The sequence below is a fragment of the Phodopus roborovskii genome, unplaced genomic scaffold (assembly GCF_943737965.1).
Source record: "Phodopus roborovskii unplaced genomic scaffold, PHOROB, whole genome shotgun sequence".
Taxonomy (NCBI): domain Eukaryota; kingdom Metazoa; phylum Chordata; class Mammalia; order Rodentia; family Cricetidae; genus Phodopus; species Phodopus roborovskii.
The window spans coordinates 29,635,551-29,779,729 of NW_026125281.1; the positions used below are offsets into that span (position 1 = coordinate 29,635,551).

Below are 144,179 nucleotides of genomic sequence, written 5' to 3' on the forward strand. Positions count from 1 at the left end.
AAGCCCTAGACCCTACTTCACATGACCTGTCAGATCTACATGACCCCTACTGGATGGCATTCCCCTACATATGGAATTGGGGTGGGGGGATGGGAGGGGAGGGTGGTTAGGGTGCATGTGAGAGGGCAGAATGTGTAAAAGTGAGGGAGGGAGGGAGAGGGAACTGGGATTGACATGTAAAATAATAAATTAAATACAAAAAATTATCTTTTAAAACATATTGGGCAATGTTCCTTCTGTTTCTATTTTGTGCAAAAGTTTGAAGAGTATTGGCATTAATTCTTCTTTGAAAGTCTGGTAGACTTCTGCCGTAAAACCATGTGGCCCTGAGTGTATTTTGGTTGGGATAGTTTTAAATGACTACCTCTATGTCTCTAAGGGCTTTATAGCTATGCTTAATTTGCTTGTCTAATCTTGACTTCACTTTGGTAATTGAGAAATTTGAGAAAATTTTCCATTTATTTTAGATATTCTAATTTGAAGCAGAACAGATTTTTAAATTTTAGCCTTATGATTATCTGGCTTTTCTTGGTGTCTGTTGTTTCATCCCTTTTAATTTCTCAGTTCATTGAGTATTCTCTCTCACCCTTTTAGTTAGTTTGGATAAGGATTTGTCAGTCTTATTGGTGTTCTCAAAATATCAAGTATTGTTGTATGGATTCTCTATATTGTTTTTGCTTGTTATTTTATTGATTTTAGCCGTGAGTTTATTTCTTGTCATTGTCTATTTCTTTTGGTTGTGATTTCTTCTTTTTGTTCTATTGCTTTCGGGTGTTCTGTTAAGTTACTAGCATAAGACATTTCCAAGTTTTTTTAATGCTGTGAATTTGCCTCTTAGAACTGCCTTTATTATGTCCTATAAGTTTGGGTATTTTGTGTATTAATTTTCATGGAATTCTAGAAAGTCTTTAATTTCTGTCTTGACCCATTTTTTTTTCAGTCAGTAATGAGTTGTTTGGTTTCCATGAGTTTGTAAAGTTTCTCTTGTCTCCATTCCTAGCTGACACTTAGGAAGGGGAAGGGATGGAGGGAGGAAAACAGGTTGTTCAATCAGGATCTGCTTAGTCCATTGAGAATGGCAGCAGAAAAGGAGGGAAGGCTGTACTACATACTCAGCTGCAGGCTGGGTAATGACACTTAGGGGCTGGACTTCAAGAAAAGCAGAGGGAGGTGAAGATTTTCAGTTAGCCTGCTGGCTTCCCTGGTTAGTGTTCCCTGTGGATTCTCAGGGAGCGCCTGTTGGGGTTGGGGTATGGAATGAAGCAATTAAAGGGGGAGGGATATCTGTCATTGTATTGATCTTAGTTCCTCTGGCTGGGCTAAGATGAAACCTCAAGGTGTTTCTGTTTGTATTTCACTAATTGCTAAGGGTGGTGATCACATTTTGGAATATTTCTGAGCTATTTCTGTTTCTCTCATTTCTTTCTTTCGAACTCTCCATTTAGCCCATTTTTAATTTGGGTTATTTGTTTTCTTGGTTTTGAGTTCTTTTTTATTCTAGGTATTAGTCCTCTGTTAGTTGGCAAAGATGCTCCATTACTCTGTGGGCTTCCTCTTCTTGCTTATGTCTTTGATCCATCTGTAGTTAACTTTTATTCAGGGTGATAGATACAGCTCTAATTTTATTCTTCTATACATCATGGACATCCAGTTTCCCCAGCACCATTTGCTAAAGATGTTGTCTTTTCTCTGATGTATGGTGTTTTTTTTCTTTTTTTGGCATCTTTGTCAAATATGTTTGCAGTTAAAAGCAGTTGTGTTTGGTGGCCTTGGTGTGGGGGATTTCTTATGGACAATGGTTTCTGTAAACAGAGGTAGTTTGACTTTCTCCTTTCCTATTAATATCCCCCTTTTTTTTTTCTCTTGCCTTCTTGCTTCAGCTAGCACTCCCAGCTCTATATTGAAAGGAGTGAGAATGGTGGATAACCCTGATTTGCTCCTGATTTCTTGTTTGATTGAGAAATACCCCCATAGGCTCATGTGTTTGAACACTAAGTCCCTACTTGGTCATGCTGTTTTGGAGAGGCTGTGGAACCTTTGAAGTTGATCCCTGGGAGCGGGCCTTGAACTTGAGCACCCCACCCTGCTTTCTGATTGATTTATATCCAATGCCATCAAGGACCTCCTGCTCCAGCCTACTTGCCATCCCCAACATGATTGACTGTGTGTTCCTGTAGCCAATATGACTGTAGCCAATATGAAACTGTTCTTTTTGTGTCCGTTACTACACTGTTGACGTAATAGAACACCCTGACAAAAAGCAACTTAGAGGAGAAAGTTTATTTTAGCTTGTGGTTCCAGAGAGATAGACCCGGTCCTGGTGGGAGGGCAATAGCAAGGAAAGCCCGGCAGCAGGAGCAGGAAATGGGTTGTTGACATTTCCATCTGGACACAGGATGTAAATAAAGGGAACAGGAAGTGGGGTGAGGTTTTAAAGCTTCAAAGCCCTCCCATCATGTGGTCTTCCTCCATCAAGGCTCTGCTGGCTAATGGTATCATAGACACCTCCAGTAGCTCCACCATTTGGGGATTAGGTGTGCAAAAAAATACATGAGATTCTGGGGGAACTTTCACTTCTAAAACACTTTAGTCCTTTAAGTTACTTGTCACATTTTGGGTCATGGCAACAAGACAAGTATCTAGTAAAATTTCCATCAGGATTTGACTTAAAAAAAAAAAAAAAAAAAAAAAAGCAGCTCAAAGCTCTATCCTTAAGTGCTTGGCTGGTCTTCCAGAAAGGTACTTTACAAAAGCTGCTGTGAGGTTTTCTTTCACCTGCACCAAAAGCTACAATAAATAAATAAATGAGTAAACATAAAAATAGTCAGCATTAAGGAAAGAGGATAGATACATGCATATGAAATCAGCTCAAGTAGCCCAACACAATGTGAATGGCAATGTGCTTAGTAAACAGGAAATAAAGGGCTGGGTTCCGTAACAGATCGATCCCAACTGGTCATCATTAAATTTTATCTGGCCCATCGCCAAGCTGTTTGTGCTGTCCTGGCAGCTGTGGGCTTTAGGGGGTGAGGAGTCAGGGCAGGAGGCCAGGAGCAGGCGGAAGTGGGAAGGCAGCCTATAAGCAGCAGATCCTGGCCCCTTGCCCTTTTTCGCTTGGTGTCCTCTGTGAGTCATTTAATTTGGAGAAGAAAAAAAAAAAAAAAAAAAAAAAAAAAAACCTCCTTTAGCATGAAGGCTAAAATAATAAGCAAGAAAAGAAATAGTAAGAGAATACTGGGTTTCAAGGAAGCTTATTTTTGGTGATATTTGGGTGTTTACCAAAGAAGCAATGATACTTTTTTCCTTAAAATTCTGATAATCCTCTGCCAATTTTTAACAAGGATGGAAAATGAAAGACTATCTAAAAATAATTTTCAATATTTTAAAAAAAATTAGAATTTTATTTTATATTCCAACCAGAGTTCTCACTCCCTCCCACTCCTCTCATTCCCCCCTCACCTCCCTGCTAGCCCATCCCCAGTCCACTCCTCCTCATGGAGGGCTCTGATGAGTTTGAAATAAAGATCCCCCCCCAAAAAAAAGGTATCAAAGAACTTAGCAAAAAAACAAAAAAACAAAACAAAACAAAACAAAAAAACCAACCGAACAAACAAACAAGAAACCTCCAAGCTGTATGTGGTAGCATAAGTTCCAGCACTTATGAGGTTGGGTGCTTAACCCTGAATAAAGATGGACTTGGTAGCATAGGCTGTAAGTCCCAGCACTTAAGAAGTTGGAGTCTGAGGCTGAAGCTGGACTTGGTAGCATCAGCTGGTAAGTCCTAGCACTTAGGAAGCTGAAACATGAGGGAAGTTTGAAATGTTTATTATTTATTCTTGGACAAATGTAGATGTAAGCAATGCATTTTGATTTTAGCTACCCTACTCCCTGCACTTCTCCCCTCTGAGTCCTCCACAACTACCCCCTCTCAAGGAACTCCTTTCCTCTTTTATCCTGCTGAGTCCATTCAGCACTGTCCCCACATGTGCACAGGAGTCGGGCATGGTCAACCTACCAGGAGCTACACCCCTAAAAAAAGAGCGACTCTCCCCCTCCAGTGGACATCAACTGGAGTAGCTCCCCAGTCCAGGGATAGGGCCTCCTGTGTTCTTCCCATTTTGACTTTATGCAAGTCTTATAACAAAACCCACGGTTCCTGTGGGGTCATGAGTGCAATGACGCTGTAATGCCCAGAAGATACCAAGGTGCAGCAGCCCTCCCTGACATCTGACCCTTGCTTTCTGCCACCTCTTCACAATGGTCCCTGAACCTTTGGGGAATGGTTCAGACCATTAACACAACTAACTAATGCAGATACAACTCTTCAAAAGTGCCACCACATAAAGAAAAGAGAACGTTGGAGTAAGGACTGTACCCTGGATACTTGAGTTTCTGGCTTGAGTTTCCTGGCTTTGGGTTCCACCCATCCGAGAACTACAGAAGTGAAGTTACCAGACTTTTAAGTTAAATGTGTAAGTTGTATCTTAGTTATGGTTTCTATTGCTATAAAGAGGCACTATGATCACAGCAACTCTTATACAGGAACTCATTTAACTGGTGGCTTATAGTTCAGAGGTTTAGTCTATTATCATCTTGGCAGGGTGTTGTTGGTTTCTTTCCTGCCAGGACCCAGCAGCTGCCTTGCTGCAAATAATAAACACATGGAAGCTATATTAACTATTAAATTGTTGGCTGATGGCTAGGGCTTCTTATTGGCTAGCTTTGTCATTATTATTATTATTGTTATTGTTATTATTTTGGTTTTTGAAACAAGGTTTCTCTGTGGCTTTGGAAGCTGTCCTGGAACTAGCTCTTGTAGACCAGGCTGGCCTCTAACTCACAGATATCTGCCAGCCTCTGCCTCCCAAGCGCTGGGATTAAAGGCGTGCACCACCTATTAACCCATAACTACTAATCTATGTGTTTTTCATGGCCTTATCTTACTGGAGAACACCTGGCACATCCTATCCTCCTGGTTCCTCTATGGTGTCTCTTTCTGCATATCTTTCCCAGAATTCACCTCTTTTTCCTGACTCTACTGACTAATAGCCAGTGTTTTATTCATCAGCCAATAAGAAAAAGGACAGAAGGACAACCCCCATCAGCAGGACATGGTGGCAGGCAGACAGTATTAGAGCGGAAGCTTACAGTCCTTTATCTTGATCCACAGGCAACTGGAAGTGAAATGAACTAGGCATAGCCTGAGCATAAGAGACCTCAAAGGCTATCTCCACAGTGACACACTTCCTTCAACAAGGCCACACCTATTTCAACAAGGTCACACCTCCTAATAGTGCTATTTCCTGTGAGCTTATGGGGATGAATTACAATCAAACTATTACAGGTTGTGTTATCATGGGGAAGTAAATGAATAAGTAAATATTGAAAGTCTATCAGAATCATCTGCTCTCTTCAAATCTTCTACTGTAAGTCTAAATAATGCACTTGTCAATCATGTGTGAGACTTTGGGTTTAAGCCTCAATGATGATAAAGATCTTCCAGTGAGGTCTCAATGGTTGTAAGAAACTCAAGACCTTGATCTGCATCGGTGTATAAGCTGAAACTGCATAGACCACCTATCACTGCTGTTTTAAAGGAACGGAAAGTCTTAGTTTTTCTATTGATTACCTTGTCATTCTGAATAAATGACACAACTAAATCAGACACAACTCTTTCAAAAGTAGTACCACATAAAGAAAAGAGGAAGTTGGGGAGTGGGTAATGGAGCCTGGGTCCTCACTCTGGCTTGAGTTTCCTGGCTTTGCATTTTACCCATCCTGGAGCCACAGAAGTGAAGTTAGCTTAGAAAACAAAGATCTAGGATGACTCATCTCTCATCCCCATAATACTTCTCTCATATTTTCCCCAAGTACTGACAACCTTTATTAATGCTAAGTTTTTCAGTAAATGAAGAAAGTTTCAGAAAAAGAAAGGCTGAAATGAAAACTGTACAATCAGGGTAGGTTTTATATGTGTTTCAATATATTTCTTTTAGGCATCTGCCAATTTGGCTTGCAGCTTTATGAGGTTGTTTTAACCTATCTTAGTGACTTTAGTTTATGTTCCCATACTAAATATATTCGAAATTGTTCACTGGAAGGTAAAGAAGATCTGCATTCAAGTCTCTGCTTTTTAAGCCACTTGCTGAGAATCTAAATCTGGGTAAATCACTGCATCACTTTAGGCTTTTCTCATGGCTGGTAACCATTTAAAAAGTTAAACTAGAATGATCTTGAAGGCTCTACAGTGACATTTTGCATTGGAGAACCTCAATTACAGATCTTCAACTTGTTTTAATAAATATTAATAATATTCATCCATTTGCATAGTATTTTATCACTCACAAAGTGCTTTCACTTATATGATCTCTTTTAAATTTCTCCAGTGTCTATGAATTAGGCACATTTTGCAGAAGTGCCAACAAGCTCATAGAAGTTCTAACTTATCCAGGATCACAGGTTACTGAACATGGCAATGCTGGACAGACAGCTCTTCCTGCTCCCGAGTTCTTTTCATTTTCTACCTATTGCGCACAGTTTCTTCAAGTTTATGGTAATGTGGGAACATGATTAGTTGTTACTGAATTGTAAAGTAATTCATTACCATTTTCAGAGAGCTCTTTTGATTTGGAGGTGGAGAACTAGGCATCATTGACAGCTCTGACACTATGATGTAGGCAAGTCTTCTAATTTCAGAGCCTTGTCCAGGTCTGCCTGTGAAAAGGGGATTTGGACTATATGATCTTGGGGCTTTTTCTTAGTGGCTTTCTTCTTGCTTAAAATTCTGATTTTCTTATTAATTACTATGACTATTTTTTATTAACATCATGAAATATTAATATTAATTTTTATTAGTGGTATGATGCTGAACACATAGACTAAGACATTACCAAAGTGGCTATGATTCATGCTCTTTGGTCATTAGCATATTGAAAATCACAAACTGCCATTACTGCCTGCTTTTCAAGAAATGAGCTCATTTGAGATTTCACATAGCCAAACTTGGTGGTAGTGCAGGCCTATAATCCAAACTACTAGGGAGTGTGAGGGTGAGCCAGGAAGGTTGCAAATTCAAGTCCTGAGTAGGGTCCAGAGTGAGTTCAAGTGTAGTTTGAGAAAACTTGTCTCCAAATAAAGAGTAAAAAGAACACTAGGTATTGTAGAGGACTTGTGTAACATGTATAATGACTTGGATTCAATGGCTCAATCTCAATTACACACCACACACACACACACACACACACACACACACACACACACACATACACAGGCATGCACACACAAACAGGCACACACACAGGGGTATACACACACACAAGCGCACACACACGGGCATACACACACAAACACACACATAGGCGCGCGCACATACAGGCACACATACAGGTACACAAACACAGGCACACACACACACATACCACACAGGCACACATACAGGTACACACACAAACAGGCACACACACAGGGTCACACATATACACAAGCGCGTGTGCACACATACACACACACTCACACACAGAGACACACACAGGTACATACAAGCACAAAGGCACACCCACACATACTCACAGGCACATGAAGGCACACAGACACACACAGGAACACACACACAGGAGAGGGAGGTGTGGAGTTGCAATTTTTAGGAAATATTGATTAGAGAGAACAACTACTTGAAACTAAAGATAGAAAATTAAGAGGGACTCGTTGTAGGGACATTTTCACTTTGAAGGATGTCTTTGCCTCCCTCTTATATGATTTATGGTCACGCAACCCTATGATCCCAAAAGGTATCTAACTGAGACATTTCATTTTAAGATGAAGAAAAGCCACTTGAGAACAGTGGTGGGGAGGATACTTCAAAAGGTCAGGACAAAGAGGAGTTTTGAACCTGCTGCTGCTGTGCCCGCCTCCCCACTGCAGCAGAACATTGTACCATTTGAAACTAACATAGATGGATCATAACCAACTTGCTGAGCTGGTGACTTTATGCACAATTAAGCCTTGTTGGGCCTTTATTTTTAATAGTGCCGTTATAGCGTGGGAGGCTTTTCAGCTCTGAAACACATTCCATTTAGAACTGGGCATTAGTTCACTCACTAAATCAGGCCACCACTAACTGATAAGCATCACTCTTTGGCCTCACTTTTGCCCCTGCCCAGAAAAGAAAGTATGGCCCTTGGGAAAGGAGATTTGCCTGAGCAATGATAATTCCACTTAGTTGCAGAAATGAAGCTTTGCTCTGAGTGTTTCTTTTCCTTAAATATGAAGCTGTCTACTTTGCAAGCAGTATTGTAAGGGATATTCAAAAGAAAACTTCAGAGTCCCAGGTTTCAATCCCTATCACCAGACCCCAATACATACTCCAAAAAAGTAAACAATGGCACCAGCTACATCTTTGAAATAGAGTAGAAAGGAAAGAGATTAAGATGCATATAGAAATTCATGCACCAAAAATACATAAACACAAATACTGAAAGCAGCAGTTAGTAATGATAAAAAATAAAACTGCATTCTTAGTGATGTAACCCAGACCCGGAAAGACAAATATGCTATGTACTCACTCGTAAGTGGATATTAGGCATAAAGCAAAGGATAACCAGCCTACAGGCCACAACCCCAGAGAGAGAGAGACATCCATAGATCAGCCTAAGAAGGGGAAAAAGACAAGATCTCCTGAGTAAACTGAGAGCTTGGGGGCAGCCAGGAGGGTGTAAGAGGAGAGGGGAAGAGGGAAGGGGAGTGGGGAAGAATGTATAGCTCAATTAAAAAAGAAATTTGAAAAAATAAAAGTGCTCGATGTCCATGAAGAGTAGACTAAACAGTGGTTTATTTACATCAGAATAAGTCACGAAACTACCACTACACTCAACAACATGAATTGTTCTCACCAATCTGGTGCTGAAAGAAATTGAGTCAAACAAAATGGAAAATGTGTATGACTGCATGTACCCAAAGGTCAAAACTTGGCAATGTTAATCTCTTGTGTTAGAAGTCAGAACAAGGCCGGAGAGATGGCTCAGCAGTGAAGGGTACTTGCGGTTCTTGCAGAAAATCCAGGTTCAGTTTCTAGCACACACTTGGAATCTAACCACTATCTATCACTCCAGTTCTAGGAATCTGACAGCCTCTACTTATTTTCACTTGTACCAGAAATGTTTGTGATGCACACATTCAGGCTGCAGGGTCCAGACCCTCACCCAGCCCCCTGCTTTGTCAGTCATGACAGGCTGCAGAAAAGACCCAGCAAGATGTAGACCCCTGACTCAGCAACATGTGCTGAGCCCTGGTGCTGAGCATTAGGAAGCAACTGCCAGATACCCTCCATGTGGTAAGGAACCAATCATAAGTTAGCTGGATGTGCTTTACTGATAACTCTGGAATGCAGAGCTTAGCAGCCACCCTGGGAGGGCCTCTAGGCATAGAAACCTTTCTGCAGCTACAGTTGACCAGTCAACACAGGACAGGCTGCCCAAGCCCGGAAATGTACTAGTCCTGAGACTGTTGCTATGTAACTAGCAATCCCCAAACACTCCCCTTCCTCTACCCCAATACATGCCCTGCCCCACTGCTGCTTGGAGTCCCCCCTACTCCACCACTGTGTCGGATGGATGGAGGACCTGAGTTAACTCGAAAATTAAAGACTCTTTGCTTTTGTATAGGATCTGGTCTCTTGGTAATTTTGGGCGTTCAGAATCTGGGCACAACAAGGCAAAACTCTCCTTTTTAAAAAAAAGTCAGGGTAGCCCAGTGATGGTATGATGGGAGATGTCATTCTGTATATATGTTTTTCTTATTGTTTAATGAATAAAGCCCTGTTGGCCAATAGGAAAGCAAGATAGGCAGGACTAGAAGACAATGAGGATTCTGGGAGCTATAGTAGAGAGGAATCAAGATGTAGGACTTGAGAGAAGAGGTCCAGTAAGATAAGACCACGTGGAAACACTTAGATTGTAAGAAATGAATTAATATTTAAGACAGAGCTAGCCCCTAAGAAATGCTAGTAACAGGTCAACAGTTTATAATTAACATACTGTCTCTGTGTGTTATTTTGGGACTGATGTGACTCTGGGACCAGGCTGGCAGAAAACTGCTGGTAACAGTGGTGGTGGTTGCTTTTAATCCCAGCACTCAGGCAGTAGGGGCAGGTGAGTTCGAGGTCAGTTTGGTCTTCAGACTGAGTTCCAGTACAGCCAGGATTGTTAAACAGAGAAATCCTTTCTACAAAAGAAAACACACACACGCACACACCCAAAAACATCAGGATCCTTTGGAGGAGGGCTAATGGGAAGACTCAGGAGGATATACGAGGGCTTCCTCATACTTCCTCATAATCTGATTTTGATCTGAGTACTGATTGCATGAACATGTTCCCATTTTTTATTCAACTACACAGTTGCTTTTTGTGTCACTTTCCTCTTCATTTTCTCTTTCCTCTGTCTTTTTCTTCTTTGAAGACAGGGTCTCATGCACTTAGCCCAGGACAGCATTGAATTTGTAGTTGAGGTTTACCTCGAAACTCTGATCCTTCTACCTGTGTCTCCCAAGTCCTGGGATTGCAGGTACACAATCACTACATACAGCTTTTGTGTCTTTTTCTGAATGTATTTGTCTTAATTAGGCTTTCTATGGTCAAGAAGAAAGTCCTTGACCACTGCAATTCTTATAAAGGAAAACATTTAATTGAGGGTGGCTTGCTTACACTTTCAGAGGTTTAGTCCATTATCCTCATGCATGGCAGCCTGTAGGCAGACATGGTGCTGGAGAAGTAGCTGAGAGTCCTACAACTGGCAGGCAACTGGAAATGGTTTCTGACACTGGGAGTAACTTAAGCATAAGAGGCATCCAAACCCACCCCCACAGTGACATGTGTTCTCCAACAAAGGCACATCTCCTAGGTGTTACTCCTTTTGGGGACCATTTTGTTTCAAACCACCACAGTATTTTATGTTTCAGTTAGAAATCATACTTCATTTTTGAATGAGAAACCTCTGTAGTTTAAACAGGGTTTGAATTGTTTACAGGCATTAATTGAGGTCTTATCAGGATATACAAAAAGGTCAGGATTTTATTCTTATTTTTACTTTTTAATAAATGGACATAATTCTAACTCAAGTTTTATTTTATAATAAATTCAGATGTACAGACACCTAGTGGTGAATAAATTGAGATGTACACCTTTCTGTTAATAAGATGGAAAGCCCTTCCTGCTGCCCTGGAACTCACTGAGATCTCCCTGCCTCTGCCTCAGTAGTTGGGACTAAAGGCATGCACCACCCCAACCAGCTCCCATATTCTCTTCCTAATAAGCAGTTCACCAAGTACTAAATTGAAAGATGAAAATTTAGTTTGAATTCCTTGATAAAAATTTTACTTTTGTATAGTTTACACTATATACCATAAATCATTCACTTTATATCCTGGTCTGAATGAGATGCCTCCTATATTCTGGGGCATTTGGATACCTGGTGCCTAGTTGTTCTTTTTAGGGGGGTTAGGAAGTATGGCTTTGCTAGAGAAAATAAATCACTGGGCTTGGCTTTGAGAGTTCAAAGACTCATGACATTCCCAGTTTGCTCCTTCTACTTCATGCTTGCACTTGGGGAAGTGCTCCCTGCCTGTAATTGTGTTAGATTCTTAACCATCTGGAACCCCAACCCCCCCCCCCCAAATAACCCTTACCTGCATGAATTGATTTGGTCATGATGTTTTTTTTTTTTTTCACCACAATAGACAAAGAAGTCATTGTGTATAAAAGTAACAAGTATACTTTCTGTTAACACGCATACTGTCTGTTTTCCTTCTTCAAGAGAAATTTGGAAATGATGAACATATTATTGAAAGTTTCCCATTAACGGGGCAGGAGGGGTGGCTCTTTCTGAGAACCTGTTCGATTCCCAGCACCCACATCTGACAGCTTACAACTGCTTGTCATTTCAGCCCCAGGGTATGTGTCCTCTTCTGGCACACACACACACACACACACACACACAAACACACACACACACACACACACACGCATAATAAAAAAAATTAAATACATCTTTTAAAAAGTTTTTCATTAATGGAACCCGTGTGAAAAGACAAATACAATGCCAACTAAAGAAAGGCTCATCTGAAAAGAAATGAATTGGCTAAGGGCAGACCTTTGACAGCAAGCATCTTCCTCAGAGGTAGCAGAGTCATGGCCTTGTGGATGTTAGGGAGACTATAAGCCTGCTGGGAAGAGTTGTTTCTGGGGCCCAAAGAGTTTGTTAACTAATTGGTGGATTGTGCCCCAGGGCACTCCAGTGCAGGAGCGCCTTTTGCCTAACACAGGAGTTGAGTAACTCGGAAGAAGGCCCATCAGGAGCATACTACCCGTGGAGGGCTGTCCTTAGAAGGACGAGTTCTGTGAAGGCTCTGCAGTCACCGCCAGTTTCTGCAACCAGGAGCAAAGAGGCCATTTATCGACAGACACCATCACCGGCTTTGCTTAGCAGCTCAAGCCGCCGGAGCAGTTCAGAAGCTGCCACCCCCGCCCGGCCCCTCCCTCCGCAGGCCCCTCCCTCCGCAGGCCCCGCCCCGCCAGGCCCCGCCCCGCGGCCTCGGTCTTCCTTCCGGGTCGCGGTGGGCCGGGCTCGCGGCGGCTGCAGCGCGGGATCCTGGGAGCGGCCTCTGGCTACCCACGCGGGCGGCTCGGGGCGAAGCCCTGCGCGCCGGTCCCGGACCCTGCAGGGTACGGCCCTTTCTTCCTCCCTCCCTCCTCAAGGTCTCCACGTCTGCTCGGCCGTGGGCGGGGCGAGCGGGGCGGAGGCCCCCGGCTCACGCCTGACCCCGGTGCTGCGCCGGCCCGGCCGGGACGGGACGTGAGTGCTGCCGCCTCCCCTCGCGGCTCTCCTGGACCTGGCGCGCGCAGCACGAGCTGCGGACTCGGGGGACCCCCCTCCTCCCTCTCCCTCCCGCGCCGGACGGTTCCTGTCCACGCAGGCCCATGCCACGAGATGCCAGGCTGCAGCCTTCTTTCCACCGTCAGGGTTGGGCCCAGCCGCTGGCCACTGTGTTTGTGGACGCGGGGGCTGGTTCTGCCTTTCTCGTGTTTTTCAAGTGCCCTCAGCTTTGGGGAACCCGTTGTCCTACCTGCTATCCGCAAAGGATTAGGAAGTTAGGTGGGCGAAGCCTGGGGTCAAGCTCTAGTCAGCTCTGATGGGATCCACCTGCTCCCTCTGCTCACCCCCCCCCCCCCCCGGGTGTAAGTTCGGAAGACAGGCACATTGCTCATCTTGCAAACTCTCATCCTACACGATACTGAGTAGAGGGTCCGCCCCTCAGAGCACCTTACCCTGGAGTGAATTTTTGGATGGAAGCACTGTCTAACTAGTGGGCCTGGGAGCCACCTTGTTAGAGGGTCTTAGTAGTTAGTCATTGAATTGCATTATTTCCCCACTTGAGTACCACTTTTTGAAACTCCTGTCCCACATTTTAACTCTTTTGAACCCTGATCTGTCTTTGATTTGAAAGTCGGAGAGGTGAGCGCATAAGATGGCTAGCACTTGTATTACAAATGATGTTTTTGCTTCCGAATTTATGTAGAAACGATCCCATCTTTCTTCAGCATGCCATCTCATTGCGCAGGCCTCTCAGTTTTGGCTTAGTATTTGCCATTTCCAGGGATCTAACTTTGGGATCCTCTTCGGTCTTTTCTTCATATGAATTGTGTATGAAGTTCCTCAACCCCCTTGGTTTGAAGTCTTCTTCAGTTTTTGGTGTGAGATTAAAAAAAAAAAAAAAAATACCGTACCTTTTTGGTTATTACTAGCGAACGACTTCGTCGTCATTTGTTGAATTCTGTTCTTTTTCTTCCTGTCAAGTACCTTATATGGTGGCCACTTGTTCCTGTGTATTCTTGAGACTTCCTGAAGTAGTGACCTACTTCCTGTGGTAATGCCATGCTGCTCGTGTTACTCCAGCTTTAAAATGTGTTCTAAAGTCTGATGAACTTAGTTTGGGTCGAGTTGGATGCCTTTCTCTTGTTTGTTCAGATGGAGCTCACTTTGTAGCCTTGGCTGGCTACTTAGAAGTCTGGTTGCCTCTGGCCCCTGAGTGTGGGTGTGGAAGGTGTACAACACCACACCCAATTGAATTCCTTTGTGTCTTGCTCCTTCCCCTAGAATGCCTTGCCAGTATTTTTTTTTTTTTTTTTTAAGTTTGTGCTCCCCTTGGTCAGTTGAATTAATGGCCAATATTAAATAAAGTTTCTGTTGCTCTCTCAGTTCAGCTTGTGCTCCCCACAATTGTACACAAACACTGATTCACAGTCTGTATGTCTGTTGACTTGTGTGTCTGTCTTTGTCAGTGGCATACAACATTCTGTGCTTGCTTTAGCCCTTCAAGCTCAGCACTCTCTTCTATGTCCCCTTGAGTCCCACTGTTTCATGGGGTATCCCAAATGGAGTCAATTTCCTGTGTTGCTGTAGTAGATATGAAAATAATAGATACTGCTTAGTATTTTGCCCTTTCCAGACATGTCTTTGTATAGATACGTAAGACATCTTACCTTTTAAAGGTCTTTTTGGTTCATTATTGTAGGAACAATCTAGGATTTTCAATCTTCTTTTGATATTTAGAAGACTACAGATTTATTTCTGTTTCAAGTGAAATTATAGGATTATTTCCATGTGTGAGTAGCCAGCCCTTCCTTGTTTCTTGTTTCTCTTTACTTGGTTCTAGTTAGTCCTTGTTTGAAAATATTAAGTGGAAAATTCCAAGCGTAAGGAGTTTTTTAAGTTTTATATCGTGTACCATTCTGAGTAGTGTGATGGAATTGTATGCCTTCTCTTTGTCTAGTCCATCTACACACTGTGTGCCCATTACATATTCAGTGACATACCTGGCCATGGCATCAGCTGTGTTCAAGTAACCCTTTTTTTTTTATTTAGCATTGCACAGTTTGGCTCAAGAGTACTAATGTTAGAAATTCAGGGTTAGGGTTAGGGTTAGTTACAGATGGTTGTGAGCTGCCATGTGGGTGCTGGAAATTGAACCCAGATCCTCTGGAAGATCATTTGGTGCTCTTAACTTGTGACCCATCTCTCCAGCCCTTCCTTCCTTTCTTTTTGTTAATTAAGTAAATATACTCTATTTTGCTATATAAAAATGGATAGCTAGTACTCAGTTAAAGTAAACTCATAGACTTAGTGTGGTGTTAACAATTGAGGATGATTTTTTGTTGTTGTTGTTTTCTTCTTCAGTCTCACATGCCTGGTTTTTACTATTTTAGTTTTGTGTGTGTGTGTGTGTGTGTGTGTGTGTGTGTGTGTGTGAGAGAGAGAGAGAGAGAGAGAGAGAGAGAGAGAGAGAGAGAAAGAGAGAGTCTCTATGCATTTGTGTGCTAGTGCTAAAAATTCAGGATTCTATTCTCTAGTCTTTTCTCTTTTTGTCCATGATGAGACAATGAAGAAGAAGGTTAAATGCAGATACTATATTGAGTATTGTAAGATAATTTGTCTTGTAGTCTGTGTCTATAAACACCTTCACTGTGCCAGACAGCACAGTGGGCAGGAGGAGGCTTTCCACATCCATTCCTCTGAAAAAACATCACTCATCCTCAGATATCCTTTGTTGTTTTTGCTGATGTTTTAATCCTGTTTTCTATTTGTTTAACCAAAACAAAGAAAAGTGTGATGGTGAAATGTTTTACAAGTTTAGAGGTGCTTATTAAAGAAATCAGGGCAATGACAGCAGATTCTGCAGAACTAACCTTTATTAAGTCTTCATTTTAATTGAGTGTAGTCTAAGCTCATGCTTCACTTTCTCTTGTAGATAGTGGGCTTCTCAAGAGCCTACTATAGTTCATACTCTATGAGATACCTCTTGTAGAAAGCAGGTTTCTCAAAAGCCTACTATAGTCCATACTCTATGAGATACCTCTTATAGAGAGTGGGCTTCTCAAGAGCTTACCATAGTCCAGATTCTATGAGACACCTCTTATAGACATTAGCATTCTGAAGAGCTTATTGTAGTCCAGACTCTATGAGACACCGCTTGTAGACAGCAGGCTTCTTTAGAACATACCATAGTCCAACACTCTTTGACTCACCTCCTTCCTTTTTTGAATACTTTGAATACTGGAGGAGAGTCTCCCTACTCCTTTTAAGTTTTACATCATGTGGATTCCTTTGTCTTTTTCCCTTAACTTCATTTGCCTGCATTTTCCAGAGGCTTCAAAACTGGGCAGGAGTTGTTTTTCTCCATTAGTCCATTTAAGAACTCCTCCTATGTATTCTATATTGGAGCTCTGTGTTTGTCAGTTTTTTGTCACTATAACAAAATAACTGAGACAAATTTAAGAAGAGGAAGGATTTATTTTAGAGGCTTTAGACATACTCAATTTGTCCTTGTTACTCTAGGCCAGAGCATGATAGAGCATGTGGGAGAGACAGCCTGTTGACTTCATGGAAGTTGGGAAGCATAGCAGGATTCAGGATCCCCATATTTTCTTCATGGCATTGTCTCTGATGACCACCTTAATTTATCTCACCTCTTAAAATCGATTGCCAGGCAGTGGTGGCACAAACCTTTAACCCCAGCCAGCACTTGCGAGGCAGAGGCCTGTGAGTTCAAGGCCAGCCTGATCTACAGAGCGAGTGCCAGGATAGGCTCCAAAGCTACACAGAGAAACCCTTCCTCAAAATAAATAAATAAATAAATAAATAAATAAATAAATAAATAAATAAATAAATCAAATATCTCCTATAGTAATTAGAGGCCAGCAACCAACATATAAGCCCTGCTGTGACAGGGACAGGCAACACTTAGCCAAATTATAGCAGGCCTTGGTGGAACTTTTTAAGAAAATCTTTTTTCTTAAGACATTTAAAAAATACTCTGTTTTAAATTATGCTTGTGTGTATTTTTCAATATGTGTATTTATGTGCACAAGTGCATTCATTATTCTTGGAGACCACAAGAGGTGTTGGATTCCCTGGAGCTGAAGTTACAGCTGGTTGTGAGCCTCCTGAGAGGGTGCTGGGAATTTAACTCCAGTCTAATGAGAACTTTTGCATTGTATATTTTTTTTTGTAGTTCTCTATAATCATCCTGAGATTTGGAGTGCTGCAGCTGTTTTGTATTGTATTTGAGAAAATAGCTTTCCTTTACTTCTCCAGTCTTATCTTTTGTGAATCTTTCTCTGATTTCAATCAGAGTCCCTTTCTGGCCAGTCAAGTCTCTTTTATGTATTCATGGGCTGCTTTTGTACTAACAGAAGTTGCCACTTTTTTACATTCTCTCTGAACAGTAAAATTTCAGTATGTATTCTAGTCCTTCTTGGATGACTTCAGGGAAGTTCAGTTTTTATTATCCATTTTCCTCCTTTTTCTTCATATCAAGATACAGAACTTTTTTTTTTCATATGAACCTCATCTTAAAGAATCCTTGGTTGCATTTTTCTGTTTACTTTAAAGTTGTTTCTTAATCCTTTTTGTGGTAAATCTACATAAAACAGGAACTGTTTAGTGAGCTCATATTGACATACTCTAAATCAGGCATAAATAGGTATAGGATACATCCTCTGAATTTGAGGAACATATAGTCTGTTGGGAAAGAAACGTATTTTTGCAGGTGAGAAATAGGGCTAAGAGAAGGCGAAGGAAACATGAATGGTACATGCTTTCTCAGCCTGCCCTTGCATGAGAAGGAGGCATGCCCAGCCTCACCTTAGCTGAAAACTTGAAGATACCAGGCATGGATACTCAGTGCCATTGTGGGCAGGACAATGGGTCTGCAGGAAGCATGGGGACTGTGGAAGGGAAGGGGCAGGGAAGACAGATACTAAGGGAGTTGAACAACGAGGTACCTGTCATACCACAAACCCTCCCTTAAACATCTTTCCTTGCTGTCCAGGAGGAAGAGCACATGGGGGAGGGGGGGAGGCAGGGAGACTGAAAAGTTCCTAGAAAAGCAGAGAGGTTATAAGAATGTTTGTTACTATACATGCCTAGAGGGGCAGGGGTGAGTGTTGGACCTAATTCAGATACAACTAACTAGTTGAGTGCTGTATGAGCCACACTTAAATATAATTCCACTCTCATGACTTTTCATCCACGTGTTTGGATTTCTAGATTGAACCCCAAAGTCTTTTCCTTGAGTGGGATTTTTTGACAATTTTCAGATTCAGAAATGATAGATACCTTTTCTTGATTTGTCTCCGCATTGTTCAAGCTGCTGCTTTTGTATGGTGCTGTGGACATGTCTCCATCCTTTTTCCTGTCACTTACGGTGTGGCTTTTTAATTATTTCGTATGGCCTTCCTGTGTGTCCTCTCTTTTCCTGGATCTTTTTACTTTCTTTTTTGTACGTTGAGAATTCACTTTTGAGTTTTAACTCATTTTCCAGATTCTTGTGTTGTTATGGCTGTGGATCATTCTGTCACCATTTTTTGTTTATTTTGTGAAGTCCCTTTCTCCTGTGCCAGAGCATGATGTAGTCTGGGCTCTGCTGCTTTCTGCTGTATCAACTTCCATCTCACTTCAGGTCTCTTCATTTCTCTTTTTCACTGTTAATGCTTTCTGCGTAATTGTGCTATTTAACTTGGTTAAGCATTTTATAATATGGAAGATATGATTGAATATAAAGCTGTATTATTTTAAGGCCATGCTGTGTAACACAAGATGTTTCCCAAGGAATATGAAAGTCTCAAGATAACAGCTTAAATGGCAGTTGCTTTGTCTTCCTTGACAGTACTCTTGTGAAGTTTGCTGTGTTCTGGGGAGTTTCTTGTTGGGGGCAAGTTCTAGGGAAACCAGGAGTGTTCAGCAAGAAGCCTTGTCTCTTCAACACAAGGCTGGGAATGGATGTAGTTAAGAGCCTGGTGATCTGTGCTATCTGTAGGACCAGGCCACACCCAAATCCCTCATGTAATGGCATCTTGCCTTGCCTATGAACTTGTAGCAGTAGTCACACCCTTTGGGTGTTTAGTTTCTGCAGTTTGCCTCATGCACTCTATTAAGATCCCTGTCATCAGTTTTAATCTTAGGAGACTCCAGTAGACTCAACGCAATGACTGCCTGAAGGTCATCTTTGTCGTCATGCATAAGGTCTATCACTTCTGGATATTAGCACTGAAGCAACATGTGTTGCCAGCATTTTTCAGCACAACTGGCCAACCATCCACTCTCCTTCAGTATTGGGATTGTAGTTTCCTCCCCAAACTTCACAGTGTTTTTGATGTTTATCCCAGTCTCTCCTTCCCTAGACCTATATCTTAAGCTTTGTTTCTCAGTCAATAGAACCCAATCTTAAGGGAGGTGTCACATGTACTTTGACTTGGTGACCTCTACAACATCTGTATGTCCAAGACCACACAAGAGCGTAGGCTCTTAAGCTGTAGAGCTCACCTTCATGATAGAGTTCACATGGACTCTGCAAATAGTTTTGATGTAGTCATGCCTTAAGCTTTATTGTACACATGCAATTGGGATAATTGTTATCAGGAAACTTTTTTCCAAAACTGTACTGTACTTAAATATGTCTAAAATAAACTGCCTGTTGTCAGACTCTAGAAGCTTGACCCAGCTAAGTTGTGGAGTGTTTCTATGCTGGCTGTGTAGATTCCCCCACAGTGTCTCACCTCATGATCACTTTTGATAAGAAACTGGGTTAAACAACAGTGAGGGTCACTTGGTTGTTAATTTTGGCTTACTAACTGCAAAGTCATATTTTTATATGCTACAAGAGTCTTGAGAACAGCTTTTTGTATGAACTTGAAAATTTCTCCCTAAAGGTACACTTTGTAATCACTCTTGGAGGATTCCCGTGTTCCATCAGTTTTTGTCTTTATTTTACAAAAATTAACTAAAGATATTTTATCCAGAAATGAAGAAACAAAATTTCCACTTTCCATTTCTAATCTGAAGAAACTTGACAGTATAACATATATTTACAATTTATAACTCAGGTTTTACATATGTTGCTTCAATGCAAATTTTACTCAATTTTTACACAGCTTAAAAATAATATTGCCCATATGACAGTCTTGTTGATTTTTATATTATCCTGTAATCTGCAATGGTAAAAATTAGTTGAGAAAGCATTTTAAAATTTGTGCCATTGTACATCAACCAAAATTTAACTTTTACAGTTTGTCTCCATCTTCTTTTTGCCAAGAGTGATTGTATGGGTTGACATAAATGAAGTTACCTTGTTTTGTAGATGTTTCCTAGGTTTCATTAAATTGACTGCTTTCTGAGAGACAGTTTTGAGAAATGAAGGGGAATGAGCTTAGTTGGGAGTTAAGGGTGATGTCTGAAAGCTGTGTTGAGTGTCTACTTGACCAGAGTGCTGTTGTGTGGGTCACGTGGCTCTTCCCTGAATGCCTCACCAACTTTGCCCACAAGATCTTGCTCTGCTTGTCCCAAATTTCCTTATTCCTGAGGATGCAAATTCCTCTTTGGTGGCTTCACTAGCTGACCCCTTTGTAATTCATTTTATAGTGACTGGGTTTTCGGGTTCAGATTTTTCCAGTGTGGAAACATCATATCTGTGACTTCCATGTCCAAACACATGTCCCCAAGTTTAGAATTAGTTCTGCTTTTCCATTTCTTTCACTCTCTTGGATGGAATTCCAAACTGTGGAGGTGGTTGGCGCTGATTTAGGTCCAGTGCATGGCATGCACCTGATTGAGTTGACGATGTGCCTATGGACTTCTGGCAAGTGAGGCAGCTTTTATCCCTGCTTCCATGGACAGGATTCTTCAAGTTGAGGCTTCATTGAAGGTCCTTCCAAGCATGACCTGTGTTGGTAGACATTAGTAATTTTCTCTCTGGTTAGTGTGTTCTGCTGTAACCACTCTGACTGATGACATAATCTTTAAGTTGGGTTAGCCCCAGTCGGCCCTCTGCACTGAACTTCCTGTTTCTCACAGCTACATTTTCTACACTTACTTTAAGCAGTGTAACCCTTTACCATTGCACGAGTTAGCGTTTTATGTAGCATCTCAGTGTGCTGAGACAAGGGTGGCTTTGAGAGGCAGAAGATGCTGCTGTGTATTTTCATTTTTTGATTTTGTTCCACATCACCTTTCCCTCAGCATGCTGAAATACACAGTATGCAGCAAGCCACACTCTAAGTGATAAAGATATGCTGGGTTGCCTCACCCAGCCTTAATACAAGGACAGGAGCTTAGTCCTATCTCAACATGATATGCCATGCTTTGTTGATACCCATGGGAGTCCTGCAGAACTGGATGGGGGTTACAGAGGGGAAATAGGGGAAGGGATGTGAGAAGGGAGGAGGGAAAGCTGCAGTCAGGGTGTAAAACAAATGAAAAACTTAATTTAAAAAAAAAAAAGGAAAGAAATGAAGACCATTGTCTGGGTTCACTACTTCAAAAAAAAAAAAAAAAATCTAAATATAAACCCTGCTTTTCTGAGAAAAATGCAGGACTGTTTGGTGCCAGAGAGTAAGCTTGCTACTACTGGGCCTGGGGGTAGAAAAAGAGTGTTAAGATATGCAGTAAAATATAAGGGTCAGAACTGGGTTTTCTGCAGGGTAGTGGCACCCTTTAATCCTAGCTCTTGGGAGGCAGAGTTGGGTGGATCTCTGAGTTTGAGGCCAGTGTGGTCTGCAGAGCGAGTACTAGGACAGTCAGGGCTGCACAGAGAAACCCTGTCTCAAAAAACCAAAAATGAAAACAAAAAGCTGGATTTTCTGGTTAACAAAGAAGTGCTGCCTGGCTTGAGGGAACCTTTAACATAAGGGATGCCAATTGTATCCTGCATATCAGAAAGTTACTGGAGGGTGGAATGAATTCATACAGGTCAGATTTTGTGATCTTAGTGTTAGTTTTCACGTTTTGGAAGCTAGAGCATTGCTTTACTGGAAAAGGGTACAGGGAATTTGTGTATTCTCCTTCTATTAGTTCTATTTAGAGGAAGCTGGAGTCAGGACTTTACAAGTATAGAACAAGTGTTAGATTTCCTTATTCCTATTGACAGGGCGTTGCCTCCCTGGTGAGGATGTGTTATAAATGAGTAGAGATGACTTGAAACAAGCGTGGCCTCTTGGGGTCTTCTTGACTGTTGAAGTTACAAATTAGTCTAGAAATTTAAAAATACTGTTTGGCTTCTCTAAGATTTCTTCAGGCATAGTTTGAGATAAAACCATGGTTTAAAACCTCCAGTTTGGTATGGTTTGTTACACTTTTACAAAATTCTAATAAACAAACTTTAAAGAAATTATTAATTCAAAATTGCCCACAAAATTCTGAGAAATACAGCATAGTTGGAAGGTTTTGTTTTTTAATTATTTTATGCCCCCCCCCATCACTTTTCAATCAACATGCCAAAATTTTGTAAGTGTACTTCTCTTGGGATAATTCCTAACTTAGGAGTAAAAATGTTTGTTTAACTCTGTTTCAGGCTGTCTTTTTTCTGCATCTGTACTGGAAAGCAGCATGTATGTGTCAGACACATGGATGGGTGCCAGGGCCTACGCTTCCTGTGTGTGTTCCGTGACCATTCTAGCCAGGGTGAGTGATTCTTAAGAGTAGCTGACAACAAATCAGAGTCCAGGCAGCTGAGATCTGCCCGATGAATAGAAATTAAATACTGTCTATTGGTCTGAAATATATGTTGCAGTTGATTTAGTTAGTCTGAATTAACTGTCATCTCAAAAAACTGTGTTCCCACAATGTAGAATCTGCACATAGTTGTTTGGGAGAGAAGAATAACTAAAAACAGGGACCATAGGACCAGGCGGTTGGCTTGGCAGGTAAAGGAAGGGTGCTTTGTTTGCTTAAGAATAAGGGATTGTTTGTTAAAATGTCCAAGTATGTCAGGGCCCAACATGATTTGGGGTAAATAAAAGTAGTATTTTAATAGTTCATCACACATGTTAAATAACTTTAATTTTAAAAATTCAAGGATTTGGTGTTTCTTGAGTGGTGATTATTTTATTTAAAAAATGGCTTTGGGATTCATATGTCTTCCGTTGCTTTATATTAACCGTTTGCTCCCCCCTTTAGCATAAAAGTATGTATGTAAGTTTCTTACAAGTTACGTTTGATAAATTGTTTATGCCACAGATCATATTTATAGTTGAAAACTTGCATTTTCAAATTTCATTTTGGGAGCTGACACTGGTTAAACCTCTTTGTTGCTATATCCATGCATTTTTTTTTTTTTTTTTTGTCTTACTTAAATTATTTTACTTCACCAAGCCATTCATTTTGTAGACCATCCTTCAGAGTTCATGCCTCTCACTGAGGACATCTGACCTTTCGAAGCTCCATAATTCACGACTCGATGTCACCAGTCTTTCCCATGTTAACAGTTCTGACCATGTTTTATTATATGTGCCTTCGGCGCCGAGCCAGGACAGCTACAAGAGGAGATATGATCAACAGCCATAGGACTCTAGCATCCACTAGCCGGACTTCGCCTCACAGTGCAGAGGTGGTCCAGTATGCCAAAGAAGTGGTGGACTTCAGTTCCCATTATGGCAGTGAGAACAGCATGTCCTATACCATGTGGAATTTGGCAGGTATACCAAATGTCTTCCCAAGTTCTGGTGACTTTACTCAGACAGCCGTGTTCCGAACTTATGGGACATGGTGGGATAAGTGTCCTAGCGCCTCCTTGCCATTCAGAAGAACACCATCCAGTTTCCAGAGCCAGGACTATGTGGAACTTACCTTTGAGCAACAGGTATATCCTACAGCCGTTCATGTGCTGGAGACCTACCACCCTGGAGCAGTCATCAGGATTCTGGCTTGTTCAGCAAACCCCTACTCCCCAAACCCCCCAGCTGAAGTAAGGTGAGACTAATTTTCTCATTGTTAATGACCCAAGTCATGTGGATGGAAGGTTAAGGTTGTGTCAGCACGGGAGATGGTTTTTTATTTTCTCCTTTTGGCAGCATCCTCTTAAGTCACTTAAACATCTCTGGTTTTGAGATTTATTTTTTTACCTAAAACACCACACATTATAATCATAGATTGTGTTATTTGCCTATCACAGAATTTACCCTAAATGAAAAGGCACAGTTTGAGGTAATGAGGACTTGGTGCAATATACAATGTCAGTAGGTATCAGGACTTCTAAACTTATTTTCATCACGTTAATCGCTTTTAAATACTCTAAGTACAACTCAAGATAGGCCCATAGAGCGGTGCCATAGAGGGGATCCTTGGGAGATTAGCCTTGATGTTAGGGGAATGATTTCATAGTCAGTATATTCATTTAACAATAACTGCTAAGTTTTAAGGAATTACTGTGTTCCCCTGGAAGTCTATTTATACCATTAACCTGTAGAGCAGTCCCCAAGGCTCTCGTTTTTGTACAATTCCTTGTGCAGGTGATATACTCACCTAGGACAGTGGTTTAAACATACACATCATAGCCATTCATACATGTGCTCTCCACATGCCTGGTAACCTACCCTTTCTCCTAAAGAAACTACTTGTAAAGTTTTCTTTGTATCATTTTATTTCTCTGTGCAGATATAAGGGAATCAAATACATGTTGTAATTTTCTTTATCTATACAACAGGATTATCACTTTGGTCATTTGATACCTGTTTTGTTTCACTACTGAGCAGTAGCCATGAAGCAGAATGCTCCCTTGTTTCTTTCCAATAGCTGCATGTAATGTGCCCTACCTATATGCCCTATTTTTTAACTACTCCTTAACTGATGGGCACGTAGCTTTTGCCAGTCTTCTGCTATTATAATCATTAATACAGAGAACAGTTTCCACACACCACTTCACTCTCCTGTAAGGCTTTCTGTGGGATAAGCATCTCAGAAGAATTTCTTGGTGTAATTTTGATGCCCGGAGCTAGGTTTCCCTCTAAAGTGTCTGTACCTGTTTATATTTCCACAAGAAATATAAATATGGACATGCTTTGCCAAAAGATGCAGTGTTACTAAGTTTCATAGTTTTGTAATTTATTAGGTAAAAATGTAATGTTTTATTCTCTCATTGTCTCTGAGTTTGAATATCTTTTCCTTTATCTAAGAACCATTTATATAACCTTTTCCTTGGATTATCTGATTATTTTATTGGCCTGTTATTATTGGATCTTTCAGATTTTAGATATTTGTATCAATTTTAGGTTACTCATTCATTGACCATAGTATCTGTCATATTCTGTGTTATTCTGAGTATTGAGGATACATCAGCAACAATGTAGAATAAAAACCTTTGCCCTATGAGCTTATTCTAGCTGACAGTGATTCGTAGATACCTTTACCAAAGAACTCTGGGACCCCAGATGCTAGTGTAGGAGGAATGGAGCAGAGAACAGCTCCCAGGACACAATGCTGGCTTGTATCTATATCCTCAGTTCTAAGGGAATGTGTTCCCATCTTGCCAGTAAACAGATACAGAGGTTGGTGCCACTACTGTTGGAAACTGGTTTGATAATTTATTGTGTACACTGTTGTTAATGAAAGCACAAAACTATCATCCTTTATATATAGGCTGTTTGCTGAAAGAAAAGAAACAAGCAGGAATTTGGACAAGATCTTTTCTCATATGAAAATCATTTGTAATATTCTAAGCCTTTCTTATAAAGTTATATGCATTTTTAAAAATGTGAACAGATTTGAGATCTATGAAACATGCATAGCCTTTTCTCTGATCCCAAATGTTGCATAACCAATTTGATTCTGTAATTTTAAAACTTAGTTTGAAGATGCCTTTGATTTGCTGTACTGATTTTTAGCTTTATCCCTCACAAAATTTGAATAAATTTTAAGACAAAAGGAGTCAGATAAATACGTATTCCTGCAGTATAAAAATTTTGTTTTGTTTTGGTTTTTAGATGCAGTTTAATTGTAGTCCCAGCGTGGCCTGGAACTCACAGCAGTTCTTCTTCTATCTTCCAAGTGCTGAGCTTACAGACATGAGCCTCCATACTTAGCTCAAAGAGGCCTCTTTAAGTTTTACTGATTGTGAGTTTAATAGATGCTTCATTGTCTAAAAGAACAAAATGAAAAGGTACCTATAGCTCTTCTGCTCAGATTCAATGGCTGTTACTATTTTGGTGTCTTTCCTTAGACAGTGGGGAGCATTCATTGGACATCCTTTCTCTCTGGGAACAAAACCAGAGAGCCACACAAAGATGGCTTTTGTTCTGAGCTCATAGGCCATCCTGGAAGAAGGCTGTGACATTTTAGGGAACATGTTGGCCAGGGGAAAGCCTAGTGTGTGTAGGGCTCTGGGAAGTCTAATCTGGTAGCTTCTTCAAGGAAGTGGATTCTCTCAGGATGGAGAGAGGCTCAGCAGGGCTAAGAAAAGTGGAGAACAGTAGCACTTTCATTGGTGTGGGATCAGGGTTTGATGAAGTGAGAAAAGCCCAAGCTATTGGTGGCTGCACCAGGGAAGAATGATTTAAGATCTAAACAGGGTTTTCTGGAGTTCGAGATCTCAGAGCTGTCTTGGCTGTAGCTTTCCAGAAACTACAGGAAGATTCCTACTCCTGTACAGCTGTTTCCTGTGGAAGTTTTATGGAGATACCAGCAAGGAGGAGGGAAGCTCGGGTACAATTCTGTGTGAGCATGGGCTGGAGGGATGGAAGGGGGATTGCAAACATTGGGTTTTTGCTGCTCAGGAACACATGATAGTTTTGTGAGCACAGTGGCAGATGAAGGCCCCTAAAGAGCAAAGCAAGATTGGAGGATGGACACAACAAGAGACCAGAGAGGCTGTGAGTGGGAAAAAGGAGTCAGCTACTGCCAACTAGATTGCATGATAATTGTCAGATCACTTACTCAGTTAAATACGCAGGCATTAGAAGACAAATGACATAACAATACCATTTATCATCAAATTACTACCACTTATACTGAATTAGCATGAATCTTGAATAAAGAACAGTTTTACAATAATTTGTGTATCTTTGTATGTGCGTAACAGGGTAATTCCCTTGCTTTTTGTAGTCAGCAGAGCTCTATCATATTCTGGACTGTTGCCTATTGTTTTAATTGACCTGTTTCATGACACTTAGGAGCTGAAACAGACTCCTAGTTAGAGTGTGTTGGAATGGTCCAGGAATTGTGTGCAGGAAATAAACTTTGCATAGTCTCAAACATTCAAAAATTTAAAAGCCATGCTTTCCTCTTGTGATTTTCATTGTTAGCCAGCAGCATAGGAAGTTATAAGCGGTTCTTTCTGCTCGTTCTCCATGTCGTTGGGCTGTTTTCGTAGTGCCTTCTTAAAAGAAAAGAGATAGTGGCTGAGGATTAGACGATAGGCTAGCTCAGGGTTACGGTTTAGAAGACAGAGACAGGAGGTGGGGGAGAAGGCGAAAAGGACAAATCTGTCATACTGCAGAAATTAGGATTGTGTTATGTGAGAGATACAGTTTAGTGATTTGTTTATTTGGTTTTTCTGAGCTCTAATACAGAGAAGTAAGGGAAGCGGAGCAACAGAGGCCTCTGTGGAAGTGGCATAAGCAGCAGTTCTGTGAATTGCCAAATCCCAGTCCCCTTGCTCTTGTCGTTCAAGGACCATGATGATGTTATCATGGGGTCAGAATTGACCAGGCCTTTCACAGAGAGTGGCAGCTTGTTACTCTCCACTTAGTGATGGGCTGGACTGTCATCTCTAAGTACAATCAAGGTCTTTTGTTTGATGTGTTTTTTTCTTAGTCTTCAGAAAAAATTCTTCACAAGATAGCAGATAGAGTGGTGGTTATTATGGTCCCTAAAGTACAAAAGTTCCTGTTACTGTGCCTTGTTTTGTGGTTCATGACCCTCTTGGGGATAACTTTACTAGGATTGCCATGGAGCATGCCACTTCTGAAACTATCCATAGGAAACAAAATCATCGTACCACAAGCTGCCCTGCTTCCGCGCCCGCTGCAGCAGTGTTCGTAATAGCTCAGACATAGACTCAGCCTCAGGTGAACTGATAACAACAAATACAGCATGTATGCTCAGTGGATATTAGTCAGCAATAAGCAAGAATAAAGTGTTGTCATTTGCAGCAATGTGTGTTCTTCAGTTAAATGGAGGAAGCCTGACAAAGAAAGACCAGTACCTGTGTTCTTTCTCAAATATGGAAGCCTTTTATTGAAGTCAGTGTAAAAGGACAATAGTGACTGTTAGAGATTGACCGTAGTATTATGTAGTATTATGGAGGTCTGGGGAAGATTAGGGAATGTAATTTAATTACTGTATATTGTATTTTGTGTATATTGTATATTGTGCTTATTTGAAAAGTCACATGATCTCCCATAAATACATGCTAAAGAAAAATTTTTAAAAAATAATTCCATTTGAACTTATGCTTTGATTCTTCAAGTAGAAGTGACCATATTTTCCATCTCTGTTCTCTCAGGGTCGAGGCCATGTGTTCTTCCTAGTTCCATTTTGGCTTAACTAAAAACTCTCAGGATACTTACACATCAGCAGCTTCCCTTCTTTAGATTTCTTCTTGAGTTTTATAAGTCTTTGTCTTTTTTAGAATCTATATGCCCTGCTCTAGTTTATTGTTCCTCAGGTCAAAGAAATAAAGAGTTTGTCATATAATATGAACAGTATTATTAGATAACATATTAAGAATTTAAGTATTATTGATATCAGTGAATTCCAAATTCCATCATAAGGAGAAATGGCTCCCTATGGCATTGAGATTATATAGGCAATGTGTGATTCTTTCAGTGCAAGGAGAAATGGCTCCCTATGGCATTGAGATTATATAGGCAATGTGTGATTCTTTCAGGGCAAGGAGAAATGGCTCCCTATGACATTGAGATTATATAGGCAATGTGTGATTCTTTCAGGGCAAGGAGAAATGGCTCCCTATGACATTGAGATTATATAGGCAATGTGTGATTCTTTCAGTGCAAGGAGAAATGGCTCCCTATGGCATTGAGATTATATAGGCAATGTGTGATTCTTTCAGTGCAAGGAGAAATGGCTCCCTATGACATTGAGATTATATAGGCAATGTGTGATTCTTTCAGTGCAAGGAGAAATGGCTCCCTATGGCATTGAGATTATATAGGCAATGTGTGATTCTTTCAGTGCAAGGAGAAATGGCTCCCTATGGCATTGAGATTATATAGGCAATGTGTGATTCTTTCAGGGCAAGGAGAAATGGCTTCCTATGGCATTGAGATTATATAGGCAATGTGTGATTCTTTCAGTGCAAGGAGAAATGGCTCCCTATGACATTGAGATTATATAGGCAATGTGTGATTCTTTCAGTGCAAGGAGAAATGGCTCCCTATGACATTGAGATTATATAGGCAACGTGTGATTCTTTCAGTGCAAGGAGAAATGGCTCCCTATGACATTGAGATTATATAGGCAATGTGTGATTCTTTCAGGGCAAGGAGAAATGGCTCCCTATGACATTGAGATTATATAGGCAATGTGTGATTCTTTCAGTGCAAGGAGAAATGGCTCCCTATGACATTGAGATTATATAGGCAACGTGTGATTCTTTCAGTGCAAGGAGAAATGGCTCCCTATGACATTGAGATTATATAGGCAATGTGTGATTCTTTCAGGGCAAGGAGAAATGGCTCCCTATGACATTGAGATTATATAGGCAATGTGTGATTCTTTCAGTGCAAGGAGAAATGGCTCCCTATGACATTGAGATTATATAGGCAATGTGTGATTCTTTCAGTGCCCCTCCTTTTATACTGTCCGCATAAACCCCTTGGAAAGCAATGTTTTCCAAACTGGAAGCTGTAATACAAACACAGAGGACCTGGCTCAGACTGGCATAAACCCTGTGCATGCTGCGTCAGCCTTGTGAGTTCATACGAGCTCTGCTCATGTAAATTTAGAGAGCCTTGTTTCCCTGGAGCCTTCTATCTCCTCTGGCTCTTGTATTCTTTCTACCCTCCTCTTCCTCAGGGTTCCTTGAGCTCTGAGGTCAGGGATTTGATGGAGACATCCCATTTATGTCTGAATGGTTCTAGGTGTCTCTCCCCATCCTTTCTCTTCCACCGTCCTCCTCCCTCAATGCCTGTCTTTGGATCTCTGTATTTGTTCCCATCTGCTGCAGGAAAAGACTCTCTGATGATGGATGAACAATGCATTGATCTATGAGTACAGCAGAATATCATTGGAGTCCTTTTATCATGACTTTTTTTTTTTTTTTAAAGACCACAGTATATGGTTCCTACCCAAGCAGTATCAGGTATGGGTTCCATACCTGATGGAGTTGGCCTTAAGTCAAATCAGTTATTGGTTGGTTACACCCACAAGCTTTGTTCCATCATCTCAGTAGCAGATCTTACAGGCAGGACACCATTTTAGATGGGTTCTGGCAGGCTCAGTGTTTACTGAGTACCTTCCTCTACCAAAGATGTTAGAATATAAAGATGAAGGCTATATAGGCACCAGGTCGGTTTCTCCATGTCCAGTGAGTTATGTAGGTATTGTCTTCAGTAATGCACCCTTGCTGTCAGTTTGTGGAGAGCAATATATTTTCTTGGAAGTACTCTGGGTTGTTTGAGGATTCCCATGGGACTACTTTTGGCTAACAACTCAATTATGTGTAGCCTGGTCCTACTTCCTCTGCTGACAAGAGGTAGTCAGTTGGAACTCTGTCTCCCCCATTATTTAGTGATATCATTTGCCTTCATGTATGTACATATTTTAGGAAGTTTCTGCTGTGTTAGGTTTCCATACAACTCCTCAAATACCACTTAAATTTAGTTATCTTTCCCTGCATTCATTCCTTTGTCCCTCCTTTCCTTCACCCTCCCACTTTTATCTGTTCCTTCCAGCTCTCCCATCCACCCATATTATCTATTCTAGTTCCCTTTCCTAATGAGATCTGTACATTCTAGTCCTTTAGCTTGGTTATCAGTGACTTAACAGTAATATCCACATGTGGTGATATGAGTAGGAATGCCCCCATAGGCTCATATATTTGATTGCTTGGTTGTTATGAGCATTCTTTCCATCAGTCTGGTCCCACAAACATGTTCAGCCCCAAATGAACACTCAGAAACTTATATTAATTATGAAACTGTTGGCCAATGACTAGGCTTCTTATTGGCTAGCTCTGTCTTAATTACTAACCCATGTCTATTAATCTAAGTATTTCTACGTGGTTTTATCTTACTGAAGAAAGGTCCAGGGACCGGTTATTCCTCTGACATTCTACATGGCTACTGCTCTGTGCCTACACCTCCCCAAATCCTCCTCATCTCCTATGCCCACCTATCTCACTGTCCTATTATTGGCCACTGTGTTTTATTCACCAACCAATAAGATAAACATATCTACAGAATGACATCTCCCATCACTTTGTCATTAGGGAGTGATACTACTTGGGGGTGATTAGGAGGTATGGCCATATTGGAGGAGGTGTGGCCTTGTTGGAGGAAGTGTTTCACTGGGGGTGGGCTTTGGCATTTCAAAATGCAAAGCTAGGCCCATTGGTACTCACTCTGTCTTTCTGCTGCCTGCCAATCCAGTTGAACTCTCAGCTCCTTCTCCAGCACCGTGTCTGCCTCCATGATACCATGCTGACATGACAGTAGACTAAATCTCTTAATTTTAAGCCAGCCCTAATTAAATATTTTCCTTTATAAGAGTTGCTGTAGACATGGCGTTTCTTCATAGCAATGGAACATTGAGGGACATCTGTGTTTTTTCCCACTTTTTTGGTTATTATCAGTATGGCAGCAATGAAATGCAGTTGAGCAAGTGTCACTATAGGTAGGACAAAACATTCTTTGGGTATATGCCCAAGAATCATAGATTCCCATCTTCCTGAGGAACTACCATAGTTATTTCTATAGCAGCTGACCATTTTGCACTCCTGCCAGCAGTAGGGAATTGAATCCATTGATGTTTATGGTTTCTTAGAATCTGCAGCATATCTGCCCCAGGCCCTTTTAGTTTTTAGAGTCTCCATTGCGAAGTCTGGTGTCATTCTCATTTTCTTTTAGGTTTTGGGAGCTGACACTTAGGAATGGGATGGGCTAGGAAAGGAGATGATGGGTCTGCTTAGTTCTCTGGGAATGCGGGAAGAGAAGGAAGGGAAGCTGCCACAGGTTTGCTGCAGAACTGGGGATGAGACTTGTGGATTCTGGAGAATGGTTTTATAAGATGAGTCACATGGACATCGGCGAATCATAGAAGTACATTGGATGTTCTACTGGAGAAGACATGAACTTAGATTCAAATTAGTTATAAATGTACAGTGAAAAAAGGAAGGATAATTTGCCTGAGAAGTGGGAGTCCAATTGTAAGGCAGGAGAAAATGTTCTACTTTTGCTTTGTTAGATACTTGTTAGTATTAGGTGTGACTAAAAGAATAATGAAATGGCAATTCAGGATAAGGATATATATGATAGTTTCCTGAAATCTTGACAACCTTTAATGACTGAATTTCAAAAACAGGAAAACATTGCGTTAAGTCAATAAAGTACTTGAGGACCTGAGTTTCCTTCCGGAACCCATGTGAAAGCTACTGGGCATGGTGGTGCACACTTGTGAGCTCAGTGTGGGTAGAGATGGAGATGGCCTTTACAAACAAAGCAAAACATGGTGGGAGGTGCTTGAGGAATAATACTTGTGGCTATCCTCTCTGTGGTCCTCATACACATACACCTGCACACCCATACACAGAAAGAGCATGGTATTTTGAGTTTGTAAGAGGCCAGTAACAAAAATGGAAATGCTGGAGAGGAAACCTTCGTGAGGCAGAAGGATCAGATTGGTTTCCGACTTGGCTGAGAACATGCACACTGGACAGCTTTGTCCTCTTTCTCGGTGTTTACTATTGTGTAAAACTCAATTTGATTTTTCAGATACCCTTAACCATTGACTCTAGTCTTTAACCAAGGTGAAATCTTGGGGAAAATACAAAGAAGTTTTGGAGGGCTTGTAAAAAATATTTTAAGTAGAGATATTTGACATTTAGTTTTTTTTTTTTTTAATTTTAAAAAATACATTCTTGAGGTGACTCTCGTTTGATTCTATTTACCTTATTTGTTTTCCTTTATTTCACACTGTCCTAGTTGGGTGGGGAATTGTACCCTAACAGTACCAGTAGATCTCATTCTAAACTTCAGGGACGTTTTTTTTCTTTGGCAGATGGGAGACTCTTTGGTCAGAGAGACCTACGAAGGTGAATGCTTCCCAGGCTCGCCAGTTCAAACCTTTTATTAAGCAGATAAATTTCCCCACAAATCTTATACGACTGGAAGTAAATAGTTCTCTTCTGGATTATTACACCGAATTAGATGCAGTTGTGCTGCATGGTACGAAGGACAAGGCATTGCTCTCTCTCAAGACCTCACTTGTTGACATGAATGATGTAGAAGGTGATGACTACGAGGACAAGGATGACTGTGGAATGGATGGACTTAACAAAAAGTTTAGCAGTGCTGCCCTCGGGGATGGGCCAAACAATGGCTATTTTGATAAACTGCCCTATGAGGTAAGTCAAAAGTAGTTGCAACATTGGATATAGCACTACAGAGTTTTAATGCTGAATTGCTGCTTGCTTGTGCTAGCTATCAGAGGAATGGCAGCATTGGTGAGACACATAAAATCTGTTGTGTTAGAGATTTTCGGATTGGAAACAACTAAATGAACTTCTTTTAAATAATTTTACTTCTGTTTTGGATTGACTTCAGAGATTTTTGGATAAACTACTAAATGTGTGTTGTTCTGCCAGTACTTGGTAAGAACATAGTACATATACCAATAGTAAAACGTATTCTCTTTTCTTAATAGTGTAATATAGTAGTATGTGCTTGACTTCATACCTGTTAAATTGAGGATTACTAGATGAATGCCAATCCCACTTAGTAGTCACAGCTTCCCAGCTTCCATGAGGGTCATTTTTACCTGTTCTAGTCTATGTTCTTACTATAGATTTTGGTCTAGGCTGGCCCAGTGTTCCTTTTATTGGAAATACCATCTAATTTGAAATCTTCTTTTTAGTGTATCTCTTTGGAAGTCTTTCTGTGGCTGTTTAGCCTCCCTAGCTCCAGACATCAAATGACAGGAGCATTCTGTAACTGTGTGATGCCAAAATCTCTCCCCACCAGTCCCTAATGCCCTGGGTCAGGTGAAACAGGCATTTATGTCTTCTTTTGAAAAGTGTTCAGTTAAAATACGGTATGATCCTTTTTTTAAATGAAGATTGTTAGATCTAAATCACCCATCATTTTTGTAAGTGGATGGGTATTTTACTTTTCATTGTATTAACAAGTAGCTAAACTTGAATGGAATGATTAGGCAGCCTCTTGAATGCCAGAGTCATAGCAATTACATTTGTTGAACAGTTTACAGTTCAGATGCTATGGTACATTTATAAAGTGGCTAAAGTTGTTGGGTATAGAATTTAAGGTTCTAAAGTGCCAGTCAGTAGGCACAGACCCAGGGTTTCACCAGGCCTTTCTGAACAGGAACATCGCAGATTATGCAACATCATCGATCCTGTAGTGGGAGAAGGAGGTTCCATGGGAAGGCTGAGTTGGGAGAGAGGGGCATGAGATAGTGCCATTCCTTGGGGACACTGATCTGTTTGACAGCAGTTCCCCTCTAGAAAGTGAGTCACTTTTATTTGTACCTGCTTTCAAAAGCTGTTAGGGTGGGAATTTAGGTTTAATATATGTTAAATGATTTTGAGGTTTTTTTTTTTTTTTTTTTTGGTTTGTTTGTTTTTCCAAGCCTAATAAAATACCTAGCTTATAGCAATGACAGGAGTGATTGAGGCAGAGAGGAGTGAGTATTCAGAGCTGAGAAGGACAACTATAACCTGCTGGCCACACCCCACACCAGCATCTCTGCATGCCTGCAACATTAGATCTGACAAGGGAAGTGCAGGACATACCACATTCATACATATAGCAGCTGTAGAGCCATGCCACTCTTGCATTGCTGTACCACACTGCCTGCTCTCCTGCACCAAAACACATCTCTGGACTTTACAAAGAGCTTTGCATTTTTTCTATCCAGCCAGTGGTCTTCAGGGTGCAATGTTTTTTCCAATGCTTAGTAAAAATGGTTGGGATGGGAGTCATAGATACTATAGAATTAGTAAATAATTTGCTAAAAATCTAGAGAAGATACATGATTATAATTTCATGCTTTATGCTTTCTGTATAACTTTTTGAATGGGAGAGAAGGATGTAGAATAATAGCTAATATTCCAGAAATTGCCCATAATACTCAGGCAATTTTATTTATGTGCTTTATTCTATAATTAGTAGCATATAAATGGGCCAAGTGATGGTGGGGCCTGCCTTAAATCCCAGACACAGGAGGCAGAGTCAGACAGATGTCTTAGAGTTCAAGACTAGCCTGGTCTACAGAGCAAGTTCCAGGACAGCAAGAGCTACACAGAAGCCCTGTCTGGAAAAACAAACAAACAAAGAGGTATAAACGGGAGAGAGGGTGTGTGTAAATGTTTTGTAGGCACAATCTGCCTCAGTGAAAGGAAGCCACGGGACTTCAGTAGAGTAGGGAGGTCTCTGTGGAATGGATTGTGAAGTCTTAACTTCTTTATATGGAGAAAGGTAAGAGCCTGTTGAAAGTTTCAAATATATGATACAACATAGTCTATAGAAGAAGTCAGGAGACAGAACCTTTATTCTTGAAGGGGCACTGATTATGTGTAATGAAAAAGAGTTTGATGTAAAGAATCAGTGTTATAAAATAGGCTGAACAGTCTGTAGACTAGATTAAGGTTCAGGAACAGGTGGGTCAGCTGTGTTTGGAGCCCTTTTGAGCACATCACATCCTCTGTTGCTCCCCTAAATCTAAGATGTCCCTATAAACACAGCTTAATAGACATTAGAAACTGTATTAGTAATGATTAAGTGCTGCATCTGTTTGCTCCAAAATCTGTCATCTTTTATTTAATCAAACTCCAGAAGAGCTTCTTCCCATGTTAGTGTCATAGGTTTGGTGACTTTTCATCCTTTTTACATTTTGATATTTTCTCAAAAGGTATTAGAATGTCATTATATTAATACTATATGCTTTCACAGAGTATATACTTTGTAGTATGGAGGCTTTGTTTTGTATTATTTCAGAAGATGCTAGGGCATATTTAAGTAATGACTCCCCTGGAAGAAATGAGCTGTTCATCTTCTAGTTCAGAATGTCTTTCTGCATTAACGATTTAGAAGGTCTGTGGAGTGAGCGTCATGATGCACGACATATGAACTCCAGCACTCAGGAGACAGAGGCAGTGGATTCTGTGAGTTCTAGGCCAGCCACTGCTGAGTAGTGAGACCCTATCTCAGAAAAGGAAAGAAAGAAAAAGAAAAGAAACCTATGTAAATAAATTTGAATATTTTGTTAAAAAATACATTATAAATTCTGTAAATTTTAAGGTACTTTAGTTGCCAGGGTCAGATAGTTCACATTTTCATTTAAACATTTGACAGTCTATTCCTATAAAACTTACATTTAGTGAAGAAAATTAATTTTTATAAACCAGTATGTTACTATGTAAGACTAAACAATAGACAATTTCAGACAATTTTTCTTATATTTATTTATTTCTACATGAATAAAAAAGTGCCAAATAGAATTATTGTAAAGTAATACAAAGATCTTTAAGGATTTATCCCTGATATTTATATTAGAGAAGTCAGGATGATAATACCAACGTACTAAGTCAAAAGGGAAAAAACTCAGGGTCTACTCTAGTAGGTAACAAAACTAGCTGGCAAAGTGAAAGCTGGGGAGGTATCTGTATTTTTACCCATTTTAAGGTAAGTACTTTGTTATTTTCTAATTTAGCTAATATATAGTTATGAAACACTAGCTTTGCCAGGTCCTAGATAGTAGCCACTAGCCATATGTACTCTTGAGACACTAGAAAAATGTAGATGAATTGAGATGTCTACAAAGTGAGTTCCAGGCTAGCCAGGCCTGCAGAATGAGCTTATGTTTTTTAAAAATATGTTTATTAAAGTTTTGGAACTCTGTATGTGACTTACCTTCCTGGCTCATAATTAAGGGAACTAAATTCAATTGAATCTAAAAACAGCATTACTTAATACCATCCTCAAAGTTGTAGTTAAACTGTAGACATGTGATGTAAAATGTGTAACCTTTGAAAAATAGGCTATAAAATTATTTGCAGACAAAATGATTATATATTAGAATATTCAGGGGAGTTAGGAAATAAAAGTAAGTTGACAGTTATAAATATCCATAGCTTTAGAAACTCCTGGGCTGTAAAAGATTATTAACTATTAAGTCACAGCATGCCCTTGAGTAGAAAGATACAGTAAGACAAAAGTATCATGCATGTGTATCCACATACATATGGGTCCCACACTGTCACATTTTCTAACAGTGGTAGTGTATTAAATGAAGTCCCAATTGAAACAGTTAGATTTTTTTTTTTTTATTTGAAAAGTTCACCTAAGAAAAAATGAGAATAATGAAGAAAATTCTGGAAAATTCATTCTAACATATACACTTAAACTGTAGAACAAAGCTTGGTTCACGTTGAAGTTTAATGAAATGAGAGAAGTGATGGGTAGATAGATACTTGATTCCTTGAGAAGATGGAGAGGAAAGAACAAGGCATTTGGGATTAAATTTCTATAATTAACAACAGTAGTTAAAATGAAAGGGATATGAAAAGGAAGTGGTGGAGGATGAGGGCTGGAGGAATAAAGATAGGTCAGTATGTTCCCTGCTTTTGTGCCTTTCAGAATGGTAGCATTTTAATACCAGTATCGTCAAATACATAGGTGAATGGATACTTGTGTATGCTGTGAATATATAAGTTGATGTTAACATTCAGAAGAACAACTTTTAAATGTGTGTAACTTACTCTAAATATACAATGCCAGTTTGCGAAGGTGAACATGCATATATAATGCATACACACAGTGAATGAATGATATTATTTGCAATAAGGAAGCAGCAGGAAATATATCAATAAACAAGTACTTTATAGTTATTGTTTCATGTGTGTGAAATGGAATTAGGTGGGTCTGTTTGTACAGGATATGTCACTGAGTAAGAAAAGCAAGATGTTAAACAGCCAATATAGCCTCACTCTTAGTGCATATCCAGAAATAGAAGTTCATCTATCTGAAAGAGATCAGAAGAAACTGTTAATAGTGCTTTTCTCTGGTGTATGTGTGTCTGTGTGTGGTGGTGGTGGTGGTGGTGGGGTTACCTCATTTTCCACATTTCTTCTGTGTTTGGATTTTCTAATGTTTTTATCTGCATGTTTTTGTTTGTATATGTCATCAGGGGGTATCTGATGGAAACTTGTTAACATGTCTGGTTATGGCAGGGATTTTTAGTTGTTACTTTTTACTGGGAGGTTGGGCACTTACAGCCAGTGAGCAGGTTGAGGATCCGGGGATGGGAAATTGCTAAGAAACACTATCAGGAGAAGGAGCGATTTAAGTTGACCTGAAACAATGGGATTTGTATGTAGAGACAGGTAATTCAACTCTACATCATCCTAGAGGATTCTTGCTGACATAATGATTTCATATTTTGTTTGGTTTGGTAAAACTGAAATTTATAAAGCAACATAAGATGGAAAAAGTCTAGAAAATGGATTAAGTATTGGTCAAAGAGAAAATCATTTCAGCTTTTACATGAATAGTTTTTATTTTCATTTTTGTAATAAGCATGTATGCAGACATACAAACATCATCAAGACATTTTTACAGCTTAGTTCAAATGCTAAAAATAAATAACAAGCCTTATTAGATACAATATGTTAATCATCAATTGTTCTTGTTTTATAAATAATCTTGAAACTTATTTTAAAGATTATATTGTTGTTCATCTGAATGTTGGAATATTTGGCTCAAAACAGGGAAATTCTGATCTAACATTAATATTGAATTTACATGATGAGTTGAAGTTCATTTATGTTAAAGGCTATAATTACAGAGAAAATTCAGGTAGATACTTTGTGTTAAGTTAAAAAATAAAAACAACCTCTCATCTAAAGATTTTTTTTATCATTAAGCACATATACTTATGTGCTTAATTTTTCATTATGATTCTTGGTTCAGTTTAAGCCACTAAGACTTTGTTCTTTGGAAGCCAGTTTAGAAAGCTTAAACTGGAAAACAAATCTTGGACTAGTTCAAAGAGATAATTGTAATTAAAGTTACCTTTCTTTTCCACTTTGTTAACAATGTGTGTGGCAGCATTGTGGCTGACAGCTCCCTTTAGCAGATCCCTTTTTTTTCTCCCTTTCTTGGAATTCTGTGTTTGCTTCTGGGAATTCCCTTCCAGCTTTCTGGGGGACTCCGTGTTCCTCTTTGTCTTTCCAAAGCTTACTGTGCCACTGTAGTATGAATCCTTTCCACCGTCCTCATTGCTTTCGGGAATGATGCAAGTGAGGCTCTGTGCAACCCCGTTATCACCACTGGACTCTCTTCACCTACTTTGCCCCTCATCTGTACATGGCACTGGTGTGGCAGGATTACAGTTGCTCTGTGGAGTCAGGTCCTGGTAGGTCTCCAGTGACACTGTGTGTTTATCTTTGTTGGTGTTAATAGGACACCCCACTCCCTGATTCCACCAGAACTGAGTGGAAGTGCTTTTCTTTTGTTGCTCCTAGTATCTGGTATGTAGAAAATGTTGTTTATAAAAATTTTTATTATTCAACAACTGCCAGTGTATATGTCTTTGTATAGTGTGTAAATGAGTTGTCAACATGAGTTGAGGATTTGAGGAGTTTTTAAATTCAGAAAAGTGTAGTTTGTTTCTATTTGGATACTTTAGTGAATGTTGATGTAACTGTTTTGTGAAGATACTGTTTGAAACTGTGACACTCTTCTTTATGAGACCATATTCTATGTTTGTAAAAAGTGATACTGTCCTTCACTCTTGATGATCTTGGCTTTCTGTTTTATATAGCTCATTCAACTGATTCTGAATCATCTTTCACTACCAGACCTGTGTAGATTAGCACAGACTTGCAGACTTCTACACCAGCATTGCTACGACCCTCTACAGTATATCCACCTCAACCTGCAGCCATACTGGGCAAAGCTCGACGATACTTCCCTGGAGTTCCTACAGGCTCGCTGTGCTCTCGTCCAGTGGCTTAATCTGTCTTGGACTGGCAACAGGGGTTCCATCTCCGTGTCAGGATTTAGCAGGTAGTTACAAAACCTTGTTGAAGCTTTTTATCAAGAGACTAGACTTGTGTGTAAGTGCTTTCACAATATAATTTTCAACTGTATTTGTATATTTTATAAGAATAAAAAGGAATAGAGTTCATGTTTAGAATATTGATGTTTAGAAAAATGAATGAATGCTAACTATCCTCTTCAGCTAAACTTCCTAATGATGTAAGGGCCAAGTGTATCTTTTAGTTCTTACTTAAATCTCAAGTGACTTTCAACTGAACTGCTTTTTTTCCCCTCATATTTCCAGCACAGATGATTAACACATTTAAAAAACTATTTCCAAATCAAAATCTACCTCTCTAATGTGATTTGTCAGAAATGGAAAACAATTTATTACAGAACATTTTTAATTAAATCTTAATTACATGTGCAATACATCACCCAAATTTAGAAGCTCATTTAAGCTAATTATGTTGAAAATGAAATTGCATGCTAAATAGAGGACGGCGCTTGCAGACCTGCCCAGGTGTTTCTGCGCCTTTCTATTTAAGCATTTAGTTTCCTTACTATTAAATGTCACCTGTTAAACATTTGAAAGCTTACAGAAGTGCATATTCATTTAGTAATGCCACAGTAATTTTCCTAGGATACAAACAGGTGCTTTTCTCTTAACCTTGATGTGCCACATGATCCCATCGTTTTCATAAAGTCAAAGGTGGAGTAGAAACTTTGGAGACATTATCTGTTGTTTTAAATTACTAAGTGGTCTTGTATCCTGCTACTGAGACTTGGACCTGAGGCTTCACACATGCCAAGCAACTGCTCTTGCACGGATCTGTGCATCCCCAGTTCTTCTTGTTGTTATTTTACTTTCTATTTTGAGACAAGGTCTCGGCTAAGTTACCCAGGTGGCTTTGAACTTGCTTTGAAGTTCAAGTAGATATCTGACTTGGCATCTTCCTACTTCACCCCCTAAGAAGCTGGGATCTGGGGTCTGTGCCTCTAGGGCCAGCCAGAGAGCCTCTGTGGACAGCAAGATCAGGAAAAGTTAGAATAATAGGTTTTGTGGTGAGCTGGGAGCATGAAAATATATTTCTCTAACTGTCTTGGGTAAGAGGAATATACTGCTGTTTGTGACATAGTCTAAGGGAAAGAGACAAGTAGGCAGGAGAAAACCAGATAGGCTTTGCTTTTGAGCCACTTTTGAGCCCTTCCACTGCCCTTTCAAAGTACTTTGCACCCAAGTTTCTGTATTTGTGTCCTTTAATTCCAGCAGGGTCTTAGTCCAATGCTAGTTCTCTCTGCCATTGCATCTGCAAATTTTCCTCACTGCTAATGAGACTGATAAGAACTAAAGCTGACTGTGGCTGTTGGAACCTAACTGTTGATTATAAGCTTAAGACAAGCAATAAGAGACAGAGCAATTGCTGCCAGTGAAGCCTGCTTTACATTATAAAGGCCGGCTCTTCCCTCAGGGCTTCCCACTGGAGAAAGTCATTTTCTGTTTTTTAAAACTAGGAATTTAGGGGCAGGCAAGATGGCTTAGTGGATAAGGGCTCTTGCTACCTAAACTGAAACTTGAGTTGGATCTCTGGGATCCACAAGATAGAAGGGGAAAATGGAATCCTCAGATTGTCCTCTGACTTTATTGACACTCATGATAAATAAATGTAATAAAAACAATTTTAAGTAGAGCCTTAATGTTTTCACCCTATGTGTCAAGGCATGGTAGCAGGTATTGTTGACCCTGTAAAAAGATATTTGCAACATCTAATATAGCCCTTCCTTCTACAAATGAAGAAGAAGATATGAAGATAAACATAAGCATACTTTCATTAAAAATGACAGGGTGCTGAGCAGTGATGGCATATAGCATTAATAACAGAACTTGGGAGGCAGAGGTAGGCTGATCTCTGAGTTCAAGGCCAGCCTGGTCCACAGGCTAAATTCCAGGACAGCCAGGGCTACACAGAGAAACCCTGATTGGAAAACGAAACCAAAACAAAACAAAACAAAAAGATGGAGTGTCACCTGGTGATTGTAGACATTATGGAAAACTGGTGGTGAGAAACTGAGGTATGAGTTTGGCACAGTATGTGTGTGATCATGACAACAGTGAGTGCACTGTGAAAACTGTACTAAACAATTTTTAGAAACTATAGTTGGAGTAAGCAGGAGAAGTAGCATCAGTTGTGAGGGGAATCTTCACAGTGCTGCTGGCAGTGGATAGGGTCTTGTTTGCAGTTAGAGCTCCAGTCTGCTTTGTCACCAGCAGCTCTGCTTCTGGTTTTCAGCTCACCTAGATTTGTTGTGGGGGGCTGTGTGCATGATCACAGAATGCGTACATCACTGCAGAATGTCTCCCAGTCAAACGGTACATTTTGCTAGTATTCCTTTCACATTTATAATTGTATTTAAATACAAAGAGAGAAAGGTAGGGATAGGGGAATGCTTCAACTTTGTCTTCTGATTGCTTTTGCCTCTTCGACTTCACTCAATTTGACAGTCATTATGACTTGAAGGCAGCCTTCTCAGAATAAACAATAAATATGCATAGCTTGATTATTAATGAATCATCTATGTATAAGTGGCACTCTATTTATATACATTACTGTGAAGATTTATTTCTATAATACTTCAAAGGAAAAAAAAGCACATTTTGCAGTAGGGACCACTAGAGCTGTTGTGGATGAGTATTTGGGAAGAAGTGTTCTGTTTGTGGTCTAAAAGCTCTGTTTGTGACAGTTAGAATTGGGCAGTTGTTAAAGAACAGAAGAGCATAGAGATTGGTTAAGTTGGAATAAAGGAAAATTTAATCAGTTATTAAAACCTACTTCCAGCCCCAGATTTACGAGTACTGCCCATGCATATCATTACTTGTGAAGATCAATTTTTTTCTAATTCCCTTTTGCTATACAGCCCTGTCTCCAAGGTCTGGTGTATTCGCTTGCCTTTCTGCCTGTTTAAAATCCTAGGGTCCACTTTATCAGTGTCTTCTTTTTCAATTGATGCCTAGTCTGTCTTATACCCCTCCTTCTATAGAACTTTAATCCTGGCCTCTAGGTCTGTTGTACATCATTTATACTCATTTTGTTGGGAAATATTTTTAGATGCTTTTTAGATTCCATAACTTTATCAGCTATTGTCTTATTTGCTTTCTTGTTGCTGAGATAAAATACCCTCTTGGGAAAGGGGTTATTTTGTTTTATAGTTCTAGAAGGGTATGGCCCATCATGCTGAGGAGGGTATGGTAGTAAATGGGTAAGGCATGGTAGCAGGAGAAGGCTGGCTATGCATCTATCTACACTGAGGAATGTGATGTGTCAAGCCACATTCCCCTGCTCCCAACTCATGGCCAGTAGTCCACTACCTCCAGTGAAGCTCCATGTCTTAAAGGTTCTACAATCTTCCAGAACAGCTAGGGATCAAATATTCACACACGTGTCCATGAGGGACATTGTTACGTGCAAAGCATAATGGCTGTCTTTATAGAGTGTGAGTTTTATAGCATAAGGAGCTTATTAACCCTTCCTGTACTTATCTTTTGACTGCCTGTATTGTAAGTGGTTATTTCTTAGCTTGTTGGCTTCTAGTAAGTACAGTTTTGAAACTTGTTTTTCTCCTATCTGTGTGTGCTGGCTAGTTTTATGTCCACTTGGCATAAGCTAGAATTATTAGAGAGGAGAGAGCCTCAACTGAGAAAATGTCTCCATAAAGCCTATAAGGCATTTTCTTAATTAGTGATTGATGGAGAAGGCTCAGGCCATTATGGGTGATCCCATCCAAGGGTTGCTGGTCCTGGGTCCTATAAGAAAGCAGGCTCAGCAACCCCTGAGGAACAAAGCCAGTAAGCAATACCCCTTCATCGCTCCATCACCTCTGCATCAGCTCTTGCCTCCCTCCAGGTTCCTGCCCTGACTTCCTTCAGTGATGAACTATGATTTGGAAGTGTAGGTCGATTAAACCTTTTCCTCCTCAACTTGGCTTTTGAACATGGTGGTTCATCACAGTGATAGTAGCCCTAATTAGGATAGCTACTGTTGGTATGTAGTACCATACAGAATAACAAAGAAGTTTGTAATGGCTTTATTTTTCGACTATATATTTTATATAGTCTATATTTTCGACTATATATATTATATATGGTCTGAGTTATTTGGAATTAAAAATATCTTAAGTATGCTGAATTATAACACTTGTAGGCTGAGTTAACAAAACATAATATTAAAAATCAGAAACTATGGACATTTATATCTAATTCTCTCCTTATCTCTGCATCAGACCGATTTTGACCATTGGTGCCTTTTTTTATGGTGATTAGACTCATATTAAAATATCCATGTGATGTTATTTTAGGGAACACATTACTTAGTAAAGTACTCCTTATATATGTATTCCTTTAGACCAGTGGTTCTCAAACTGTAGATTGCAACCCCCATATCAGATATTTACATTACTATTCATAACAGTAGCAAAATTACACTTATGAAGTAGTAACAGAGTAATTTTATGTTTGGGAGGTAACCACAACGTGAGGCATTAGAAAGTTTGAAAACCACTGCTCTAGACAAATTAATTCAGCTTATAAGAATAAGCAATTTATTTCTTTCCAGATACCCACTTTCAGCAGACATAATTTAGGGTTGTTAGAATGTAGGCTCATAAAACCCTTAAAGAGAGAGGCCTTGGAGCACACAGATGGATTCTGCATCAAATCCCACTGCTTAGAGCTCAGGGAACCCCGTAGGAGAGGAGGTAGAAAGAGCATAAGCGCTAGAAGGAATGAATGGAGGACACTAAGAAGACAAGACTGTCTGAATCAACATGAACAAAGTTCACATGAACTCACAGAGACTGAAGCAACAGGCACAGGACCCACTGGTCTGCACAGGTCCTGAGTGTGTATCATGGCTTCCAGTTTAGTGTTTTTACAGGGTTCCTGAGCGTGGAAGAGGAGGTTCTTGATTCTTGTGCTTTCTCCTGGGCTCTTTTCCCTTTGTTGATTTTCCTTGTCTGATTTTGATGTGCTAATTTTTTGTTTTATCTTATTGTATTGTGTTTTGTTATGTTTATTTTTATCTCTCAGAAGTCTGTCCTTTCTAATGAGAGACAGAAAGGGAGTGGGTCTGGATGGAAAGAAAGATGGGAAAGAACTTGGAGTAGTAGAGGGAGGGGAAACTATAATCAGGATATAGTGTATGAGGAAAGAATATTTTCAATAGCATGAAAAATTAAAAAAGGAAGTTAAAAAAAAGTAAATAAAACCCTTAATATCAAGTACCACTAAATGAGAATTCACAATGCAGAACAACAACCAGGTTGGGGTAGATAAGTTCTTTTCCTTACAAGTCATAGGACCCATGTTATAATTAGGATGAATAACTAGTTGATCAATACAAAAATATCTATAATTTCATTAAAATAAAACTTTCATGGTGTGCATTAAGAATTGATTCATGTTTGGTTGGTTGAGTCTTTTGCTGCTGCCTTGTGGAATTGATATGTAAAGTCAGAAAAAGAGATTATAAACATTGATTAGATAACCTACTCAGAGTAAAAATACTGCATATCTGAACCTTGAACAGAGGCAAATGTAAGAGAACATTATAAGAATGGCCATTGTTCTTAGCCGGCAGTGTAGCATATGCACTCAGGAGGCAGAGGCAGACAGATCTCTGTGAGTTAGTGGTCAGCCTGGTCTACAGAGTGAGTTCCAGGACTACACAGCCAGGACTACACAGAGAAACCCTGTCTCAAACAAAAAGAATGGCCATTGTCTTTGTTGTACTTACTGTCATTCAAGTTATCTTGAAATTTTCCTGCCTATTAATGATGAGGGTTTTGGTGATTAGTTTGACACTCCTGTATAAATTCTTTGGAGGAAAATTTTCCATAATGAGATCAAAGAAAGAAGTGTCAAGTCATTCTAAATCAAGTATGAAAAAGAAATGTAGATAAAAGTGCTTTGCCCAGTAGCGAAGACCATAAAGAGATAAGACCAAAGCATCTAGTTTTAGAGTTCACATACTTCTATTTAACTTTTCTAATCTGCAGGTCATTTTAGAAATTATTAAGTTAAAAATAGGACTTTTTGATTTTTGAAACACAACATTCATTCTTAGATTTATAAGTGAATGACTTATCATAGCTTCTGTGTACACAAAGTGAAGTAACAATGTTAATTTGTACAACTTAATTTGATCCCATTAATAAAAAAGTATCTTTAGTCACTAAAACTTCAAGAATGGGTCTGCATAGGTCTAAGCCAGATAGGGCCCCAGCACTGAGAGGGGAAGTGGACATTAAGTGTCCATTCCTAACCCAGAAGCTTTCTCCAATTGACAAACTGCCACCAAAGGAAAGATTAGTTTTCTCCCATGGAATCTCACTGGTTATATAAACCCTACCCAAGGGCAAGCTCTATTCCAGCAGTAGATGGCCAACACAAAATGAACCCATGAGTGTTTTTGGAGGGTTTTTTTCCTCATAATCTTTGTCTGAGCAATTTTTTTATCTTATGGTATATTTTGCTTATATATGTGGTTCCATCCACAGAACCAGCAAAAAGGTAGAAAGAGAGCATTCACTTTACAAAGTCTTCTGTCTACACACATGTACACACAGCGTTTTCAAAGTTTAAAACTTTGCTAGTCGAGGCTTAACTTTAATGTTTGTGGGGTGCTTTGGTCTTTTCGAACTCCTTTCATATACTGTTTTAATGCTCAAAACCATGAGGCAATATGGTAAGTACAGTTCTAGTCTGCCTTTGATAACAGAGAAAATGACCAAATGTGGGTGGATTTGAATGCTTGCTCATCAGGGAGTGGCATTCCTTGACAGGGATTATGAGATGAGGCCATGTTGGAGGAAGTGTGTCACTGGGAGATGGGCTTTGGGGTTTCAGAAGCCCAAGCCATGCCTAGTGGTTTGCTCTCTTCTTGCTGCCTGCCAATCTGGATGTAGAGCTCAAAGTTGCCTTTTCAACACCATGTCTATCTGCATGCTACCACACTTCCCACCATGACAATAATTGGTTAAACCTCTGAAACTGTAAACCAGCCAAAACTTAATGTTTTCCTTTATGAGTTGCCATGGCCATGGTGTCTCTTTATACAATAGAATCTGAGTAATACAGTGGGTGAATCCTACCCTCATTGTTGATAGGAAAAGAGCACAATTGGACAAAAGAAAAATAATCCATATTTGATACCCATTCCATGTCTTTTTTTTTTTTTTTTTTTTTTTTTTTTTAGAAATTTGAGTTATCTGATTTAGTTGAATTTTATTTTGAATGTATGTTGATAGGTTCTTAAATCACCTAGAAGAAAGTTGTGATAGAAGTTAAGAGTGCTAATGTTGTTTATTTGACACTGAAGGGTGGGCACTGGCTGGGGACAATTGGTGCTTGTGTGAGGGTACAGCTTGCTCAGTTGATAAAGCTTCATAGATTTTCATACTTTCACATTCACGTTGACTCTTGGATTGTTTTCTGTGCCAGCTATGAACAAACAATTCAACACCAGTTTTTATGCAATCAAAATAAATAATGTGATTTCTATTCTTTTATCTTATTTCTATATGTTTGTGAGAAGTGACAATTACATATTTTATATTAACTCTGAAATCTAGCAGTTCATTCACTAAATGGCAACAGCTAGGGGGAGCACAGTACAGTTAAACCAACCTAGATATTTTCTGAATTAAGAGAAAGCCAGTCTGACTGATTTCAAGGCCATTTAATTAAACCTGTTATTTTGTTCTGTATGGGCATTGTTAAGACAGTGATATACTCCCAAGAGCCTAGGGTTTTATATTTTTGATTTTACTACTCAGGTATGACTTACTGGTAGTATAACTATCTTCTGTGACATCTTCATTTCCACTTACTAGTAGCTGACTTTGTGACATGTGAATCCAGGAAAGTCTATTATCTTCTCAGCTTGATTCATGTTAGTTAGCCATGAACTTCAGCATCAGTAAGTAAGAACTTCCGTGAATCAATTTACGTGTTTTATTTAGTAGAATCTGCTCTCCTAAGCATGTCTGTCAAGTGGTGATGTAATTTCAAAATTCTTGCAAAAATATTTTATGAATTTTATAGAATTTTCATGGAATATTGTTTTCACAGGTTTCTAAAGGTGTGTGGATCTGAGTTAGTACGCCTTGAGTTATCCTGCAGCCACTTTCTTAATGAAACTTGCTTGGAGGTTATTTCTGAAATGTGCCCAAATCTACAAGACTTAAATCTCTCATCCTGTGATAAACTGCCACCACAGGCTTTTGGTCACATTGCCAAGTTATGCAGCCTTAAGCGGCTCATTCTCTATCGGACAAAAGTAGAGGTAAGAATAACTCATTTGTGTTTTTCTTGATGAAGTATCCAGCTGAATATTTAATTGCCTTCAATTTTTCATGTGATTTCTTATTTTTAAGCAAAAGTTATGGTATCATCAGGATACTGTAGGATCACTACAGCTTAGTTAGGCACTTCAGAGTTACAACATATTGTGATTTTAAAAGACAAACTTTTAATGTTGCCATTGTCAGGGAGTGAGCCAAGGGGTGATATAGAGGGAGGGGCCACCAGGTGCCATGCAGGAGGCCTTGCTCTTAGAAGGGGAGGAAGCAAAATGCACACTATTAGAAATAGCCAGAGTAAAATTAGTGTCACCATAGTTCCCAGTTCTCATGTCATCTTTCCAGGTCAGCATGTGCTGGCTTCTGACTTCCCATGCAGATTTTATTTTTCTAGGCATGCCCATTTGATAAAATGTCTAACTAGTGGCATTGTCCCCTGATGGCTTCCATTTGCTCGCTGTTGTCACTGTGGGACAGTGATACTTTTGGACTCAAAGAGAGATGCAAAGATCCCACAATAAACGGACTTTCTGTTTACTTTTCCCTTCTCCTCCAGACACATAGACCTGCTTCTGTTCTTTGAGCATCCTTACTTAATCCCAACTCAGTTTTTCACTCATCTCTTTATCTGCACTGTGTTCCCACCTTATTACATATCTCAATAATGAGCAGAGTTCTAGTTCACTTAAAGTTTTTACAGATGGCTTCTTTGACACTGATTAGAAGGAAGCCTCTTTCCTGGCTTGCGTCTGTTGTGTTACTCAGTTTTATTTCCTTTTTAACATCTGTGCAGTGCTCTAGCATAATCATTATTTTCCTTCTTGTATTCTGTCTCTTCACATTAGGATATATAATTTTATATATGGTGGTGAATAACACCCTTGTTTTTCATTGTGCTGTTTCCATATTCTAGAACAGAATTTGGTTGAGATTGGCCATCAGCAAATATTTACTAATGAATGAATGAAAGAACCCAATTACATTTCTTGAGATGGTATTCCACTACAATGTGTCTTCACTGTCTTCTAAGGCTTGTGGCTGACTTTCTTCCTGAATCCTCAGACACGCTTTAATAAATCATAAATAATATATCACTACATGACTGTATACTTTACATTAATAAACTATTGTTATTTTAAAAGACTTAAACAAATCTGTACTTTATTGGTCAGTGTTCTGTATAGCTTGAAACCTTCTGAATAACTCCATTTATTTATTTGCTTGTTTGTTTGTTTATATTTTCAATGCATTACTTTTTAAAAACTTAGAATTTTGCACACAAATCTTTAATTCATTCACATCAACCTTTTGACATAAGAAAAGCAATAATACTAATTGCATAGTAACAATGTTATTTTACTACACAGTTCATTTATTATGAGTTCCCATGCCACTTTCATAATATTCAGATCTTATTGTCCCTACTCTGACTTCTTAAAGTTTATTAATTCATCCATGTAAATGTTTTAAAGGACAAAACAGTTACCAGTTACCAGGCTTTCTTTTACAATTTGTGAATTTTTTTTCTTCATTTGCCCACCTTTCAAACTTTGTAACAAGACTGGCATTTTACTGAACAAAATTATAGCCATGTAGGTATATATGTATGTATGTTTATGTATGCATGTATGTATGAATGTATGCTTGTATGTGTCCTTCTTTCATATATTATATCCCAACCCCTCCCTCCTCTTTGCCCAGTCTCCCCTCCCCCACATCTTCACCCCTCCAAATCCACTCTTCCTTTCCCTTCAGAAAAGGAGAGGCCTCCTAGGGATCTCAATCAAACATATCATTACAATAATCCTAGGTCGGTACCATCATGTCAAGGCTGGACGAGGTAACCCAGAGTCCCCTACCCCCCCCCCCCCCCACTGTTAGGAGTCTCACAGAACACCAGGATATACAACTGTAACTATATTCAGAGGAAGTCTGTCTGACCCATATAGGCTCTATCATCGGTTCAGTCTCTGTGAGCCCCTATGGGCCTTGGTTAGTTGATTCCATGGCTGATTTCTTGTGATATCTTGGTCCCTCTAATACCTTCTTTTTCAATTCTTTGATTATTTGATGTTAAGAAGAAATGTAATATACTTAATTATTAAAGATTTCTTTGAAAAGAAAATGGGGTAAAACAAAACTTGCAGGGCATCTTATATTGGTGATGATTGGTGAAATGTTATATATTCATATGACCTAATATTAATTATTAGTCTATGGTTTCTTAGATTCACTTCTAGATACAGATGGACTTTGACTGTTTTATAAAGTGTGACTTAAGGGATTGAGATCTCCCATCATAAGAGTAGTAGATATTTATATATATGTATGTATTGATGTCTAGATAATGTCAGTCCTAGCTTTCCCCGCTTACTTAAATATTCATTGTATGGATATATCATATAAAATTTAGATACAGATATTATATAAAATTTAGATAGTACCTTATCTTACCTCTTACCTACTTTTGGGTGAGCCATTTGCTAAATTAACAATTTTTAATGTTCTGTATGTAATAGGTTTTCTGTTTTTCTTTTTTTAAAAGATTCATTTATTTATTATGTATACAGTGTTCTGTCTGAATGTATCCTTACATGCCAGAAGAGGGCATCAGATCTCAGTATAAATGGTTGTGAGCTACCATGTGTGCTGGGAATTGAACTCAGGACCTCTGGAAGAATAGTCAATGCTGTTAACCATCTCTCCAGCCCCCAAATCAGTTTTCATTTATCTGAAATTCATGTACAATAAAATTTGAAAATGTTGTTATTTTAGAGATAGAAATGGTGGGTTAAAACTGAGAAAAACTTGTCCAGGCCCTGTTTATCTGTAATGTCTCTCACACATATTTAAATTCTGTGCATGCTTTTCTCAGTTTTGTTACTCCTCATTTGGGGATCTCCATGAGGGTCCTCTGTGAACCCTAACTGATGCCTTGTAAAGAAGAGAAGTAGCTGGTTTCTTTCCAGTCAGTCTGCAAACATGTCCCTTACTGCTTAAGTAAAGCATTTGTCCTCTCCTCCCTTCTGCTCCCACAGCCTTTGAATGGCTTAATGGTTAATGGTGTTGGTGAGTGGAAAGGAACAGAGATAAAGAAGGCAGTAGGGGGCTGTCCTCTCTCTTAACTTTCTACATAATCACCAGCAACATGTTCTGATCTGATTTCAAATGCACTCATGGCCCTGAAGGTGTACATGAGGACAAAGGGTGAAACTGAGCTTTCTGGGAGAGGCTGTTTTGTTCTTAAAGGGCGGTGTTTAATTGCTTAACATAACATTTCATATGAAGTCTAGGCTGTGTTTGAGTGCCCGGGCCCAAGCTGTCTTTTTGTCCCCGGCTTCTGAGTGACTGAGATTACAGGTCCCCACCACTGTGCCTTATCACATCGACCTTTAGCATACAAAATAAAGAGCAAAGAAATATAAATAGTGCAGAGTATCAACTCTGTTATGGAGTATTGATGCTATATGTCAAAATATGATACAATGCATTTATATTTTATGTTCCCATATAATTCATATTAGTAAGTGCACATGTAATTTTGTAAAACTTAAGTCTGTGTGTACTTAGAGGGATTTGAAGCTATATTTTGTTTCTAATGTTTGATAAATTTGGGGTTGTAGTCTGTTTACTTTGCCAGACACTCTGCATTGATATTTAACTCTGACCATTACCATTGAGAGTAGGCAGTGGTTCTATTTCATAGATGTTGAAATTGAAGTTTCAAAAGATATGGCCCAGAACAATATTTACATTCAGATTTGAATCTAGGACTACTATCCATGGTGATATAGTTAAATTTGTAAGAGTACATAAGGTCATAGAAAAATTACTCTTAAAAACTCTGCTGCTTCTTTTGAAAACAATGCAATCTCTTTACCACTTACTCCTGCTTTAGTGTCTTGTGCATTAGGAGTGTCTTGCAGATAAATCCTGTGCATTTCCTAGAACAGTCTGGGTTATTGTTAATAGTTTGAGCCTGTTTACACTTCCTTCCTTCCTTTCATTTTTTCTTTCTTTGAGTGAGAAATCAGAACGGGATGACAGATTTCTCAGTGAGGATGCCACCCTGTTGCTTAGCAGCAGGCAAGAAAGCCAAGAGTGCGTTCTAAAAGTTGGGCTATAAATGGAACACCTGCATCCAGTTTTGATTGCCTCACTTCAAGAATGACAGAGCATAAATTGAAAGAATCTGAGGAAGTGAAAAAACTGATTATAGGTTTTGTGGGGTACTAGTATATGTCAGTAATCCACAAGTATAGTTTGGCAGCTGTTTACTGGCCTAGTAGGCTGTGTCAACAGTTTCAAGGACCCCTTTGCCTACATCTTGATGAACTAGCGTGCAACAAAAGTAGTTAATCTTCACTTCTGTTGGGGAGCAGCGTACCTCTTTTCTTTTTCATGTGCCACTTTAGTCTGCAAAGCAAAATTTCATACAAAATTTTTTTTTCTTTCACAAAAGACGTGAATTGTCTATTAAAAGCAGTATGATTTGATTTGGTACTCTGAACTTGCTTTCTGACATGTAGATATGGTGGTCTCTTTATTGCTTTTTTACCTGATTTAAAAACATATTGTGTGTTGGCAGGCACAATGCAGCTCGAAGGCCTCTCACTTAGCAGAACCAATGCTGATGGCTAAGACAAGAGTTGAAGTTAGAAGGAAGAAACAATGTTGACTGCCTATGTTAATGTGGGCTGCCATTAGCTATCATCTAAAATTCTATTTCGGATAGTGAACATGAGGCAAAGGGTATTAGTAATTTGTTTTTAAAAGAAACAAGTTTATTTGTTAACTCTAACATTATTTTAACAGTTAAAGAGGAAATAACCCTCATAGGGTTATTTGAACATATGACCCCCATTTAGTGGCATTCTTTACGGAGATGACAGGTGAGATGTGAGAACTTAATCTTCTTCCCACTTCCAGCTTAGTGTCTATTGCCGTGATAAAACACCATGATCAAAACCAACTTGGGTAGGTAAGGACTTGTTTTACACATGCCATCACAGTTCATCATTGAAAAAAGTCAGGGCAGGAATTCAACCAAGAACCCAGAAGCAGAAACTGACATAGAAACCATGGAATAAAGTTGCTTTCTGGTTTCTGGTTTCCTGCCATGGTTCACTCAGCTTGCTTTCTTACAACCCATGACCATGTACACTGGGCTTGGTCCCATGTCAATCAACAATCAAGAAAATGTCCCACAGGCCAGTTTTTTAGGGGCAGTTCCTCAATTGAGGAGGTTCCCTGGTACTAGGTGATTCTAGTGGTGTCAAGTTGACAAAAACCTAATGAATACATAATAAAGCTAACAACTATATTTGTAGTTCTTGATACATGTCTCCAGGCTAGAATATATCTGTCCTCAAGTCTCCTGATTGGCTTTCTGGAAGTCTTGAAGGAAACACAGAGGCTTTTGGTGGCATTAGTTTGTGTTACTTAAGTGAGTGGGTTGTTGTGGTTAGAGCTACAGGGCCTGATTAGACACCACAGTGAAAAAGGAGGTTATCCCTCCTTTACAGACTCACTGACCATAGTCATGACAGTGACAAGAAGCCAGGTATAAGAAATCTTCAAAACTTAGCTCATCTTTGTGGTTAATTGGGAATTGACAGAATCTGGATGCAACTGGGGAATGGGACTCTGGGAGAGGCTGAGAGATTATCTTGGTTGCATTAACTGTAGTGGGGAGATCTGCCCACTGCAGGAGGTACCATTCCATGGCTGGGACCCTGGACTAAATAAGTGGAGAAAAATAACTGAGCAGAGCAGCTTTCATCCTCTGCTTCCTGATTGTGGGCCCGTTTGTTTTTGATTGGAAGTTTCCACTTCCTCATCCTTCAATGCTTCCTGTGGGCCCGTTTGTTTGTGGTGGGCTGTTTCCATTTCCTGCTACCTTGGCTGACTTTCTTACCTTTTGTTTCCCTCCTACCTTCCACTTACCCTTTCCTCTCAGGGTTTCTGTTGCTGTGTAAAACACAATGACTGAGAGCCACTTGGTGAGAGGGAGTTTATTTTAGCATACACTTTCAGGTTAATAGTCCATCACTGAGGGAAGTTAGAACCTGAACTCAAGCAGGGCAGGGATCTGGAAGCAAGAAGCCATGGTGCAGAAACCCTGCTGCCTTGCTCCTCATGGCTGCTAAGCCTACTTTCCTATACAGCTCGGGACCACCTGCCCAGGAGTGGCACCGCCTACAGTGATCTGGGCCCTCCCGTATCAATCATTGATCAAGAAGATACCCCACAATTGTCTATAGGTCAGTCTAGTGGGGAAATTTTCTCAATCATGATTCTCTCTTCTCAGATGACTGTGGCTTGTGTCAACAAAAAAATTAACCAGGACACGAGCCATAATAGACTACATCCTTGAACTGAGAATCAGAATAAACCCTTTCTCCCTTTAGTTGCTTTTATCACAGTAACAGAAAAAGAAATTAAAGTACCAATTCTCTCTTCAGTATGTCTTAAGACTTGTTTGATGAGGATGGAAGGACACTGAAAGTTATATGAATTATCTTTTTTGTAATTAGTGCATATTGGTTGTATAAAGCAATGGGACATGACATTTTCATACATACACATTATATACTTTGATAAACACTATTGCTCCATTACCCTCTCTTGTTCCTCTTCCCATTGGCCCCCTTTCTCGTAGTTCATTTTCTACTTTAATGAATATTTTTAAAAATCTAGATTGTGGATATGAAAGAACAGATCTTTCTGAGTCTGTTTGATTTATAACCATGATCTCTAGTTCCATCCATTTACCTGCAAATGACTTAATTTCACTCTTCTTTAGGGCTGGATAATATTGTAAGTATATGCCAGACTTCCTTTTTCCATCTTGTGAATTATCCTGGCTGATTTCATAACCTGGCTCTTTTGGCATATTGTCTATTTCTCAGCACTCATTAATTGCTATTACTTGAGCAATATTAAGACTCCTCCCCATCCTGGTTGGCATGTCAATGAGTGGTGTCATTATGTAGGTCTTATTAAGTGACCATATTGTTGAGGTTTTATGGATGCAACACTATGTCACAGTAGATATTGTGGGCCTCTGCAATCTTTCTGTTCCCTCTTCCATGATACTGAGCCTTAGGTGTAGGAGTTGTGTTGTGGGTATATCAGTTGGAATTGGTACTCTGTTGTTCTCTGCATTTTGACCAGTTGTTGATTTCTATAATGTTTCCATCTGCTGCAAAAAAGGAAACCTCTCTGATGAGGAATGAGAGCTACTTTTATTTGTAAGTGTAAGGATAAGTGTATTAAATGCAGTTAGGAAGTATACTGGTTTAAGAAGGTGCCAGTACTAGGTTCTTCTCCTAGGTTCTTCCCACAAGAATGTTTTGTGACATCTTAACAAAGGAAAGAAATACTTTTGGAAGAAGATAAAAATCTTTAGACCGGTATGTCTTAGCTGGGCATTATTTAGATGGATAGTGTCAAACAACATGTGTTTCCTATTCCTCTTTTAAGATTCTGTGACAACTTAACCTCTTCTCCTTTGATAAAAATGTGGCTTACATTTTCAGTAAGGATATTAACAGATCCATTGTATAAATGACTATATTTTTATAACATTGTTTTTAATTTTTCTTATTTTATGTATTGATCCCAGTTCCCGCTTTCTCCCACTCTCCCATGCACCCCCCAACCCCCCCACCCTGTCCCATTCCCCATCCACTCCCCAGGGAGGGTCAGAGCTTCCAGGATGGAGAATGTGCTTCCAAAGTCCTTCCATGCACCAGGGGTACATCCTCCTGCCACTGTCAGAGGTCCCACAGACTACCCAGGTCTTCTAACTGAGACCCATATTCTGGGTCCAGTCCTATGCTGGTTTCCCAGCTATCAGTCTGGGGTATCATGAGCTCAGGTCAGCTGTTTCTGTGGGTTTCTGTAACCTTGTCTTGACCCTTTGCTCATCACCTCTCCCTGTCTGTAACTGGATTCCAAGAGTTTGGCTTAGTGTTTAGGTGTGGGTGTCTGCTTCTGTTTCCATCAGCTACTGATTTTACCCATGTGAATTGTAAAAAAGAATCAATCAGTTTACTCATCTATAGGGAAAGATAAATTCAAGGATTTATGGTGTATATATAATATTAGGATACCGTGGTAAGATAAGTCCTGATGTAAGAGGGTTGTGCAAGACAGAGGTGTAAATATGTAGTCCTAGATTATGCTCCTTTATACATGGAGGTTATTGGAATGTGGCAAGCATCTGAATTTCGTACTGAAATTGGAACTTAAAGCTAAAGTTTTGAGTCTCTGGTTTAGAATGACTGTGTTTGTCTGTAGTTGGCTTTAGAGAACATTGCTTTTCCTGGGTAAGACCTGGGTAAGACTTATTTATGTCATTTATGATCTTGGACCTTTTTGAGCAGAAGTATAATTTTTCTACCACAGAATTGATTGATCATAAATTCAATTTATAAAAGACAATATTTTCAAGTTGTGATTATGTTACATGTAATATAATTTGTAGTAGATAGCTTATAGGAAATCTGTTAGATAAATGTAAATCATCTAGAATAATGATTGCTTCTGTGTATAGATAGTTTGAAGTACTCAAAATAGTTCTTAAGAGACTTTGGGTTTTCACTTTTTCAAATTTACTGAGTTTGGTACCCAAAGATGAAAAATGTTCAGAGATAATCAAATGTATGCATGTATTTTAAGCTGAATAACTATGTTCTTATGAGTTCTTCAAAGATAATCTACATGTACATTTATGAATTTTCATTTAGTGAATATACTTTAATCAAATCCAAATTTATTATTTGGAGGTATTGCCCTGAAGTGTTTGGTAGATGTTATGATCAGTGACATGATGCTTTTTTTTTTTTTTTTTTTTTTTTTTTTGTGATCATGAGTGTCATTAGTCATACTCTAGGTTCTCCGTAATATATAAACTTACTGGATGCCCCATTACCAGTTTACTTTCTAGGAATCAGGTTTTAGAGTAGAGAATACTGATTTGGAATACTGTCTTTCACATTGAGTGTATAGTTGGAGGTTGCATTTTTTATTACAGATAAGTAACATTTTTTTTTAACACCAAGCTTCAAAAAGGGTGCCAAGTAGTTTTAACAGTTACAAGCTTGTATTATCATACAGTAAGAAACAGTGTATCAAACACATTGATTGTCAAATGTGCACGATATTCTTAGGTAACTCTATTAAGCCATAGATCTAGACTTCCTAAGTTATGTAGTATAAATTTCAGTGTATTAAGTGTTTTCACTTTGCACTTTAGAAATCTAGAGGATGAGAAGTAATAAAGCTTATATTTCTTAAAAACCTGTCAGTGAAGGTTTGGTATTTCTTAAAAACCTGTCAGTGAAGGTTTGGATTCATGCCTTCTTTTACCTATTAATGAATTTCCTTGTAATAGAAAGGCATTAGTAATAATTCTGTATAGCCACATGAGACTTCATATCGAATTAAACCAAAATTCATGTCTATCAGCTGTTCTTTGATCTATCAATGCTTTTCTTGAAGTTGTATGTTTTGCAAGTATCTGTTACAGCATCTAACTTACATGGGGCCCCACTGATAACACTATTAGTAACTGCTAAAGAACAGAGAGGGGCAGCTATGAGCAGAGGCAGGGGATGAATCTTCACCCTCCTGTGATAACTGGGATGTGGGGTTTTAGTGAATTTCTTTACAATCAGGCGCCTCAGTCCTGTGAGCAGGCCTCCTGTGGTTTTGCCTGGTTGCTTTCTGCTTTTGTCTCTATTGACAACCTTTTGTAGTACATTGCCATTTTCTCCTTTATTTTGTGTCTTACCAATAGTCATGTGATCTATGTGAATATTTGACGACATATTTATTCTTATAATATGGTACTGGGTTATGAAGCTGTATTGACAGACTTGTTGATTGATTACCAATACTGGTCCATTGGATTCTGAGAGCTGCTGAATAGGTTAGGTGGATTTTAGGTTAAGTGTGGAAGAATTCTTATTCTCTGAACTAGATGACATCATTTTCCTAGAGTATAGCTTGATCATTATGCAGAAAACATGGTTTCAATCACTCTTTAGAATATTCCTTCTTATAGCAATTTGACTAAGACTTGAAAGTTACAAACTCATTGAAAATTGAATATGCTGTCTTGCATTCTTAAAGCTACTATTTAAATTGTTTAAAGTCATATGTACCTCTACTAAGTAAGTTTTTCAGAAGTAACCAGTAGAATTTGTGAACTTAGAATTCTAAAGGGTAGTAGAGCCTTAAAAATAGTTTGTAAAATTTGTTACTTTTGACTGTTGAATATCTTTTTTGTTTGTTTTTATTTTGTTTGTTGGTTGGTTGCTATTTTGTTTTTGTTTTTGAGACAGGATTTCACTGTGTAGCCCTAGCTGTACTAGATTTCACTCTGTAAATCAGGCTGACTTAAAACTCAGAGAGATCTTCTTACCTTTGCCTTCCAAGGACTGGGATTAAAGTGTTCACCACTACCACCTGTCTAATCTTTTTTAAAATAGTATATTTTATGCAGTTTTGATTCACCCATTGATATGCTGGAGATGTATAGAAATGTTACAAATACATACTGTGGTAGAATTGTTTTGAGTGAGCAAATTTTTTAGACCCTGACGGTCTTCTGTTCTCCATCACAGACACTTAACTGTATTGCTGAATGAGATAACAGCTACAGACAGTGCTGACACAATTCCTATAGAACTTCATTTACAAGAACAGGTAGCAAGGAGTATTTTGCCTGTGAGTCAGATTGCCAACTATTCCCCTAAACTGTTGAGACTCCCAAAATCCGATCTCTTCTATATGAAGAGTTAGTTTCTTCTCTTTGGTTTGACATTAGTAGAGATTCCTTAATTCTAAATGTGAATGCCATAGACAAAGACTGTTATGTAACTATTCTGTGAAGAAACAGGTTTACTGGATGTATAGAGATTGCAAACTGCTGCAACAGAATGTCTCCTAACCCAGGCCTGGCTCATCACTACTTAGCCCTACTGGGGAGAGCCTTGAAAGTAGGGTCATTTATATTTGCTCACTGCATTCTTGCACTCCAGCCTTTGGTTTATCTTTCTTTAGCTCCCCGTTAAGTTCCTCACAGCATCTCTTTCTTTGTCGTCATTCTTATCCTACATTGCATTCTTCCTTTGATCTCACATCTCTTTCTCAGCAAAGATGAATGAGATTCTTAAACATGAAGCTTCTTTTGTTCTATGATGTTCCTTTTTAAAGTGAGAATAAAAATGATAGTTTTCTTTACTATTCATAACTTTTGTCATTTGTAATTTAATATGAAGACTGATTAAATTTTTGTAAAATATTTGCCAAAATATTCAGGTATAACTTCCTTTTCTGTATTTTAAAGTTAGTGCAGACACTCAACCCTAAATCGGATGTCTCTGTCAAATCCCTTCCCTCAGCACTCAGGGAACTTCTAGAAAGAGGGAGGTCAGAAGAGTGTAAAGGTCAGAGGGAATGGAGAACACCAAGAAGACCCTTTAAGTCAGCATGAACAAAACTCAAAGTGTGAACTCAGAGACTGAAGCAGCTTGCACAGTGTCACAGCTTCCAGTTTAGTGTGTTTATGGCCGTGAGGGTGTTAATGAGCGGGTCTCTGATTCTTCTGCCTTCTCTTGAGCACTTTTCCTTTTGTTGTGTTGTTTTTTCCATCTTCCATGTGGTAGTTTTTAGGTTTTCCTGTTGTGTGTGTGTGTATATATATATACATATATATACATATACATATATATATATATATATTTTTTTTTAATGAATGAAGGAAAACCTAGCCACTAGGGTAAAGATTAGCAACTGAACGGTCACTTTTAACTGTTGGAAGGTGGAAAATCAGGTCTTTTCAGTAGATTGACACTGGGATATCAGTCACTCCAGGGCAGGCCTTGTGGTCAAAAGTATTGGCCAATGTAAAGTGGACTCAACAGATTTTTTTTTGTGTGTGTGTGTGTGTACACTCTTATTTGGTTACAGTTAGTGGTTTTTCCTTTTCTTTTTGGATGTGGTTTTATTTTGTTTTGTTTTGATTTTTGTTGTTGTTTGTTTTGGGGGTTGTAGTTTGGATGTTTTGGGTTTTTTGAGAAAGAACTTAAAGTTGTGTGGGTAGGGGGTGGGAGAGGATATAGAAGGACTTGGGGGAGGGAAAGAATATGATTAAAATATATTTAGACTAAAAAATGTTTTAAATAATAAAATACAATTAAAAAGGAAAAGGTCTTGTTCTAAAAGTTTGTTCAGAGAAAAGGATGCATCAAGATGTTTTCTAGACTAGACTCTTGGTTCAAAAGTGAGTTGGACAGGAAGAAGAGATGTCAAGAGCACTTGCCACTCTGGAGAGGGCCTGAGATTTTATGGCTCACAACCGTCTGGTTCCAGGAGATCCAATGCCTTCTTCTGGCCTCCACAGACACCAGGCACACATGTAATGAACATACATTCATTCAAGCAAACACTATACACTTAAATAAAAATAAATAGTTGTTTTTAAATGAGTTGGGAAGATGTGCTGCTGGACCTGTTCCGTAAAGTTAGGCTTTTCGTGGAAAGATTGTAGGGGCCAGAAGTGGATGACCTCTGTGAAACAGTGTCATCCTGTCATGACAGAACCTTTGTATTCATAAACTAAGTTGTGATAGTTCCTGTGCAAAACCTGTACAAAAGCAAGAAGACAATTAGTTAATCAGTGTGGACAGGGAAGGGATTCACAGTCTCACCCCTAACTGAGGTGCTATTGGCAATTGATAGCTTTGTTTTAGGTTTTGGCTCTGGTATGTGTCCCATGTGCCAGGATGGCCCTGCACATATGAACATCATATGGCAGGTAATTTGATTTATTGTATTAAAAGTTATTACCTAAAGTTGGGAGTGGGGATGAAGTGGGGGCAGTCTGGGAGAAGTAGGAAAGGGGAGTAGGGATGGGTATGATTGAATACATTTTGTACATGTATGAAATTTTCATGGAGAAAAAGCATACTTAGGAAATTATAGACTTTAAGACAGATACCCAGAGAAGTATGGGTCAGTGGGTAAGAATACTTGACATGCAAGTATGAGGTCTTAAGTTTAAACCTCTGTGCCTATGTGAAAAGTAAAGCCTGACTGTATGTGCCTGGAACCCAGCACTGCGGTAGAGAAAGGAGAGCTCGGCAAATGAAAGCTCCTGGCCAGCCAGCCTAGCCGAAATGGTGAGCTTCACTCAGTGACAGACCCTGTCTCAAAGGTATAAGATGAAGAGCAGGGATCGAGGAATAAAATAGACACCCTTCTCTCTCCTCAGAATGTACATTTGTGGGCACAGGTGCATACAACACACACACACACACACACACACACACACACACACGTTGAAAATACATTTTACTTAAGACTATACAGCAGTCTAGCATACCTGTGGATATTTGATGGCCAGTTATTTTCATCACAGAGGACAGAAGGATTAAATGGCAGAAACATGACTAGCAAGTGTATGTTAGATATGTTCCCGTCAGCGTCTGCTACTGACAGGTGCTCAATGGTTATTGCTATCCTTGTCAGCACAGAGAACCCTTTGACATTAAAGTCACCCGCTCAGTCCTGATTTGGGGTGACTCTATTGGCAGTTCCATCAGACTGCAGCTGATGAGTGAATGTCAGAGCTGCAGCTGCTCTTCAGGAGTGTCACCAGCCCCCTGCAGAGTTGCTCCCCCCATCACTCTGCTTGCTTTTGCTCTGTTACTTTCTCGTTCTAGCCCCAGCTCTCTCTCATTGCTCTCAAATAGACTTCAAATGCTTACCTGAGAAATAAACTGATAGGCCATGGGGAAAATAGATGTCTTTAGAGTATGTAAAACCATACTAAGTGATGACTTACATGGAGACTGCTAATGATTACCCGGAAACCAAGCCAGTCAATGGCGGGAGCACCTGGGGACTCATTAAATGGCATCTGTGGACTCTGTAACCTAGGTTTTCAGCTGTGTTTCAGGAAAAGCAGTGACAGCCTTTAATGTCTAATTGACCTCTTCTCTTTGTTTCACGCTCGTTCACTTTCTGCCTGTGCCTCTGATGTGGTCCCTGACGGCAGCAAACAGCACTGCTGAGCATTTTGAACTTCTGTGCAGAGCTTCGGCACCTCAGCCTGGGCAGCTGTGTGATGGTGAGTGCTTGAAAACCCCTCATACTTGATGGCTTGCTCTCTTTGTCTTTCCATGAGTGAGGTTTACTTGACCCACCACACACATACATATCCACATACTTTGTACCCCACATTCAAACATTTTCCCCTTTACTTTGGAGGGTCTGTCTTTGAAGCGGTCTCTTTGGTGGAAAGACGTGCCGCTTCAGGCTGTTTACCCATCTGGATCCTTTACAAAAAGTGTTGGGCAGGTATCTCATCCACGTAGTGGTTTAGTGAGATTTTTCACAAAACTCAGTTTAAATCCTGAGATTAATTCTTATCCTGTATGATAGAAGATAGGCGTGTTGTTTCTGTGGGTTTCTTTTACTTCTTTATCAGGCACAATAAAAAGATTGATGCCCTATGTTAGACCTCAGTTGGATTTTGTTTGTTCTTTTTAAAATTTTCCTAGTCTGAAATTCAGATGCCTGATTCTTAAGTTAGAAATGTTTGCAATGCTTTCAACATTTAAACTATGGCTTTATGTGTCCTGGTAGAGGTAATGGGAAAATCTGAATTTGTTATTCTAAACTATATAGGTAAATGGCTTATAAATTATTCTGAGACTTAAGGGACAGTTGAGTACACACTTACATATGCAGAGAAGTGAGTCTTCCCATGAGCAGCCCGTTACGTCCTCTTGTGCTCACAATCAAAGCAGATATGGGTTCTCATACTTGTCCTGCATTGCATTCACTTAGCTACAGGCCCTCAGTAAGTGGATGGTCATGGAAATCTGGTATCCTAGGCTTTGATACCAATTAGACATCTTCATGGGTTAGCAATTGCTTCAAAGATGTCCAAAAAATTGACAGTGTAGTCTAGACAAACCTGTTATAGTGATGTGTGTAAGGTGGTTTCACAGTTCCTGTTCTGTAACCTCAGTGCCTAGGTCTTACTAAAGTGCCAGTATGGAGACAACAATTTTGGAAATCCACTGGATTCTCCTCTTCAAGTCAAATTATTAACTTTGTAAGCCATTTCATAGACTTCTTCCCAGTAGCTAGTGTCCTAGAGTATCCCAGTAGCCCTTGATGGCAGTTTCTGTGACAACAGATTTACTGCTTTTGATAAGGGCCCTGTCTCATTTAGCCCCAACCCTTTCTTAAATTGGAGCACCATTTTCTGGGAAAGCAGTCCTCTGGCCACAGCCTGAGTCATTGTATGTGTATGTGTGTATATACTTAAATACTTTAGTTAAAATTATAGTGTTTCCCAGAATTTATTATGGAAAATTAGCCCTAAAGAATATTCAGTTATAAAAGAGTTTACATGTGAGTGAGAATTACACAGGGATTCCTAATTAACATTAGGAAATGACACCGGTGTGTTTCCCTTTGCTTATTTCTTGCTTACTGACTTTGCTCAATACTGACCTTGCTTTCTCATATTACATATATAAAGATGTACACCCTGTAGAAAATGGAGCCTGCCAGTAAACAGGCAGTCTTTAAAGTGAAGTATCTGGTTAGCAGTGAGATGCTGCTACATTGATCCACCCTGCTAACATGCCAGGCCCTCTTCTAGTTGCCTGGACTCTTTGGAATCTTTCAGTTTTCCTGTAATTTGTGAAGAGAACAGTACAATAATAGATGATGGGTCTTCAATTTAAAGTCATGGGGGTTTGTTTTATTTTTAGAGTTTATTTCTTTTCCATTAGCTTAAATTCCCACGGAGTATGGTACCACACAAACTCATGTCCAGCAGCTTTGGCAGGAAGGTTGTTTCAGAATTTGGCAGGAACTGAATCTGTTTCCGGATTACCCTGCCACTAGACTTTTCTGGTTTTTTTTTTGGCTGGTGTGCATAAGCACACCTCTTTCATAAGGAGAGGCAGCTCTATTTCAAGCATAAACAACATCAGCTCTAGTTATCTGCCTCCTTTCCCTTTGGAAATGCATTTGTAGCCAGAACCACATAGAAGCCATGTTCCCAGCACACCTGCAGAGGTTCCAGGACACCACCCATATGCAGCCAACTTACCATAATATTTTTTTTACATATTTTTATCATAACAAGACAGAAGCCATGTAGATAGTAAAGCCTCGTAGCAATCTGAAACTTGCTTTAATAATTCATTTCATTCTTTTATCTTTAAAAATCTTTCAACAAGTGTGCAAGCATACTGGTTAGGCATACAAGGCTTCACCTACATCTACAAGATTGTTTATTTCTCTTACCTGTAAATGGAGTATGGGAGTAAAGAATCCAGGCTGACATGCCAGCTTGACAACTCATTCCTCTGAAAGATCTAGACTCTGCTCTTGAAGACTGTATGTTCACATAGTTGACCTCAAGGTTAGGACCAGAGCTCCGACCATCTCATTCCCTTGTCAGACTCTAAGGAAGGGATAAAGGTACTTTACTCTCCCCTCAGGACTCTTTTTAGAAGTTTCATGTCTTCTTAGATTACTTCATACTACCAAGAACTAGTCATATGGCACACTTTGTAGCATGGAAGTTAAGAAATATAATCTGTGTTCTGAGTAGTCATGAGAGTAGGCAAACATTCAGAATTAAAGTAAAAACTTAAATAAATGGATTTCTGTCTTTCCTTTCTACCCAGTAGGTACCAGGCAGAGGAACACATGTGTAGAAAGAGAACACATGTAATACCCCAAGTACTCTACATTCATCAGTAGCGTCTATTGCTGTGCAGTCTAGTTGCTGATGGCCAGTTGGAAATACACTACTTTCAATGTGTGCATGATACAAATTTAAGATACATGCCAAATTGTGAAGGTTTAGTGTCAAAAAATGTAAAACAGTGCAATATCTTAATGTTGATAACATGTTGAGGTGGTAGTGTTATGACTAGAGAAAGTATATTGTTGAAATTAATTTTCTTTCTTTTTGCTATTTAAAGGACGATTAAGTCTATGTGCTCTTTGCATTATTTGGTGTTTCTTGAAATAATTTAAAGTTGCCTGGAACCAGCTTGCATTTCCTTAGGTTTCCTGTTAATTGTTTATCCATAACCAAGTTAGCTGTCTTCTCTCTGATAGTTCCTTGGAGACATCTGTCATATTTTTTTTAAATTAAATAATGAATGTCAGGCATGGTGATGTATGCCTAGAACTTGAGAGACTGAGACAGGATGATTGGGAGTTCAAGACCAGCCTGATGTAGACACTGAGACCCTTTGTCTCAATAAATAACTAAATAAGAAAGAGGTGTGCCTAAGCACTTTTCAATTATCTCAGTAATTTAGAATAAGGTGTAATTATTAAGAAAAGAATAGGTTGCTTTCAGTTAGAAGGCCTGGTCAGTCTAAGGGATCTCTGACAGTGGTACCAGGATGTATCCCTAGTGCATGAAAGGACTTTGGGAGCGCATTCCCCATGGAGGGATATTCCCTTAACCTAGAGGCAGGAGGGAGGGCCTAGTCCCTACTCCAAATGACTTGATAGATTTTGTTGATCCCTCCTGGAAGGTATCACCCTCCCTGTGGAGGGGGAGGATGGGATGTGAGGGTGGTGGTGCAGGCCATGGGAGGGAGGGAGGGAAGGAAGGAGGGAGAGGGAACTGGGATCAATATGTAAAATGAGAAAAATTAATTAAAACAAGAAAGAAAAAGAATAGGTCGCTTTCAATTTAGCAAAAGCAGGCAGTTAGATTGTTATTTTTTCAGCCTTGTTGTCTTTGTTTGTTTAATGATGCTGTGGAAAACTTACAACCAGAACTGTTGAAGGCATTTCACATTTGTGGTGTGCTGGTAGAGAATTATTCTGCATGTGAGTGAGTTTCCCAAAGGCAGAATCAGCACCATCATAATCATGGCTGTCACAAAGTTCGGTTGCTTCTTCCAAAGATACTAATTGGATGCACTAATTACCAGCTGTGTTATGCAGGGGACTCACTTGTAAAGGTGACTGTGTTCCCCCAATCTGTTTGTTAATGGGCTTTGCATGAGTCCACCAGTTACATTTGCTTAGTTAGACCAGAGCCTTAGCGGTCACCTGCTGTGTCAGCCTTTAGTTCCTACTCAGAAGCACAGCCCTAATCTATTCAGTGTCTTCTTCATCAGGGACCTTGTAGTCCCACCTTGATCTTCCTCAGTCCACTCAGGTACTTTTCCTACTCTATTCTTACCTGCCACAGGCCACCCATCCTCCAAAAAAAAAAAGGGCAAAAAGGGATTTGTTAGGTGTCAGTCAATAACCCTAACTCTTTTCCTCCTTAATGTGTCGAATAAAAAATTCAGCCCCTTCTTGCTTTACTCTGCTCCTGACCTGTCATCTCACTTGCCGATGTCATCTGTACCAGTCTTACTGCTGCTCCCTGAATGTACCTGAGTAGGTACTCTGAGATCCATCCCCACCCTCACCTGCAGACTCTCTAGGGTCCCTAGATCACTCTGCTTTATTATTTCACACTTGTCACTGAATTGTTTCCCCTGTTTATGTGTCTCTGTGCCTTTCTAAAACCTTAAGCAGAATGTCTTGGGGATGGGGTAGTTACTCTTGTTCCTAGCATCTGGGGTGGTCTGTTAAATAGTGATGGCATATATATTTATTTAAAATGAGTAAATAACTGAAAAAAAAAAGAAGGAAAAGTCATTATAAGTACTGATTTCTTTCCTTCTGATGTCTGGGGTAATTTTGATACCTTATTATAATGAAGTCCCATGACCTCCTTAAAAGGCCTCTTTGAAGACTTGTTAAAGCATACGCAACACAAGAGTAGGGATGCTTCACCCTGGCCACTAGATCTTTACCTGTTTTTATTAACTTTATTGATTTTTAATTTCATTTTATGTTCCAACCAAAGTTCTCCCTCCCACCCTCCTCCCACTCTTCCTCCCCTCCAGCCCACTCCATCCACTTCTCCTAACAGGTAAGGGCTCCCATGGGAAGTCAACAAAGTCTGGCACATGAAGTTGGGGTAAGACAAAACCCCTTCCCCCTGCGTTAAGGCTGAGTATGGCATCTCACCATAGGGGATGAGCTCCAACAAGCTAGCTCATCCATCAGGATAGATCCTGGTCCTACTGCCAGGGGTCATCAGATAGTCAAAATTTCACTACTGTCTCCTACACGCAGAGGGCCTAGCTCAGTCCCATGGCAGATCCACAGCTGTCGTCCAGAGTTCATGGGTTTCCACGAGCTTGATTCTGTGGATTTCTCCATCATAATCTTGACTTCCCTTGCTCATGTATTCCCTCCTTCCTCTCTTTGACTGGATTCCTGTACCTTGGCCTGGTGCTTGGTTGTGGATCTCTGCATCTGGTTCTATCAGTTACTAGATGAGGGCTCTGTGATGATAGTTGGTGTATTCAGCAATCTGATTACAGGGGAAGGCCTGTTTAGGCACCTTCACTATTGCTACCAGTCTTAGCTGGGGTCCTGTGGATTCTTGGGAATTTCACTAGTACGAGGCTTCTCCCTAACCACATAGTGGCTTTCTCTACCAAGATATCTCTTTGCTGTTCTCCCTCTCCATTGCCCCCCATCATCCTGTTCCCTCGTGTTCTCATCCTCCACCCCCTCCCCTTTACCAACCCCTTCACTCCAAGTTTACCCAGGAGATCTCTAGATGCTTATCCTATATCATGTGGTAAGTACTGGAGACTTTATATTGTATGATCAGTTTATAAATCCTTACTTAACTTCAAACTACTATCCTAATCAGTACTTTCAGCATTTCCACACAGTTTAGAGACAACTAAAAATGTACTTTTGTCAGGGAGAGATGAAGTGCCTATCTACATACATTAGTCATATAGAAAGGACAAACTCGGGCCCTGTCAACAGATAGCTGTGGTGGTGTTAAAATGGTAGGCACAAAGAATACCATATACACTTCAGATTGTTTGTGAGAGACTGGGGACTGTTTTGTAATGATTCATTAATATCCTATATAGTTCTGTTAAATGGATATTTAAGTGATTGTATTTGCTTTGTGTATGTGAGTGTGCACATGAATGTGAAGATGTGTGTGTGTGTGTGTGTGTGTGTGTGTGTGTGTGTTCATACATGTGTAGATCAGAAGTCATTGTTTAGCAGACGTTAATGTGGGCATCCTCAATAGCACTCCACTTTATTTTTGAGACATGGTCTCTCACTGAAGCCAGAGCTCACTTATTTTGCTAAATTATCTAGACATCAAGCCCCAGGTATCTTCCTGTCTCTCTTTTCTCCAGTGTTGTGATTACAGGTATATCTACCACACCTAGGTTTTACACAGGTTCTGGGGACCACACTCAAGTTCTCATGTTCACATGACAAGTACTTTATCAGATGAGTCATCTGCCCACAAATTAGCAAGGACATGGGTATGATTACTTGAAAGCAACAACAAAAGATGATAAAAATTTTTTTTTCTAAGCAGCTGGGCAGTGGTGGCAGAGGCCTTTAATCCCAGCACTTGGAAGGCAGAGGCAGGCAGATTTCTCTGAATTCAAGGCCAATGAGGTCTACAGAGTGAGTTTCAGGACTGTCAACCATATCTCAAAAACAAACAAACCAAAAAAAAGAATATTCTAAGCAGTTTATGTTCCTGCATGTGATGTGTAAAAAATTGGAAATGTTTTATTTCCAGATTGAAGATTATGATGTGATAGCCAGCATGATAGGAGCCAAGTGTAAAAAGCTCCGGACCCTGGATTTGTGGAGATGCAAGAATATTACAGAGAATGGGATAGCAGAGTTGGCTTCTGGGTGTGTGCTTCTCGAGGAATTGGACCTTGGTTGGTGCCCCACCCTTCAGAGCAGCACTGGGTGTTTTGCCAGACTGGCACGCCAGCTCCCAAACTTGCAGAAACTCTTTCTTACAGCTAACAGATCTGTGTGTGACACAGACTTAGAAGAACTGGCATCTAATTGTAGCAGATTACAGCAACTGGACATTTTAGGTAAGGGTGCGCTATATAAATATTTTTAAGTTTTGTGCAAAATGATAGGTTTTGTTACGGAATTTTCATACTATACACTAATTTACTGTATTCGTACTCATTCCCTTCTCTGCAAAGCCCTTCATCACACCTTAGCCCCCTTCCTGGTCCCTACCATTCCCCAGATAGTACCTGCTTTTTTTTGGCCTTCATGTCAAAAGTATCCCATTACTCATACCACCCCCCCATCCTCTCTTAAAGTCTCTTCTTTTATCACAGTGTCCTTTCTACTGTTGTAAGAATTCCTAGCTAAACATACCCAAGTATGTATGATTGTAAATCTAGTGTATACATATGAGAGAGAACCTATGGTGTTTGTCTGTTATTTTACTTAACATAATTCTCTTCAAAGGCTTCCATTTCGTGCAAATGTCAGGGTTTCATTTTTCTTCATAGTTGAATAAAATTACATATATTTACCAGAATTTCTTCATCTACAGATGGGCATCACTTCTGTGAATAGTGCAACAATAAACAGATATGAAGGTATCTCTTTGGTGTGCTGCCTTGAGTTCTGCAGCTGTATTAATAGGAATAGTGTAGTTGAGTCATGTGGTAGTCCTGGTTTTAGCTTTATGAGGAAACTCAGAACTGACTTCCATAGTGGCTCTACCCATTCATTTACATTCTCACCCACAGACTATGAGGATTTTTTTTTTTTTTTTTTTTTTTTTTTGCCCTACTATATCCTCATCAACATTTGCTGTCATATGTTGTCATTTATTTGCTTGATGATGGCCATTCTTCATGAGTCAGGGATGAAAGTTCCTATCTGTGTTTCTTTGATAGTTAAAGATGAACATTTTTTCAGATCTGTAGTGAGTAACTGTATTTCTTCTTTTGAGACTGTCTGCTCAGTTCATTAGTGCACTGACTGATTAGATGGCTTCCTCTTTTGGTATTCTTTGTGTATTTCTTTATATAGGCTCCAAGCTCCTTTCCAGTGTAGAGTTGGCCAGGATCTCCCCTCCCCCCCGCTTCTATAAGTTGTCTTTTTAGTGATTATTTCCTCTGTTGTGCTGAAGTTTTTAAATTTCATGTAATCCTATCTGTCAATCTTGAAATAATTTTCAGTGATTGAAGTCTTTTTCTGAAAATCCCTGCTTATACCTGTATTTTGGAATGTTTCCCCTGGCACTTTCTGAGGCCTTTCATTCACACCCTTCTGGTCCATTCTGAGTTTTTTAGAGGATAAGAGATAGGGATCTAGTTTCATCCTACTATAGGTGGGTAGATAGTTTTCCTAGAACCATTTATTGAAGTGCTCTTTCTAATGTATGTTTTTGACAACTGTGTCAAAAAAGAAAATGTCAATTTACAAATTCTACCCCATTGGTTGTTTTACTGGTTTGCTTTCTATTGCTGTGATAAACACTACAACCAGAAGCATCTTGGGAAGAAAGGGTTTATTTTATCTTACACCGCTTATTGCTGAGGAGAGTCAGGACAGGAATTCAAGAAGGAACATGGAGGCCTGGGCTGGAGCAAAGACTATTGGGGCATGGTGCTCTGTCCTGTGGTTTTCTGCTAACACCCAAGACCACCTAACCAGAAGTGACACTGCCTGCTGTGAGCTGGGCCCCTCCTCCTCCTCATCTTTTAATACAGAAAATGCCCCATAGACTTTCCTACAAGTCAGTGAGATAGAGGCCATTCCTCAGTTCACATTTCTGCCCTCCAGGTTTGTCTAGGCATGTGTAAAGTTGACAAAAAACAACAGGCAGAGTCTGTGTATTTGTGTTTGTACTAGTACCATGCCAGGTTGTCACTGTGGTTCTGTAGCTTACTGTTTGAGGTTACGCATTAGGATACCCAAGACATTGCTTTTTTTCCTTAGGATTGGTTTTTAGGTCTTTTTAAATTCTATATGAATTAGGATACTTTTTCCTATTTCTTTCAAGAATATGATTGGAATTTGGATGGGAATTGCCTTGCATTGTACAGCCATATTGAAGGTTTATAATTTCCATATATAATTGTGTATCCTGCACTGTCTGGTGTGTCGGGCTTATCTAAGAGAATTCTGGTGGAATCATTGGATCTTGTAAGTACAGGATGAGGTCTTCTGTAAATCAGGCTACTTTGACTTCTTTCCTGTTTGTATCCCTTAGCTCTAGCTAAGGCTTCAAATGTTATCTTGATTAAGAGTAGTGAGAGTGAATGCCATTGCCTCATTTATGTTTTTGAGGAAATTTTTTTAGTTTTTCCTTATTTACTGTATTTTTGTCCTTAGGTTTGTTGTATATAGCCTTTATTATTTTGATATGTTTCTTCTGTTTCTAGTTTCTTTAAGCCTTTGACCATGAAGGGATGTTGAACTTTATTAAAGACCTATTTTATGTCTATTGTGGTAATGTTCTTCCTTTCCTTTAGTCTATTTGTGTTTTATATTTGTTGATTTGCATATTTCAAACTGTCCTCCGATTCCTGAGATAAAACCAACTGAGTATGATATATGGTCTTTTACATGTGTTTTAAAATGTAATTTGGAAGAATTTGGAGGACATATGTAAGTGTGAGCTTATTTTTGAAGTGCATACACTTGCATGCAGAGAACAGAGGCCAATGTTGAGTAACTTCTTCAATCACTTGTCCATCTTGTTTTTTGAGACAGGACCTCTAAACCTCCAGCTCACTGATTTGCTGAACTGGCTGGCCACTAAGCTCTAGGGATCTGCCTATCTGCACCCCAAGCTCAACTACCACCACTATCCCTATCCACAGTCCACTCCCTTTCTTGGTGTTGGAGTGACAGATGGGTACTGTTGTGCCTGGCTTTGTGTGGTTATGGGATGTCCAGATTCAGATCCTCATGCTTGTGCAGAACTCTTTACCAACTGAGGCATCTTACTGGCCCCATGATTTGAGGTATCTTATTGCCAATTGTTGCATCTGTGTTCATCAGAAAAAAAATTGTTCTATAGTGTGTTTGTTGTTGTGGCCTTATCCACTTTTATTAATGGGGTAATAGTGTCTATATATATAGTGAATCTGGTAGCTTTCCTTTCTTTTCCATGTTGAAGGAGTATTTATCTTTAGCTCTTCCTTAAGGGTTTGGTAGAATTTAGTGGTGAATCCATCTGGTCTTTGGCCTGCCTTGCTGGGAAGACCTTTTTCTTACTAATGTTTCAATCTTCTTGTTATATGTTCTCGGTACATCATGTATATCTAGGGATTTGTCAGTTTCTTCTAGATCTTCATTTTCTTCCACATTTTCTAAGTATTCTCTAGTGTTCCTGGTTTGCACTGGTATCTATTCTAGCTTCTTTTTCCAGCTTTGATTCTATATACTGTTATTCTAGTTTCCGTTAATTTCTAGCTTGATCTCTACTATTTACTGCTACCTTGTGCTTTTGAGTGTAGCATATTCTTGTTTTCCTAAGGCATCAAAGTATCAATAGGTTATTTTTTTTTTTTTTTGAGGGATCTGGCTTTTATGTTTAAAAAAAAAAAAAACAAGGATATTTAAACTTTTCCTCTTATAATTGCCTGAGCTCTTTTCCAGGGTTCTTGTGCTTTGATTTTTGTTTGGCTATAGGAATTTAAAACAAAAAATTCTCTTGAGTTACTCAGTGATCTGTTTATCTTTGGAAAGTATATTATTCAGTCCCCAAGAATGTCTATAGTTTCTCTTCCTCATGATTCAAGTTATATTCCACTGTGTTGAGGTGGGGAGTTATTTCAAGTCATGGGTATTTGTTAACATTTGCTTTGTGGCCTAGAATGTGACTACCTTTAGATGGTCCCATGGGCTGATGAGAAGACTGTATTCTATTGCTTTTTGTTGGAAGGGTCTGTAGACATTTGCTAAATCTATTTGATTTGCAGAATAGTTTAACTCTGAAATTTCTTTGATGATTTTTAATTTGGCCTAACTAAAGATGGGAAGAGGATATTGAAGTCACTCAGTATTACAATATAGGTACCTATCTTATTTTTTATGGCCATTAGTGCTAACATTTGGTGCAAATATTTTTACAGGTATATATTTACTGATGTATTTTAGTACTTAGTAATAAGCCTTTATCTATTCTTGCTAGTTTTGGTTTGAAGTCTACTTTATTGGATATCAGAACAGTTATATCAGCCTGATTTTGGTTTCGTTTGCTTGATAGATTGACTTCTGTCCTTTGACTTTCAGTCTGCAGGTGTCTTTACCAGTGAGGTGTGTTGCTTGAGCACAACAGATGGTTGGATCTAGGGTTTTAGTCTAGTCAGCCAGCCAGTCTGTGTCCCTTCATTAATGTGGTGAGACCACTTTCCGTTAAGGTTATTAGTGAGAGGTACTTACTAATTCCTGTCATTTGATTGGTTGTCTTCTGGTTGACTGTTCTTTTCTTTCTCCTCTGTTAGTATAAGGGGATTTTTATTATTGTTGGACATAATGAATTCCTTTCATACAGTTGTTACTGAGCCTATCTCTTTGACCTAAAACCCAATCGTTGACCATTTACAAGGAAGCCAAATCAACTTGCAGTAAACATTTGTCCTGATAAGACTGCTTAGAAGAAAATGTAAGAGTAATGAATACATTGGCCTAGGGAGAGACAGAGGCAGAGAGAGAGAGAATATAATGGTGAGTAGAACAACATAATCTCATAATTGAACTTTCCAAAAGTTTTACGTGCTCTAAATAATTGGCAGGTTTGGGTCCAGTCAAAAGTGTAAGATTTACAGGAGTGTATTCTACTTTTTTTTTTTTTTTTTTTTTTAAATTAAGGACGGAAAACTAATCCACTTGTAAAATGAATTCAAGTTAGATTTTAAAAGTTTTTAATGTTAAAATCTTGATTCAAAGAAAGAGTCTGAATTCACTGCCTCTAGAAATTCTAGCTTTTAGGAATTGTTTAGGATAGCTCTGTTGATAGAATCCTGGAATTCCATGTATCCTCACTGCATTCATTGGCAGGGAGCCTGAGCCAGAGGTGCCAGCAGTGCCATCATCACTGCCCACATATCATCTCATCACAGAGAACCTGAACTGTCCTTGACAGTGTGTCAGTACTGATAAAAATTAGTCTCTAAAATACCTGCATGGCCTTTCCTCTTTACTAACATTCACCAAAGGAAAACCTGAGGGTTTTCAGCATCTGGGTTTGGTTTTGGTTAAAATTTCTTGATGTCCGCATTTATGATATATTCCTAGATGATGCTTATATTGTTGCACATGACTGAATCTAAGTAACCTTAAGCAGGGAGTCATCCATAATTTACATACTTTGCACGAAATGCTTCATTTGTGTTTTGTTGTATTTTACCTGATCTTCACAGTTGAGGGAGTTGTACCATTGTCTTCTGTTGCTGAGCCCAGCATTTGCAAAGATAGAACAAAGCCTCTGGCTGGGATCTTGGTTCTATAGTCAGTAGTTCTCTGTGCTTCAGTGCAGGAGTCTCATGCCCAGTCTCTTGTTCCCTTTCTTTCTGACTTACCTTGTTGTCTCTCTCTCTCTCTCTCTCTCTCTCTCTCTCTCTCTCTCTCTCTCTCTCTCTCTATCTCTATCTCTATCTCTCTGTCTCTATCTCTCTCCCTCCCTCCAAAAAGAAAAAGAAAAAAAAAAATCCCCACAAAACAAAAGTCAAAGCACAAACAAACTAAACCAAACAAACAAACTAAACTAACCAAAAAGTCCACAAAAATACTATGGAGTCTGTTGTATGTTGGCCAACTACTCCTGGGAGTGGGGTTTGTTCTGGACTGTGGTTGATATAACCAATGTCGCTCTATTATAATGGCGAAAACTGATTTCCTTTGCGAGTAGGTATCAATAGTGAATAACTTTGGTTAAGGATAGGAGCTTGTGTCCTCTTCTACTTCTTGGTGCTGGACCATGTCTGGCTTGTGTGCTGCTAGTCTTTCCCTTTCCTGACCTACATGCTCCTCCCTTCCCTGCCCCCTGCATTGCCCTAGTGTGTATTCGCAAAGACGTCCATGCATGCTTCACTCCTGCTTACGCTTGTTCTCTTGTCATAAAAGCCATCCCTGATTCTCTGGGCACAATCAAACACCACAGTGCCCACCCAGCTTTCTGTGTCCTTGGGAATTGGTATTTATGGACAGTAAAGGCTTTAATGAATCCCAGTTCCAGGGGGAATCTGGGCAGGGTTAGCTCAGGACCAGGTACAAACAGGTGGCAGGAAGCCCATGAGAGTTACATGGAATGAGGTTTGTGTTATCCTGGTCTGGAACTGTAGATTATTAGTATAGAGCACTCGCTTAGTGTACATAAGGCTCTGGGTTTTATGCCAGCACAGAAAATAAATAACACAGATCCTAATGCCTCTGTCAATAAATGTGTATATGTATTATGATAGTGATTGTTTTCTCCCAGAAAAGCTGCAATTAAATCAGGGTGTGTTCCATGTAATATATGATATGAAATGCCTATCATTTATTACATAATTTTCATAATTTATTAATTTAGCTTCCAACGGGATATCCTGTGATCACTCCAAATTTTAACACAGGCAGAAATCACTTGTCACCCTCTATCTGTCTTCCAGCCTTCCGCTGTGAGACAGTGAGGTGTATTGTGTGGTTTATTGTGTGCCTTGCTCAGTAGTTCCATAAGGCAGATGTGTTACACTCGTCTTTCCATTCCTAGCCCTAAATCAGATGCTCAGGATGGTTAGGATAGTTGTTCAGTTGAATTGGAGGGTGAGTTATCAGCTTCACTGCCTAATGGGCAGCATATGGGTTGACCATGGCGTAGGTAAGATGAGATGTGAATAACCTTTTGCCCTGGGGTGACGATGTAGGGAATTGAGGGGACAGTCAGGTATTAAGTAGGATGGAACTAGTAGGTGGTAGGGAATTGACAAGGTTTAGGTTCTCATTGTCAAATTGTTTGAGAGTATTCAGTTTTTCTTTGGTTAAGCAAAACCATTTAATATGTTTTGTTTTTTAAAATGCTTTGCTTTAAAATTTTACTTAGGTTATATAAGCCTAAATAGAAATGGAGGAACTCATTAGCACATTTTAATGGATGCTTTGTTTTCTTAAACAGGAACAAGAATGGTAAGTCCAGCGTCATTGAGAAAGCTCCTGGAGTCTTGCAAAGATCTTTCCCTCCTTGATGTTTCCTTCTGTTCCCAGATTGATAACAGGGCTGTGTTAGAACTCAATGCTAGCTTTCCAAAAGTATTCATAAAAAAGAGCTTTACTCAGTGATGTCATACCTGTTCTGTCATTACAGTCAACATGCTTTGGGGGTGGGGTTATTTGGGAGATGGCTTCGTTTTTGTTTTGCTTAGTTTTTATAATAGTGAGAATTAAGACATTTGTAAAATTTAAAGTAAAATGAAAAATGACCTATTAAATCAAGTTAAAGTGTAAAGAATGTTCTTTAAAATATTGCAGGCACTTTTCTTTTGGAATGTGTGACTTGTGATGTTATTTCCAATTATGTTGGTCAGTGGTATGCTTTAATCAGTAATTGTATATTAGAGGAATAATATGGAAATACTCTAATTTATTTTAAAGGAATACTTTGAACAATAAAATAATCGTAATATTTATGAAAAATAAAGTTGATTTTGCACATTTCCTCTTTGTAAAGAATCTTTTTTAAACTTTCTGACTGGACAAGTGTGTTGTTTGCTGTATATAAAAAATTGGGAAAGCCTGTTAAAAGTTGTGGCACTCAGAATATAGCTCAGAGTCACAGAGAGCTCACCTAGCACCAAAATACCAAATATTAAGTGAAAAAAAAAAAATCAATTGAAGAGACCTGTTTCTGTGTTTTGTCCAGGACTGTTGTTTTTAAATATACTTGGGTTGTTGTTGTTTGGTTATTTATTTTGAGACAAGGCTTGCTGTGTCACTCAGGCCAGCCTCAAATCCAGCTTCATGAGGGTTCTTTAGCTCCCAAGAGAGATTTTTTAAGCAGATATATTAATTGTTAACCTGGAAAATCAGTGTTTTTCCCACTTGTCTTTGCTTCTTTCTTTGATTGCTGGATATAAAAACAGGCATGTCAGAGTACAAGGGATAAACTGCCAGCTGAAGCCCTTCTTCAGCCACTGAGTAGACACCCTAAAGCTGAAGACACTCTAAGGCTGAAGTTACATGAATAACAACATATATGTGGACTTCACTTAGGGCTGCTCAGTTACATGTATAACAACATATATGTGGATTTCATATATCCTTTTTTATGTTTCAAAACTTAATTAGAATTCAGCTGTAGTTTGGGGTCAGGAGGAGAGGAAGCATTTGTTACATAATGAATTGATTGAATTTTTCTCTTTAGGAAGTAGACAAAAATGCTTCATGCCATTCAGATGGGGGCCCCTAGTAACCCTGTAATGTAACAGAGTTTTCTATTCTAGGCAGAAACGTGATATTCCCATATCCATGTGCCCTGCAGTAATCTTAAGTCTATGCTGTTTAATTGTTTAATTAAGATTATCTGTTTAATTGTATTTTAATTTAAAATGTCCCTTGGTTTGCACTGCCCACATCTCATTCATTAGATGAATGCAGCCAGCTTGTAGCTACCATGTTGGACATGTGGGTGTAGAATATTCTCGTCATTGCAGAAAGCTTTCTGGATAGCAAAAACCAATTTTTTTCATAGTATAGTTCATTTATAACTCTCACTAGTACATGTATAAGGGCACTTTTTCCTTCAAAGGTGTTAACTAATAAATTTATACATAAGCAAATGGCAGCCATTCAGCATATATTTATTTAACAAGCAATGTATGTATTTTGAGTTGTCACATATAAAAAGTGTGAATATCATACATTACTATTACTGTGTTTATTCTTATTTAGACTATAAAGAATGTAATATGAAATTTAAAGCAGTAAAAGATTAACACAATCTCTTCTGAAAAGAGTTTGAGAATTCCGCCCTGGCGAGATTGCAGTGTGCTCTGCCTGATCTCCTATTTGATGGAGACAAGAATGGTAGGCAAAGTCTTGGTTAGCTCCCATCTTCATGCACTTGGGCTTTATATTTGTCTCTGAATGGATGCAAACATTTCTGATGTTTTATCCAAGGAGTAGGAAATGTGTGTTTGATTACAAGCTTTTATCTCCAGCTTTCAGCTCACCTTCTCTGAATTTGACTTACCTCATGCCAAGCACTCTTACTGAATTTGCATTTACTAGCTTACTAACTAACCCTATAAAATTTACATTAAACCATATCTACAGATGAGGAAACATCATCAGGAAAATCTTGATGAGCACTGATGATCAGCTGGTGACAAAGCCAGCATGAACACCCATGGCATTTAGCTTTTGCTTTGTAAGTGTGTGGTGTGGCTTCTGTTCTAGAGCAGAGGCCGGGAAACCTGTGGTAGGGCTACACAGTGATGGCTTCGGTAGCTAAGAGGCAAAATTGAAAACCATTTACCATTTGCAACATGGCTCTACTAATGAGAAGAATTAAATACATTACCCGAAGACTTCACTTAATTGTGTTCTAAGCTCAAAATTAATTATAGGAACTAAGGATGGCAGTTCAGTAGTAAAGAGCTTGCCTAGCATGTGTGAGTTCCTGTGTTCAATCCCCAGCACACATATACTACCCACACCCAGGCATACACAAACCCATTGAGTGTTTGCTTGCTGACAGTGGTCTATAATAAAGCGCTCTCTCTCTCTCTCTCTCTCTCTCTCTCTCTCTCTCATATGAGAGAGAGAGTTTTTACAGGTAATATTGCCAAATATTTACATGGGTAAGTGAAAAATGGTTTTTATGACCCATGTTCATCACCTGGAAGGAAGGCATTGATGGAATTTTTTTTGTTAGTTTTTTTTTTCTTTTGATATGTTTCTTTTAGCATGTGATAGACTAATCAATTCCAATAAAGATTGGATAGAAGCTCCTCTGTCACATTCTTGAGTAGATTTGGAAATCGGAAGTTGCCACCGCATTTGTATTAAGGTTCCTAACATGTTGCTCAAAATAATTTGAACTACAGCTTTATGTGAGACGACAACAGGTCTTGTCTACCTGTTGACAGTACTTGAAGCTATAAAGAAACTAGATGTTCAAATGTGTTTCATATATAAATACTATTTGCCCTACAGATTGGGGTTGAATTTATTGTAAAACACTCAGATCTGCAGCAAAGGCTAAATGCAAAAGCCATTCATTATGATACATTCATCCTCACAGTATTGGAGGATATCTCAGCCTTGAGTTCAGAACAAACTGTCATAAACTCAGCTTATTAACTGCTCTGGGTAAATCAGAATACTCAGGGTTCATTCATTCATTCATTTTTAGAGTCAGGGTTTCTTTGTATAACCGTCCTGGCTGTCCTGGGGCTCACTTTGTAGCCCATGGTATCCTTGAACTCACTGAGATCCATCTGCCTCTGCCTGCTGGGTTTGAAGGTGTGAGTCACCTACCCCCTGCAAGGATGTTTAAACCTGAGAGAGCAGACAGAGGTCACTGTTGACATTCAATAACACAAGACTGAGTGAAATGCTTTCCACAAAGTAACCACTAGAATGGCACTGCAAATAAGCACATGTTGTAATTTTGTACCAAACATAATTTTATTACCTCCAGTGACAGCTGTTCCCAGCTTCTGCTGTGGGTTGTGTGGAATCCTTGTTTCTTAGAAAGGATTCTTGCCTGTAATGTATTTCCATACAAAAATTTGGAGACGACTGCTTCAGTCATTCATCCCTGGCACTAATTCCTCCAATACACTGTAATGCTTGATTCATCAGTACCCAAGGGAAACCATTTCCCTTGTTTTCAATGACTGTTATTGACTATTGATGTTCCTTAGTGTTCTCCATTCTTCAAATGTCCTTGCCAAAAACTTAGTCTTAAGCAAGTTGACTCTGCACACATTTCTTCATCTGATGAAATCAAACAGAAGTAGGCTACCATTGGTTACCACTGGTAAAAGGCTTTTGTTGCTGTGTTAACATTTGAGTCCCTTGGGTGAAATTTTCATCTTTTTATTATGTTATGTTCTGCCATGATGAATTACCTTGTTTTCAATTTTCCTAGCCACTAAATCCTATGGATGAAAAATATCACGATAAAAGGAACAAGATCTCCTGAGCATATTGGGAGTGGGGGAGGCAGTGAGGGAGTTAGGAGAAAGAGAAGGGGAGGAGAGGAGAACATGTGGAAGCAGGAAGATTGAGTCGGGGGAGGAATAGAAGAGAGCAAAAAAAAAAAAAAAAAAAAAGAGAGAGAGAGAGAGATACCATAATAGAGGGAGCCATTATAGGTTTGAAAAGAAAACTGACTCTAGAGAAATGTCTAGAGACCTACAAGGATGACTCCAACTAACAATCTGAGCAACAGTAGAGAGGCTACGTTAAATGCCCTTCCCTGATAATGAGATTGATAACTAACTTATATGCCATCATAGAGCCCTCACCTAGTAGCTGATGGAAATAGATGCAGAAACACACAGCTAAACACTGAGCCAAATTCCTGAAATCCAATTGCAGAGGGAGGAGTGATAAGAAAAGGGGTCAAGACCACAGAGACAGCTGACCTGAACAAGGGAAAGCTCATGGACCCCCAGACTGATAGCTAGGTAACCAGCATTGGACCAACCCAGACCCCCTGAACATGGGTCTCAGTTACAAGGCCTGGGCAGTCTAAGGGCAGTGGAATCAGGATGTATCCCTGGTGCACGAAAGGACTTTGGGAGCACATTCCCCATGGAGGGAGGGCCTAGGCCCTATTCCAAATGACTTGTCAGATTTTATTGATCTGTCCTGGAAGGCATCACACTCCCTGTGGAGTGGGGTGGGATGGGGGTGGAGCCCAGGGAGCATGGGAGGGAGAAAGGGAGAGGGAACTGGGATCCATATATAAAATAATAAAATTATTCTTTAAAAAAGAAGCCATCAACAAAAGAAAAAGAGAGAGAGAGAAATATTCTGATGAATTTTTGTTAATTCCAATGCATAAAAATATTCTTTTAGGACATTTTATTGTGCCATTGCATGTTAAGTATCAAACTTTGCCATCTAATTTTATAACACGATAATCTTTACTCATCTGTGTCTTCAACACATGGTACTCAAAGTTTACCGACCTTCTTATTTTGACCTTACAGATACTGGTGCTGAAGTAAGGAAATGCTGGGATCTGTGAGGCAACCACGGTGCTGGAGGTGGCAACATGGTCATTACAGTTGATAGCGTTCCAAAGAGCTGGGCAAAAATGACAAGAGTGTGCAATGAGAGCACCAAGTCCCCATGACATTTCCCAACTGTGCCATTGTCATTTCAATGTGAAAGCAAGCATGTGGGTGAGGGATGTAGTAGCCATGATACAGAAAAAAAAAAAAAAATTAAAAAAAAAAATTTGTAGTTTAAGACCAACACAGGAATAATATACCTTGCAAGTTAATGGTAGACCAAAAACGGGAAAAAATATACCATGCAGATTAAGATTTCTATTCACAGTTAAAGAATATATTCCTGTTTGTCATGTGTTAAGTCCTTGCAAGTTATGATTTCTATTTGAAATGAAGGATAAGTTCCTGCATGTCTCACAGAATCAACTAACCAGGACTCACAGGGGCTTGTCTCTGCAAGGAGCCTGTAGGGCTTTTCCCTAAGTCCTCTGCATAGTTATGGCCGAGTGGCTTGATTTTCTTGTGCAGTTCCTAACAATGGGAGCAGGGGGCTGTCTCTCTTGCCTTGTGGGACCCTTTTCCTCCCACTGGGTTGCCTCGTTCAACCTTGATGTGATGGCATGTGCCTGGTCTTATGGTGGCGTATTGTTTTGTGCTTGGTTGATGTCCTTGGGAGGCCTGCTCTTTTGTGGGGGAGGCTATATATGAGAGGTCTGGATGCCATATATGAGAGAAGAATAAAGGAGGAAAGAAAAAGGGAAAATATAAAAATAGTAGCTTCTGTTAATATTTATAAAAGGAAAAGGGATGAGTTCCTGTTTTGTAGATCTGATGTAAATTGCAAACATGAGTTTGGACCTACACTAAACGTGAGACCCCATTCCCATGATGCACATCCTTACCCTTATTCTTCCCTTTCATTGTATTTTTCTAACAGTGTGTAGCAGCCACCTCTCTGTAAACAGTTTATCTCTCCTATAAAAGGGCCCTCAAGAGGCCAGCAGGGACTGCTGTCTCAACTCCTGACTTAGGGTGAGACAACCAGCTAGACAATCCTGGGTACACCCCCAAATAAGGCTTGCTTTAATTGGACAGTCATAGATTTAGTCTTTCTCCTCACTATTTTCAGGTTTAACAATGTCCAGAAGAACTAGAATTTCTTGCCTTTCATGTGTTACAAATTAAAAATTCTTTTAAAATTTGCAGGTATTATTGTCATTTAGGTCTCTCCCTAGGATATTCTTGTCTTTTGTTTTTATATTTTGTTTTATTGGAACAGGGTCTCATTATATAGTCTAGGCTGGCTTCTCCTTCGAAGTAATCTTTCTACCTTAGTTTCTTGAATGCCGAGATTAAAGATGCTAGCCACTATGCCTTGCCTTTGCTAGGATATTCTTTTTCTACCTCTCATTTTCTAAACTAAATTCAAACCTGTTTCAGTCCTTATCTTTTTTATTTCACCACTTAGAATTTAAAATGTAAAAATCACAACTTTGTGTTAAAGAAAACTAATGCATTTACCGTAATAGATAATTATTGTAGCTTCTGGTCATTAAAATTTGAAGACAACTGACAAGTTAGCTTTTGTGTAACGGATACAGTTTTGTATTATTATTATTAGTGTTTGAGCCAGAAGTGGGAATTTCATTGTGAAAGTATTTTTATTTCTTCAGTGTTTGCCACAAATGACCTGAAGCCTTAAAACTCTTATTTGCTGGTTCTTGGTGTACTTCATAGATGTCATGGCTGGGTAGGACTGTTGGCTGTCTCCTTTGGAAACTTGCATGGTGTCTTCTGATACCATGAAAGCTAGTTCATAAGAAAAAGATATTCAGGTCAATGCCATCTTAGGTATCTCTGGGCCCTGTATCTTAAGTGCATGGTGTCTTCAGCTGTAGGGACTTAACTTACACCTCTGGGGGGGGGGGGCATCCCAGGGCAATAGACATAGGTTGTATGTTTGGAGATTCTCTAGGACAACCCTGACCAACAACTGAAAAGAGGGCTTCTCATGTTTGGTACTGGGCTTTTGTTAGTCTTTGGCTTTAGTCATATCATGATAACCCTAAGGGTACAGTAGTGGCACACATAGTATTAACCAACAGCACTCTAGGTGAACATAAAACCCATTCAACAAGAGGGAAACCAAGCCAGGTACTGGAAGCCCTGTTAAGTATTCAGTGCTAATGAAGTCATGGATATTGGAGGAAAATCTATAACCACTATGTTACTAAATAAAATCCCTAACAACAATCAAAACATTTTTCATTATATCTACATATAAGTGTACCCTCACCCCTCATCAAAGAAGCTTGTCTTTGCAACAGAAAGGGTCCACAACAGAAACCCACATCTGATTAAAATGCAGAATTGTGGAACCCAGTTCCATCTACAAAACAGTCCCATTTCTGGGGTTCAGGGAACATCAAAGAAGAGGGGGCAGAAAAATTCTAAGAGCCAGAATGGGGAGTTTGCTGTGAGACTGTGTCTCCTAGTGATGGCAGAAGCCATGCCAATAAAGTTGTACCAATATGATTGTGAAAACATGAGCTGAGTAAGGATGACACCCACACAAGTGCTAAAGTGGATGGGGAAAAGCCCATAAGGTCACAAGCCTACACAAAGAACTACAAACATCCCAGAAATGCTGAGAGCAGAAGAGATCATCTTGCGAAGGGAAGAGTAGACCAACTGTTTGTCCGATACCAAAAGCTAAACCCTTAGACCTACCTAAAAGAAACATTATATAGGCCGAGCAGGTTGTATTTAGGGTTGCATATGTATATACATATATGCATGTAACAAAATAGTAGAAAAAAGTGGTGATGGATTTGAAAGAGCAGTGAAGTGAGGAGGGGAAAGGAGAAATGTAATTATATAACCTCAAAAAATAAACGTTTTGAGAAACCACACAGTCTGGCAGAAGTCCAGGTAAGCTGTCTACTTGCCAACCCCCCCCCCACTCTCTCATTGTCTCAGTATCTGCCCAGCCCATGCCCAGTCTTGTGCTCTCCTACTCACCATACTCCAGTCCCCAGCTGGGTCAGAGACCCCTTGCTCTACCAGACACCACAACATCCACCAGAAGTCCAAATAGGCTGCTGGACCACCAAGCCCCCCCCCATCTTTCACTCTCTCAGTGCCTGCCCATGCTATACACAGTCCTTCCCCCTATTAATTGTCATATCACAGCCCCAAATTCTACTAGAGAACACACTGAGGGCTAGATGTCCGCCCACAACCCAAATGGAAACTACCTGCTCAATCACAGGCCACACCAACAAAGAAGACCAGAGAGGAAACAGAAGTAAAGAAACAAAACATCCAGCCAGCAAAGACAAACATAGAAATCAGCATCTTGACCTATAGTCACCCCAGACCCAGAAGCCTCGATGCCAGCATAAGAGTACAATCAACAACAGGCAGGAAAACGTGTGCCAACCAGAACCCAGCTGTCCTACCACAGCATCCCTGAAAATTTCAACACAGCCGAAGCACAAGAAAAAGACCTTAAAACCAACTTATGAAGATGGGTGAGGTTCTTAAAGAGGAAATGAACAAATCTCTTAAAGAAAGGCAAGAAAACACAAACAATTGACAGCAATGAATAAAACTGTTCAAAACCTGAAAATGAAAATTGAAACAAACAAAAAAACTCAGAGGGAATTCTAGAAATGAAAAATCTAGGTAAGCAAACAGGAACTACAGATGCAAACATCACCAACAGAATACAAGAGATGGAAGATAAAGATCAAAGAAAATGATAAACCTAAAAAATGTCTGACACAAAATATCCAGGAAATCTGGAACACTATGAAAAGACCAAACAGACCAAACCCAAGAAGAAGGAGAAGAGGAGGAGGAGGAGGAGAAGAAGAATCTGGAACACTATGAAAAGACCAAACAGACCAAACCCAAGAAGGAGGAGGAGGAGAAGAAGAAGAATTATAGTTCAAGTATCTTCAAAACATCATAGAAGAAAAATTTTCTAACCTAAAGAAAGGAGATGCCTATAAAGGTACAAGAAGCTTACAGGACACCACATAGATTGGACCAGAAAAGAAATTCCCCTCACCATAAGGTAATCAAAACACTAAATATTCAGAACAAAGAAAGAATATTAAAATCTGCTAGGGAAAAGAGCAAGTAACATATAAGGGCAGACTTAATAGATTACACACAACTTCTTTATTTTTTTAATGTCTGACAAGCAATAATTTTATTTGAGTATATTGTGTAGTACTATATAGTATTCTAATAAAAGCTATATGCTATATCCTGTAAAAAAGAATAATACATATTATAGATGTAATAGAGAAACAAGCGGCATTGAAGAAGAGGAAAATTACATGTACATTTCTTCTTTTCTTTTTATTATTTTTCTTATTTTACATATGAATTTTGCATATTTTTTATATTCTGCCTCCCTCCTTCCCTCTCATGCCCCTTGACCCCCCCTCCCATCCCATCCCACCCCTCCCACACCACAGGGTGGGTGATGCCTTCCAGGAGGGATCAACAAAATCTGTCAAGTTATTTGGAGTAGGGACTAGGCTGTCCCTCCTGACTCTAGGCTAAGGGAGTATCCCTCCATGGGGAATGTGCTCCCAAAGTCCTTTCTACACCCAGCTTATTGATGAAGACAAAAAGCCAGATGGGCCTGGATAAATGTCTTGCATACACCAACAGACTACAGATGCCTGTGCAGACTACTATATCCAGCAAAACTTTCAATGTAGAAGGAAAAACAAGATATTCCATTATGAAGGCAAATTTAAACAATATCTACATAAAAAGCACTATGGAAGATCCTAGAAGGAAAATTCCAACCAAAGGAGATTAACTTCACTCAAGAAAGCACAGGACATAATCTCACACCAACAAAAGCAAAAGAATGGAAGAGCACACAAACACACATATTCACACACAGAGACAAATACTACCACCACTAACAATAGCAACAATAAAATAACAGTAATCAACAAACACTGGTCATTGATTCCTCTCAATTTCAATAAAAAGATACAGACCAATAGAGTGGACATGAAATAGGATTCATCCTTTGCCTGCATACAATAATCATACCTCATTGTCAAAGATAGATATTACCTCACAGTGAAGGGCTTGAAAAAGATGTTTCAAGTAAATGGAACTAAGAAGCAAGCTGGTATAGCCATTTTAATATCTAATAAATCAGACTTCAAAACTAATCAAAAGAGGGAAGGATACTGCATACTCATCAAAGAAAAAACCCAATAAAATATTTCAATTCTTGAAGTCTATGCCCCAAACTCATGGACACCTACACAGTAAAAGAAATATTACTAAAGTTTAAATCACACATTGACAGTGGGAGACATTACTATCCCATTCTCACCAACAGGCCATCCAGATAAAAACTAAACATAGAAATACTAGAGCTAATAGATATTATAAAACAAATGAACCTAATAGATATTTACAGAATGTTTCACCCAAATGCAAAAGAATATATCCACTCAGCACCTCATGGAACATTCTCCAAAATCGAATACATACTTGCTCACAAAGCAAGTCTAAACAATTACAAGAAAATTGAAATAACTCCCTGTATCTTATCAGAACACCATAGTTTAAAGCTGGATTTCAACAAACAGAAAGCCTACAAACTCATGGAAACTGAACAACTATTGACTAATTACTGGGTTGGGGCAGAAATAAAGGAATTAAAGACTTCCTATAATTTAATGAAAATGAATACACAACATACCCAAACTTATGGAACACAATGAAAGTTGTATTAAGTGAAAAGTTCCTATCATTAAGTGCTGACATAAAAAAAAAAAAAAAAAATGGGGAGATCCCATACTGTCAACTCAGTGGGCCAAGGCTGGCAGAAAACTGCTTGTGACAACTTAGTACATCTGAAATGAGGGAAACACGCCCAAGAGGAGTAGGTGGCAGGAAACAATAAAACTGAGGCTGAAGTCAATAAACTAGAATCAGAGAGCAATACAAAGAATCAAGAGAACAAAGAGTTGTCTTTTTTTTTTCATTTTTACTTTATTTTTTCTTCAGTTTTTTAATTTTTTATTATTTTTTTATTTTACATATCGATCTCAGTTCCCCCTCTCCCCACTCACATGCACCCTGACCTCCCTCCCCTCCCATCCCACGCCCCCTCTCCACATGTAGGGTGATGCCATCCAGGAAAGGTCATCTAAATCTGTCAAGTCGTTTGAAGTAAGAACTAGGACTTCTCTCCTCTTTCTAGGTTAAGGGGGTATCCCTCCATGAGAGATGTGCCTGCAATGTCCTTTTGTGCACCAGTAATACATGCTGGTTCCACTATCTGAGGTCCCTTAGACTGTTCAGTCCGTCTAGCTGAGACCCATGTTCAGGGGGGCCTGAGTCAGTCCCATGCTGGATTCCCAGATATCAGTTCAGGGCCCCTTAGCTCCTCCTTGTTCAGGTCAGCTGTCTCTATGTGTTTCTGCAGCCTGGTCTTGTCCTCTCTCTCTCTCTCTCTCTCTCTCTCTCTCTCTCTCTCTCTCTCTCTCTCTCTCTGCATCTGGATTCTAGTTCAAATCACTGTTTAGTTGTGGGACTTTGCTTCTGTTTCCAAAAGGTACTAGATGAGGGCTCCATGATGGTGGATAAGTTAGTTGTTGACCTCATTATCAGGGAAGGGCATTTATGGTAGCCTTTCCAAGGTTGCTCAAATTGTTAGTTGGATTCAGTCTTGTAGATCTATAGACATTTCTTTAGGTTCAGTTTTCTCTTCAAACCAATAATGGCTACATCTTCTGTCTCTCTCTCTCTCTCTCTCTCTCTCTCTCTCTCTCTCTCTCTCTCTCTCTCTCTCTCTCTCCCTCTCCTGTCTTCTATTCCTCCCCTGACTCAATCCTCAATCTTCCTAGTCCCACGTGCTTTCTTCTCATCCCCTTCTCTTTCTCCAGTTCCCTCTCCCCTCACTGCCCCCCCCCACTTTCCATGTGCTCTGGAGAACTTGTCCCTTCCCCCTTCTGTGAGGGACCTTATATGAATCTCTTAGAATCCGCCATGTATCCTAGTTCCTCTGGCGGTATGAATTATAGGCTGGTGATCATTTGCTCTAGATCTAAAATCCATATATGAGTAAGAACATACCATGTTTCTATTTTTGTGACTGGGTTACCTCATTCAGGATGGTTTCTTAAAGTTCCATTTACTTGCCTGTGAATTTCAAGATTCCATTGTTTTTTTCCATGGAGTAGTAATCCATTGTGTAGATGTGCCACATCTTCTTTATCCATTCTTCAGTTGAGGGTCATCTAGGTTGCTTCCAGATTCTTGCTATTACAAATAATGCAGCTATGAATATAGTTGAGTACATGTCTTTGTTGAATGAATGTGGATCATTTGGGTATATACATAAGAGGGGGATTGATGGGTCCTATGGTAAATAAATTCCCATTTTCCTGAGGAAACACCAAAATGGCCTTATGAGTTTGCACTCCCACCAGCAGTGGAGGAGTGTTCCCCTTTCTCCACATCCTCTCCAGCATAAGTTGTCATTGGTGTTTCTAATTTTAGCCATTCTGGCAGGAGTAAGATGGTATCTCAAAGTTGTTTTGATTTGCATTTCCCTGATGGCTAAGGATGTGGAGCACTTTCTTAAGTGTCTTCAGTTCTATACCCCATTTTTAATAGGGTTTTTTGGTGTATTGTTGACTAGTTTCTTGATTTCTTTCTATATTTTGGAGATCAGCCTTTTGTCAGATGTAGGATTGGTGAAAATCTTTTCCCAGTCTATGGGCTGCTGTTTGGTCTTGTCAACTGTGTCCTTTGCCTTACAGAAGCTTCTAAACTTGAGGATGTCCCATTTATTAATTGTTGATCCCAGTGTCTGTGCTACTGGAGTTATGTTCAAGAAGCAGTCTCTTGTATCAATTTGTTCAAGAGTACCTCCCACTTTCTCTTCTAAGAGGTTCAATGTGGCTGGATTTATGTTGAGCTTTTTGATCCATTTGGACTTGAGTTTTGTGATGGCAATAGACATGGGTCTATCTTGCAGTCTTCTACACACCATCATCCAGTTGTGCCAGCACCATTTCTTGAAGATGCTGTCCTCGCCCCATTGTGTACTTTTAGCTGTTTTGTCAAAAATCAGGTGTTCATAGGTATGTGGGTTAATATCAGGATTTTCTATTCAATTCCATTGGACTACTTGTCTATTTTTCTTCTAATACCAGGCTGTTTTCAGAATGATAGCTCTGTAGTAGAGCTTAAAGTCAGGGATGGTAATGTCTCCTGAAGTTCTTTTATTGTATAGGGTTGTTTTGGCTATCATGAGTCTTTTGCTTTTCCATTTAAAGTTTATTATGATCCTTTCAAGTTCCATGAAGTATTGTGCTGGGATTTTAATGGGGATTACATTTAATCTGTAGATTGCTTTTGGCAAAATTGCCATTTTTACCATGTTTATCCTATCTATCCAAGAGCATGGGAGATCTTTCCATTTTCTGGTATCTTCTTTAACTTCTTTCTTTAAAGCCACCAAGTTCTTATTATATAGGTCTCTCACTTGTTTGGTAAGCATTACCCCAACAGAATACAGGAGATGGAAGAGAGGATCTCAGGCACAGAAGATAAACTAGGGGAAATGTATTCATCAACCAAAGAAAATCTTAAATCCAACAAATCCTTAACACAAGACATCCAGGAATTGTGGGACACCGAGAAAAGGCCAAACCTAAGAATAGAGGAAGGTGAAGAAGCCCAACTCAAAGGTGCAGAAAACATTCAACAAAATCATTGAGGAAAGCATTCCCAATCTGAAGAAGGGCATGCCCATGAAAGTACAAGAAGCATACCGAACACCAAATAGACTGGACCAAAGAAAAAAGACCCCTCCACACATAGTAATCAAAACACCTAACATACAGAATGAAGAAAGAATATTAAGAGCAGTGAAGGAAAAAGGTCACGTAACATATAAAGGCAGACCTATCAAAATTACACCTGACTTCTCCATGGAAACTCTTAAGGTCCGGGATAAATGTTCTACAAATACTAAGAGTCCACAGATGCCAGCCCATACTAGTATTCCCAGCAAAACTCTCAATCACTATAGATGGAGAAAACAAGATATTTAATAACAAAGCCAGATTTTCACAATACGCATCTACAAATCCAGCCCTACATAAAGTTCTGGAAGGAAAACTCCAACCCAAGGAAGTTAACTATGCTCAGAAATACATAGGCAACAGATAATTCTACTTCACCAGAACCCAAGAGTAAAGCGGGACAAATGATATTCACAATACCACTGCCAACAACAAACCTAAAACAAACAAGCATCAACAATCAATGGTCCTTACTCTCCCTCAAAATTAATGGTCTTAACTCGCCTATAAAAAGACATAGGCTAACAGAATGGATACGAAGACAGAATCCATCCTTCTGCTGCATACAAGAAACACATCTAAGCTTCAAAGATAGACAATACCTCAGGTTAAAGGGCTGGGAAAAGATCTTGCAATCAAATGGACCCAAGAAGCAAGCAGGTATGACTATCCTAATATCTAACAAGTTAGACGTCAAACCAAAATTAATCAAAAGAGATGAAGATAGACATTTCATATTCATTACAGGAGAAATCCATCAACACAAAATCTCAATTCTGAACATTATGCCTCAACTACAAAGGCACCCACATTCATAAAAGAAATGCTACTAAAACTCAAACCTCACATTAAACCTTACACAGTTATAGTGGGAGACTTTAACACACCACTCTCACCACTACACAGGACCACCAGTCAGAAACTTAACAAACAAAAGTACTAACAGAAGTTATGTCTCAATTGGGTTTAACAGACATCTATAGAACATTCCATCCAAACACAAAAGATTATACCTTCTTCTATGCTTCACATGGAACCTTCTCTAAAACCAACCACATACTAGGTGGCATAACACACCTCAACAGATACAAAAAAAATTATAATAGTCCCCTGTATCTTATCAGACCACCATGCTTTAAAATTGGAATTCAACAACAACACAAATCGCAGAAACCCTACAAACTCATGGAAACTGAGCAATGCACAGTTGCACCATACCTGGGTCAAAGAAGAAATAAAGAAATGAAGGACTTCCTAAAATTCAACAAGAATGAGATTACAACATACCTAGACTTATGTGACACTTTGAGAGCAGGGTTTCGAGGAAAGTTCATTGCACTAAGTGCCCATATGAAGAAAACTGAGGATAGTCACATTAGAGAATTAACAGCACAACTGAAAGCCTTAGAACAAAAAGAAGCAAACTCACCCCAGAGGAGTAGACGCCGGGAAATAATCAATTTGAGAGCTGAAATCAATAAAATCAGGAAAACAATACAAAAAAAATCAATGCAACAAAGAGTTGGTTTTTCCAGAAAATCAACAAGATAGACAAATCTTTATCCAGACTAACAAAAAAGCAGAGAGAGAACATGCAAATTAACAAAATCAGAAACGAAAAGGGGAACATAACAATTGGACACAGAGGAAATCCAGACAATTTTCAGGTCTTACTTTGAAAACCTGTACTTCACAAAATTTGAAAATTCAAAGGAAATGAAACATTTCTGGATAACTATCACTTACCAAAGTTAAATCAAAAAGAGACAAACAACTTAAATAGACCTATAACCCTCAATGAAATAGAAGCAGTCATCGAAAGCCTTCCAACCAAAAAAAGTCCAGAGCCAGATGGATTCAGTGCAGAATTTTACCAGAAATCCAAGGATGAGCTAATACCAATACTCCTCAGTTGTTCCACACAATAGAAACAGAAGGTTCATTACCAAACTCTTTTTATGAGGCCACAATCACCTTGGTACCCAAGCCACACAAAGACACAACTAAGAAAGAAAACTACAGACCAATATCCTTGATGAACATCGATGCAAAAATAATAAAATACTAGCAAATTGAATCCAAGAATACATCAGGGAAATCATCCACCATGACCAAGTAGGCTTCATCCTTGGGTTGCAGAGATTGTTTAACATACGGCTATCTATCAACGTGATCCACCATATAAACAAACTGAAAAAGAGAAATCATATGATCATCTCCCTATATACTGAAAAAGCCTTCGTCAAAATTCAACATCCTTTCATAATAAAGGTCTTGGAGAGATCAGGGATAACAGGAAGATACCTAAACATAATAAGAGCAATATACAGTAATCCAACAGCCAACATAAAACTGAATGGAGGGAAGCTTAAGGCGATTCCTCTAAAATCAGGAACAAGACAAGGCTGCCCTCTCTCTCCATATCTCTTCAATATCGCACTTGAAGTTCTAGCTAAAGCTAGTAGACAACAAAAGGAGATCAAGGGGATCCAAATTGGAAAGGAAGAAGTCAAACTGTCTCTATGTGCACAGTTGGCTCTTTGAGACAATCAACAAGATAGACGAACCCATATCCAAACCAAATACTAGTCAGAGAGAGAATATACAAATTAACAAGATCAGAATTGAAAAGAGGGACAAAACAACAGACACTAAGGAAATTCAAAGAATCATTAGGTCATACTTTAAAAACCTGTACTCCATAAAATTGGAAAGATCTAAAAGAACTAGGTAATTGTCTCAATAGATACAACTTACTAAAGTTAAACCAAAATCAGAAAAACAATTTAAAGACATCTATAACCCTGAAGGAAATAGAAGCACTGAGTAAAAATCTCTGAACAGAGAGGAGGAGCCTGCACCTGGTCAGGGCAGTACAATTGGAGCTGACTGTGTTGATGTGTGTATGCGGGCGGGGGCAGGTGATCTGGCCTTGTGAGCCTGGGTGGGACATCTGGCACATGGAGAGCTGGCACTGTGCTTCACCAGCTGCAGCACATGGGAGAGTGGCCCTGTACCTCACCTGGGCAGCGCAATAGAGCTGATCTTGTTGGCAGAAGTGCAAGTGAGCTGGCCTAGAGGGCATGAGAATAGGAGAGCTGACCCTGTGCCCCTCACACCTTTCCTCCCCCTGGAGCAATCAGGAGAGATGGCCCTGTACCTCGCCTGGGCAAAATAGTAGAGCTGGCCCTAGTGGGGTGAATGTTGGTGTGCCAGACCTGCGGGCCCAAGAGCAGGAAACTTGGCCCACTCCTTGCTGCCTGCTGCATTGTGTGAGCTAGCCTGGGCAGTATTGGAGGGCTCACCCCAGTGGTGACAATGAGTAAAAGCTGACCTACCCAGCTACCACAGGGCCAGAACCAGGGCTACTAGTTGGCCCACCCAGCATCCACCTCATCTGTGAACTACAGGAGCATGTGAAGGGGCAGGACCTGCAGATTCGAAGTTGAAGGACCTTCATGATGCAGGGTAACAACAGTATGTCCAAGAGGAGTCCCAGTGAGGACTCATGATCAACAGTGCAGCATAAACCAGAGGCCTCAGACCAGACCCATGACCATAGCAATGAACGCTTACATGTAAGGATGTGTGAACTCAAGGATTCACTGTGACTCAATGGGCCACAATACAGCTTCTAATTCAAGAAAGTTTCTTGTGTGTTTGTGTTTGCTTTTTTTTTTTTGTAAGTTTTGTTTTGTATTGAGGGGGAAATGTTGCAAGGACAGAGGGTGGGCGAATGTTAGGGGATGGGGAGATAAGGGATCGGGATGCATAATGTGAAATCACAAATAATAAAAGGGCTTTGAAGTTGATAGCAAAATATAAACAATAATTCTTTCAAAATACTACTTCAAAATGTTTGCATAATATGAAAAATAAGTATTATACAGACATTTACTTTGTACTATCATAACTCACCTTTGTTAATATAAAATATATGCTTGCAAAGAAAAATAAATAAGAGAGTCTCCCAACCAACAAAAGCCCAGGACCGGATGGTTTTAATGCCAAATTCTACCAGACTTTCAAAGAAGAACTAACTCCAGTACTCCTCTAATTATTCCACAAAATAGAAACAGAAGGAACACTGCCAAATTCATTTTACGAGGCCACAGTCACCCTGATACCCAAACCACACAAAGACTCAGTAAAGAAAGAGAATTAAAGACCAATTTTCCCTTATGAGCAGAGATGCAAAAATACTCAATATAATAACTGCAAGAATACATCAAAAAGAGCATCCACCATGACCAAGTGGGCTTCGTGCCAGAGATATGGGGATGGTTCCACACAGAAAAGCAATCAAGTTAATTCACCATATAAATAAACTGAAAGAAAAAAATCCCAATGATCATCTCATTAGGTGCTGGGAAAGCCCTTGATAAAAATCCCACACACCTCTTCATTATAAAAGTCTTGCAGATTAAGCAGGCTAAGGAGACCCATAGGCAGGCCTCAATCAGTCCACTCTAGGTGCCAAGGAGGAAGGAAGCGCGACTTTGCTCAGGGCTATTATGGACTGAATCGGACAAGGAGATCCACATGCAGGTACAAGTCACTCTTCCCCAGACGCCAAGGAGGGAAAACAAGCTGACATGGTGCCTTGCAATACTGGGCAGTCGAATACTATTATGAGGAGCAAATGTATGATGTGGTATGGGAGAGACAGACAGACAGACAGAATGCTTCATGCCCAATAGACAGAGATTTACTTGAGAAGGTGGGAGCAGTGAGGAGTAGGCTGAGGTGGGTGGCATAATTGTCACCCCGGGCCATGGTGATGTCTGGGCCTGGGCTGCTACCACGGTTCTTGTCTGGGTTCATGGTATCACTAAAGGCAGAGAGGAAAGTGCTGTATGAAGTTGTCCCTGCCCCTCACTGACTAAAACACTCAGCAAATGCAGCACTCAGGAAAATGAGTCCTATACCACACTGGGGCATCACAATAGAGCTGAGCCTGTTTGCAGTCTTGGTGAGCTGGTCCTGGGAGCATGAGAATAGGACCCAGGTCCTGCCCCCTTCTCCACCATGAGTTTGCATGAGCGAGGGAAAGATGCCTTCCTCCCCCTTACCCCCTGTTACCTTCCTCCCCCTTTCCAACTGCAGCACTTGGGAAAGCAGGCCCAGCACCTGGCCCAAGCAGTGTAGTAGAGTTGATATTGTTGACTGGGGTGTGGGTGAGCTGGCGCTGAAAATCTGGCCGTGCCCATCATCTGCCATATGGTGGTGTAGGTGAGGAAGAGGCACCCCCTGGTCTGTGGCAGTTGGCAGAGCTGGCCTTGCATTCATAAGAGCAGTGATGGGGTCTATCCCTGCCCCTCTAACACTGAGGACATGATAACAGGTTCTCCTGCTTTCACTGCAAGGGGTGAACAAGCCAGGCACTGCCAGAGAGCTCTTCCTGGTTGGGAGGATGGAGAGAACTGGTAGGCTGCTGTGACTAGCCCTGCAATTACCCAGGCCCAGAATCAGGTTTATACGATCCAAAGCTACAGGATCTCCATGACACAGGGCAACCAACAACAGACTGTCCAAGAGGAGCCCCAGTGCAACATAAACGCAGGTTTTGAACCAGACCAATGAACAGATCCGAGGAAAGATATATAGACTCACTGAGTCACACAACAACTTCCATGATGAGATTTTTCTTTCCTTTTTTCTTTCTCTCTTCTCTTAAATTTTATTTCATTTTATTTTGTTGGAGAGGGTGCAAAGGCAGAAGATAGATATGAAGGGATGAAAAGACGAATTAGATCAAGATGTATGGTGGGAAAAAATAATAAATAAAAAGAAAGTGAGAGAACAGGGTCAAAAGGGGCATACCTAAACACAACAAAGACAACTTACAGCAAGCCTAAAGACAGCAGAGGGGATACAAATTGGAAAAGAATGTCAAAGTATTGCTCTTTCAGATGATATTATAGTATATATAAGTGATCCCCCAAAAATCTAATAGGGAATACCTACAGTTGATATACACCAGTGAAGTGGCTGTGAATACAAGATTAATTTAAAAAAAAAATCAGTATCCCACTTATACAAATAACAAAGAAACAGAAAAGAAATCAGGGAAACAGCACCCTTCACAATACCCACAATTAATATAAAATGTCTTAAGTAGTTCTAACCAAGCAAGTGAAAAACTTGCATGATAAAAATATCAAGTTCTTTGAATAAAGAAACTGAAGAAGATATCAGAGAATGGGAAGATCTCCCATGTGCATGGATTGGTAGGATTAACATAGTAAAAATGACCACTTTACCAAAAACAATCTACAAGTTCAATGCAAACCACATAAAAATTAAAACACAATTCTTCACAGACCTTGAAAGAACAACATTCAACTCCATATAAAACAAACAAACAAAAGACAAAAACAATATAGCTAAAACAATAAAAGAATTTCCAGTGGTATCACCATCATTGGTTTCAAAATTGGACTTCGGAGATATAATAGTAAAAAATGAATGGTACTGGCATAAAAACAGACCTGTTACTCAGTGGGATCAAATTGAAGACCTAAGCATGAGTCCACACACCTATGGACATCAGACTCTTCATAAAGGAGCCAGAAATATGAAATGGAGAAAGGAAGCACCTTCAAAACTGGTGCTCATCAAACTGCATAGACTTATGTAGAAGATAGGTTCATATCTATCACCTTGCACAACACTCAAGTTCAAGTGGATCAAAGACCTCAACATAAAACCAGATACACTGAACCTGAATGAAGAGAAATTATGGGGATAACTTCAATTAACTCATTGGCACAGGAGGCATCTTCCTGAACAAAACACCAATAGCATAGGGACTAAGATCAACAATTAATAAATGGAACCTCATGAAACTGAAAAGCTTATGTAAGACAAAAGACACCATCAAAGTGGCAAAAGGACTGCCCACACAATGGGGAAAAATTTTCCCATTTCTAATATCCAAAAAGGTTTGGATATTAGAGGGCTAGTAATCAAAATATATAAAGAGCTTAAGAAACTAGATACTAAGAAAACAAATAATGGGGTTCAGGCAGAAAAAGAACACTCATATGTTCAACATTTTTAGCCATCAGGGAAATGCAAATCAAAACTTTTTGAGCTCCCTATTTTACACCTGTCAGAATGGCTAAGATCAATAGCACAAGTGACAGCTCATGATTACAAGGATGTGGAGCAAAGGGGACACTTTTCCATTTTTAACGGGAGTGCAAACTGGCACAAACACTATGGAAACCATTATGGTTCCTCAGATAACTGGGAACTCAAGGGACACTTCACTCTACCACAAAAATAATTGCTCACTTATTTTATTCATAATATCCTAGATGTCCCTCAACTAAAAAATGGGCAAAGATGATATAGAAAATAACATCATGAAATTTGCAGACAAATGGATGGAACTAGGAAAAAAAAATCTTGCTGAGTGAGGTAACCCAGACCTAGAAGGACAAACATGGTATGTACTCATTAATAAGTGGATATTAGGTATTAATTGGATAATCATGTTGCTTAGCCTTTTTGGGTCTGTAGATTGTAACATGATATACTCAGAGATCAGTGCTCAGCCAACTGTCATCAAAGAGGCTACAGAGACCCACAGCCAAATCGGAGCTCTCTGTCAGGTCCCTCTCCTTGGAGCTTGGGGAACCCCTTGGAAGAGAGGGTGAAAAAAATGTAGGAGCCAGAGTGGTAGAAGACCCTGGGAGAACAAATCCCGCAGATTTCAACTAAGCAAGGCTCATGGAGGTTCAGAAAAAGTGAAGTGGCAATCCCTGAACCTGCGTGGGTCTGTGCTAGGTCCTCTGAATTTGTTATTGTTGTTAGTTTGGTATTTTTGTGGGAACTCTACCAGTGGAAGTGGGAGTTTCTCTTTTGCCTGCTCTTGGTACCCTTTTCTTCTTACTGGGTTGCCTCAACCCAGCGTTGATATAAGGGTTTGTGCCTAGTGTTTTAACTTGTTTCATGTACTGGGTAGATACTCATTTCTGAAGGGAAATGGAGGAGGAATGGATCTAGGAGAGGGAAGGTGAGGCGGGAGGGAGGTTGGGATGTGTTGAAAATAATGTTTTAAAAGTCCTATATTCAAGAGTAAATGAAACAAAGTAAGGAGAGTCAGTAAAATTACACATGGCTGCTGTATTAGTAATGAATGCTTGTCTTTTAGTTTACTTGAAGTTGTAGAGAATGTAACTGCTAGCAGACTTTTATTTTTTAATTGTTAAGCCATTTATCAACATTATATTTAGTTTCTTTTCTTTTGGCACATTTGATGTGGTATGGCATAACTTGGTAACTGCTCTGAAAATCTTGTCAGTGATTCTTAAATGCCAACCAATGCCGTATTTGCATGCTGACTATGTATTGCTATATTCCTGGGCTTCAACTATGACACTGTTGGGAGAGCTAGCCTTCTGTCAAAGGTCATTATTTTAATCACATATCATAATAGTTATATATTTTCTATAAGAATTGATAGGGACCAAATTTTTCCCTTGGCACAGCAGAGAGTACATCCAAGATACTTGCTTATAAATGTGAATTTTGGATGTGAGGTTTTTGTATTTGACAGTTTTTGAAATGCAAAGGGTGTTTCTGTCAGAAGTGACACTTTCCAGGGGAGTTTTTCAGTGGGTTTTTAAAGTGATATAAAGAGTGGCAATGTCACTATGAAAACAATGAGAATTGTTACAGCATTATCATCTTATGATGTGGTTGTGGAATATACAAAAACCACTTCTTCTGGCACAGATAAGGCTCTGTGCAGGTAACTAAAAGACATTCTGATTTTGTTTGCAGAAAAATGTTCATGTCTAGTGGTTCCCACTGTGATGTGTACTTTGGAATCCTATATATTAATGTCTCTCTGCCTCATTTTTGAAGTTGATCAATTCAGGGCACTGGAGAACACAATGGAAAGTTGGGCTAAGGCATTTGTGTCATAGCTCTTATGGCCAAGATCTAAGCTTCTTAAACCATGGGTCATGATATGTAACTGAGTGGGGGGGGGCAGCACAATTTGGCTACTTCAAAAATTTTCCAAATGTGCAGATACCAAATATTAATTCCAAATCAAATATGCTTTGAATCTTCAGTGTTTCTAGCAATACTTAACCAGTCCTTGCCCTGCTCGTCCCATCAGACTAACGAAAACGAACAAGACCTGCCTGGAACACCTTGGTTCAGGATCTAGGCTTGTATATTGTGAATTATGTTATTTTTTTTTTCTGTGCATGGGTTATTTTCCGTTTTTATAGAAGCAATGGTGTAATTATGGAGAACAAGAATTTTTAATATTGTCCTGTCATTCCTTGGTATATAAGTATCAAACTGATCATTGTTGAGCTGTATTATGTCAGAATATACAATTTTAAAAAATTGTTGTTTAAGTTACTGACCAATTTCAAGCAAAAATCATAAGCCATACAATCAAAAACCATGAAATTATTTCTGTTGCTACTTTATAACTATAATTTTGCTACTGTTATGAGTTGTAAACATTTTTGGAGATAATTATTTGGCAAAGGAGTTGTGACCCACAGGTTGAGAACTGCTGCTGTAGACATCTGATGTGCAAAAGAGTCAGTTGAGGACATTTTTTAAAGAGACTCAGATCTGGAAGAGGATAACCTCTGACAATGGAAGGGCATCATTTGCATGCATGCATTTTCAACTCTCATTATCTGTGTTTGCCATTAAATAAACTTTAAGCTGGTGTTCAGGAATACTTTGCACCTACTTAGTGACTAAAAGTTTGTGTAGTTTGTAACTTTAAAGTTTGATACAATATTGTCCTCTATTTACTTAACAAAGTATCATGTTGGGGCTTGGAGAGATGGCTTGGCTGTTTAGAGTACTTGCTGCTTCTGCAGAGGGCTGGAATTCAGTTCTCAAAAACACCTGCAACTACAGTTGCAGAGAATGTGATGCCTTCTTTTAGCTTCCATGGGCAACATACATGTAGGTGAACACTTATGCATGTAAAATAAAATTTAATATTTCAAAGTGGAGGCATGGTATAATGATTTCCCTAGACCCAAGATAAATGGTAAATGGATGTTTTCTTGGGGAACAAATACACAGATAATAATAAAGAACCACTGCAGCCTTTCTCTGCCCTTCCAATCCCATCTGCAACCTGAGAGAGAGAGAGAGAGAGAGAGAGAGAGAGAGAGAGAGAATGCAAAAGAGTCCATGCCTCACAGCACCTGAAGCCAAGCCCAAGGGGATGTGGCTTCTGTTACAGGTTCACAGGCAAGATACTGCTACAATTCCCTTTTAGTCTAAAGAAGAAGTTTTTAAGCCTGATGAAAAACTATATACAATGATAACAAATGTCAAGTATATTCCAGGAAAATGAAAGTTAAACATACACAAATTAAAACCTACAAGGATGGGAAGCCAGCATGGGACTGACTCAGGCCCCCCTGAATATGGGTCTCAGCCAGAAGGACTGAGCAGTCTAAGAGACCTCAGACAGTGGAGCCAGGATGTATCCCTGGTGCACAAAAGGACTTAGGAACATATCCCCCATGGAGGGATAACTGCCTTAATCTAGAGACAGGTGAGAAGCCCTAGTTCCTACTTCACAGGACCTGTCAGATCTACATGACCCCAACTGGATGGCATTCCCCTACATATGGAATTGTGGTGGGGGGATGGGAGGGGAGGGTGTTTAGAGTGCATGTAAGAGGGCAGAGAGGGTAAAAGGGAGGGAAAGAGGGAGGGAGGGCTGGGGGGAGGGAGGGAGGGAGGGAGAGGGAACTGGGATCGACATGTAAAATAATAAATTAAATTTAAAAAAAATGCTTTGACTCCAAAATTTAAGTTGAAGGACAAGTTACTGGGGAAAAGGATTTCTATTTTTGTTTCCACAAGAAAATGAAAAGATGTGGATTCCTTCCAGACTAACATGGTTTGATCACGCCAGACCGCCTGAAACAGAGTACAAACTAATCCTACATTCAAAACAGCCCTACAGATTACAGCCAGGATATCTGAATCTTCTTCGAATCCCCAATGACAGCGCCCCTTACCAGCAGGAAGTCGTTTGGAAAGAATGATGCCCAAATTCCCAAATATTGTGTATAAATGTTTGTTTTCATTTAATTGGACTTTGTTATATAAAATTAAATAAATAAATAAAAAATAAATGAAAAAAAAACCTACAAGGAGCAAAAGCAACATTGAGTAAAAGATACATACTGCATTAGAGTATCAATTACTTGTTTCTTTTGCAGAAGCAAGTTTCATTACTAGTTATGTTGTTATTCCAAAAACTCTTCTTCATGTGCAGACTACTGAGGAGCTGGGATGAATAGTATGAAGTAAAGCAGTTATGCATCTATCTGGTTTGTATATTGATAGTTCTGTGCCAGGCACAGGTTGGGGCAGCAAAACATGGTATCCATAACTGTCCACACTGTCCACTGAGAAGTTTTCAGAATCAGTGTGTGCCAACTAAAAACTCTACTGAAGTAAATATTGGTTGAAGTTAAGTTGGTGTCTTGGTAGCAGAGTTTTCAGGGCCTTGAAAAGCCAGTGAACACTCTGGTTGTGAAGTTCTGTGAAGTTTCTAATGTTTCCGAGAATTCCACAGAGTATCTTTTAATATCTAGAGACCTTAGTGTTTCAGAATGTGGTTTGGAAAACCACTGGCTAGTATTAAATAGTAATGGGTATTCACTACAGTAACTTTTAGGCAAATCTGCCAAAGACTATGCTTTGTTATTCCTAATTAAAAATATTTTACATAATACTTAAGACCTAAAAGTAGATTAAAACTTTAGTGACATTATTCTTATGATATATCTCCAGGCTGTGGGTGTCCTGTCCAGTATTCAGCACAGCAAAAAAGAAACACAACAAACCAATCAGTATGATGTTTCTCACTGTGATTATTAGATTTTACTTTTGATATCTTAAGGGAAATGACAGTTGGGAATGTCTAAAGAGATTTCTGTATTATCTGAGAATAGCTTCTTCCAAAACAGACACATTTATATGCAGTCACGTATATTTATACATATGCAACTATTCTAGTCTCTCTAGTAAACATGTGTTTGTTTATTCATTTATTTATTTATTTATTTATTTATTTATATCTTTCTGCATGAGAGGTTATTTCTGCCAGTGCTTTCTCTAGAATACCTCCAAGTCCCTGATCAGATTACAACATAGACATGAGCACTGTTAATACACAACTCTAGCATGTTCTTCTTACCTGATACAATTTAGCTAATAGATACTGTAAGTAAAGTTCATGTGTCTTGAAATTCTGGTAATTAAAAGTTCTAAACATATTTCTAGCCAGTCAAGCCCCAAATAACTATTCCTAAGTACTTACAATTGGCAAAATTGGAAATCTTTACAGTGTGTATACCTAGCATATATTCCCACTGTCAGTAGTATTTGCATGACCACCTATAAGTAGACAGCAAAGAGAACGTGTTTAGGATGCTAGAGGAGTGTTGTCTTTCTTGCGAACAACTTCCGCTTCCTACCTGCCCGCAGTTAGCCAGTGTCAGGGGCGCCATTCCCTCCTCTGGTGCTTCGCTTTTCCCAGGTCATGGACTGTGAGAAAGCGCTTCTGACACTTCATCAGACCACATTCCTCGGTGACTTGAGTGCATCTGTAATTTTAGCAGCTGCTAGCGCTAGTTATCAATCCCCAGCCTGAGACCCCATTCATAAACCAAATCTGGCTACTTTTGTAACTATCTTAAACATTTAAATTCCAAATGGTAAAGAAGCTCTGATGGCTAGTCTTAAGTTCTGACTGGGTGTCTGAGAGTATTTTCTGTGAAGGAGAAGACCCTGGGAGGCACCTTCCTGCTAAAGCGGTCAGAAAAGCGATGCTGCTGCTGCCCATTCACTGACTCGGAGCCAGTCTCCAGCAGCTCCTCAGGAATCCTCAAGGCCTTCTAATTAGGAGAATAAATGTCCTTGATCCCACAGCTCACAGTGGAAACCAGGAATGTTCAGCACCTGTGGGGGTGTCATTTCACAGAAAAGATGTGTAACTTGTTTTTGACCCAGAAAACTGGGAATGGGAGGTAATTAACTAACGGGCCAGGCCATATCAAGAACCCACAACCACAACTAGAGATATTCGATTGTCTAAATGACCCTTAAATTATTTATGTAGTCAGAGACTGCCCCAAGCTCCCACAACCAAGACTGGAGGTCTGGAGGTGGCTAATAGCTCAAATGACCTCTATGATATCTGTATGAGCAAGACCGTGCCATATCCTTCCCTAGGTATTTAAGCTAATACATGTAGTCTATTCTAAAACCCATCTTCCTGGAAGAAATGACATGTACTTTGAGTTGAATTTCAATATAATTATGCCTCCTTGTGCACAGGGGATTGTATTATACCAGGAAACTATTTTTTCAAATTGTACTGTGCTTATGCTTACAATAAACATCCTGTCATTAGAATCCATGTTTGATCCAACCTGGCTGACTAAGCCAGGACAAACAGAGTTTTTCTTCTTACGTCTTTACTGATCATTATTTTATTTATTTATTTATCTATCTATTTATTTATTTATTTATTTCTGCAAGCTGGTGCTGTCAGGAACTCCCTTCATCAACAGCTTTGAATTGCTGAGGCATCTCTCCTCATGAGCTGAGTGGATACCAGGTTCCCCATCTCTCCAGCATGCAAATGGCTATTATTGGACCACCCAGCCCACATCATGTAACCTGATAAATTCTCTTTGTAATACTCCCTTTGCAACAATTCTATTTGTTCTGTTTTTCTAGAGAACCATGGCTAATAGAGATTATGGTGCTGGACATGGAGCTAATGCCATATGTCTCACTATGTAGTTTTTAGGGCTTTGGTTTGTGGAAGAGTACAGCTGTGAGCTACAAAGGCACCAGAGACATGCAAGCAGAGCATAGTGGATCATCCTGGTAAGAGCTCGGAAGCAGGGATGCTGAGAAAAATATGGACCATGGAGGCTCAGCCATGAGGTCTCAGGAGTGAACTGAGTTCACTGGAGAACTAGGCTAGGTTCTGATGGTTAATGTTATTAGTTTGGTGGACTCTAAACTCACCTAGGACAATTCTGAGCATGCCTGTCACTAGGTTGCTTGAAGTGGGAAAACTTATTCTGAATGTGAGAGGTGGGACATCCAGGGGCCCTAGACTCCATAAAAAGGGGGAAGCCAAGTGGTTATGATGGTGCAGTTCTTCAACCCCAGCATGTGGAAAGCAGAGGCATATTGGTCATTATTAGTTTGAGGCAAGCCTGGGCTACATAGCATGACAATATCTTAAACAAACAAATAAAAAAAAGAAGAAAAGAAGGAGAAAGAGGAGAAAGATGTGAAAGCAGACTTACTACTAACGTCTATCACTCTCTGCTTCCCGACTAGATGTATTGTGACCATCTTCCTCACATTTCTGTCTCTATGACATCCCCACTGTGATGAGCTGTACCTTCAAAATATGAGCCAAAATAAACTCTCTTTTTATTTGTTTTTGTTTTCAATATGTTTTATCCCAGTAACAGGGAAAGTAGCTAATACAGCAGTGAATTTCTTAAGCCAAGATGCTGCCCATAAATGTTAACCAACACCTTAGGCTTGCCAACTTTTGTTATGCAAATGCTCTCAGTGCTGATTGGGAGCTGTCTTTGATAAAGTCACTTAATGCTGAGGCATAGTGATATCACAGTCTTTGCTCTTCTGAGTTGATATCAGCAGGCTCAGGCCACCACTGACAATGAAGTTCTTAAACTTTCAGCCCATAATTTCTGGGAAAGATATTAATTAAGATAGGCAGCTTTGCTCAAGTGGTGACTTTATTGGTAGTCAAGCAGCCCTTCGAAATCTATGGAATCTTTTGCCATTGGATGCATTTGAAGAAAAAAGAAACAGAAAACTTTCTCAAACATGTTGAGTAATCATCTGAATCAAATGCAGACTCTTAAAGAAATGTTTCGAAAACTGTAAGGAGAAAAAAATTATTTTTGCTGATGTAAATCTAACATAAACCATGTAAATTGGCAGAGCATTGAATGTTGGTGGGCTTGTAACTTTTTGTAAAAGCCCCTATATTTCCACTGTTTGAAAATCTTCACTGACTTTGAAAATTGTATCCCGAGGTAAATTGTGACAATTTCTTCCTACATGTTGCTATGATTTTATATTATGGAATTGTCATATAGATTCGTTACTCTTATTTCTAAGCACAAATGATTATAATTCAAACATATATCATGTACCAGACTCTAAGCTACATAAAAAAAAACATTCTATCACTAATGCATTTGTGGGCACATTGATATGCACACATTTTTATAGGAAAGATTCCTGGTCTTGGATTTCATCGTTGTGACTTTTGATAGCTTTCCACAATGACACCAGGTCTTTGGTTCAGAATTAGACATTTGCACATAGGTACAGTGAGTAGCAACCTCAAATTCCAGTGGTGTTAACAGAATGTCTTTTTCACAGGTCTGACATACTTATCCTGTGTTGCTGTAGCTATTGTGCAGACAGCAGTTCAAGTTAATGTTCATGTCTTCTGGGGACTAGTCTGAATCAAAGGTTCTACCAAAAATTTGGTCCTGTGGTGGCAGATAACTGGGAACAATGGGAATAAATCAGGAAAGCCTCTAAATGGATTCAGTGGTTTGTTGAAGGAAGTTTCTGTCCCACAACTGTTTAGTTCCAAACAAACACACAGAAGCTATATTAATTATACATTGTTTGGCCGATGGTTCAGGCTTCTATTTAGCTACCTCTCTTATTATTAATCAATTTCTATTAAAGTGTGTATTTCTACATGGTCTTGACTTCCAGAGAATGACTGGGTTTTTTACCTTCCTCATAGCTACATGGAGTCTCTCTTGAGACTCACTCTTTACATTCCTCTTCCCGGAATTCTCCTAGTCTGGTAGCCCCACCTAAACTTCCTAACTGGCTACATTCCACCTGTCCATTGGCTGAAACAGCTTTATTCATCAACAAATAAGAGAAACATATATTCACAGCATACAGAAGGACCTCCCCCATCAGTAGTTATCAAGTCTGTTTACATTGTATTGATCCAATATTATGTGGGCAAACCTATCATTAAGTAGTAAACTCCTGTTCCTATAGGGAATCGGTATAAAAAAATATGCAAAGGGTTAGAGAGTCTGTACTTCTGCACAAGAACTTGCAGACAGCACAGTGCACTGTGAACACTACATCTCACTCTTAGTGCTCAAAATATGTTAGCAGGAAAGAAAATAACATTTTGATATTTAAAATTTTCTTTAATTGTTTGAGATGATACTACAATTACATAATTTCCCCCTTTCTTTTCATCTCTTTAACCTCCCTCCCCCAACACTCCTCATCTTTCCTTTGCTCTCACTCAAATTCATGGCCTCTGCTGTTATTCGTCATTGTTACGTGGTGTGTGTGTGTGTGTGTGTATGTGTGTGTGTGTGTGTGTGTGTTTGTATGTGTTCCTGAACACATAGCTACAACCTGCTCAGTCTGTATACTGCTACTTGTCTGCATGTTTTTAGGGCTGACCATTTGGTATTGAATAAGCAATTGGTTTGCTCTTAACAAGAAATGTACCACTAATTACATTGGTTTAAGATCAAAAATTTTAGAAGGACCATTGTTATTTGCATGCTGTAAAAAGTAAAACAAAACAAACAAACAAAAAAAACTTCCTAAATATGATCATCACCAAAATCTGAGGGACATAAGGAGTCAGATAAAATGCTGAAAATGCTGCTAGGTGATTATGATGTAGCAAAGAGGCCGCTGGAGAGAAGCTGGCACAGACAGTACTGTGTTGGTGTCTGGCCTTCCTCTAACTTGAGTCACAGTCTCTTCATCCCTTACACGAGGAAGTTGCTCCCAAGCCTCCCAAGGCCACTGTCATTGTAAAGTCCTCACTCTAATGCTGATTTGCTGACATCTTGTTAACCATGCACATTGTTCTCTAATTTTTATTGAGTTTTGACTCATTATTTTTCTTAGAATTGTGACAGCTCCATGGCATTTTAATGTTCCTTTATTCATATGTCACCTTATTAAAATGGATGGGAGATTAAGTAGTAGAATGTAATATTCCTCTTGTTTTCAATTTTAATATTCAATTCAGCCCAACTAGCTCTAAAATATGCAGATTACTAAAATACTGTTGTTACTGGGAGGTTTGTTTACATCATTATTTATGGAAAAAAAAAACCTGAAAGAGTGTCTGAAAGGTAAATTTCTAGTCCACAAACACTTTGAGAATCGGGTGGCGGATAGAGACCATAGGGCTCCAGCTGACTTGGGGGATGATAACTCCCTTCCTAGCATACATCGACTGTTTACAGCCGTGCTCCATTGCGGCAGGGCAGTATTGGCACACAACACACTAGCCTCAGACTCGCTGTCAGTACATTTTTGGTTCCACTCTCTGGAACCTCTACTGCCTTTCCCTTCCCCAGAGCTGCCTTCTGCTTTCCTGTCTTCTTTGTATCAGGGTTCTGTATGTGAGAGAAAGTAGACAAGGTTTGTCTTTCTGAATCTCTTTGGTTTAGCATGATACTTCTACAGTTTCCCAAAGAATCTGATCTTATTCTCCTTAATGGCTAAATATGCTATTGGATATATGTCCAACATTTTCCTAATGTATTCATCCATTAAATGGGCACCTAGACTGATTCCCTAACTTGGCCAGTATGAACAGCACAGGAATAAATATAGATCAGACATGTAGGTGAAGTTTTTAAAGGCTAGCGAAGAGTCTTTCTGGCCCATATCCAGGGCCAGCATGGTATTTAATTGTATAGGGAATGTAAGCAACAGTTACATGGCTGGTCTGGGTGCATTAATATCAATAACGAATAAGAATTATTTTTCTCACCCATGTACAGGCAAGGGTTTGTTGTTTATTCTTTTTTTTTCTTACTTAGTTTTTATCCATAATCATAAACTTAACTCTGAGATCCAGCTAGACTTGGAGGGGAATGAGGAAAATATGGAACCCAAACAATTTCAGTGAGAGCAGAGATTACAGGGCATTGCGAGCAGATGGGGTGGGGGATGCTCTCCTGAGCTACAGAAGGAATGGTCTGGTGGGTAAGAAGCCCGCAAGTCAAAAGAATTAGAGTTGTCCACAGTCGGAAATGGTGATCTTCTTGCTGGTCTTGCCGTTCTTGGCCCTTTGGGTACAATGCAAGCCCACTTTGGTTTCCCTTGGTGGGTTTCAAATTTTGGCCACACACATCCACGGCACTTTTGTCTTACATACCTGTCTTACCAGGGCTCTGAGTAGTTACTTGTCAGCATTTGCAGACTTAGTTTGAATTTGATTCACTAGATTTTAGTTCAGGTCATCTGGTGCTCAGTATTCATATGGTACTCCATATTTTATTTGTCTGTAGGTAGAAGTGAGGCTTGGGGCTTTTAAAGACTTGGTTGTGCCAACTTACTACCCTTTCTGGGAATTTGCTAGCTGCCTCTTGAAGCAGGTAGGAGGCTGTTTTGAAAGATTTTGGTTCAGATGTCTTTGTTTCTAGAGATTTTTCTTTTCTTTGTTAGCCAAACCCGAGGGAGGGGAGTTCTCGCCTTTGCTGCTGTTCTGGCCCATGCTTTGTGTTAGAGTTTCTTGCTTCTCTTATGAATCTAGCATTCAGTACTTCTGTACTTGATCTAATTTCACAGTCTGCTGATTAGTGCTCTCCTCCATGCACTGTCCAGGTGTCTTGCTTTCAGAGAAATGGGGCGGAGGTCAATACTGTTTTTCCCTAATCGTCCATCTTCCCCCTCCCCCCCTTTTATTTTTATTTAGATGTGGTTTCACAATATTGTCTAGAATGACCTCAAACTTACTGCTGGTACCACACAGCCTCACAGATGCTAGTAACATAAGCATGAAGATTCCCCACTCCAGCTGTACACCCTCAGTCCAATACACAGCTAGTAATGCTTTTCCTAGTCTGTCTTTTCACTCTGCTGATTGTTTCCTTTGCTGTAAAGCAGCCTTTCATTTATTTTGTTTTATGTGTACGAGTGTTTGCCTACATGCATTTGTGCCCACCACATGTATGCTTCGTTCAGGTGAAGAGTAAGGATGTTGGATCCCCTGAAAATGGAGTTACAGACCATCATAAGCTGCCAGATGGGCACTGAGAACAGCACTCAGGACCTCTGCAGGAACAAGTGCTCATAACTGCTCTGGGCATTTGTTTCCTGAGCTGTTGGGGCACTTTTCAGAGAGGTAAAAAGAGATTCTTCTGTTTCCCTAGAGCAATTTCAAGGTGCCGGGTCTTGAATGAGTTCTTTGACACACGGGTTTGTGCCCGGCATGCTAAGTTAAAGTCCCTGGTCTGATTTTTAGGTTCATAACCTTGGACAAATATGCAGCTTCTTCGTATCTGTAAAACAGAGTGAAGCACAAAGGTACTTAAAACAATGGTATATACACAGTTTCCAGGTTGGGACTTATTAAGGCTTATTTTGCTTTTTTTTTTTTTTTTTTTTTTTTAAGAAGGCAGGTTGGTGTGTAGTCCAAGCTGGTCTCAATCTTGTAATCCTCTTCATCCTCTTCACTGTGACTCCAGAATACAGGGATTACAGCTATACATTACCACACCCTACTAGATTTTTTAGTTGGATTTTAGAAATGTTTGCTAAGTTCAGTAAGTTTTCCCATTACAACTTTATGATGTATATCAATTTTTAGTAATTCATTTTGTTGAACAATTTTGAAATAAATGAAATTTGACATAGGATTCAAATAAAATATATTTTCCCATTTAAAATTGTGATTCACTTGAAGTGTTTCTATACATGGTAAGAGGTAGGAATCTAGTTTCATTTGCTGATAAATGACTGTCGAGGTTTCCCAGCATCCTTGTTTGCAGAGGCTGTCTTTCCTCCAGTGTATGTTTTTGGTACCCTTGTCAGGAGTCATGTGGCTGTAGCTGAAGGAATTCCTTTCCAGGTCTTTTATTCTGTTTGTCAATACTTCTGTTTCTGTACCATGCTGCACTTGGTACACAGCTCTGTATACAATCTGAATCAGTTACCAAAATACCTCTGCTATTGCTCTTCTTAATGAGAACTGTGTTGGCAATGTGGGGTTTTTAAGAAGCCGTGTAAATTTTTTGAACCTTCCTTTGTATTTCAATAAAGAGTATTATTGGGCAGCCCAAGGAGGGATCCCGCCTTCTGGTGCCCTGCTCGGAGCCTGCTGAGGACTGTAGACCGCACTCAGAGGGGCCCGTCCCTCGGACTGGCTTTCCCAGAGTCTGCCAGTGTCCTGGTTCTTCCTCCACCCACAGTAGGAGATAATCTTGGGACTATTTCTGGCCTACATTCCAGGGCCCTGCTCTGAGCCTCATGAGGTCTGGGGCCTGCGCACCCACTGAGGAAACCATCCAGGCAGATCAGCTGTCCAGAGTCTGCCAGCGTCCTGGTTCAGCCTCCACTCACAGAAAGAGTCCACCTTCCGATGCCCTTCTCAGAACTTCCTGAGGACTTGGAACTGTACACAGGGTAAACTGGTCCTAGCAGCCCAGCCCATCTGTAGTCTGACAGTGCCCTAATCCCACCTCCAACTCCTGGACAAGGAGAGCCATTGGAGTATTGGACCTGTACTCACCTTGGTCCTGTACTCACCAGGAAAGGAAGAGACCCCACTGGTATGCACTATAAGAAGGGATGGGTAGCCAACAGTATAAGAACACAGTCAACAACAGAAAAATCAATAAGAGATCCCCAGAGTCTAGGGACTCCATACCAACAAGACTTGAACATCCCAACACAGATGAAGCAGAAGAGAGCAACCCTAAAAACAACTTCATGAAGATGATAGTGACCCTAAAAGAGAAAATGAAAAAAAATCCTTTAAAGAAATAGAGGAAAAAACAAACCAAAAAAAAAAAAAAATGCAAGAAATCAACAAATCTCTTAAGGAAAGCCAAGAAAAAACAATCAAACAGATGAATGAAACAATTCAAACAGTCCATGACCTGAAAACTGAAATAGAGACAATAAAGAAAACACAAACTGAGGGGATGCTGGAAACAGAAAATCTGGGTAAATGATCAGAAGCTACAGATGCAAGCATAACCAATAGAATATAAGAGATGGGAGAGAGAATCTCAGGCATTTAAGATAGACTAGGAGAAATAGATTCATGAACCAAAGAAAATCTTAAGTCCAACAAATCCCTAACACAAAATATCCAGGAAATATAGGACACCATGAAAAGGCCAAACCTAAGAATAATAGGCATAGAAGAAGGTGAAGAAACCCAAATCAAAGGTACAGAAAATATATTCAACAAAATCAGAATGCCAAAATGCAGAATACCAAATAGAGTAGACACAAAAAAAGTTTACTTGCCACATAACAATCAAAACACCTAACATACAGAATAAAGAAAGAATATTAAGAGAAGCAAAGGAAAGAGACCAAGTAAGATATAAAGGCAAACCTGACAGAATTACATCTGATTTCTCCATGGAAACTCTGAAGGTCAAAAGGTCCTGGATAGATATTCTACCAACAACAAGAAACCACAGATGCCAGCCCAGACTACTATACCCAGCAACGCTTTCAATCACTATAGATGGATAAACCAAGATATTGCATGACAAAATCAGATTTAAGCAATACTTATCAACTAATCCAACCCTACAAAAAGTTCTGAAGGAAAACTCTAACCCAAGGAAGTCAACTACACCCACAAAAACATAGGCAATAGATAATCTCACTTTACCAAAAGTCAAAAGAAAAATGGGGGAAAATCCACACATAAAACCACCACCAACAAATATTGAGGGAAATTAATATCCCTCAATATTAATGGTTTTAACTCAGCTATAAAAAGACATAGGCTAAAAGAATAGATACAAGGACAGATTCACCCTTCCGCTGCATACAAGAAACACGCCTCAACTTCAAAGACAGATGTTACCTCAGAGTAAAGGGTTGCGAAAAGATTTTCCAATCAAATGGAACCAAGAAACAAGGGTAGCAATCCTAACATCTAACAAATTGGACTTTAAACTAAAATCAATCAAAACAGATCAAGAAGGGAATTTCTTATTCATCACTGAAGAAATTCATCAAGATGAAGTCTCAATTCTGAACATATATGCCCCAGATACAAAGGCACCCACATTAGTAAAAGAAACATTACAAAAACTAAAATAAACACATAAAACATCACACACTTAGTGAGATATTTCAATACCCCACTCTCAACACTAGATAGGCCCACCAGAAAAAAAAATCTTAAAAATGAAACAAAGGAACTAACAGAAGTTATGACCCAATTGGGTTTAACATACATTTATAGAACATTCCATCCAAACACAAAGAAATATACATTCTTCTTAGTGCCACAGGGAACCTTCTCTAAAATCGACCACAAACTCGGCAATATACTAAACTTTATAGGTACAAAAAAATTGGAATAGTTCCCTATATCTTATCAGACTACCATGCTATAAAGTTAGAATTTAACAACAATACAAATTGCAGAAACCCTACAAACTTGTGGCAATTGAACAATCTGCAATTCCTTCATTGCTGGGACAAGGAAAAAAATAAAGAAATTAAAGATTTTCTAGACTTCAATGAGAATGAAGACACATCAAACTTATGGGACACTTTGAAAGCAGTGCTAAGAGGAAAGTTCATAACACTAAGTGCCCACATGAAGAAACTGGAGAATAGTCACACTAGAGAATGAACAGTACAATTGAAAACTCTAGAACAAGAAGAACCGAACTCACCCCAGAGGAGTAGACACCAGGAAAGAATCAATTTGAAGGCTGACATCTTTAAAGTAGAAACTAGGAAAACAATATAAAGAATCAACATAATATAGAATTGGTTCTTTGAGAAAATCAACAAGATAGATAAACCTTTATCCAAACTAACCCATCAATGTAACCCACCACATAAACAAACTGAAAAAGAAAAACCACATGATCATTTCACTAGATTCTGAAAAAAGCCTGTGACAAAATCCAACACCCCTTCATGATTAAGGTATTGGAGATATCAGGGATAACAGGAACATAGGAACATACCTAAACATAATAAAAGCAATAAATACATAATAAAAGTAAACCAACAGCCAACACATCAAACTAAATGGAGAGAAATTCAATGCAATTCCTCTAAAATCAGGAACAAGATAAGACTGTCCACTCTCTCCATACCACTTCAATCTTGTACTTGAAGTTCTAGCTAAAGCAATAAGACAACAAAAGGAGATCAAGGGGATACAAATTGTGAAGGAAGAATCTCTCACTATTTGCAGATGATATGATAGTTTACATAATTGACCTGAAAAACTCTACCAGAGAAATCCTACAGCTGATAAACATCTTCAGCAAAGTGTCAGGATACAAGATTAACTCAAAAAAATTAGTACCTCTACTATATACAGACGACAAAGGGGTTGAGAAAAAAAATCAGAGAAACATCGCTTTTGACAATAGCCACAAACAATATGAAATATATTAGGGAAATGCTAACCAAACAAGTGAAAGACCTATATAATAAGAACTTTGAGTCTTTAAAAAAAAAAAGGAAATTAAAGAAGATACCAGAAAACAGAAAGATCTCCTGTGCTCTTGGATAGGTAGGATAAACATAGTAAAAATGGCAATCTTGCCAAAAATAATCTACAGATTCAATGCAATTCCTTTCAAAATCCCAGCACAATCCTTCACAGACCTTGAAAGAACCATACTCAACTTCATATGGAAAAACAAAAGACCCAGAATAGCCAAAACAACCCTGTATAATAAAGGAACTTCCAGAGGCATCACCACCCCTGACTTCAAGCTCTACTATAGAGCTATAGCCCTGAAAACAGCTTGGTACTGGCACAAATATAGACAGGAAGACAAATGCAATCGAACTGAAAATGCTAACAGTAACCCACACACCTATGAACACCTGATTTTTGACAAAGAAGCTAAAATTATACAGTGAAAAGAGAAAGTATCTTCAACAAATGGTGCTGGCATAATTGGATGCTGACCTGTACAATACTTCAGATAGATCCATATTTATCACCATGCACAAAACTTAAGTCCAAATGGATCAAAAACTTCCATATAAATCCAACCATGGCAGTTTCTCAGGTAAAAGGTCAAGTAATTCTACTCTTAGGCATATACCCAAAAGATGCACATTCATACAAAAAGGACATATGTTCAATTGTGTTCATAGCAGCATTAGAACCTGGAAACCATCTAAATGCCCCTCTGCTGAAGAATGGATGGAGAAAAAGTGGTACATTTATAGGATGGGGTACTACTCGACAGAAAAAAACTAATGGAATCTTGAAATTCACTGACAAATGGATGGAACTAGAAGACACCATCGTGAGTGAGGTAACCCAGTCACAAATTGACAAATATGGTATGTTCTCACTCATATATGGATTTTAGACATAGAGCAAAGGATTACCAACCTACGATCCACACTGGCAGAAAAGCTAGGAAGGACCCTCAGAGAGACTTACATAGTCCTCTGGAGAAGGGGAAAGGGGCACGATCTCCCAAGCAAATTGGGAGCATGGTGGGGGGTAGGAAGCATAGGAGGGCAGAGGTGGGCATGAGGGAGCAGGAAGAATAGAGAAGAGCAAGAAAAGAGATACCATAATAGAGGAAGTCATTATAGGTTTGAAGAGAAATCTGGCACTAGGGAAATGTCCAGAGATCTACAAGGATGACCCTAACTAACAATCTAAGCAATAATGGAGCTCTTACCTTAAATGCCCTTCCCTGATAACATGCCATCCTAGAGCCTTCATTTAGTATCTGATGGAAGCAGAAGCAGACACCCATAGATAAACACTGAGATGAACTCTTGAAATCTAGTTGCAGACAGGGAGTAGTGATGAGCAAAGGGGTCAAGACCAGGCTGGAGAAACCCATAGAAACTTCTAACCTGAACAAGGGAGAGCTCATGGATTCCAGTGTGATACCTGGGAAAACAGCATAGGACTGACCCAGATTCTCTGAATGTGGTGGTAATTGGGAGGACTGGGCAGTCTTTGACGCCTCTGGTAGTGGATTAGTATTTATCCCTAGTATACGAATGAACTTTGGGAGTTCATTCCACATAGATGGATACTCTCAGCCTTGACACATGGAGGAGGGTGATATGACAGACTTTGAAGACTCCCCATGGAAGACCTCACCCTCCATGGGGAGCAGAAAGGGGATGGGCGGGGGGTTGGTTGGGGGAACAGGGGAAGACAGGAGGGTGCGGGAACTGGGATTGATATGTAAAACATGCTTGTTTCTAATTTAAATTTAAAAATTATATAAAAAGAGTATCTATTCCTAAGTATAACCAGTTCTGTCTGAATAATGATACTTATATGTATGTTTTTAGAGATGACCATTTGGTATTAGATAACTAATTAATGTGCTCTTCTCTGGGTAAGGCTATTGCTTCCCGTCTCTCTGTGTTCCGTAGTTGCCTATAGTTCTTTGTGTAGAGTTGAGGAATGTCTATTGTTTTTTTTTTCTCCTAACTTCCTCTCCCCCCACCCTGTGCTCCCAATTTGCTCAGGAGATCTTGTCCCTTTCCCCTCCTGTGGGGGGATCATGTATGTCTCTCTTAGGGTCCTCCTTGTTTCCTAGCGAGGAATGTCTATTGTTGTTGTCCCTGTTCAGACAGTAATTTTGGTGAGATGTAATAGGTGTTGCTTCTGACATTCCTAGGAGGTCTAATCCCACATCAAACTTACTGTACCTCTGGCTACAATCTCCTTCTCTTTCCTCTTCTTCAATGATCCCTGAGCCTTAATTGAAAGTACTGTGTTGTAGATTCATTTAGACTAGGCTTCACAACTCTTCTTTTTGATTGGTTGTGGTTTCCTTTAATGGTTTCTCTGTGTTGCAAAGAGAAGTTTTCTTGCTGAAGGACTACACTTATCTTGAGTACAAGAACAAACTATGCTTGTTTAGTAAAGTGGTGGTTGCAGGTTGTCCTCCAAGATCCATGACATCATTAGCCCTGGATAGTTGATTAGGTTTCCACTGCAAAAAGGCATGATTTCCCTTTTGGTCAGAAGGCCTTAAGTCCAATTTGATGATAGCTGTTGGTTACAACACCAAGATATGTGTGCCATTACTGCTCCCTTAGGATTATCATGTCATGCTGGTTATTGTGTTTCACAGGTGTCATAGCTGGGTAGGACTGTGGGTACTCTCATGGTGCCTTCTTGGAGGGAGTGAACACTGTCAACTTGGGTAGGAAAATTACATTAAAAAAATATGTGTGTGTATGTATATATACCAGTGTATGTATATTATTGGCAGTTTTAGGCATGTAGGAAGGTAAATAGCTAATAGTATGATTCATCCTGACTTTTTCAGATATCTTTACTGTTATTCTGTCCTCTCTCCTTTTCTTTACTTACCTTCCCTTTACCTAATTACCCTTTACCTAATTGTGCCCTGATATTTCCTTGTTTGTTGCTTTCCCACCCACTCCCTAACCCAGCAATGGTCCATTTTATTTCTCTGGCTTCTACTGTTACTTCACTCAAAGTGAAAATTTTGAAGCAAGAAGCCTCTGATGACAAAGAACATGTGATTAATATTAACATCAATGTTACTCCAGTTGTCTCATAGTAAATCCATCTCAGAATGAAATGCAACAAATTAAGAACTATTGTTGATGCTGGGGAAACCCACAGAAACAGCTGACCTGGGCAAGTGGAAGTTCACAGACTCCAGACTGACAGCTGGGGAACTAGCATAGGACCAAACCAGGCCTCCTGAATGTGGGTGTCAGTTAGGAGGCCTGGGAAGTCTATGGAGCCTCTGGCAGTAGAACCAGTATTTATCCCTAGTGCATGGACTTTGGGAGCCCACTCCCTATGGAAGGATACTCTTTCAGTCTAGATACATGGGAAAGGCCCTAGGTCCTGCCCAAATGATGTGTCAGACTTTGATGATGGGGGGCCTCACCCTTCCTGGGGAGTGGATGAGGGGTGACATGGAATTGGTGGGAGACATGGGAAGATGGGAGGGAGAGGGAACTGGGATTAGTATGTAAAATAAGATTATTTTAATTTAAATAAAATTTATTTTAAAAAAGAACTTCTGTTAAATTAATATGTCTCCTTCAGCTTCCTTACATCTTAGTCTCCAAAACCATAACTCTCCCTTGAGAAGTAATCAAATAATATTTCTGTATTTTTAAAAAATCAGAATAAAAGCTAGAATCTTTATCTTGACTCCCCGTAAAATCTTCCCATGGGAGTTGTTAGGGTGAGGTAGATGGAGGTGGGGAGAAGAAATGGTAAAAGAGGAGAGAGGGGAGACTGTGGGTGGTATGTAAAATAAATGAAAAAATTAATAAATAAATCTTATCATTCTAACTCATAGTTCCTATATACTCACTCTAGCTTAGTACCATGATATCTTCTGAACTGCTCAATTTGGAAAGTTCCTTCCACTCATACACTATACCAGAAATAAATTATATTTTGCCACTGGAGAGCTGTTCCATGGGTAAGAGTTCCTTCTACTCTTCTAGGACCCAGTTCAGTTCCCAGAACCCATGGGAAGTTGCTTACAACCACCTGTAACTCCAGTTCCAGGGGATCCAACTCCCTTTTCTGGCCTTCATGGGCACCTGCATTCATGTGGCATAAACTAACCTAGACACATACACAATACACTTAAAAACAAAACAAATATTTAAATATATGTACTAGGTTCTTTAGTCACGGTGTTTTATCACAGCAACATAAAAGTTACTGAGACAAGGGTAGAAGAGGTTTTTGTGTTTTGTTTGTTTGGCTCACAGTTTAAAAGAAACAGTCCACCCTGAGGGAAAGGCAGGGCCACTGAAGCAGGGGGGCTTGTTTCAGTAAACTCAGATGAAACCGGAAGCAGGAGGGTGGGCTGAAACCTTCCGGGAGGCACCAGAGGCCATTTCTAAGCTAGACTTCAACTCTGAAAGGTCAAGTTCTCAAACTCGTTTAAACTACAGTGTTTCCTAAATATGTTCCTCTTTGCTGCAGCTCTTGCTGTTATTTAATATAACTTGTTGGTTTGGCTTAAAGAGCTACTGCTATCAAGCTAAGTTCTCCCACAAAAGGATATGCTATGGCCAAGGGCTACTTTAACCTGGGCTGTTAATTTTTAAAATATTGTTCTGAACCAGAAATCAGTCAGTAAAGACTTTGCTATGTGCACATGATATTTGAATGGAGTACAATAACACACACCTGAAATCCCAGTTAGGGCAAGGTAGAGATAGAAGGGTCCCTGGAGTTTGCTGTCCATGTGGTCTGGCCAAATAGGTGAGCTTGTGGTTTAGGAGAGAACCTGTCTCAAGACCTAAGATGGAGGGTGGAGGGTTACTAAAGAAGATGTCCTACACAGACCTCTGGTCCCTCCATGCTTTCTGTAGACACACACACACACACACACACACACACACACACACACAAATATCATTTTCTGAATTGAAATACAAAGATCACTAAACTGAAAAGATATCTCATTATATGTTCTTTGAGAACTTTCTAGAATAAGGAAATTCCATAATGTTGGCTAGTTTTATATCAATTTGACACAGTTGGAGTTATTTGGGAAGAAGAAACCTCCATTGAGAAAATGCCCAGATCAGACTGGCCTGTGGGCAAGCCTGTGTTGCATGTCCTTGACTGATGATTGATGTAGGAGGGCCCAATCACTGTGAGCCAAGCCACCCTGAGAAGGCAGTCCTGGGTGCTAAATGAAAAGTTGAGCAAGCCAATAAGCAGTGTTTTTCCATGGTCTCAACATTAGTTCCTGCCTCCATTTAACTGCCTTGAGTTCGTACCCGACTTCCCTGGATGATAGACTACAAACTGTAAGATGAAGCAGACTCTTTCTTCCTCAAGTTTCTTTTGGTCATGGTGCTTTAGCAGGGAAATAAAAATCTTACTGAGACACTGGGCCTGTAAAATGACTCAGCAGTTAAGAGCACCAGTTGCTCTTCTACAAGACCTGGTTGCAATTCCCAGCATGCAAATGGAGGCTCACAACTGTCTGTAACTCTAGTACAGGAGATCTGATATCCTTGTCTGGTCTTTGCTAATAAGATGACACCATTATTGGTGCATTTACATAAATGCCAACAAAGCACCCATGCATGTAAAATAACAAAAGTTTATATATATACATATATATATATATATATATATATATATGTATATATATATACACACACACAGACAGACATACACACATATATGTGTGTGTATGTGAGTGTGTACATATATCTGATACAGATAATCCTATACTATATTGATCATGCAAAATACAATGACATTATTCTATTTTCTCAATCACTAGTATTTAATATTTAATTTAGAAGCTGCTCCATTTTATTTGTAGTGCTTAGAATATTTGACACATCATGTATTCACTGTATCCACTCTATTTTTAGACTGTGTGAGCACAAAGATTATTTTGTACATTGCTATATTGACAAGACTTGAAATAGTTACCTGGCCCACAGTAGATACTCAATAAATATTTGCTGAACAAATATTGGAAATTATCTAGAGCTTGGCATATCTCCAGAATAATGTGCCATGCTTAAGATCCAGGTTTTATAAATTGGGCACTATTTTCAAAGGTAGCTTTATTTCCTCTTAATTTCCCATCCATTTTGAAATTCATTTTATTACTTTTAGATTTATCATCCTGTTTACAAACTTTATTCTTTCCATCTTTCCCTAGTCAATTCTTTAATTACATGTGCCACTTTATTTTGAATTACAGCAATTGAAAGTTGATATTTCATTTCAACAAGTTTTAATTACCTAATTGAGACATGAAACTCCTGCTATGAATGCTCTGCTAGTGTAAGACACCAGATTTACATTCCCATTAAACTGGTGTTTACCCTTCTGGGCCATACATCTGAGCTAAGATACACAAATGGGCAGCACTCTGATTTTCGTCTGAAAACCTGGAATCTTCTTGATTAAGTAACAAGGAGTGCAATTTGCTGCTTGGTGTCCCCTGAAACCCTTCGTAGTGGCAGAGGCTTTTATTTGCTTTATAAATCTACCTACCTGAACTACAACTGAGCCTTGACAGTATCCAAAGCACTGTTTTTTTTTTTTTAAACTGAAGAAAGGAAATGAGGTCTTGAAATGTGCAAATTTCTTTCAGTGACAAGATATGTAAGCCACTTTAAAGCAGGCCACTTATTTAGACATTTCCCCTTGCTGACCTGCACATCTCTGGTCATCAACTTGCTGCCTTCTCATACTACCTAAATGTGCCCTGTGTGCCAGCCCACTGTGATTACCAACAGTTCTATTTGGATTGACCCCTGTCCATAAAACTTAAGATCAACACCGAGCACAGTCGAGCTCAGAAGTTTCTCATGACATATAATGGATTCAAAGTTGAATTAGGCCATCTTATGGAATCTCCTACTTTTAGCCTATAGAAAACTCAGCTCTTCCCATATCTAATTGACTCATCATTTTATAGCAAGTAGACATTATTTATCATGTAAGGTACCAGATGCCATGCTGGGTGGCTGGTGATCACATTGGAGCACTTGCATCAGTAGAAGAGGTGGCTTTGGAATATAAATTTGCCTTCTCTACAAGTTAACACTTCTGCCAAACAAACATCTGTAGTTATAGAATACCTTATCCACTACTATAGTATTTTTATATCCTGAGGACCTGACTTCATAGAAAACGGAGTCAGAGTCATAGAATTTTGCTTGTCTTGATACATTCCTTTCCCATCCTGACATGGGTGACATGATATAATGGGCCAGGCATGGTGGTGCACACTCTATTCCGCAGTTTGGAGAAAGAGGCAGGATCTCTGTAATATCAAAGTCAGTCTGGTTTACAGAGTGAACTTCAAGCCAAGTGAGGCCCTTCAAAAATATAGCATAGTTCTTTGAAGGCTTGGGTCCAGCAGGATGACAAGACTATGTATGAGATGAGTAACTGTGGCATGATTGCCTAGGGGGCTATGCGTGCTGGGAATCACCATCCAATATATGAAATTACAGTCAGGATTCACAGGTCGAGGAAACAAGGGGTAGCAATGAGCGTGGCAGTATATTATTAATTATCCTTTCTGTTCAGGGAACTTGATTTGTGATGGTGGGTTTTATTTGGCAGTATGGCCAAACTACTGGATGTGAAGATGTTTGAGTCAATTCTATTCTGGATGCTTCTGTGAGATAAGTTTCATGAGGTCAACATTTAAATCAAAGCACTGCTTGAAGACATGTACATGGAATCTCACTACTCTGGAGGTGGATGGTGGAGGACCACTTCATCCAGAAGTTGGCTAAAAGGCTGGGCAACATAGCAAGACTCAAAATTTATTTTCCTCTTAAATAAAGCAATGTTTTTCAAAATGTGATCTGGTCTCATCCAATCGTTTGAAGTCCCATAGAGGACAGAAAACCAGCAACAGTGCATGACTCCAACAGACTCCCTTTGAACTTCATTTCTCTCATTGACTTTCTCTATTTCCTTTTTAATTTTTCTTTTACATATCGATCCCAGTTCCCTCTTCCTCCCTTCCTCCTTCCATGCCCCCACCACTCTCCCATCCCATCCCCCCCATACCTGACTCCACAGGGAGGGTGATGCTTCCAGGAGGGAATCAACAAAATCTGTCAGGTCATTTGGAATAGGGACTAGGCCCTCCCTCCTGTCTCTACGTTAAGGGAGTATCCCTCCATGGGTAATGTGGTCCCAAAGTCTTTACATGCACCAGGGGTATACCCTGGTTCCACTGTCAGAGGTCCCTTAGACTGTCCAGGCCTTCTGAGACCCATGTTCAGGGGTCTGAGGCAGTACAATGCTGGTTTCCCAACTATCAGTCTGGGCATCCATTAGTTCCCCATCCTGTTCAGGTCAGCTGTTTCTGTAGCCGGTGCTTGTCCCCATTTTCTTATTACTTCTCCTTCTATGCATCTGGACTCCAGTTTGGCTCAGTGTTTAGCTGTGGGTGTCTGATTCTGTTTCCATCACCTACAAATGAGGGCTCTATGATAGTAGATAGGTTACTCATCAATCTCATTATCAGGGAAGGGCATTTAAGGTAGCCTTTCCACTGTTGCTCAGATTGTTAGTTGGGGTCATCCTTGTAGGTCTCTGGACATTTCCCTAGAGGCAGTTTTCTCTTCAAAGCTATAATGGCGCCCATCGCCAGAACTCTGCTAAAGAGGCCTCAGCTGGAGAGTGCCAGGCCCCAGCTAGATATGCCTATCTGTGCAGAAACATCCTGAGTATCAGCCCAGTCTTTGACCCTCATCGTCTTTGACCCCCATAGCCAGGCCTTGGCTAGAGGTGAGTCTGGGACCCATTCAGGTGGAACCCTCACACACACACATCCTTCCCTGAGAACTCCCTGGGTTGGCCCTGGATCTCCCTGCCCCTGTGTCCTGCCACTATTGAGAGCACTCTTGGAGCTCTGGTACACACCCACTCACACCCACCAAGAACCTACCTTCCCCCTACTCAGTGCCCTACCCTGCCCACTGTCCCACCCCTCTGGTTGAGCACTGGGATAGAAGGTGGAGCCAACAATCCTGCCACCTTTGGGGAACTTTCTGGAGCTGCCCTGAGCACACTAGACCTGCCTATTCACGCGGGACCACCCATAATTTCCACCTGCCTTGTCTATGACCCCCACCACAGGTACTCTACTGGAGTTCTGGGCCCCTCCCAGAGTTCCGCCTATCCCCTCAGGGCCATTCTGAGTTCCTGCTGCTGGATGCTGACCCCCATGGCTGGGCCTCTGTCAAAGAGGCCTCAGCTGGAGAGTGCCAGGCCCAGGCTAGTTCTGCCTATCAGCACACAGAACATACTGACTCCCAGCCTTCCAGGTATTTGACCCCTATTGCCAGTCTTCAGCTGGAGCCTGATCTTTAACCCCCATTGTGGGGCCCCTGCCTGAGGAGATACCTCCTAGTGAGCTTAGACCACTCAGAGCTACAGACATTGAACCTCTGACCCACATAAGCCCACCTGGGGAAGTACCATAGAGAGAAGGGGAGACCCCACCTACACCTACTGGAAGAAGCAATACAAGGAAACACCTAACAATAGAAAGACAAGCACAATACCACCAGAATCTAGGGATTCTACACCAACTAGAACTCAACACCAAAAAGCAGATGAAGCAGAGGAGAACGATTTGAAAATTATTGTCATAAAAATGATAGAGGACCTCAAAGACAATGTGAGAAAATCCTTAAAGAAATGGAAGAAAAAACAATGGAAGAAATGAACAAATTTCTTAAAGTACAGAAAGCCAAGAAAAAACAAACAGGTGAAGGAAGCGGTTCAAGACTTGAAAACTGAAATAGAGACAATAAAGAAAACTCAAACTGAAGGAATGCTGGAAATAGGAAACCTGGGCCAATGATCCAGAACTACAGACACAAGCATAGCCAACAGGATTCAAGAGATGGAAGAGAGAATCTCAGGCACAGAAGATTAACTAGAGGAAATAAATTCATCGACCAAAGAAAATCTTAAATCCAACAAATCCTTAACACAAAATATCCAGGAAATGTGGGACACTATGAAAAGGCCATACTTAAGAATAATAGGCATAGAAGAAGGTGAAGAAGCCCAGCTCAAAGGTGGAGAAAACATATTCAACAAAATCATTGAGGAAAACTTTCCCAATCTGAAGAAGAACATACCTATGAAAGTACTAGAGCATACTGAGCACCAAATAGACTGGACCAACAAAAAAAGACCCCTCAACACATAATAATCAAAACACCTAACATACAGAATAAAGAAAGAATATTAAAAGCAGCAAAGAAAAAAGGCCAGGTAACATATAAAGGCAGACCTATCAAAATTACACCTGACTCCTTCATGGAAACTCTCAAGGCCAGAGGTCCTGGATACTGATTTTTTGAGTTTATATTGCATCCTGCTAGTTTGCTGAAGGTGTTTATCAGCTGTACGTGTTCCCTGGTAAAGTTTTTTTGGGTCACTTATATAAACTATAATATCACCTGCAAATAGAGAAAGATTGACTTCTTCGTTTTCAATTTGGATCCCCTTGATCTCTTTTTGTTGTCTTATAGCTTTAGGTAGAACTTCAAGTATGATATTGAAGAGATATATATAGAGAGGGCAGCCTTGTCTTGTTCCTGATTTTAGAGGAATTGCCTTAAGTTTCTCTCCATTCAATTTGATGTTGACTGTTTGTTAACTGTATATTGCTCTTATTATGTTTAGGTATCTTCCTGTTATCCCCGATCTCTCCAAGACCTTTATCATGAAAGAATGTTGAATTTTGTCGAAGGCTTTTTCAGCATGTAAGGAGATAATAATATGGTTTTTCTTTTTCATTTTGTTTGTATGGTGGATCATGTTGATAGATTTTCGTATGTTAAACAATCCTTGCTACTCAGGGATGAAACCTACTTGGTCATGGTAGATGATTTCTCTGATGTATTCTTGGATTTGGTTTGCCAGTATTTTTATTGAGTATTTTTGCATCGATGTTCATCAGGGATATTGGTTTGTAGTTTTCTTTCTTAGTTGTGTCCTTGTTTGGCTTGGGTACCAAAGTGATTGTGGCCTAGTAAGAAGAGTTTGGTAATGAAACTTCCATTTCTATTGCATGAAACAATTTTAGGAGTATTGGTATTAGCTCTTCTTTGAATTTCTGTTACAATTCTGCACTGAAGACATCTGGCCCTGTGCTGTTTTTGGTTGGGAGGGTTTTGATGACTGCTTCTATTTCATTAGGTGTTATAGGTCTATTTAAGTTTCTTATCTGTTCTTGATTTAATTTTGGTAAGTAATAGTTATCCAGAAATTTGTCCATTCTTTGAATATTTAAATTTTGTGGAGTACAGGTTTTCAAAGTATGACCTGAAAATTGTCTGGATTTCTTCAGTGTTCATTATTATGTCCCCCTTTTAGGTTCTGATTTTGTTAATTTGCATGTTCTCACTCTGCTTTTTCATTAGTTTGGATAAAGGTTTGTCTAAGTTGTTGATTTTCTCGAAAAACCAACTCTTTGTTGCCTTGATTTTTTTTTTGTATTGTTTTCCTGGTTTCTACTTTATTGATTTCTAACCTCAAATTGATTATTTCCTGGTGTCTACTCCTCTGGGTTGAGTTTGCTTCTTTTTGTTCTAAGGCTTTCACTTGCGCTGTTAATTCTCTAATGTTACTACCCTCCTTCTTGTTCATATGGGCACTTAGTGCAATGAACTTTCTTCTTAGCACTGCTTTCAAAGTGTTTGGGTATGTTGTGTCTTCATTCTCCTTGAATTCTAGGAAGTCTTTAATTTCTTTATTTCTTCCTTGACCCAGGTATGGCGCAATTGTGCATTGTTCAGTTTCCATGAGTTTGTAGGGTTTCTGCGATTTGTGTTGTGGTGTTGTTGAATTCCGACTTTAAAGCATGGTTGTCTGATAAGATACAGGGGACTATTCCCCCCCTTTTTTTTTTTAAATCTGTTGATTTTTTTTATATTGCCTAGTAAGTGGTTGATTTTAGAGAAGGTTCCATGTGGAGCTGAGAAGAAGGTATATTCTTTTGTGTTCGGAAAGAATGTTCTATAGATGTCTGTTAAACCCAATTGGGACATAACTTCTGTTCTTTTGTTTCTTTGTTAAATTTCTGTCTGATGGCTTTGTCTAGTGGTGAGAGTGGGGTGTTGAGGTCTCCCACTATGACTGTGTAAGGTTTTATGTGAGATTTGAGTTTTACTAGTGTTTGTTTTACTAATGTGAGTGCCTTTGTATTTGGCACATAGATGTTCAGAAATGAGAGTTTGTGTTGATGGATTTCTCCTGTGATGAATATGAAATAACCTTTTCAATCTCTTTCGATTTATTTTGTTTTGAAGTCTAACATGTTAGATATTAGGATAGCTACACCTCCTTGCTTCTTGGGTCCATTTTATTGGAAGATCTTTTCCCAACCCTTTACCTCAATGTCTGTCTTTGAAGCTTAGTTGTGTTTCTTGTATGCAGCAGAAGGATGGATTCTGTCTTCATATCTATTCTGTTAGCCTGTGTCTTTTTATAGGCGAGTTAAGACCATTAATATTGAGGGAAAGTAAGGACTATTGATTGTTAATTCTTGTTTGTTTTAGATTTGTTGTTGGCGGTGGTATTGTGAATATATTTGCCCTGCTTTATCCTTTGGGATCTAGGAACTCTTAATACTTGTAGAACATCTATCCAGGACCTTCTTGCCTTGAGAGTTCCATGGAGAAGTCAGGTGTAATTTTGATAGGTCTCCCTTTATGTGTTACCTGGCCTTTTTCCTTTACTGCTTTTAATATTCTTTCTTTATTCTGTATGTTAGGTGTTTTGATTATTATGTGTTGAGCAGTCTTTTTTTTTTTTTTTTTTTTTTTTTTTTTTGCTCCAGTCTATTTGGTGTTCGGTATGCTTCTTGTACTTCATGGGCATATCCTTCTTCAGACTGGGAAAGTTTTCTTCAATGACTTTGTTGAATATGTTTTCTGCACCTTTGAGCTGGCCTTCTTTGCATTCTTCTATGTCCATTATTCTTAGGTTTGGCTTGTTCACGGTGTCTCGCACTTGAGATTCTCTTTTCAATCTTTTGGATTCTGTTTGTTATGCTTGCACCTGTAGTTCATGATCATTTGCCCAGTTTTTTTTTTTTTTTTTATTTCCAGCATTCCCTCAGTTCATGTTTTCTTGTTTCTATTTCATTTTTCAACTCTTGAACTGTTTTAATTGTTTCCTTCATCTGTTTGATTGGGTTGTTGTTGTTTTGTTTTGTGTTTTTCTTGGCTTTCCTTACTTTCCTTACGAGGTTTTTTTCATTTCTTCCAATTTTTAAAATTTGTTTCTTCTTCCATTTCTTTAAGAGATTTTCACATATCATCTTTGAGGGCCTCTAGCATTTTTACAAAGTTATTTTTTAAGTCATTCCCTTCTGCTTCATCTGCTTTTGTGTATTCTGGTCTAGTTTGTTTAGAGCCTCTAGATTCTGGGGTGTCATTCTTGTCTTTCTATTGTTGGGTGTTTTCTTCTATTGCTGTCTTCCCATTGTTTCTTCCAGTGTGTGCAGTTGGAGTCTTTCTCTACCCTACTTTCCTGGTGGGCATAGGTGGGTCAGGAATTCAATGTCTGTAACTCTGGATGTTCCAAGCTCTCTAGAAGTTTCCTCCTCCCGCAGAGAGCCAGGAATGGGGTCCAAAGTTCAGGCGGGTGTGGCCTCAGTGTGGTCCCCAGTGAATCGGAGGGTCCAGTGTGTCCAATGCTCATACCTGGGAGGTTCTACAGAGTTGGAGGGGTTGTTGGACTCGCATTTTTGCCCTATGCTCAACCTGAGCAGTGGAGCAGCAGGCCCAGTAGGACATAGGGTGGGCTGGTTTTTGTCTCTTTATTGCTTTGGAGCCTGTCCTGGAACTAGTTCTGTAGACCAGGCTGGCCTCCAACTCACAGAGATCCTCCTGCCTCTGCCTCCCAAGTGCTGGGATTAAAGATGTACTCCACCAAAGCCCGGCCTCTTTTTACATTTCTTTCTTTCTTTCCTCTCTCTCTCTCTCTTCTCTCTTCTCTCTTCCTCTCTCTCCCCCCTCTCTTTCTTTCTTTTTTTAACCATCCATGTGATTGTGTGTGTGGAGTTCAGAGGATGACTTTTGCAAAAGTGTTCTCTGGGGACTGAATTGCTGGCTCTGGCTCTTTCTGCAGAAAACCCTAGCAAATCCACAAAAAGCCTGTGACTACAAATGACACCCTGGAAAATAAAAATGTTCAAGGTCTTTCAAAGCATGTATAATGCGCGTGTTGTAGAACCAGGAAAAGGTATCAGGAGTCTGCATTCCACATTCCCTATCATTGACATGTAGCCATCACTTCCTCCTATCTCCACCTCCTGAGCAGCTGGCACCACAGTCATGTATCACCATGCAGGACTGGATTTGAATGTTAGTCCCATTTAAAACATACCATTTTCTATGAACTTGTTCCTGTCTGGCATACAATTATTTTCCAATAAACATCCCTTTTGTAGGGATTTTTATTATTAATTTGAGTTCCAGAATACTAGAAATAAATATTTTGTCACTGTAGTTATTTTAATTCCATATGGTAACATATCACCATCATGCAATAAGTCCTATTTTCATTTTTATCTAATACAAAGAAAATATTATTTCTTTTAAAAAATGTTTTTATTGTTCAGGGTACCTCCTCATATCTGTAGAGTGTACCTTAGCTATGGAGAAAAATAAAAGATCACATGTGTCTTGGCTATCATAATTAATTAAATCAACCATATTTGAAAAAGCACAAGGAAAAAGCACAGGATGATAAGGTATATTTTCAGAGACATTTCTGAAATTTTTTTGAGGATTTAAGCTCTATAGAGCAGTTTACAAAATGAAAGAAATTATTAGTTGGCTTCCTACAAGAAACAAAGCAATTTTTGAAGTTCCTTCAAGGACAAAAAATAATGGATGTTTTTATAGTTTGCATCTGGACTAAGTCTATTAGCATCATTAGTCGTAATGTGTTCCAGAAGTCATTTAATGTAATTATGCAGATAATATTTTTTCATTAAGAGTGTTGTAGAATTTCAAATAAGTACACTTTTATATAAAATCTTTTAATGTTATAATAGTTTAACAAGAAGGTCTGTTGCCTCTGTAATAAGAAATAGAAACTTATAGAATAAGAGAATACTGATAATTTTGGCTTCTATAGTTCATAAAGGTACAACTTGTTTGTTAAGTTGCTAAGCCAATATAGAAGTCTCTTTTAGTTATATGTGTTAATATGCATAAAAGTTCATCAGTTATAGTGAACTTTTGGTTTTTAATTTTATTTTTTCCCATTCAGCCACATTTTAATTCAGTCTGACTTTCTCCAGGAAAATACTACTGTCAGACTCTCAGGATAGATGACTTTTTGGACTCTGGGTTTTAGGGATTTCCTTGTGACCTGACTGGCTTGTAAAGTTATAGTGGCATCTGGCCTTGCCAGTGATCCTGAAGGAGTAGCCACATCCATTGGGTGTGGTTTCAGGTGCGGATGTGATCGCTTTAAGGTAGAGTAAGTGCTGGGCTGCAGAGATAGCTCAGAGGTAAAGAGCACTGGCTGCTCTTCTTAATGTCCTGAGTTCAATTCCCAGCAACCACATGGTGACTTACAACCATCTATAATGAGATCTGGTGCCCCCTCTGAGGCAGTGAACCTGAAGAAGTAGCCACACCCTTTGGGCCTGGTTTTGGGTTCACTGGCAAGGCCAGATGTCACTACACCAGGGCACTTCTCCAGCACCTCCCTCTCTGAATCAACATGTCATTTAAACCCTGGCAAGAGAATTAATTATAGGTCCCAAATGCACCTTTTCTCCCAGTGGCTCTGAGAGAGAGTACAAAATATAAGCCTCCAAAACGCTGATCATCATGGTCACCAGAGTGAATTCACCTGACAGGCGGTGAAGAGCATCAGACACAGTCACTTTCGTTGTCCCCTGGACCAAGGATACAGATCAGGTAACAGAGTGTCTACTCTGCACACACGAGGCTCTGAGTTCCACAAAACAAAATTTATTTATTTTGTAATCTAGTGAACTGCTTTACTCTGAGAAGCCAATTGGATTTGGTTACAACTGTTTGCAAATAAAAGCATTCTAATCATCATAGAATACATGTTTGAGACAAGCTCCTTTTATAGAGGTCAGGTTGGCTTTAAAATTAAAGATTCTCCTGCCTCTACTTTCTATGTGCTGATTTTGACAGGGCTCTTGTATTGTTATTTCCACTCTTCCCTCATCTTGCTTCTTATAATGGGTATGTTCCTGGTGTCTTTCCCAATGGTTACTTGCATGAAGTGCTGTCCCACCTCCTTCTGCCTTTATTATTTTATCACATCCTGCTACATCATTTTCATACACTACTCTTGCTTTATTCAAATTCTCCTCCAACTAAGAACATTAATCAAATTAACCAACACATAATATCCTAAGTTTTTCTGGTAATGGTCTAGTATAAGTATTCCTGGATTATAAACTCTTTTGGGAATTACAAATAGTTTTCATAATCAGAGTACATCAAGGTTTACCAGACATTTGGTAATAGATGTTAAACATTGCCATTTGATGTTTGGAAAATTTCTTTCAATGAAAAGTCATTCAGTCACATTTGATGTACCTTGGTGGTCTGAGTCAGGTAAGGAGCCTTTATATAATGAGTTTTAATATGATATAATTTTTGTTAAAAAAAGAAATTTCTTTATGTGTGAAGGTGTGAACATTATGAATTCATCAGACCCAGTTTTATTGGGAATGGATTTACACAGGTAACAGTGAGTGACTGTCAGCTTCCCTGCTCAAAGGATGCAGACACTGCCTCTCCAGTGCTCTTCATGACTCAAGGGACTCTTGTCCCCTGAATCTTCCCTTTAACTGGTTACATCTGCACTGGAAGCTCAAAAGGAGTGGCCACTGTTAAAAGTTCTCAGGAAAGATATCGCTACATATAGGAAACATTTTCTGATGACTTTGCCTGTGGGGCAAATATTCAAAGTCTGAGAGACAGACTCACTCATTCCTTGCTTTCAGACCCTTAGAGCTTCCTTGGATCTGTCTCAAATGTGCACCTTAAAGGAGTGCTGATTTACTATTACCATAGGTTCATGGATTTGGGAAATTCTGTTCTTGTTCATATGCTGGTGACCTTTGGTGAAGCGGAGTTGTCACTTGGGACACCTCAGTTCTCTCTCGGTGTTTCCAATAGTAAGAAAAGGAGTTTTGAGATCTCTTAGAGTTCAAGCTTTTCTTTGGTTTAATCAAAATAAGGCTGCTGGTGGGAATAATCTTTACACTTAATGACAAGAGAAAAACCATATGACAGGAAGCATGTGGATGGAGCCCTTACTCTTAAAACATTTGGAAGCATCCTGCCACACAGTTGGAATTATTTATAATAGACAAATTAAAGGAGTGCACCTTTAATTTTCATATCCCCTTGATATTTATAATGTAAACAATTACAAATCTTTTGATACTCAAAGTGAAAATGGAAGTATTTTCATCAGTAAGTATTTCTGATGGGACAATTATTGGAGCATAACATCAAAGCTAAAGAGATGACTCAGCAATTAAAAGCACTTGTTCTTCCAAAGAATCCAGATTTAATTCCCAGCACCCACATGGCAGTTCACAGTTATTCATAATATCAGTTCTAGGGTGTCTGATGCCTTCTTCTGGTCTCCATAGATATCAGGTGCCTACCACATGTGTGGGCAAAGCACCAATACATATAAAACAAAAGTAAATAAATCTAAAAATAAATTTTAAAAAGAACACAAAATTAATAGAAACTACTGAAAACGAAACAAAACAAAACAAAACAAAAAAAAAAAAAAAAAAGGTAAGCCATGAATTCCAAAGAGTAGGGAGAGACTTGGAGGTAGGAAAAGCAATCGAGAAATATAGTTATAATCTCAAAAATTAAAAAGAGTTAAAAATAATTTAAAAAACCATTCTTCCAGAGAACTTACCTCCATTATGGACTCTAACCTGTTGCAGAAGTTTTCTTGTCCTGCCAGATCCTACCACTGCTTCAGCCCCAAATGAACACACAGGGACGTATATTAATAATTAAATTGTTGGCTGATTACTAGTGCCCCTTACTGGCTAGCTCTAATTATTAACCCATATCTATAAATCTATGTATTTCCGCATGGTCTTGGCTCACCGAAGAAGGTCAGGACCTGTTACTCCTTACTGGGCTCACGGTGTCTACTACAGTGCCTCTCTGCCTACCTTTCCCAGAATTCTTCTTGTCTCCTAGCCCCACCTATTTTCCTGCCTCTAACTGCCAAACAGTGTTTTATTCATCAACCAATAAGAGAAACATACATACAGAAAGACATTCCCCATCACTAACCCAATTAAACACATTCTTTTTTGAGTTGCTTTTGTCATGGTATTTTATCACAGCAATAGGAAAGTAACTAAGACAAATGCTTTTTTCTTTGGCTTTTATACAATTAATTTGATTAAATTGCACAATACAGGCTTTGCTCTGGGGGAGTGTACCTTGGTGGTAGAACACTTGCCTATCATGTGTGAGACCCTATATCCAACCCACAGCATGGTAAAGAAAAAGGCAAAACATGAATATCACTATGCCTATTTTTTTTGTTTATAATATTACTATCCCTTTTGTTTTACTCTGCAATATTTTAATTTTGAGTAAATAACTGGCTTTGAAAACATATGCAGACCTGTGAACCAAAGTAGTGCATTACGTGAATCTGAAAAGTATGGCAGTAATACAGAGTACTGTCTTTTGCACTTCAGTACTTTTTTTTTTTTTTTTAATGAAATGTTCTTTTAAAAGTGTTATACTACTTAGGCAGTTTTAAAAGATGACAAACTCTTGTGAATACAGATATAGATATATGTGTAAAAATATGAGAGGTGTAGAAATTGTAAATAAAACATCCAGCAGGTTATCTTTGGTGGGAAAGAAGAAAAGGTAACTGGAAGTCACAACTAGGAATAAAATGTCACCAATGCTTTACTTTTCAACTGTGTGCTGGGTATGCAAGCATTTTCATAGTTGTGTTTAATCATCTTTTAAATTAAAATGCAACAGGATCATGTAAGATTTTATGTTTATTACTTGATTAAGATGTCATTCAAATATATGCTACATGAAGCCCATTAACAAATAAAACTTCTTTACTAGTTTCCAAAACATTGCCTCCTTAAGTGTTATTATCTTGTAATACTGCTTTCATTCCTAACTTAAAAAAAAAGTTGTGTCCTTATTTAGGCCATTATGATATATAATTCATTTTTCTTACTTCCAACCTCCCCATGCATCTCTTTCTTCTCTTGCTTTTCATTAAATTCATGGCCCCCATTTCTCTAATTGTTCACACACACACACACACAGACACACACACTATATATATATATATATATGTATATGTATATGTATATGTATATGTATATGTATATATATATATTCCTATCTGTATAAATACAACCTGTTTAGTGCATGGGAAGATGTTTGTATGTATGTGATTTAAGGACTAACTTCTTAATGTTGGATGAGTTTGATACTCTTACCTGGAGAAGATGAGGTCTCCTGCTGTATTTCTTTGTGTAAGATTGAGTTCCTATTAGCATGTCTATTGGTATTGTCCCTGCTCTGGGCTGTCACCCATGTATCTAGACTGAGAGAGTGTCCCTCTAGGGAGGGCCTAAACCCTACCCCAAAAGACTTTGACAGATTTTGAGGATCCCTCCTGGAAGGTCTCACCCTCCATGGGGAGTGGATGATGAATGGAACACGTGGGGGGTGCATTCAAGGATTGAAAGGAGAGGGACCTGGGTTCAATATGTAAAATAAGAAAGAAAAAAAAAAAGAGAGAGTGTCCTTCTAGAGGGAATGGACTCCCCAAGTCCATTTGTGCACTAGGGATAGGTACTGGCTCCATTGCCAGAGAACCCATAGACTGCCCAGTGCTCCTTGCTGACACCCACATTTAGGGGGTCAACATATTTTCTTCTATTTCGGTACTTTGCCCATTTTTTTTTAAATCAAGCTATCTATTTCCTTATTACTGGCTGAGTTTCTTTCTTTCTTTCTTTCTTTCTTTTTTTTTTTTTTTTGAGTCGTCTTTTTTTTTTTATTATTTTATTTTAACTGGCTGAGTTTCTTATATATTTTAAATATTAAGCCGTTATTGGAGTTGTGTTTTATAAATTTTCCTCACATTCAGAAGAGTGTCTTATCAACAAAAGAATTATTTCTTTGGTGGTAAGGGGCTTTTTCATTCCATGTAATACCATTTGTCTATTTTTGCTTTTGTTGACTGCTTTTGAGTTTATGACTTTAAAAATCATCAAGAAAAGCATCAGGAAGTTTGCTCCCTCTGTTTCTGTTTTCTTTTAGTAGTTTTAATAGGTTCAGATCTTATGTTTAAATCTTTTGTCCAGGCTTGGAGTGTAGTTCAGCAGCAGAGCCCATACCTACCATGTGTGAAGCTTTGTGTTCCTCGTCCTTCTCCATAATAAAGTATGAGTAAAATCTATGTGCATCTTTATGTATAGAGTAAAATAAGGATTCAATTTCATTTTTGTGCTTGTGGATATACAATTTTCCAAGCATCATTTATTGAACATGTGGTTTCCCTGCAGTGTGTTTCTGACAATTTTGTGAAAGGTTAATTGGCTTTAAATAGGTTTATTCCAAGATTCCTGATCTTATTAGTCTACACACCTGTTTTTATGCCAGTGTTATCCTACTTTGAATACCACAGTTTTGGATCTTATTTTGAAACCAGGTAAGATGATACTTGAACTTTTTCTTTTTCTTGAAATTGCTTTGGCTCTTTGAGAACTTTTATAGGTCCAATTGATTTTTTTCTGTTAAAAAAAAATGTCACTGGAATTCTTATGGAAGCTACATAATTTGTAGATTGCTTTGCACACTGTGTGTGCTTCACTATGCCAGCATGTCCAGTATATGAATGTGGGTTATATTTCCACTTACTCGTGATTTCTTCATTTTGCAAAACCAGTTATCCAAATTTTTGGTTAGGTCTTCCACCTTCTCAGTTAATTTATTCCTAATTCCTAAATGTTTAATGCATATGGGAGTGGAGTTGTTTTCCTTTTTTTCTTTTCCTTTCTGGGTTTTCAAGACAGGGTTTCTCTGTGTAGCTCTGACTGTCTTGGAACTCACCATGTAGACCAGGCTGGCCTCAAACTCACAGAGATCTGCCTGCCTCTGACTTTCAAGTGCTGAGATTAAAGGTGAGCATGCACCACCACCAGGCTTGGAATAGTCTTAATTTCCCTTATCTTTTGATCATTTGTTCTTAGTGTATAGAAATGTTTCTTCGTTTTGTATATTAATTTTTTATATCTTGCAACTTTACAGATAGAGTTTATAGCTCTAATCGCTTTTGAGTGGAGTCTAGGGTTTTTATTTATAAGACCATGTTATTATGTATGGAGGAGTTAGCTTCTTCATTCCTAATTTGAATGGCTTTCTTTTTCTTTGGCCTAATTGTTCTAAGTTATAAGTTACTTTTATTATGCTGAATAACAGTGATAAGAGTGGACATCCTTGTTACAGGTAGGTTTTCCTGCCGGCCTGGACTCACCACGGCATCTGCCCCAAATAATACAGAGACTCTGTATTTGATACAACACTGTTGGCCAGTTACTAGTTTCTTATCGGCTACCTCTGTCTTAATTATTAAACCATTTCTATTAATCTAAGTACTTCCACATGGTCTCATCTTACCGGAGAAGGGGTGGGGGCTGCGGTTCTTCTCTCTCCTATCTCTCCATGTTGACTCCTCCTTACTACTTCCTCTTTCCTCCTTGTCTCCTAGTCCCGCCTGTCTTGCTTTCCTATTGGCCAATAGTGCTTTATTCATTAACCAGTATGAGAAACATATTTACAGAATGACACCTCCCATCATCTCCTCTTTTCTGTCTAAATAAAAAGAAGGGTTTTAACCAGCCATCAATAAAGATATCCAGCCAATGGGCTCTCTATAACCTGGAATGCCCTTGCCTTCTTTGATACCTAAAGAATGGCCTATTATAGTTATTGATTTAAAGGACTGTTTCTTCACTATACCTTTACAAGATCAAGATAAAAAAAATTGCCTTCGCAGCACCTAATTACAGTAATTCTCAACCGGTGAAGAAATATCAATGGAAGGTTTTGCCACAGGGAATGCTAAATAGCCCCACCCTGTGCCAATATTTTGTACAAAAACTGCTAGAAATAATTCGTAAACAGTATCCACAATCCATAATCTATCATTACATGGATGATATATTGTTAGGTGACTCTAAAGGAGAATATTAAAAAAAAGTTTGAAAAAAATAAAAGAAATTTTACCTCACTGGGGATTACAAATTGCACATGAAAAAAATACAAAAAAGAGATTCTATCATCTACTTAGGATATAAAATAGGTCTACAGAAAATTAGACCACAAAAAGTACAGATCAGGAGAGATCACTACCAGACTCTTAATGATCTTCAAAAATTACTAGGAGAGATTTCTCAACTGCAAATCATTATTGGAGTAGAAGGGCATGATTTGAAAAACTTGAAAATGGCCCTAAAAGGGGATAAGGACATAAATAGTCCACGAATACTATCAGTTGAAGCTGAAAAGGAATTAGAATGGGTATAAAAGAGGATACTAGAAGTACATGTGGATCGTGTGGATTAAAACCTAGACTGTATTCTGGTTATATTACCATCTAGAAAATATCCTTCAGGTATTTTGATGCAGAGAGAAGATATCATATTAGAATGGATATTCCTACCACATAAACAGAATAAAAAACTAAAAACATGGAACTAGGTGTATTCTAAGAGATTCATATAAAGTTCCTGGGACAGAACTGGGAAGGGACAAGTCCCCCAGAGCTCAGGTGAAGTGGGGGAGGACAGCTAATGGAGAGAGAAGTAGGAGAAAATGAGGGGGAGGAGAGGAAGGCATGTGCAACCAGGAGGATTGAGCCTGGTTAGGAATGGAAGATAGGAAAGAGAGAGAGAGACAGAGAGACAGAACATAAAAGAGGGAGCCAATATTGGTTTGAAGATAAAGTTGAACACAAAGAAAGGTCGAGAGAACTACAAGACTGCTCCCAACTAACAATCTCAGCTTCCGTGGAAAGGCTATCATAAATGCCCTTCCCGGAGAGTGAGATCAACAACTAACTTCTCCATGGAGCCTTCAACTAATGCCTGTTGGAAACAGGAGCAAACACCCATACATAAACACTGAGTCGTACTAGAACCCAGAAGCAGATGGAGAGGACAAGACCATGCGGCAGAAGCACATAGAGGCAGCTTACCTGAACAAGGAGGAGCTAAGGGCCACTAGACTGATAGCTGGGAAGCCAGCAGGGGACTGCCTCGGGCCCCCTGAATATGGGTCTCAGCCAGAAGGACTGAGCAGTCTGAGAGACCTCAGACAGTGGAGCCAGGATGTATCCCTGGTGCACAAAAGGACTTTGCAAACATATCCCCCATGGAGGGATAACTGCCTTATTCTAGAGACAGGAGAGAAGCCCTAGTCCCTACTTCACAAGACCTGTCACATCTACATGACCCCAACTGGATGGCATTCCCCTACATATGGAATTGTGGTGGGGGGATGGGAGGGGAGGGTGTTTAGAGTGCATGTGAGAGGGCAGAGAGGGTAAAAGAGAGGGAAGGGGGGAGGGAGGGCTGAAGGGAAGGGAGGGAAGGAGGGAGGGAGGGAGAGGGAACTGGGATGGACATGTAAAATAATACATTAAAAAAAAAATGCTTTGACTCCAAAAATTTAACTTGAAGAACAAGTTACTGGGGAAAAGGATTTCTATTTTTGTTTCCACAGAAAATGAAAAGACGTGGATTCCTTCCAGACTAATGTGGTTTGATCACGCCAGACCACCTGAAACAGAGTACAAGCTGATCCTACATTCCAAACAGCTGGACAAAACAGCCCTGCAGACTACAACTAGGATATCTGAATCTTCTTCGAATCCCCCAAGACAGCGCCCCTTACCAGCAGGAAGTAGTTTGGAAAGAACGACGCCCAAATTCCCAAATATTGTGTATAAACGTTTGTTTTCATTTAATTGGATTTTGTTATATAAAATTAAATTAAAAAAAAACTAAAAACATATATAGAAAAGATCTTTGACCTGATTATGAAAGGTAAATTAAGACTACATCAGCTAACAGGAAGGGACCCAGCAGAAATTATAGTACCTTTAACTAATGAGGAAATTTCCTCCTTATGGAAAGATAATGCATATTGGCAGATAGCATGTAGTAACTTTTTGGGAATGATTAGCAACAATTATCCCAAAATTGAAAGAATCAAATTCATAAACAAAACGATTTAGATCATTCCACGCATCGTAATAAAAACACCTATGTCTGGAGTTTATACATTCTACATTGACACAAACAAATCAGGTAAGGCAGGATATAAATCAGGAAAAATAAGTAAAGTGGTTCAAAGCCCTTACAATTCTGTACAAAAGGCAGAATTGTATGCCATTCTCATGATACTTATGGATTTTACAGAACCTCTCAATATAGTTACTGACTCTCAATACGCAGAGAGAGTCGTCTTACACATGGAGACTGCAGAATTTATTCCTGACGATACAGAATTAACTTCATTGTTTATACAGCTACAAGATACTATCAGAAAGAGGACTCATCATATATATATATATATATATATATATATATATATATATATATATATATCACATCAGATCCCATACAGGTCTGCCAGGTCCTCTAGCACAAGGCAATGATGAAATTGATCGGTTACTGATAGGAAGTGTGCTGGAAGCCTCAGAGTTTCATAAGAAACACCATGTGAACAGCAAAGGTTTAAAAAGGGATTTTTCTATCACTTGGCAACAAGCCAAGGAAATAGTAAGGAAATGTCCTACTTGCTCATTCTATAACCAAATTCCTTTACCACCAGGCAGTAACCCTAAAGGTATAAATAGGAATGAAATATGGCAAATGGGTGTGTTTTGTTTTGCAGAATTTGGAAATTTAAAATATGTACACAACACTATAGATACATTTTCAGTGTTTCAGTGGGCTACTGCTCTGAGCTCTGAAAAGGCTGATTCTGTTATCACACACCTATTAGAGGTAATGACCATTATGGGCATATTTGTATAAATAAAAACTGACAGTGCTCCAGCATATGTCTCCAGCAAAGTAAAACAGTTTTCTTGAGTATTATAACATAAAGCACATAACTGATATACCACACAATTCTACGGGACAAGCAGTAGTTGAGAGATCCAATTATACGTTAAAAGAAATGCTCCATAAACAGGCAGGAGGAACCAAGACACCCAAACACAAATTACATACTGCTTTATTAACATTAAACTTTCTTAATGCTGATGAAAAAGGAAAAACAGCTGCAGAAAGACACTGGACAATAGAAAAAAAAACTTCTGAACTAAATCAGCCAGTGTACTTCAAGGATGTATTGACCTCAGAATGGAAACCAGGATATGTGTTACCCCTAGGTTTCGCATTTGTATCTACAGGAGAAGAAAAACTATGGATACCGTCTAAGTTGGTCAAGATCCGAGTTGAACAAGAGAAACATCTAAATTTAGAGAAATGACAAGTCATCCAAAAAATTCAGTCCCATGAGAGGTGCGGAGACCTCTCAAAGGTAGGGGAAATGTTCTGTTCTTTTTCTTACAGGAAAACATAGAACACCTATCTTCAAACAGCCAAAAGACACTGAACATGCAGGTACCTACAGAAGAGAAGACAGCTCTCCAGAAACAGTCACTTAATGAAGAGGAATCTGATTTATGGTAAAAATATTTAATTCTAGTAAACTATTTCTATACAGAAATCTATTTCTCTTTACTATCTAGTATTCCTGTAGTCCCAATTCATGTAAACTAATGCTAGCTTTGGAGGTGGATTTGGCTTTCCTTCTCTAAATTCAAGCATGTTGTTAAGATTAAATTCACAGTTTCTGCCTTATATCAAGAAGCCAATTGATGTAAGGCAGAAGACAACAAAATCTGGTGGCTCATTCACTTATACACAATTTTCTCTCTGAAATTCTAATTTTCTCATATACATTTTAATGCTTATTGTTGGTTTTCACTAATGCATACCTTAAATTTGAAATTTTTACTTGGATATTGATGTTTACATTTTCCACAAGGAATACTAATAATTCCTAACAGCAATCTTTAAACTCTCCGGAAAGTATATGGGGCTCCAATTTCACATTTCCACTTGACTCAACCTGATGCATCTGGACTACAAACTTCACCCTAAAACTGGTTTGAGATGGTTTTGCTCAAGACAACTCATGACTAGCTAGCTGTAATGGTGCACCTTCTTATTATACCATGGCCAGAGTTTCAAATAGAACGATAGTCAAGCATTTTCTGACACACAGTGACTAGCTACATATGTCACAGCCAGTTCTGTTGAGAAATTTGGTTGCTAAATATTTTCTTCCTACAGGATTCCATGGAACAATCATAATCCCATTTCGGCAGTAAGTAATCTTAAGATAACAATGCCCCCTTTCCCTACTCTTGGAATTTGGGGATAATATTCATCTTCTTTGGGTTGGTTTTAGTTACTTAGGGTTGGGTATGGAAGGTGATGCTTAGACTTGGGTTTATTTTTTAGACAGGAATAGGGTATGGTTGGGAAAGGTATGGTTTATATGGGATATAGGTAGATTAGCCTGTCTTCTTGTGAATTATTTAGTAAGAGTGTGATAATAGTGTTATACAGCTTACATTGTTATATATTCTTATTTGTGGTAAGCTATTTAAAATTAAGTTTATATTCCATTCATTCCCAGAAGAATTGTATAATAGCATTATACAGCTTACATTGTCATATTGTGTGAAATCTTTCAACTTATGATGTTTTATGTATGCACATTATTCTTACCATATTCTATGTATATATACTTCTGCTTGTGTTCCATACATTTTGTATATTGATACAATTTGGGATATTTATCATGCTGCCCTTTATAATTCTACCTCTTGTCTAGACATTTATACTAGACATTTCTACTCTACCTCTATTTTAGGGATTTATATGTATATATATGTACATACTTATATTGTTTAGGTCCCTGCTTTACTCAAGGAAGTTTCAATTTGTTTTTTTTTTTTTTAGCTAATTCCTGAGTTTTACAGATTATCTTCACCCATGTTTCCTTAACCTATGAGATTAGTCAGACATAGCTGCTTAATCTTCAATCACTTCATAGACCTGCAGAATGACATTTAAATGTTTTAATATTAGTACTCCATTGACATGAGACACTATTGCTCCTGAGAGCACTGTGCAATTTCCCAAAAATATGTTGGACACTGTTGTTTCTCCTTCTGGAGTTCATCCTCACTTCTGCTAATGGCCTTTTGGGCAAAGAACTGCCCCCACCTTGACCACTGATTTGGACATGCCGTCCTATGTGCTTGCAGGAGACAAATATAGAAGACTGCTGAACCTTGCCAAGTCAGGGTAAGACAACCTTTCTACCTCCCTGCTGTTGTTGTGGTCAAGTCAAAACTGGTTGTACCAATGTTGCTGTGAGACCTTGGGTGACTGTCCAGGTAGCTTGTATTTCTGTCCTCACTGCAACTTTTGGAAGTTGCCCATCCGCACTTCCTGTCTACCCTAGTATCGTTATTTTCCTTCTCAAGTCTTAATAAACTATCACAACTATTATTCTCTCTTCCTAGTTAGATATATTAGATACTAGACTTACGTTTTCCAGCTTAGGACAACTCTATTGTAAACTCCGTTATGCCTTCACCCTAGGACTAGATATGTAGGTCGTTTTGTTCTCGATTTTCTTAGAGCACACTTGTTATTCACTGTTTTGTATATATTTTTGAATCAAGCCTAAATCTTTTCTTTAGACTAAAAGGGGAATTGTAGTGGGATATTCACTTTGTCTGCTTCTGTGGCACTGACCACGCCCATTGGGGGTGGAGCCAGTGCGGAAGTGACTGGTGGAACTAGGTCTGAGGGTGGGTGGGAATGCTCTCTTGCTGGCTGGACACAGAGAGGAGAGCATCCAGTGGAACTTGCTAGTGTTTATCTTTCTAGGTTGTAAGTTATTTCTCCCTGAATAAACATCTATTTGGCCTATTTGTTTATCCTGATCCTTATTAAACCGCAATACATCCTTATCTTGTTCATCATTTAGAGGAAAAATTTTCAACTTTTCTCACTGTGTTTAAAATCAGGCAGCATTATTTACCTTAATTCATAGTGAAGAGCCTTTGGTACACTTATATTCAGCTAGCCTCTGTTGAATTTCTTTCCTTTTCCTAATTCAAAAAAACCCAGTAGACCATTCTTTTCCAGAAGTAGAAAATCTTGCAGGGGAGTCTCTGTGCTTTATTTGAGAATAGTAGTAAGTAAATATAAAGGCACTTTCAAATCTAATCCTCATAGTTTTAGTTTGTTGGACATATTTTTAAAGGGAAACTTTCAGGTATATTTAAATTTATTTCAAAATGGTTTGTTATGCTTTCAAGATGTGGGAGGCGGGAATGGGAATCTCTTTATGTTGTCCAGGCTGGTCTCACCTCTTGGTCTCATCTTCCTTCCTTGGCCTCCCAAGGATTTGGGAGTGCAGGATTGTGCCCAGGTGACTCTTTAATAAAAGTAATTGGAAACAAATAAGCCAGGAGACTTAAGAAACAAAAGAGATCAACATCGAGTTAGCTTCCTATGCAGTCACTAGGAGGCTGGCTGCAGTTCTTTTCGGGAGAATATATATATGGAAGTGAAAATCTTATGGCTTCTGGTAACATTCATTTTTCTTTTCTTTTAAACTTTCTTAGTCACAGAGACACCGATTAGAACTGCAGCCAGCATAGTAGGTATGTAATATAATATCCCTGAATTGAAATTTTATTTTGATTAGCTTCAGACTTTGAGTGGCTTCAAGGGATAAGTGTTACTGAAACCATGTCTAAATGCCGCAAGTGTGTGTGTAGAGGGGAGGTAGAGTGTGGAGAAGATAGAATAAGGAGAGGAAAGGATGGAGGGAGGGATTCATCCAAACTAAGGTCACAGTCTCTCCATTCAGTTTTCCTTGTTTGCAGCTCCCACAGCTCTTGTAACATGACTATTACGCACCTATCAGACTTTCTTGGCTGGCCACACAGCTTCTAGTGTTTCTCTGCCGACCTTTCCTAGCTAATCTCTGTCACTTTTACAACCCACAACAACCTGTCTTGCCTGCACTGTGCCAGCTCCTTTCTCCCCAAAGCATGGTTTTCACTGAATCCTCCCTCTGCAATGACTCTTAATTGCCTTTTAAATCTAATTAAAACTTCCTTAAGCCCTCCAGCAGTTCACCATAGGCACTCTCCCCTGGCAGCCTTAGAGGGCTGTCCCTGGCCTGTGGTTCTAAGCCGCAAACCCACACTCTCTGCCTTCTGCCTCCTGTCTCTAGTGCACACTCAGTGTCTCTCTGCCAAGTCATTCTTTCTCCCGTTTTTTGTTTGTTTGTTTGTTTGTTTTGCTCGTTTAAACCGTGTTTTCCATTACCCCCCTTCTAGCTTTGATTACTCCAAGAATCACAAGCTGTCCTTTAACGGATGCATGAGTCGATGGGCAGCTGTGTCATCCATGTCTTGATTCCACACCCCTCTTGTTAGGTAAGTGTCTCTACTTGACTGGTAAGTACTGCTCTCCTTGGGACTGGTGATCTTGTCTTTCCCATACAAAGTGTCCCTAGTGAGAAGACTTTAGATTGTGTTGGTCCTATATACCTCTAGAATTTCTGCTTCCTGTCTATAGTACCCTCCATGCACAGATGTATTGCTCTGGGGGCCTTAGGCACTACAGCTACCCCTCTCCTCCCCACCCTCATTTAGTGAGAGAGGACTGTGGAACACTGGCTGAGGTGCATGAGCGCATGGATCTCTTTCTAGTAGGGCTGCTTCTCTGTATCATCCAAGTGGTTTGCTCCTAAGAGTGCTGGGTGGTGGTGACTAGGAGTTCCAGCTGCTTCTTGCTTGCAAGCTAGCAGGGGTGGGGTGGGGTGGGGTGGCTTGGTTCTCTGCTTTCCACATCAGCAGAGAAGGATCTTTATCTGGCACAGCAAACCTACTACATTAATGTGAAGGATCCAGGACCTGCCAAACCTCAAGCAGGAGGGAATCCTTTCATCCACTTGTGGCAATAGCACCTGCATGGATCTTGA

The 144,179-nt window shown here is 39.3% G+C and overlaps 1 protein-coding gene across 2 annotated transcripts; it reads left to right on the top strand.

The window, feature by feature from the left end:
* The first annotated feature begins 12,589 nt into the window (after positions 1 to 12,589).
* Fbxl4 (F-box and leucine rich repeat protein 4) lies at positions 12,590 to 77,003 on the top strand. Of its 2 annotated transcripts, XM_051198571.1 has the most exons (8): positions 12,590 to 12,715; positions 23,211 to 23,792; positions 33,054 to 33,399; positions 39,834 to 40,078; positions 48,177 to 48,390; positions 62,478 to 62,549; positions 69,111 to 69,423; positions 76,467 to 77,003. In XM_051198571.1, exons 2-8 carry the CDS (start codon positions 23,281 to 23,283, stop codon positions 76,628 to 76,630), a joined length of 1,866 nt encoding a protein of 621 aa, XP_051054528.1. In that variant the 5' UTR covers positions 12,590 to 12,715; positions 23,211 to 23,280; the 3' UTR covers positions 76,631 to 77,003. The 2 variants fall into 2 exon arrangements, with proteins under 2 accessions (XP_051054528.1, XP_051054534.1); XM_051198577.1 differs by lacking the exon at positions 62,478 to 62,549.
* Positions 77,004 to 144,179: the final 67,176 nt, after the last annotated feature.

Excerpts from the sequence above, each read along its gene's own strand:
- Fbxl4 (XM_051198571.1), top strand. The coding sequence starts at position 23,281 with ATGTCACCAGTCTTTCCCATGTTAACAGTTCTGACCATGTTTTATTAT. Across the intron at positions 23,793-33,053 it reads AACCCCCCAGCTGAAGTAAG|ATGGGAGACTCTTTGGTCAG; the intron begins GTGAGACTAATT and ends TTTCTTTGGCAG. Across the intron at positions 48,391-62,477 it reads TCTATCGGACAAAAGTAGAG|CAAACAGCACTGCTGAGCAT; the intron begins GTAAGAATAACT and ends CCCTGACGGCAG.